General features: G+C 39.0%; 1 long non-coding RNA gene across 2 annotated transcripts; it reads right to left on the reverse strand.

Annotated features, from left to right (window-relative positions):
• Positions 1-15,493: 15,493 nt before the first annotated feature.
• Positions 15,494-112,542, reverse strand: LOC115946330 (uncharacterized). Of its 2 annotated transcripts, XR_004549623.1 has the most exons (9): positions 112,029-112,542; positions 111,849-111,930; positions 91,976-92,163; positions 69,965-70,067; positions 56,019-56,150; positions 55,054-55,167; positions 32,366-32,443; positions 19,914-20,122; positions 15,494-15,732 (listed from the first exon to the last, which is right to left on the reverse strand). It is a non-coding gene; the product is annotated as an uncharacterized lncRNA (long non-coding RNA). The 2 variants fall into 2 exon arrangements; XR_004549622.1 differs by lacking the exon at positions 56,019-56,150.
• Between the last annotated feature and the right edge of the window lie 31,637 nt (positions 112,543-144,179).

A 144,179-nucleotide genomic window follows, 5' to 3' on the forward strand; every position in this document is an offset into this window, starting at 1 on the left:
TCTAACTGCAGCTTTCAAGGTTTCAGGCTGCGTAATTCATTTGTGAATAAACTCTTCCCCTGAAAAGTTAAAATTAAACCAAGCAGCTTCCTGCTCACATCAAAGCCAATACAAATAGGCCTCCGCCGGGGAGTGAAGAAAGCAGCTCTGCAACTCAGATTTTGGTGGGAGAGGAGCCCAAAGTTGAAACAGAAATATTTAGAAGTGCCAAAAGGGAAAGTGACTCTTCCTTCAAAGAGCAGCTTTATATGAAGTCTGTAACACTTGCTGCAAAAGGGTTGAAACTTTGTATAAAGGCAATATTGTACATGGAAACCATGTTAAATAAGTACCAAGGGAAGAAGGAAGATGTTAAGACAGATTCATATGGGGAGACTGTGACCCATAACTGAAGTTTCAATGCTTTTCTTTATAATTTCTACTGTTTCCTTACAGTAGAAATTACAAAGTATTTTAAAACTTTTAAACTATTTTCTTAAATAGGATTTCCTACTATTTTAGGTGGTTCAGTTCAGGTCTTTTGCCAGGGAGCTCCACGTGCATCTCCCTGAATCTCAGATGAGCCTAGCAGCTGAAGCTCCAACCCAGACTCCCAATGTCTGGAAGTTGAAGAGACCTTACTTTGTATTTCTGATCCATCTGTAAATATAATGCTTCTACATCCCTGCTGTGATCACTGATGCCCCAGTCTGATCTTTCTCCAGCCTCTCTTCAGATCTGGTTTATTTCAACTTGACATGCTATGTTAATCCATCTGTGCCATCTTCAAAACATATACTGCCAATTTTGACAGTGTTGACACATCACCTTTCTCAGCAGCTCCCTCGTGTGTCTCCAAGTCCTCTCTACCAGCTCCCCCACACTTCAATCTTCAGTGGGCTTTTACACCTGCAAGTCAGTAACAGTGCTTCTAAAATCTCTTTTCCCCCGACTCTTTTTTTCCATGACTCCCTTTGCACATTAGGAACTTAAAAGCTTCAACAGCTGCTGAAGATTGAATTGCAGGAGATCCTTTTGGCTCTTGCTTGGCTTGCAGAATCTCACACACTTGAGAGTTCAGATATTGTTTGAAACAAACTCTCAGTTTGAAGACCAACTCAAGTGGAGACATTTTAAGCTAATATATACCCTTTCACTGATGGTGCTCTCTTGAGCAGGAGCTTGCATTTTGAAGAACTCAAGTGGGATTGATGAGCCTCAACTTCAGACTGTCTGCAGCATCAGATTTCTGTCTCCTAAAGAAGCCAACTTCTTCCACTACAGGTTCCTTTTGGCATCCTCCCAGCTCAACCAACCATTTTTCCATCCTGATCATGTTGCACATATGCAATCTCAGTTGCATTTTCGTCACTGCTTGAGTAACTCTCTGAATCCTCCCTTCCTCATGCTGCTAATTTTCCATTTTCTATATTCCCTCCTCCTCTAGGACAAGTAGACAAGTATCATCATATTGGCTTTCAACCTTATCTTGGCTTGCAGTACCTTTAGCCCACTTAACATTTGATTTAGCATCAAGCTGGACACATTTCAAAACATTAATTATTGGATTAATGGATTATTAATCCATTATTGCATATCCAGACCTTATTCTGCTCTTCAGGAACTCATTATTTAGTTAGATTATGTTAGATAACATGAACTTAAAAATAACTAACTAAAGGGCTTCAATACACGAACTGTGCTGTTCAGTCATGGCAGGAATGCAGGAAGAGACAGGTAGATTTTTCTAGTTTTTAACTTCTATTTTAAAAGAATCCATTAGATTTTGTATTTTACAGCATACTGCTATGGATTTTTTATTATATGGTTTTGACTCATTTCACCATGCTCAAGTCTTCATGCCACACTGCTCATGGCAGGACAACTGCCAGGAAAAAGATGAAATTCATAAAATAAGTAAGATGAAAAAGGCAAAATTTTGTTTTAATGCCTATGTGTTGATGAAACAATCACTCTTCAGGGTTTTGCTGTTGTTGTTTGGTTTGGTTTCATTCAGTTGTTTTGAGGTCTCATCTTTGGACTAGCGTCTTGAAACAGGGATGAGTCAGTCTATGGTTCTGAACTTGTTCTGGTACAGAAAAAAATCACTCTGTATTTCCAAGCTGAGTTTCAGATGTTTTAAGATGAAGCCTTTTATTCTTTTAATTCACACATTTGGAATTTTACTATTCCATATGAAAACAAACTTGAAGCAGCAGTAAAGACGTCTTTTATCTGTAGGTTGTCTCTTCATTTACTTCAATTTGTGTGATCACTATTACAGTAAATAGAGCTTCAGTTAATGAACAGGTACACTGGTGGTTTCGGTTTGTGATGGGGCTTTTTGGTTTTTGTTTTAAAAGCCTCCCCTCAGTACAAAATACAGTTGTCTGTTTTGGTTTAACAGTAGCTGATTAGAATAATCCTAATTCAATAATCTTCTGGAGGTCTCCTAATATAGCTATGGATGCAAGATTTCTCTCTATTGATTTAGCTGGGTATACAACAGCAACAGACAGAAGAATGCAAGAAAAGTTTTGGCTATGAAGACACCATCATTTAGCAATGCATCAGTAGAGTGAGTAAGAGACAAAACACCATATGGATGTAAATCAAAGACCACTGTAAATAAATGAGATTAATAGATTAATTTTTGATCAAAGATGCAAGGCATGGTGATTTGGTCCCCAATATACACGACCTCCAACTTTTGAGAGTTAGCTAGAACTGTTTATTTCATTTCAGAAGCTGTTTTCTACAGCAGTTTGGACCACATGATCTCCAGAGGTACCCTCTAACCCAGACTTTCCTGTGAATTAGCTACAGGGCTTACAACCTCACCCCCAGCAAACAGCTACAGTGCACAGGGGTGCAGAGGGAGAAGGGGCCAGATCAGGCTGGAGTGCTAGGATATACTCAGGACACAAATCAACAGGAAACTGCATTTCATTAAATGTTTATAGAATGGCCTGTCAAACATTGCTAACATGAGCAGAGCTCGTCTGGTTCTAAAGCATCAGTGAGACATTTCCTCGAAGCTGCCAAGCTACTTAAAGCCAAAATATAATCTATTACATTAGTGCTGTCATATCCATTAACTGTCAAATGTAGTTCCTGCTAAAAGTTCAGTGATGCCTGGCTATTTAGAGCACAGGGAAATGTCTCTTCAATTAGGCAAATAACTCAACAGCTGATATACTAGGCATGTAAAGCAATGGGAGATCAGTGCATTTAGTTAACAGAAACTTTATGTAGAGTGTGCACAGACACTTGCTGGATAGTATTAGTTGAAAGGCTTCTTAAGTGAAATTGAAGTCTAAATCATGGAGTGTCTCTAGGAAGAGGCCTATATATATTTCAGATGCAAGAGAGAGAGATTGCATCAGCAGATTTATAAATACCAGTTTGCTTTTAATTAAACTTTTTGCTTGGCTCTGGAGTCCACAGCATTTATTGCAGCTAGGGAATTGTGGCTTAATACAGCCCCTGGTTGAGATTAAGTACTCTATAGAGCCAGAAGAGTGTTTACAGGCCTTCATTACTGATTCATGGGTATTTTCTGCTTGTAGCTAAGAAGTAGAAAACTAAAGCTATATTTAGGAGTTTTGGGGTGTTTCCATATCATCTGGATGTTGATTTGCCACCAAAAGAAGAATGAACATTTTCAAAGTTTAGAGCTGATGAGTGGCCTCTCTTACTTATGGGCAGTGTGGTCTATATTTGAGTCTTTGGCTGTGAGGGAAACAAGAGGCTGTGTTCACCAAAACCTGCTAAATCTAAAGTGACAGCAAGTGTAAAAGGCTCAGTTTCCTTGGCTACTGTTTGAGAGTTAAACAGTATCTGACAGTTGTGACAAAATATCCCAGTTGTGCTAAATAAAAACTTTATACTTGTGCCAGTAAATTTACAGGAAGTCATAAAACCATCAGATTTTGTGCCCTTAAACTTGTAGTAACTCTTGGTACATAAGCATACAGTATTATCCCTGTCCTACAGATAAAGACATCATGCGCTGTTTTCTATGGCAGTGCAGTATTTTGACCTTTATTTAAATATGCACAACACAGCCCAGCAAGAAGAGCCAAACAGATTAAGCTATGACTTTATCTTTTCATTTTATGGTAAAATCTGAGTTATGTGTCCCACGGGAATAGTTATAATTGAGCACACAAATCAAGTGCATAGGCAAGAGGATCCTGGCAGGAAGAACAGAATCTGAGGAACATCCTCAGGACTCTTGCATAAGCCAAGTGAGTTATATTATACGAATTATATGAATTCATATTATATATGAAACCTAATGCAAAAATTACTTCCTAGCAAGTGACTTAATTACCCCTAGCAAGACTGCTCTCAGCTGGAAGTCTACCTCTGGCCAAAGTGGGGGACACACAAAAACACAGCACCTTGAGATTTACCTTAACCATGTTTATCTCCACAACATTCACTTTAAGCCATGTCACTTACTGCAAAGCAAGCATATCAAAGACAAAGAAGCCATCTAAATGAAAGCAAGTTTAGTACTGTGGCAGCTTCTTGCTGCAACTCTCTTGAGCCAGTGCTCCTTACTGTAAGAAAAACCTTTTACAACTTGAAAGTGGAAAAGTCCCTTCATAAAATTAGACTGTGTCCTCTCAGAGATCCATCCTTAGCTGAGACAGGAGTGCTCCATCTGCTATGGTTGTCCGCAGACACCTCTCACTCTTACTGCTCTTTGAGCTACCAAGGGCACTGTGGTACACCCAGCAGAAAATATTTCCACTTCTTTAATCATAACAGCTTGAGATAAAGGCTCTTTCTGATCATTTTGAATCTGCCATTGCTAGGTCTCTTACTGCATGAGGTTGCAGTTGCTCCCTGCTCACCTTTATCCACATCAATAATCAAAGACTAAGCTGAGGATAACCACGTAGTAAATACATAGGATCTTCTGATGAGTTAAAACAGCAAAACAACACCGGTAAAAAAGAAGGAGGTAGCATGTTCATATTGCACGAGGTCTTGCCATACGACATGTATAGCATATTCAAAACACACAAGAGCTGACCGATTTGGATATTAGACTTAAACACGTGCTATAATGTTAATGTTTCCAAAAGATACCAGTTTTGATGTCAAGATAAACAGCACATAATCAGAAATTACTGAGAAACTCAGTAATCAGCTGAAACCCAGAGAGAGATCTGGGGAGCACAGGGATCCCAGGGTTAGTGGGAAGGCACACATCCCCCCTTGTGGCAAAGTTACATCACCCACCCTTATTCAAGTGCCATTTTGGAGCAGACCACATATCTCAGGAGAAGATCCACAGCTTTGATCTCCTAGGGCAGAGCCCCAGGCTTTGAGTAACAGCACCCGGGGAAGGAATGGCAGCAGCAGAGATGTGTGACAAACATTCTGCAGCCTATTTCCAACAGTTATTTTCCTTGAAAGATGTTCTGTGTGGACAACTAAAGAGGTGCTGCTAACTTTATAAACACCTCTGGACTCAGGTAAACTGATCTGGCCACAGAAGACCCCAGCGAGGCAGTTTTCTGCTGACCGTCAGTTCTGATGTCTGTTTTACATCTTGTGAGAGTCCAGACTTCCAAAGAAAAGGTGCTTCAGACATTCACAAATGGTGCTTCAGAGCATCTACAGCCCAGCCTATTTTAACCTTCTTTACTTTGGAAAGGGCTTACAGTGTGAGCAGCATCAACAGCTGCAGAACTGGAGAGTGTGTGGCTCTGGAAGGTTTGAAGAGCAGGTAGGCTGATATTTGGACTGCTGGGTGCCTTTCAATGAAACAGACAGAAAACCCACCCAAAACCACATGCCATGGGAGCCTTGCTATAGCCTTGGGCTGTAATCAGAAGGGAGACAAATTTCTTCCCTCAGATAGAAAAATAATGATAATAAATCTGAGCAAAAGGGAGCATGCCAGAGCCTGTCTTATTAGTGAAAGGAATGGAGAGGATTATGGCACTCACCTAGGAGGGTAAAAGCTCCTCTTCCTGTCTTCAGTTTCAAGACCAGGGCCTCAACAGTAGGTGTTGGCACAGGAATCATTTGTTGGCTGTAATTACAGCTTTCCTCCCCCTTGCCAGCTGCTTTGCTTTGCATCTTGATGCAGAGCATTTAATGCAGGCCATGGTCTCGCAGGTGACTCTATGCAGATCTGCTTCTGTGCTTGTCATCCTGTTTGTGCTGCAAGGTCCCATGTTATTCATCTGTAGAGTAAGGGCAGTGCCTGTGTTTTTGTTGTGTGCTACAGGTTTGGAATAATTGATGAACATATGTAAATAATGCTATGGAGTACAATTATTTACAGCATTACTTTCCTCCTCACAATATCCTATCAATGGAATCAGGCTTAGCTTTTGCTCCACTTTTCTATGAAAGACCATCCCAAATTATTCCCCTTCAGCATCAAAAGCAAAGTTGCTCTGCAGGATATCGTAACCTAGGAAAGCACAGATCAGTACCACAGTAAGAGATGGCACAAGATAGAAAGCCCGTTCAGATGAATGTGGGATTCCTACCTGCCCTGATAAAATCTGTGTTTCTGGGGCTCTGTGTCTCAAATTCATTTAATTCACCAGTGGTATTTTGGGATTTCCTGCACGTGCTAAATCATAATAAAAGACATCCGCTGATGGCGAAACAGCTCAGCTCAGTGGATTACAGGCTTCTCCCCGGCCATTGGATAGGGCTGCCCGAGACAGCCAAAATCCACTTGAGATTGAAAAGGTGTGAGCAGTAAATAAAAGGAAATCCTGGATCACCGCATAGTGTTCAGCTCCCACACTTTGACCTCCTTTGATCCCTTCTCTATTTTGTTAGGATCATATTTCTTTACGTGCTGCCTGGCTTAAAAGTCATCATAAATCTGTGGTGTGCATTAAGAATAACAGAGAAGGCACCGTGTAATACAAGGGGCTATAACTCCATCCCAGGCACTTGGAGAGAGTCGTAAATCAGTGCAGTGAAGCTTTAGCCAGGAGAAGCAGGGGCCGAGGCTGGGAAAGAGGCAGCAGCCTGGCCTCTGCCTGAGCATGGTAGGCAGCAGACCCCAGCCTTGCTCAGGCTGAGGTGAACCCACTCGCCTTACTAGGGCCTGCTTCCTTACTGGGGCTGGGGTGGAAACAGCCTGTCCTTCCCATGCTGCCCTCTTCCCTGTTAGCAGAGAGCTGTGCTCAGCACCCTGCACCATCTGCCAGCAGGTATCGCCATAGGCTGCTCCTATGGCTCCTGGTGCTCTCCCTCCCTCAGCCATCAGGCTAGCTAAATGAAGGTAGAAATTGTAAGCATCTAATGAGTAATGTATCCTCTGTGCTCCTGATGATTAAAAGCTCGGTCTGCAATTAGCCCAAAGCACACAAGAGATGTTCCTAGGGTTCTCCAGGCTTGGACAGTGATAAGAATGATGGTTTTGGGCAAAAGTGCACATTGCTGCCTTTGGGGAAATTCCCTGTTGGATGTGATGCGCAGCTGCAGGTTTGTGTATTGGCAAGCTGGAACAAAGCCTGGGTACTGCCCCTGTCGTGTACTGAGGTGTTCGCCAAGTGTTCGCCTCCACTTGGTGTCATCTAAAAAACAAAGTCACCACGTGTTTCTGTAGAGTCAAACCTCTTCTTGTCTTCCAGCTGCAGACACTGAGTGTGGTTCAAGTAGGAGGCAGGAATACACCACCATCAGCTGAGATGGTTTCCTTTTGTAGTTCCCTAAGCTTTACATGAGCAATGACCACTTCCTATTGTGTGTTCACATCCTTAACCAAACTCATGTAGATGTAGCTCCTCTGTTAGAAATTCAGGAACAGCCTGAGCTATGGATACACTACTTCAATAATCCAACCTCTTTTTCTTGCCTCTAGTGTGAAAAATCTTCCAAGCATGGAAACTTTCTGAGGGAGATTTTCCTACTTCTCACTTTGCTCAAATTTCAATAAACTGTGGGAATGATAACTTCTCATTTTCTGTCAGCTAGTACAATATGATGAACGTCTGAAATGCAATGTGTTTATGGGGATTCTTTTTGCTACAGTTAAAACTTAAGCTTTGGATAAGCTGCTGAAGCGCAGAGGGGAATGAAATGGAAACTAATTTGTCCAATCAAACTTCTAAACTCCCTGTTTTGATAAGATGGTGAAAGAGAAGGTAAACCATGAAACCCTGGGCCATCAATAATTTTGTTTTATCCACAGTAAATAGCAAAAAAAGGGGTGAGGAGAAGAAAATATAAACCAGTTTTGGACATGTTGAAGCTTCAGAGGGAAAAAAGGGTTTATGTTGTAAGCACAGGTATGTATCACATGCCCCACCTTAGTGGAAGTCACTGGAACAAGCCAGCAAGCCAAGCCTACATAAAAACAGAACCTGTGTGATTTCCCACCTGATTTCCAAACAGTCCCTGCTGCAGCACCATTTGTGAAGCTTGCAGGGTAGCTTTTAACAGATGTAAGACAGACGGTACCAAATTTAGGTTAAATCCAGAGAGAAGAGCATGTGTGTGTCCATAGGGAAACAACCTGCTCAGGAAGGCCTGTAAAGATTGAGATTAGGTTGAAATCTCCCAGGCCTTCAAGTGCTGCAAACTGTGTTTTAGTCTTAACAGTTTCACAATGAGATGTTTTCATCACCACAAGTGAGACATTTGAGACCTGTCTTACTGTGTGAAGGAAGGATGAAGCTGCCATTTTTCATGACAGGTAAATACCAATTTACCTTATCAGGAAACACTTTATTTGCGGGTTAGATGTTGACATTAATAAACACATAGAAAGGTACTTTTATTTGTATAAGTTCTAAGGGCATCAAGGGTTTCTTGCACTCTTCCAAGTGTTAATTAAAACCGTACACTAATACGTAAACCACTGCACACTTTCAGCTGATTGAGAGACCTTTTTAACACACTAATGCCTTTGTCTGCATTGTAAAATCTCACTTGGGCTCCTTAAGGATGGAAGTATTATTGTTTACATTTGCATATGCAAGCTGGACAGGGAAAACTCAAGTAAGAGCCTCAGGGCCTGGCTGGAGTACAAACATATGCCACATCAGGGAACTTCGTTACAATTTGGTTGTCTCTTAACCTGGTTACTCATATGGTTTTGATTTGTGTTGGAGACTAGACATGAACTGCATTCTACAACCAGACAAAAGCCTTCATACCACCAAATGCTTAGCATGACTGGTAATCATTACTGTTAATTGTCAAATAATTAGAAGTGCCAAAGTGACTTAGGAACACAGACCTATTTGAAAATCAGTGTGTATTTAGGCCTTGGTTGGTTTTGTCTTTGTCTTGCTCTGTTAAGCAGTGATGGTGCTGATATTTTTTGTGAGATCTGGACATCTAAGTCACTGAACCCCAGATCCTTGCAGGCATCTTCACAGGCTCCCATCTCCCAGAGTTTTTGTAATGGAAGTTAGTACCTGGGTACCTTCACGGATGGTTTTGAGCAATACAGTAATACAAATGTCAATATAGCTATAAAATGTTTTGTAAATACTCCTCTTCAGGTTTGGTGTGCTGCTCTTAGGACTGGGCCAAGCTTTACATTTGCTCACCAATTCCACTTCTTGCATCTGCATTGCAGCAACAAAGACGTCTGCAGCTCAGCTGCTCACAGCTCTGCCGGTTCTGCAAAGCCCATGGCCCTGGAGGCTTTTTAGCAGAAGCCCAGATTTGCTTCCTTGATGTTACCTTGGTAAAACTCCTGCAATGCACAAGGAGAATAAACCAGGCAGACACAGCTATGTGCTTCAGTGTCACCACAGGCAAGTATATCTACAAGCCTGGAATAAAGGAGCTAGGCTGCATTACGGCCCAAACCTGAATACCACTTTGAGTTCAAGCACTATGGAAGACAGCTGAGGTTGTATTTAATCAGAGCTACAGGCTGTGCTTGAAGGCCCAAAGCATATCCTAGGTGGCTCAGGGGGAAATCCCTCTCTGCAGGAAGAGGCAAGGCCATCTGGATGTCAGTGCAGCTATACCAAAGGCCTGGCTGGTCTGGTGCCTCTAAAAGAGTGCATATGAGCAGATGTGCTTCTTAAGATGATCTTACACAAACAGCCTTTTCCAGTGTGAGCTACACACTACCCCCTCCAAGTTGCACCTGTGTAAATTCAATGGCATCAGCAGGATTTTCTGGGTGCAGCCAGACAGGTTGCTGCCCCTTTGAACCAACATCCTTGTCAAGTCTCTGAATCTCAAGGGCAAATTGTTTGGATTTTTTCCTAGTAAATTTTTGTAAGGGCCATTCTTTTCACTTCAAAAGCCCTCCAAACGTTACCAACAAGTGGGGCACAATTTGGTGCATCCTGTTACTGACTGGCCCCTGTAAATGGATTTCAGCTCTTGCACTTCCATCACATATATTAATTAGTGTAGCAATTCAGACCAATGCAGACAGCTACAGGGGAGCAGCCCAGCAGAGCCAACACCTCTCACACAGAGAGAGACTTGGAGATACAAATACTTCTTGGTGCCCATAACTCTTGTAGCACTTTGACCTCGCTCCATTTTGCCTGAAGTGATGCAGCATGCACAGGGAGCTGCTTCTTTCCACCTGCCTGCCTGGTGGAAAAGTCAATTCACTGCAAGAGGCAGCACCTTCCTGCTTGATGGTATTCCTGTTGTTTTGGGGTTTTTTTTCCCCTAGGCATCTGTAGTTTCACCATGGAGTCCTGGTCAAATTCCAGCTTGTGTGAGCACCCTGCTTTTACCAGTCCTTTTTGCAGTTTTAATCAAATCCTCTAGCCCACCTTCCCACCTCCTATTTGTTGTTGCATTTCATGACAGAAATTACTTTATTTCATCTGTAATCCTGATAACCATTATTCCCAGAATTGGTATACATTCATATTGTGTGAACTGCACAGTGTTAGTTACACAATCCCCTCCAAACCCAACTAGATTTTAGCTACACCATTGCCAGGTAACCGCTGTGCACAACCGCATTCGTGGTAATCACAATATGCTGAGACCTCCGATCCTCTGAATGGTGCACGTTGTTTCAGCACAGATGACTTTTACTCACATTTTGTTCTCAGTCAGTGTTTGTGTTCCAGTATGAGCACAACCCTGGGGCCTGGTCTGGTGTGTGGAACCTCTCCTAGCACAAGGGAAAGCAGGCATTTTTTGTTTCCAGAGGAGCACCAGCTCTCTCTGCAACCACAAGTGCCACCCGTGTTTAGCAGTACGCAGTGTGTCATGTTGAATCTGTACCAGCACAAACTGGCATGCCAGCTACGGTCTGAGTGCATTGTTGGATTCTCTCCCAGTACAAATCCCGCTTTGTAATTTGCGCTTTCAGTGGAGTGCCTGGGAATTACTTCTGTGTTCAAGGTCTTTGCGCTCTCAAGAGCAACCATGGAGGAACAGCCCCAGCAGCTGGCATTTCATGGTACCTATGCACAGTTGCAATGCTGGATGTTCACAAGTGGGGCTGGCAGCACAGCCTGTTGCTAGGATTGCCTATAAACATTTACCTTTGCATTAGTGTTTTGCCAAAGGCAAAATTTTCATGCTGGGCATCTGATTTTAGAGAATATGGAGGTTTACTCACATTAAAAATAAAATCAGCAAAATCTTAACAGCTTGAACAGGATCACAGAAGAAGAGGTACAATGCTTCATGCATCCACACAGCAGAGATGTCAAATTCCACAACAGAGGCTTTAATGACAGAGATCTGCTTGATGTCTTTATTGTACCTTGTCTCAAAACACCACATACTTTCTCCAAGGCACAGAAGGGAAACTAACAACTGTGATCCTGGCCTCATAGAAGACCCTGTGCTCACTAATTTTCACCTGGCCTGTTATAAACAAAATGTACAGGCTCCGTTCGATCAAGATGCATTAAGCTTCTGTTTGACATTTACTGCTGCTGTTACACTAATAAAGAAAGATAAAAAGATTAAGATGACACAGATTATAGAAGTGTATGTTATCAGGTTATATATACTCATGGTTATTCTTTTTCCTCACACCTAATGTGGCCAACACAGTGGTGAGTGACTTCAAGAAGTGATGTTGACTTGAGTTTTAAAAGCCAGTTTCTTTTTCATCATGATACCAGCAGCCCAAGCTACTACTTCTCTTTTGATACAAACATTTTCAGGATACAGTTCTGGAAAATATTTTGTTGTGCTTTAAAGTTTCTTTTGGAGTTCCCATTAACTATAATGACACCTACTGCTACAGGACAGACATGATTAACTGCAGGCTCGCACGCTGCTAAATATAGACACATGTTTTTGCATTTACTGTAGATCCTAGCGAAGAGAACACTATGGATTTTTTGGTCCTTTGTTTTAATGGGATTGCCAGAATGACTAGAATCTGAAAACTCACAGCTCGTTACCAATAACAAAATGCTGACCCAGGCAGAGCCAGAAGATTTTAGAATTACTTTGGAGACAAGATCTAACAGGCTGTTGTAGAATACGGAGAGAGTTTTCTCTCTTTAACCCCTTTCTCCCATACAGAACATTCGCTACATATTTACTGGATATACGACTAAGCTAGAAATTTCCAGACAATTTTGTACCCTGGAGAGGTGCAGGATGTTTTAAGCTACTCACAACACAATCACTCCTCACACTCATCTAAGATGCTTCCACTGCAGCTGTGAGTCTGCACTTTCAGCAGAAGAAAGAGTTCAGACTCTGCAATGCGTGTCCCGCAGCCCCTGAGCATGGCCAGTGTGGTAAGTATCCTTACAGCAGTTTTAAATTAAGAGATCCTCTTTAAACAGCAAGAAGAATAGAGAAGATTAAAACCAGCCACAGTATCGCCTATTCTCCTGTGTTTTTCAGACATGCAGCAATTTTCCCTCTCTTACCAATGGCCTTTGTCCCTCTCTATGAGCACGAGTCAAATAACATTCCTAACCTTTCATTAAAGGTATTAACAAAAGGCCCTGTTTCGAGGTGTTGAATGACCCCAAATATCATTTGAGTCCAGATACATGTGGTATTTTTGGACCAGAGAAGCAATAAAAACCCAGTTTTCCTGTCGAATGTAACATCTCTTTTTTTTTCATTTGCTCTCACAGTGGATGTCACAGCTTGCTGAGCTGCAGATAGGAGGGCAATGCTTTCTACATGAGCAAGGCTTTATTTTATGTAGCACATGTCTATAATGGACCTAATATTTTCTATCCATGGTTCTCCAGATGCAATTTGTACCTTAGATAGCAGAGAATTCTCTTCTGGGGGCATTTAAATGAAATGAGCCTGCTTATGGGATACTGAGGGACCAAAGCAATGTCTGGTTTTGGTTTTTTCAATCTGGCCCTTAATTTTCATTGTTACTTTCTATTTGTAACATAAAGCTGACCTGCTGAAGAATGTAGTGTGACTTAATCTGGTATTATTTGTAAAACACTGGAAGATTCCTGAGGGGGAGGTAAGGTTGAACCAAAACAGTGCATTGCTAGTAAAATTTGTTTAATTCAAATTTAGATGTCCAGGAAATATGAACATCTTGAATGCAAGTTCACAGTGGTTTTAGAATCATTTCCCATGATAACTTCATTCCACTCATATGAACCAGAAACAGAACAGATCAAGAGCAGACAAACTTTGAAATAAACAAAATGTCTTTAATTCAATTTTGCACAATAAAGACTTTAAAAAGATAATTATTTTGCTGGAAGTTATTAAAAATAATATGAGACACTAAATGTAGAACTAGTAGGGACAGGATAACAACAATTATACATAGACTTACTTTGCTGGCCTCAGCAGTGTATTTTAGCTCTTGTTTTTCTGTGACTTAAGACAGAGATGTTGTTATGCTGCTTATCAGGGAAGGCAGTAGGTTGTATAGTTATCTCCTGATTGGGGCAAAATCACTACCCTGAAACCACACAACCTACTACCTCATCCTGTTAGAGCATCAAGTGTGTCTTCTGAAGGGAAGTAACATTTCAGCATTTGCAAGTAATGCATTTTTTAGCCCACACATATTTTAGCCTTAAAAAGATTATAATTATGCCCTGTTGGAGCTTCCTCACAGTTCTACCTGGAAGTCAGTCAGAATTGGTAGGGTGACTCCAAAGACATAACAACCGCAGTGGCAAGCACTGTCCCTCCAAATTAGCATTGTGTAATAAAAAAGCAAGTTACATCAGCGTATAAAAGACTGATTAAAGGAAAACTCTTCACTTAGGGCTCAAGTATTTACCAGTTCCATGGCAGGATGCAAGCAACTGGAAGACATCATCACTGGTTTTTGTCCAACTCATCACTTCATATTTCCTCAAACATCCTATGCAAAGTGGATTTAAATAGCTGCTGAATGAAGAGTGGCATTTTCTGTTGAAAATGAACACATATGTCACAAAGTAAGGAAAACACATCAGCTATTTCTAAATGGCCACTCTCATGGCAGTCCACGAATACCGAGCATAGTGAGCCCATTGCAGGCTGGACTTAGCTCTGTGCCCTGTCACACCACACCTTCTCTGAGAAAATGACAAAAATGAAATTGGTTTTGGACCTGAATGGGAAGTACAGGAATTTAAACACTCTAAGGGAATTTGTGTACTTTCATAACCCTGCTATGAGAACCAAATGTAACATGTAGACAAAGCCAGAGAACGTAACAGTTGAAAAATATTTGCTTTGTCTTTTGAAGTTGTATCCAGCGATGATATCACAGCCACTTCAGGAAAGACAGTAGATTGTATAGTTATCTGACAGGCAGGGCATAACCCTAAAACTATACAACCTACTACCTCACCCCAAAGGACAGTCAGACTCTGATCAGATGAAACAAAAGCTGTACTCCCAGACAGCTGCATTGCTTGGTGACAACCTAGAAGACAAAAAACGCTGGAGACAAATATTAACAGTCTTGAGTCTGAAACAGTTTGCTATATACCAGTCAACATTTTGCTTAATGAGCTCTAGTTTCATGTTTGAAATGTTTAATAGATTTGCAACTTGTGAAGTCATGTCAGTGACAAGATACACCAGGCGAAAGAGGATACAGCATTCATTTTTAATAAATGTACGTTTGTACTTCCAGCTCTGACTTGACTGTATCTTATCAAACCAGTTTTGTCACTTCATGAAAGGCATCGCTATTAGTTAAGAGAGCAGATGCTGACTTAAAGGGATTGTTTAACATGCTTCTAGATATTTCTCTATTATCCTAACATGGAAGAGCTGTGCTTCTCTAACTGAATTTCCCAAGTTCTGCATGGTCAAACCCGTAAGACTGAACAAAGAATTTGTTAAGATGGTGTGGAAATGTTATGGCCTAATAAACAATATGCCACTCCTCAATGAACAGTAACTGAGCTCTGAATCAATGACCAACTAAATGTACCCTATGGTACTACAAAGACTTTGGTTCATATGACTAGTAAAATTGCTAGTATAGTATAATCTAACATCACACATATGCTAGAATTTGAGGGGGTTGTTATTCCCCATCAGCTGGTTTGATCATCCACAGCACTTCTCATTCGAGGCAGATCTAAAGAAGTGAAAATAACTGACATACCAGTCCACACTGTAATATAAATATTGCTTTAATAAATAAGTGAACTTTGAAAGCAAACACCCTAACTTAATCAGCTAACTTACTTTTTGTTAACAGCTAAAGAAATTGCTAAATGATACATACATAAGCCACAGATAAATTAAAGTGATGTTTCACTATAAAGCAGATCTCACCCCAAAGGTTGTAGGTCACATTTCAGGGTAACTGAAGTAATCTGCTACTGCTTTCAGCATAACTGATATGGGGACCTAAAAAGAGAGGAATAAGAGAAACCACATACGTATCAGTTTCATTTCACTGCATACTGAAACAGTTATAAGGTGAGTGAGAACATATGCAAAAACAGAGCAGAATCTCTATGCATTTTCTCTGGGAGAACCACGCACAGGACCAGTTTTCCCATTCAGTTGTTACTACCACAATTACACCATGGCTCATGGGGACCCCTGATTAGAAAGAGATAAGCAAGAGACAAAGTATAGTGAAGAAACAGAAAAGGTATTTTTTTAGATTTACTTAAATGCTAAGAGCATTGCAGAGACAGGGAGACAGAAGTATTGGCTACTTCACCTTCAATGAACAAACATACTTTAAAAAGGAGCAGATAAGGAAGGAGAAAGCAGGTGTCTGACCCAGTTAAATATCTGTGTTAATCTCAAAAGGCAATATTATACCATAAGCTTCAAAGATCACTTCAGTTGTGAACTAAGACCACATGTAGAAAGAGGTTACTGGTTGCTGTGAGCTGTACATGGTGCTTATTCATTGCACTAAACAAGAACAGTGCAACTCTGTCCATTCTGAGACTACTGTAATGGAGGAGATACCGTACAGCCCCGGATTTCACATCCTGTAACATCAATGCCTTTGTGGGCCAAAACCAATGTACATTAAAATATTCTTTGTGCACTACACAGAAGAACTAGCATGAGAGATTTCAACATCTCATTAGTGTAAATTGCTAAAAACTGGTAGTAGAAGCCACTTTGTAACCATTACCAAAGAAAGTAATTTGGAAAGCTCTGTAGCAGAAAGCATGATAATCTTCTCTGTGTACTTCAATGTTTTAAGTATCTAAATTTTCATAGTGCCAGGTTTTTTGCAAGGTCAATTATCTCTGAATAATCCTCTGAAAAACATCCTACCCTGTAACCCTGTTTTTTAGATAAAAACCCAACATCTTCTGCAAGGTCCTGCACCTCTGTTGGGGCAATCCCGAGCAGAACTACAGGCTGGGCAGGGGATGGACTGAGAGCAGCCCTGTGGAGAAGGACTTGGGAGTGTTGGCCGGTAAGAACATGAGTTGACTTCAGTGTGCACTTGCAGCCCAGAAAGCTAACTGTATACTGAGCTGCATCAAAAGGAGCGTGACCAGCAGGTCAAGGGAGGGGATCCTGCCCCTCTGCTCTGCTTCTGTGAGACTCCATCTGCAGTCCTGCATTCAGCTCTGGGGGCAACAACAGAAGAGGGATGTGGACCTGTTGGAGTGAGTCCAGAGGAAGCCACGAAGATGATCAGAGGACTGGAGCACCTCTGTTACAGAGACAGGCTGAGAGTTGGGCTTATTCAGCCTGAAGAAGAGAAGGTGCCAGGGACACTTTACAGCAGCTTCCAGTACCTAAAGGGGCCCTACAAGAAAACTGGAGAGGGACTTTTCACAAGGGCATGTGGTGACAGGACAAGGGGGAATGGATTTAAACTGGCAGAGGGGAGATTTAGATTAGACATTAGGAAGAAATTCTTCACTATGAGGGTGCTGAGGCACTGGCACAGGTTGCCCAGAGAAGCTGTGGCTGCCCAATCCCTTGCAGTGCTCAAGGCCAGGTTGGACAGGGCTTTGAGTAACCTGGTTTAGTGGAAGGTGTCCTTGCCTGTGGCAGGGGTTGGAACTGGATGAGCTTTAAGGTCCCTCCCAAACCAAACCATTTTGTGACTCTATGCTTCTTTATGCATTTGGTCAGAGATCTCAGTGTTTTTCCTAAGAGTCAAGAATTTGTACTGGAGCTTCAGCTAAAAGTCTATGCCGTCAGTGTGTCTTAGCAACGCAGGGTGGGTACCTGTGTATTGTACAGTCACCTCACAGAAAGTTCTTTCAGCATAAAATAAACCCTATGCTTATATAAATATATCAGTGTTACATAACATAATTGAAGGAAAGCTGTGTATTGTGTGATTTACTTCAAAGTGAGAGTTTTGTACAAGCATTTGCTTTATAGTGGAAGAATAAAAACAATGCAATATTTCAGTGTAGCAACTCTTTATGCTGAATGGTCCAGTGGAAACAGTCTCATGGACCTATCTGGCATTAAAAGGTTGCATTCACAGTAGTAAAAAGCCCAAACACCCCCACAGACCCAAACACCTCAAATAAGTGGAAATTTTGGATTACAAACCTACACTTACAGCTGACTCCAGTGACCCTAAGAGACAGAAGTGAAAATGCAGATCCGAACAATGGTGACGTTTTGGAAAGCCTAAATATGTTCTAGGGATTTACACTGCTTGGTTATCTTTAATATATCTTGACTTCACTTTCACTTTTAAGTACTCTGCTAGGTGGGATATTGGAAAGTGTTCACCATTGCTGAAAAACTTTTGAGCTCTTATTAACTATTTCAAAAGGATTCTCTGTTTTCTACAATGATAATGATGTTCAGGATCCTTTCTCCATGTGCAGTTCTGATGTAATGTTGCCTTAGTGTGCATTTTCCCACAGAAATAGGAGTCATTTGTCAATTCAGAAAGATATTGAGATAATTGTTTGTAAAGTACCATAACCTTTGTGTAATACTATTTAAGATCTGAATTATGGGCATTAGTAATACTCCTTAGCAGACAAAAATGGAAGAGAATATCCAACACCCAAAATTAATTAGTCTTCTGCTCTCACAAGCTGTTATAAACTTATTTTAATTTCCTAGATCACCAAACAAGGATGAACTTTAAATTACTTAATGGAAGAAAAATGCATGTTCATTTTCTTTGTATGAAGAAGACATGCATACAAAATAACTATCTGGCAAGACTTATGTTTCTAGTTTAATAACTGTTTAATATTAGGAAAAATATGACATTTCCATATTCCAACTTCCATTGCTCACCAAAAAATGTCTTGGAACTGATGTTAATAAATACCTCAGCAGTCACTTTTAGAAAGGCAGAGGGCCAAGTCTGCTATTTCTATGATGTAATAGGAAAGAGGACAGTTTTAAAGTAGGACTCATATAATTAAAAGCCTTACTAATTAAGCATTTTGCAATTTCAGAGCACCTTCCACCCAAAGCTTCAGGTTGGATGAAGCCTTGGGTGATATGGCTTAGTGTGAGGTGTCCCTGCCCATGGCAGGGGGGTTGGAACTAGATGATCTTAAGGTCCTTTCCAACCCTAACTATTCTATGATTCTATGATTCTATGACTGAAAACACAAAATCTCACTGGGGTCCCAGGAGGACAATAGGGTGTATGCCTTACTGGTGTATGCCCTAGGTAGTGGATGAGTACACCAGGGTAAAAAGATGGCTTGGCAGCTAGCAGCAAGTTAGGGATGTTCCCTAGCAAGACTGAGGGTCTGGGTACAGGTCAGACCAGAAGTTTCTAACACCTCTCCATAAAACAATTATCTTGTGGCTTCCAAAGTGATGTAAAGTAACCGTTCTGCTCTTAGAGACTATTCATTATTAAAAACGTCACAAACCTTTGCTGGCAAGAGTGACTTTGGGATACATGGCTGAGGATCTGCTATGGTGGACGTTGCAGCCATGGGAAGCTTTCTGACCGCAACAGGATCTGGATCAGGCAGGAAACTGAACTGCCACATCATTCTTTCAAGGCAGAGTTGTGACAGAGCAGTACCATGGCATGCAACTTTCCCAGAGACTTCAGAGAGGAATTATTTGGTGGAGGGAAGGATTCAGTTTCCTGGGATCCATGTATGACAAACTTCACACACAGTATTTAAAGTATATTTTTAACTAAGTATAACAAAAACAACACATGCTTTCACCCTTCAAGAAGTAGAAAGTATCCTACAAATACAGATTTTGTGACTCCTGTGAAGTACGACCTATATCGTGATCTTAAACATTACTTAAATACAGCTGCTTCTAAAATGGCAAGAGACAGCTCTTTCACCAGTTGTGAAACTTTACTGTAACTCAATAATACAGGGCACATTCTGGCAGAATCTTTAGGCAGGCACAATGGGAAATACTCACAGGACTGAGCCTCCACAGCCTCCTCCTACATTCGATGGAGATGCACAGGTTTTTCTAGAATTCAGTTCAGTTAGGGCCCTGTTCAGACAGCTTTCTATACATGTGTCTGTCCTTCTCAGTTGGCTGCAGAAGAACATTAGCCTGTGTACACTAACTTTTTAATATCTGTTAACTAGGCGTTACTATACCCATGCATAATCTTTCCATCTACTTACTTCCCAGTCGTGTTCTGTTCACCCCAATGTGCTTTCTGTCCAGGTCTAAGGTGACTGCGAGGTGTGACATGGATGGCTGCAAGAGCAGCAGCAGCAGCACAAGGGACCCCTGCAGGGCTGTGTTCCTGAGCTCTCCAGGGCAAAAATGGCGATTACCAGATCCTAATGCTCAGAAATCAGGTGAGGCCAGTGTCCAGGGGAGATGAAACCTGTGTGGAAATAGCAAATCCACTAATGGTGAGGTATGTCTTAGGAAACACAAATCATAGAATCACAGAATGGTTAGGGTTGAAAAGGCCCTTAAGATCATCTAGTTCTAACTCCCCTGCCATGGGGAGTACCCTTGCTATCTTGCCATACGTAAAAGCAAAAACGCAAGGGATGGAATATCTGGGAGATGGGTGTCTGCAGTAAGAGCAGATTAAGCTATGTCAAATTAGGGATTGTTTCTTGTTAAGGAAACAGCTAAGAAAATGTCAGTTTTATCTCCTTGTCAGAGATAGCAAGAATGAAAGAGGCATAGAACATCTTATAGTAAGCATTCCCTAAACATTCATAATTTATCTCCATGCTCTAACACAGATTGTATTCATGCAGATGACACAAAAATGAAATATTAATGATACCACATCCTCCCTTCACCCTCCCTCCCCCACAAATATTCACAAATTTTAGGATGTTGAATATTGGACCTTATTTTTGGAAGAGCTGAAGTCACATAACCCAGCTAATATCACCTGGATTGCTTAACATCTCTGAACACAAAATAGAACATTGAAGTCAAGCACCCTTATCTCTGATTTCATATGTGATGTCCATTCCTTAAAAAATGTGCATTTCCAACCTCCCCTTGAGCCCCATGAAAATAAAAACTGGGCACAATGGCAGATGTAGAGAACAGTCAGAATCACAGTCTGCTGGTCTCTCCAACTCAGCCATCCCACAAGCAATTATTTGAGTAATGTTTGTAAGCATTTTTGGATGGAAAAACCATTTACTACATAAAGAATCTTAAGTAAAACATGTGACTTTTAAGTCAAGCAGATTGTCATTTTTCATACATGCAATTCATACAGTATCACACCTAACCTACGTGATACCACTGTCAGGAAGTGTTATTTATTTCAGTTCCTTATGTACGCTAGGAAAATAACATTAAGCAGACTCACAAGATGATCATGAAAACAATATTCATCTGACATCCTCCTTACTATTCCCAGTCTCAAACCACAAATTCCCTTTTGGGAAAACTGAGTTTTCAATCTGAAATGGATCTAAATCCTTGGAAACTGTTTTTCTTTTTAAAAGACATGCAATAGACCAGTATGTGCAAGTCCTAACTTAATTAAGCACCAAGAGGGAATGCCTGTCAGGATACGTTCTAAGCCTCAACCAGAAACTGAAATCCGTTTTGCAGAAATGCAGCTGTGCCAATAATTCTAGTTGGTAAAAAAACATCTTCTGCCCTTTGCCCCATAAAGCTTTCATTTTAAATTTTAGACTTGAGTGAGATGAAGCAGCTGACAAGTAGGACTGAGGAAATTAGTAGTCTGGGAACCAGGATTAGACCAAAATTGTGAATAATCCAGCATTACAAGGATTTAGCCTAAAATTCTGCATTTACATCAGTGCACACTTACATTTGCCAGCACCAAAACCAGGATAAAGTTACTTGAGTGCTAATGAACAATAAGCTTTGTATTACAGCAGACAAGCAAAATCCATCCTTTACAAACTATTCCGTTTGTCATGATCACTTTATACCATAGCATTTGAAATCATGGATAGCATTATATGAAAAGCTGGCATGAAATCACCAATCTATGTGGTACGTTTGTTTTAAAATACTGTTAAAAGCTTAAAATTCATTTCCATTTCAGAACAATGTTCAGAGGTCTGGACTGCATTTTGGCTCAAGCCACTGGGCTTGGTTCAACCTGACAGTCAAGAAGCAGAAGCCTGGGAGTTCACATACATTAACACAGAGAAAGTATTTGTAGAGGCCTAGCAAACCAAAAATCTCAAGCAGGCTGTTTATTTCTGGTTACTTTTTCAGGCTATAGAGCTGATCAAAGAAGCCCTTTTGTAAGAGCAAGTATTTTCATTGACCCTGTTAGACATTTTATGTCCCTGGCTATGGCACACCAGGTGACAGTGAGGCTTCCTCCAGCCAAAGGACAGCCTGCAGTGCCTGCCTCTTGAAGGTGCAGTGGCTCTCTGATTTACATCCTGCCCTGTGTCCTCTTCCTCTGCTGTCCCTCTGGAGCCTGAGCTGGGCCCTTCCTCTTGCATGCCTCTAACTTCCAGGGACCTCCAGGAATTTGCTGCTAACAACACTGCTGATTACTGAGATCCCCTTTTCCTTTCAGTTACTGTTTCTCTTTGGTTACCAGCAGATGATCTCTGTGCACAGTAACAGCTTTGTTACTACCCTTTGATACTGTCTCAAGTTGTGTTATGATTAAAAAAATATACACATGTGCTTTTGCCACAATTGCTTTGCCTCTGCTCTGATCAGTTATTTTCCATTCAGGGTACTCCATGCTGCAGGTGGCAACAAAGACACCAAAAACAAGGCTTACACACACACTTGCTGCATGAGTTTATGAGACTACCAGCCTTATCAGCCATCCAATGCAGAGCCCAGTCTAAGTTCCAGATCAAGCTTAAACACAAGCCTTAAAAAAGCAAAGGGGGGGGGGGGGGGCACTGAAAATGGTAATTATCACTGCAAGGGCAGAATTTGACCCTAAGGGGTTTGAAGACTTTCATGAGTGCCTGGGGTACTGGGCCAGTGACACCAGTATGGAACTGGCGGAGGAAGTGCTCCTCATGAATTCCAGATGAGGAGCTCGAGTGGGCAGACACACATCACTACTTGTTTTGGTTCCCTTTAGACAGCCTGATGTTTTCTCAGGTGACCAGGGCTCTCCATAGAATTACAGTAGTGTAAGTCTTTTTACCTGAGACTAAAGCTTTCACTGGTTAAACATTCATTAACGGTCTTAAAGTAGGCTTCAGGTGGTAGAAAGTGAGCAGATCTTTGCCAGAGCTTAGATACTTTGTGTCCATTATTCATGATGCTGTTGCTACAGGCCCTAATTTTACATAAATGAAAGTCACAAGAGAACTGTTAGGATGAGCAGCTAGGAAAAGCACAGGAAAAGAGTGCCTCGTCAGTCGGTATTAAGTATTAAAGACACAGTTTAGTATTACATTTTCTGATTTTGAAAGCCTCTTGGGAGCAGAAATATATAACACATTTTCTCTGAAGAGTGACAAGCTGAAACCTAAAATCTTGAAAATGGTCTTTAAAATCAATTTTTTCATGTCCTCTGCACAATTCCATTCCAATTCCCCACATATGAAAAATACATAACCTCTTATCTCCAAATTCATATGCCTTATAGTTCCTTTTCCTTTTAGCTCCTTTTTAAAAACTACTAAAATCTTATCTTAGCTATCATATAAGCTATTGTTCCATGCCTGCTGTGGGATGCTGGAAGATTTCAGCTTTTACAAATTGTCTGGCAAGTAGCATATTATACCTTCTCTGATGATAGTAACATGCACACTAATAGTACCAACCCAGCCATACAGCAAGCAGATTTGGCGCAACTGAAATAGGTAATTCCCCTTACCTTATCAACATAAAAAATAGAGCCATATAAAAGTACTTACTTTTCTATCTCACAGCATTTATAGCAAACATATATACATAGCAAACACATATTTATAGCAAACACATATTTATAGCAAACATACTGGACAGTATTTCAACATTTTCCTGTAGGAGAAATGACTTTAAAATTAAGCTTCAGGCACAGAATCCATGATGTGTAAATTAATATACACTTCACAAGATATATCATAGTTGTGAAGTAGGTCATGCATTTAAGGCATTTCTAGACTGTTTCTGGACGTAAATATTCTGAAAACATTCTTGTGTGTATAGAATAATATTTTACTTTTTTTTTTAATCAGATTTCACTTTCTAAGGACAGTAAAGGAATGCCCATTTCTAAGAGTCCTCATAGGTTAATAAGTACTCCTTTGTAACCTTTTCTAACTTTATGTAGCATATACCTAAGGGAACTGCATGTTTGAAGCACACCACAAAAAAGTCGACACAGTAGGAAAAGCTGATGTGTGAAGATCACACCGCAGACACAGGGATTCTGACTAAATGATATAATGAAATTTCCAAATGTTTACTACCTTGTATTATTTAGGGGCTCTTGTAATTTCCTCAGGAGTGGTGTTGGGTATTTGTTCACCTGGCTATATGCAAGTTACTCCATGAGCAAAGTTAGCAGGGGAAAGTAAAAAGGGAAGAGAGTCTGTGTGTTTGTAATGTGAATTGAGTTTCCAGGCCAGAATGTCTGTCAAGAGAATCTAACAAACCCAAGGAAATTAAAATCAGCACTATTATCAATTTATCCACTAGGTGTCACAAAATAATCACACAACCAGATGAAAAGCAATTATACCTAAAATGTGTCAGTGTACTACATCAATGAAGTGCTGCTTTGAACCAAAATCTGTTATAAGAGCAGATGCAGGAAAATGTCATGAATCTCATGAATATACATACTGTCAGGAGTGTATGGGAACCTGAGCCATGATGCACAAAAGCTGTTGCTAACCATGGTGTATGTCATGTAACGGATTCACATACAAGCATATAAATGTTCCATTAAAAGAAATATCTTCCCAAATCCTAAAAGCAGTATTACCAATTCGCAGAATCACAAGTCTTATGCTTCTTGCTTTTTAATGCTCCAGCTACTGAACTAATGCATTACGTTAGATTCTCTACAAATACATGAAAATCCCTCACAACTACAGGGAAAATGCTGAAAAGAAAACAATTTCTGAAGGCTAAAATGTATGATGAAAAGAAGCAAGAAAAATATTATTAATATTATTATAAAATCACAGCAAATGCCAAACAGTGGCGTCTGCAATAGGATGCTGACAGACACTTCTTACTATCAAGCCTGCTGTTACAAAAGGACATATTATGAAGGTTAGGGTGGAAAACTACAGAATTATTCCATAGCCATTATTAACGAGAAATTAACCTCTACATTGGAGGTATTTTTGATCTTAAATATTCCTGGACCATTCTAAATTCATAATCACATGTACACCTTCACTCATCCAAAACACTGGCCGTAATAAAGGATCAAGACTGGGCTGCTGAAACAGGCACTTTGGTTTCCAGAATGGTTTTTTAGTAACAGTAACTTTTCCACAGGGTTGCATAAACATTCTACAAGGCTGGTTAGATAAGAGGAAGAAACAGATGCTGGACATATTTTATCCTACAAACATAACAGTAACAAGTCTGTATACACTCTGCTGACAAGTGCCATTTCGTAAAGCCAGCCTAAGCAATGCTAAAAACCCTTCCCCATTTTCAGAAATGCAGGTAAGGAACATATGCCTTAATACCGCACGGTATGTTTATACTGCATTTTCTATGTTTTATCACCATTGTAAAAGGCAAGAATTTTCAGGGTATAATTAAGCTCTTTTTTTACATTGTCCTTTTTTTTCTAAGATGTTTTTCTAAATGTCAGAGCTGGCCAACAGTTTCCAAAGCTTTGAAATAAATACTTTCTAACCTGGGGATCATAGGAAGGAGCTTTTGTTCCCTGCAGTTTTCCCTCCTTTTATGAACAACTCAGTTCAATACTTGTGATTATAGGAACACAAGTACAAAGCTGAGAAACAGTTTTTTTGCTTCCAATACTAGGGTAACTTTACCTGTATATAATAAAGGAGTCTGGTGGTTGTAAAATATACTTTCAGAAAGAGTGAAAACTATTCTCTGAAGTTCTCCCCACATCAAAACAATTATCTGACTTTACAGAACCCTCCCATGATCTCCATTTAAGCTGACAGAATTCAGAGCATCACGAAGCCAATGAGAATTTTGTTATCTGACTTCAGTGAAGCTGTGATTTCACTTCAGGCAGAACCATACAGAAGAAATACTGAGGTAACTGTTCGTTACATAAACTCCTGACTTGATGCCAGAAGGTGAATTGATCAGATGGACAGTATTATTGATTCCATTCTGATTTTTAACAGGTTGTTCCTTTTCACTACAATCTTTCAGTGGTCCAAATCTGCAATATTGTTCTTGTTTTAGCTCTTGTTATGAAAGCATTAAAGAACTACAGAATAATTCAGGCTGTAAGGGACCTCTGGAAGCATCTGGCCCAACCTCTTGCTCAAACCAGGTCTTATTACATCAGGTTGCTCAGGCACGTATCCAGCTGAATCTTGAACACCTCCAAGGATGGAGAATCCACTGTCTCTCTGTGCACCCGTCCCAGTGTTTGACCATTCTTTGGTAAAAATATTTGCCTTGTATCTGACTGGAATTTCTCATGTTCCAGCCTGTAGCTCTTGTCCTTCGTTCTACTGCTGTGTGCTTCTGAGAAGAGCTGGGCTCCATCTTCTCCTTAGCCTGCGATCAGATAGTTGCAGACAGCAATAAAGTCTCCCCTTTGCCTTTCTCTTTCCAGCCTGGACAGACCCAGCTCTCTCAGCTTCTTGTTTACCACATGCTCCAGCCCTGACTAGACTGATGACTGCCATGGGCTCATGCAAGTATGGTGGTATCTTTCTTGAACCAGGGTGCCCAAAACTGGACATAATACTCTAAAACCAGTCTCACAAGTGATACATTGAGGAGCGTCACGTCTCTAGAGCTGCTGGATGTAGTTTTGCTACCACAGTGGATGCAGTTGGCTCTTTGTCCAAAGGGCACAATCAACTTGTGCATCAGGACTCCTAGATCTTAGATCCTACAGAGCTGCTTCCCAGACAGTTGGTCCCCAGCGTGCTTCATTACAATCTCACTGATGGCAGTATACACATACATGCACTATTTCTTAAATCATCAATATTAAAACTTTCCTTTTTTGTTTTAATTTGTATTTGAAAGCTTATCTAACCTAGGCCTCATTCAGCCTTTAAGTTCTATGAGTAAAACAGCTTAAGAATGTGAATGTACAGCAAATGTGCTTCCCATTAACTCTTAATGCCATAAATCCAAAATCCTTGATACTGCTGTTATAGCAGAGCTTCCACTCATATCTTAAAGAAGCTTTAGGCATGATAGTAAGTCTCAAGAGCAGCACACAAGACACTTTTGCATAGGACAGGCTTTTAAATGTATGTGGTTAAGAGGTCCTGACCTTGTGCATCAATTTCACTTAAAATGGAGTAATTTTAAACTACATTAAGAACTATAATCATATTCTACTATCATTTACTTCTTCATATCCTCTGCCACTAGAAATAAGCTTGAAGAAAGACATCCAGCCCCAAGTGCACTATTCTGGGAAGGTTTTGATTTAGATGAGAATGTTAATGCTTGTAACTACATGACCTTATTTTTAAGTTTAATTCAATATGAATAACTGGTTCAACTTGGTTTCTGCTCATTAGTGAGCACTTGGAAGAAACTGGTTAATCATTGTTTGCCATCCGAGTTGGAGAACCAACACTGTACAGAACCTTTTCTGTAGCAAATGTAAAACCACAATTCACAAAGAGCACTAAAGGAAAATCCTGTTTTCAGCTATGGGTTTTTTTTCCAGTGCACATAAAATGGTAAATATTTTGTGGTTAACCCCCTCTCACAGTTTAACAACACTTTTCTCTGGACAGTGGCCTCTGTGGTACATACCACAACATTTAGCAGTCCCTATAAAGATACAGCAGTAGTGCTGTGGAGAAGCATTAGTGGTCTAGAGCCAACCTATCAAACCACAAGGTCACCTTTCAGAAGGAGGTCAGAAGGCTGCAGGCCACATGCAAGATGCCACCTGTGGACTTTGTTGTAATTTACTTCAACAAACACAAATGTAGAGAAATATTAGCAGCATTATTAGTTTCAGATCCCCTCTCCCCCCTCCTTCCCCTGCCCCCCTCTCCACTTCTTTCTTCATGTATGATCAGTAAACTGCTCCTATGCATTCCCATTGGACTTCCTGGCCAAAAATGAAGGCAGCCCCTTTTAGATATTTGCAGTTCTCTCAGGGAGGCTCTGAATTTCCTAAACCTCTCCAGGCTTTTTTATTAAAATCAACTCTTCAGTTCTTCTATACATACAGGCCAGGAGTTAAAATGCTGTATTGAGTCAAAGAAAAGCATTTGCCTCTTCAAAGAAAAAGAGAAAATGAAAGGATAAAACTGGTTGGGTATCCATCCTACTTTCTGCTTATCTTCCCCATCTGGCAACACTGACAAGAGCTGTGTCATAATTAGAAAGGGAAGGAAGTTTTCATTTTTAGATTACTTTTAGAATCCAGAATCAAAAACATGGGTTTTCTTCCAAATGAAGAAATATATATGTGAATGATGTAAAAACATTCCACTTAAAAATAGAAAGATTGCTGAGAAAAGGCCCTTTATAAATGGAGGTTTTATTAAAATACACACTGCTAACAAGTGGCAAAACTATCAGAAGAAATGCTGAGCATTAGAAAATCAATACTGCTAGGCTGCCTCTCCTACCAAAGATCTAGCACTGAGGACCATAATTCAGGTTATTAAAGTCTTTTTTCAAGATTGATTAAAGTTCATTTTAGTAACATCAGCAGGGACCCCTGGCTCCAATGATCTTAATATTGAGAATGCTAAAGTCTGAAGTTTTCCAGTAGAAAAAAAATGTGTTCATCTAGGCCTTCTTGCAAATGCAAAACTCACAGTTTTTGCACAGATACGTAATCATTAGAAAGGCCTGTCAGTGAATGGTATTTTTCCTCTAAAAAATCATAAAAAGAACACTAAGAAATGGTCCCTCTGACTTCTTTTTGCTCACTCCATAAACTTTAATCATCCTCCCTTTCTTTGTACATCTCCTGGGACATATAAAAACTGTGAAGATCTACTCTTGCAGATTTCAGAGCCCTGCCAGTGGTTTGTAATTTGAGATAACTGGTACCAACAGAGGTCTTAAAAGGAGATCATCCAGTAAGCCTTTGGAGACTTCAGGGTTCAGGACCCAGTATTTTCTAATGTGCACTATAGGTCTTCCTGAGAGTACTGCTGGGAGTCTCCCTCTATTACAGCTTGCAGCAAGAGAAAGAGAGATTTAATGAGAATACTTCACAGAAGAGCTGTATTGTCTTCCAAAAACTCAGCAAAAGAAGTCTTTGGAACAAAAAAGAGCATAAGGAGGGAGGGAAGAAGGTCCTTTGGGTGTGCAGAAATTTGAGAGAGCAGGATTCATTTCACAACTGTATCACAAATTTCCTTCATGATCTTGGCCAAATACTTGTGTTGGGTTTTCAGAAAAATAAAATCAGTTCTCCTGGCCTCTTTAGATGAAATAACCAGCCAGACTTCCAAAGGCAAACTGCAACCTTGTTGTTGGTCTCCCTGAAAATGTTACAAAATGAGCTGACCCATGCTGAATGCTTTTAAATATCTGTCCTCAACCTTTGAGGCTATACATCCTAAAGTATTCACAACTGTGCTTCACTTCCACAACTGTAAAGTATTATGTTCCTGACTCTATGAGCTGAGGAGAATGATTTGTAATGTCCATGAACCAGCCTTGGCAACGTTCAGCTCATGTAAGTATGTAGACTGATATAGGGTATCTGTTTCCTGGGCACCCGTCTCCTGCTTCCGATTTTGAGAAGAAAGGAAGTGAGATTCTACAAAGCCCAAACTCATGATCACGAGATGCCACAGATGCCAGAGTAGGTTGCTCTAAGCTCTGTGGGAAGCTTAGCTTTCAGGGCAGTCATGGGAATGAGTAGGGAACTTTTCACTCCTTTCTTTAACTGAGACAAAGCTCCCCTCTAATGTTTGTCTGTGTTGAATTCAACTATTTGCTATGCAGGTATACAGCATCTCATTATAAAGCAGACATATTTAGATGAAGAACTGACTTCCATTCCTAAACCTGGCAAAGTTTTAACAGCAACAGAATACTTAACCCAACAATTCGGATCCCAGTTCAGATCACCTTAATATATCTTCAGACTCCAAAAGGTGTCTTCAAATACTCTGCATCTACCATAAGGATCTCCAGCTTGATTAAAATTTAACTAAAACATTTGGATACATTAGGATTAATATACCTGTGCTCAAGACAAGACTCCTGCCACCCAGATCACCCTTGGAGCATTCCTTCAGAAGGAACACAGTGTTTCTTGAATTTATTTTTGCAGAACAATGTGGAAACACTTTAATTCACTGCTCATTAGGGCAAGACTGGCACAGGTAATGACCTGAAACAGCTGCAAAAATCCTCTCTTCCATCCCTCAGCTGGGTCCAGCAGAAGCTGCAAGTCAGAGGCCTTGCCAGCAGGAACTTCAATTGACTCCGTGTTCTGCAGCCATTTTTCTAAGAAATTATGATTTTTGGTGAAATTGATTTAAAAGATCCATCAGGAGGATGTATCTATAGTTTTCTGCAGACATGTAAGAGTAGATGGAAGGCAAATTATTAATGGTAGAGTATCATCACCTTTAAACTGGGCAGGAATCAGGCACAACACAAGGCCTGGAAAAATATTTTCACACAGCTATATAGGGCTGTATTCTTGTAAACACAACCCAAGAGAGAGATAAGGAGCCTGTGCACTGACATGAACATCTCTGGTGGAGGATCATGTATTTTTTATACACATTTTCCATAAAAATCAACAGCCTTTCTCTAGCATTCAACTCATTATCCACACTCCCCACATCACCACATCAACATTTTATTTGAAGTATCAGTGATAGCATCCCATCAAAATTTAATAGCCACTTTCTATAATTGAAGCGTATTAACTCTTGGTTTCACCTATGCTAAGGTTTAGCCTTCCCCTTCTTTTAAAATTCTAATGATATTAAAAATAAAATACCTTCCTAAAGTGTGACTCAGAAATGCATAACATTGCTTTCTTCAACTCATGGTAAAGGAAACAGAAGCAAAGGCAAAAGAATTCTGTGTTCCAGTTTATAGATTTATACTGAATCTTGTGTGTCAAATGAACAGGGCTTTTAAGGAAAATGTCAACAACTGTAACAGTTACATAAGATACAGTTAGAAAAATATTTTGCAAGGTAAAATGACAGTTTCTGTCACTAGAGAAAATGATTTATACTTGAGTTTTAGAATGCAAGCAGCCAACATGTGACCTGACATTTACTAAAGAAAATCAAAGAGATGTTCAGCAAGATTACAAAAGGAAAATCGTCCTACACCAGCAGTTCCGCTCTGTACTACAGAAAGATCTGCGTAGTCTTCCTGTCAACAATATGCAAAAAAATAGAGAGAGGTCACAATAACAACTCTCCCTTTTGGCATTTTGTGCCTTTGCTCGGTTTATAAAGGCCATCTGGTGCTATTTATGCCGGCCTTTTTGCACTGTCTCATGTTCTTCTTTATGGACCAGCTTGATCCACATTAACTGCATGCTTTAAGTTACTCTGCAAGAGAATTTGATGGTTAAAACAGTGTATAAAGAATGCATAGCTCTTGATGTACACATTCCAAACATGACGGAACATAGCAAAAAGGACACCAAATGCAGGGATGTCCAAATAGGAAGGATGGCAGGTCGGGTGAGCTGGCTTTCATTGCTGGCTCTATTATATGCTACCTATATGACTTGAAACGATTACACGAGCCCTTTGGGGCTCAGTTTTATCACTTGTTAAACAGAGATCATAATTCCCTATTTCACATTCATTAATGGGTTCAATTCAATGTTAGGCAGATGGTCAATACAGATTTTATGCATCACTGAAGTAACATTTAACCTCATAACTCAAGTGGCATATAGCTTGTGCCAGTCTCTTAGCAGTCACTGTATAAATATTATACATCCACATTACTGAAAATATTTTAGAGGCATAAGTTATTAGTAGTGCTGATTTTGCTTTCCTCAAGTTACATATCTACAGGATGACAAATGTAAAAGAACATATTCTTTAACTGCAGTGCAAAACGGGTCCTAGCACATCTTCTTGTAATGGTTATAAATGACAAAGAGAGAAAATGGTACAACTCCTGCCCTGAGTGTACCGTGATTTAAATGAATCCATGGAATGATCATTTTAAAGTCTCAAGAATGACCATTGACAGTATCTGGAGGGATTTCAGCTTGCTGTTGAGAGAAGGGTTGTTTTTATTGGCCTTTGCCAAAAAAACCCTTAATTCATGAATGTGACTGCCATTTACTTGTAGAAATACAACTCCAATTCAGCATAGTAATGAGTTTAAAGATGTATCTTAAAGATATTTATAAAGACATAAATACTTACTTTGCTTACTCTGGCAATCAAACAGAAGAAAAAAGCTCTTTTCAAAACATCTTTTTCAAGGTTCCTGAGGACTATTTTTAAACTTTATTGCCAGAAGTAATCTACCATGAAGACCTAAGCACCAGCAAGAAATGAATCTCCAGTGTGATTGCTATGCATACCTTGTCATTTCCTCTGCATAGATGACCACTCTTCACTTATTTCATCTTCCAGCTTGATTCCCCACTATGTCATTCTTTCTGTTTCAAAAAATAAAGGAGAAAAAATAATAAAATATATATGTTATCATTATGAGGCAGAAAAAGTGAGAAACAGACACACAGATATTAATATTAAATGCAGGCCTTCCAAATTCTTTTCTGCAGGTGAGGAATGCGCTTCAATAGAAGGCCAGTGTCCCACTTCAAGCTTACTTTGAAAGCCTTAATCGAGGGTAAATGGGGCATGAATGGCACTTTGTAGAGGGATGACTTTACCCTCAGGGAAGCACTATGACTTCAGATTTTGGAGACTACTCAATTTAGCTGCCACAGACCTTGAAAGCTTTGAGTTGAAAAGGTCTCCTCTACTTTCACAGCCAAGCAATTTTAAAGAAAAGTTACCAGATAAAAATATTTCAACCTTTACTCCTGCATATCAGCCTTGTTTTCAGTCCTTTAAAACTGCTATAAAAATTGGCAGCAGAAAGATTAGCTGTGCTCAGACTAATCAACAAAGCATGGATATCAATATATTAGGTATCAATCATTCATAAAATGTAGTATTCAGCCATTTAGTCTCAGTAACCAGTGATACTCACTTTTCCTGGTAATGTGTGTGTTAGTAATACCTGTGCATGCCCTTTGTGATCACAGTGAAATACAGCAACCACTAATTACATATAAAAGTATTTATAATCTGGTGAAATAACTTCTGTTTTCTTGTATTGTGATAGTCATAGAACTATGAGGAATGTGAAGCAACACCTGATAAATTGTTCTGGGTCATCTCACAGAAGTGATGCTATGACTGTTCTCTGCCTATTCAGCACACTGAATACTAAATCTATTCACGTCTTAATGCTTCTAGTTTTCTACAGCTAATTCTGACGATGGTTTTTGAAGAAAGGCTACTTTTCTCCATAATGACCTCAAAACTTGCATGTATTCAACACCCCATCAAATATCTGTGGAATATTGCTTTCCTCCAAAAAAAGACACCTCCCTTTTGGCATTTCCCCATTCATACCAATGCCTATTCACTTCTTATTCCTATCCTCTCTTTCTATGACGCTGTGAAGATATCAATTATGTTAATGTTATGGCTTTTATAAGCCCCAGCTGTCTTTTTTAAGTTATGTCCCAGACTGATTTTCTATTTTTTCCCCACCTATTTCAGTCTTGCTCTGTCACTCCACAGCATACCTTTATGCTTTTCCCACATTTTTCTTTTGGTAAGATTTTCCCTCTCTTTTGTTGCTGCTTCCATAATTCACCCAAGTACTAGAATAGACTGGCTTATTTTTCTCAAAGCCACCATCTCACTACTGCTTTATTTTGCCTTAGTGATCAGAGACCAGTTCCTCTTCTGCTCCTTTGGTGACAAAATACTTTGCTCACAACTCAGCTTACTCTGAATGTGCTGGTACATCTGTGTACCATTCTGAACAGCTGAAATAATTTATTTTAAAGTGTCACTCAGTTTATTAATAAAGAAGAAAAATGCATGTGTATATTTTTCCTTAAAATAGAATATAGGTATTGTACACAAAAATAATGTTCAGCTTCGTTCAGACATGTGGCCAATGGGAACCCACAGGCAGAAAAAAGTGCAGAAACTGTTCAAACATGACTAACTTAAAGCTGTATAAAGAATATATGTTGATAGAGTGCTACACTGAGACTTTATAGACATGGTTTTCAGACTATTCCATTACTACAGTAGACTACAACCCTGCAGGTGTTTAGATGTGAAAAACTTCACTCAGTCATGTCAGTGTTTTTATGACTGGATCTTAAATTCCTCCTCCAGAGAGTTAAGAAAGCTCTCACTTTTAGATTTAGCACAGAAGAGCAGCAGTTGCCCAGATATACTTCTGCTGAAACATGAGAATGTACAAGAAGCACCATACTAAACTTGTTCCCGTTTTCTGAAATGCACTATGCCCATGCTTCAAGGACTTGAATACAGAATTCAAATTGAAGATATTATGTATAATTCTGAAATGGGGTACTACTGTACATCAGATATATGGTTTCCCAAGCAACAAATATGACCTTCCTTAGCAGGAACTGTATTTTAACATTGTAAGTAAAAGCAAAAAGAGAAGGCAAGCAGCAGGAGTGCGTTAACTACAGTATTTGAGACAGTAAAGTGTTACAGCCTGAGAGTCAGTGAACTAATGATAACGCATATTTAGAACAGAGACTAAAATTGTCCTTTGTGCTCAGTATCTACACATTGAGAGTTAAGCAAGTGTACACCTAGTTTTAGCCAAAGTCACAGAGACAGGCATTCCTCACTAATCCAACGCACCAAAATAAAGGGTGCTACAGATAACCTCAAGGATTAATAAGCAAATCAATTTACCTCTTTTAGCTTAGCCTGAGTATATATTTTTGAAGGCCAATAGGATAAGCCACCCTTTTACAATGGCAGGTTTCAATACAACAGAATTGCTGTTTTAACTCATGATTACCTAAAAGTGGTTCTTACACACAATGACAGTAGTGCAATGCAAAACACCAAACTTACAACAGACACATAATGTTCACTAAAATGGAAAAGCCACAGTTCACTGTATAGCAATGCAAGATGTTTACTTAATGGCAAGAAAGGAGAAATTATCCTTCTAATTGATTAAAACTCCTAAAACAACATGACTGACTGGAACCCTACTGCTGGGGTGTTTTTGACCACTTCAACAATAGCATGCAAGTATTTTCTTGAGGACTTGCCACCAAGAGGAGTAGGTTTCAATCTACATTACCTCTTAACTGACTTCCAGAAAGTGGAAGTCCATTGTGCCACTTCTACAAGAATTATTTCCTCCATGCAGCAAAATGTTAGTAAGCTGTAATTTACAGTTAGCCTTAACTAGACTACTGTGCAAATTTTCACTGCCTTTACAGGTTCTCCATCCCTATTCCTCTTCCCTGTACTGGCCAGACTGCTGACCAATCTTTCTTGAGGACTTTTAACGTTTTTCCTCTCCAATATCCAAAGATCCCTGTGTATGACACCTGAGTCATGGACTGAAAATACTTGCTTTTCTATTGGAAAACCCAAGAACTGAACCTAGCAGCAAATTCCTATGAAAAATTAAAAGCACTTGCTGGGTGGTTCTCTTTAGTGAAATGTTTCCTTTCAGAAATACAGTCACAATAGTAACAGCTTATAGCAACTAAGTTTCAACAATGTATTACATGAAACTTTCAAGGAATCACTTTCTTCTTGTCTTCCCACAGAAAAAGTCTTGCTCCAACTAACTACTACTAATAATGCTAAAAAAGCCTACTGAACTTACCCAACTAATAGCACTCCTGACAGGCTCATTTCTGTTTTACATGGACTAAAGCGTTTGTTCAGAGAGACAGAGTGTTAAAAGGCAACCTAACCCCAACTGGAAGTACAGGCCTATGCTGCCCATTACAGAAATATAACCTCTAAAATCAGGACCAGACTAGTTTCATTCCTTTAAAATGGTTAATACTTGCTTTCTTGAAACAGGAATTGTATTTAACAAAAACTGATTTGAGCTCTAAATGGTCACTGAACAATCTAGTACCTTCAGTGTTAGCTTGCTGCATCTGATACTTTTATTTTTTAACTTCAAGGAACTTAATTAAACTTTAAAGAAAAGAAGTATCTCCTAAATAGACCTTGGAAAATTGTAATTCATTTCTGCTTCACCTGTTCAGATAATCTTGGTGAAAGTAGAACATATGAAAAGCATAGAATAGTACTTGTGGTCAAATGCAGTTACAGGATTGCCGTTTCAGAGGTGAACTGTACTGCAATGGATAAGGTTGAAGTATGATCTCTATGAGGTTGCACCACTAATCCTATTTTAGGAAAGTGTTTGCTATGAATCTTTTTTTTTGGAGTAATTCCATAACTTCCACAAGACATCCTAGGTGTGGTAACTACAACTATCTCATGTACCTGTAAGCTCTACAGCTTGACTGTGCAACTTTATTAAAACACTTATGCACAATGTAAATTTATGTGACACAATGCTACCTCAACCAACAACAAAGTCCTTAAAACACCTGCAAAGACTAAAAGAATGGGGTTTATGCTGAAATAATATGGAAACAATCAAGTCAAATCAAAACCATTATGTAAAGAAGCATTAAGACTAAGTTAGTTATTGATTGTATTTGAACAATCTTGCATTTACTGTCACTGAAGATGAATGTTCACACAATTAGATCATTAGCAAATGGCTGGAATATATGTACTTAACTCCAGACATGTCTGGTGTTTGACAAGATGTACTGTCCAGGCCAGCATGCTAAAATATGTTTCTGTGAACCCAATCATACAAATTGCAGGTTTTAGTGTAAGAATGTTCTGACCTATGGCAACTATAGTCTAGGGTGATTTTCCACGTGCAGCGTGACTAACCTGAATATCCACAGCACTTTTGCCTGTTTATTCCTTGTGCATATCACCACTTGTATTTCTTCCATAACACTAGCAGTCTACTAATCACTGCTGGAAACGTAAGCCAGACAAACCCTTAGTCTGCTCCAGAGTGTCAATTCTTAAGTTCTTCAGATTTTTAACTGAGGAAACTTGTTTCTCAAGCTTTTGTTTAATACACATGGATACTGAAATTGCCCTACACTTCTCAGGCTGTAATCCACAATCAAATGCTGCCACACAGTATGAACAAGGAGAACAACACTGCAGATGAGAGTTGTTGAAGCGGAAGTACAGCTAATTCAGTTTCTCCAGCATCTCTCTGATTCAGTGCAGTACATTCCATATTTAGCAACTAACAGTGGCTACTATTAGCCATTAATATCTAGTGTTAGGATTCATCCCTTACTGAAAATTTCCACAGAAAAAGCCTTGGAAACAAAAATTAAACACAGATATTGTTAACTGTGCATTGTGAAGACAATTATGAAAACTGTGAATGCAACAGCAGATGTGCCTGCTTACAGAAATTTCTCTCCACTTCATGATGTAACAGGAGCCACACAGTTACCAGAAGGGTATCCCCTGGACCCACCTGTGTGCAGCTAAGAACATGTTGCCAGCTTCTGATTGAGAGCACCACAGATCTGCATCATCTTCGGACCTGCTTGGGGGAACAGTATACTTTGCTTGAGAGCTATGTGAAGCAAACTTACTGCTCTCATGCAACATATGGCAAGGGCCTACAAGAAGTACTGACACATGTGATTTTCAATGCATTGGTCTGGAAAACAAAGCTAGGTAGCCAGAAAGTACATGACTCAGTGAGTATGCTAAGGTTTTGCTCCTGTGCTGAATCAGCAGTTGTATCCGATACTGCTTTTGATAGTTTCTTTTTTGTATTTAACAAAAAAAGATACGTAACTTTTCAGGTAAACCCATATTGTGGAATGTGCTGAACAAATATTTCATACAAGGGGAAAAGTTTATCTTAGAGTCATGTTGCTCTCAAATGTTTTATTAGAACACAGAGTCAAAACAGGTAAAAGCCCTGAGAAGTGCTGTATCTTTCAAATATTTCAACTCTAAATATTAAACTCTGTACATGAACAGGAAGATTAGGGCTTGGGAGGAAGGTGAAGAGCAGAGTTACATGTTTTCCACACGTACGTCAATGCAATTCTCTGCAACAATAACTGAAGAAGGAGCAGGCACTAAAGAAATCCACTTGAAGACACTACTAATGAGGTTACTTGTGTATCACAAAGTCTGGATTAGCTAACAAATCTTTCAAACTATCTAGCTTGAAAAACAGCGTTTGGCAAAGTCCACTGACATCTGCCACAACTTTATTTAGCCTTCGACATTCCCTGGACGTACTGAATACGAGTTGTTCTTGCAGTACCACACTAGAGCAACTGCAGACAGAAGGGAATGCAGACAAACATGCAAAGTGTTTAAAATAGGAAACACAGGCTCTGTGCTGGGGGCTAGTATAACAGGTGTATATATATTGGAAGCTTATATTAATGAGGCTTCTGTTACACATGCACAAGGCTGCTGGCAGCCTTTTCAGAAGTAGATGGGTATTTTGGTTAAAGTCAGACAGAGTAACCTCATAGTAACCCCTAGTCTGGCTCACAGCCACTAGGGAGGACTCTGAAGGACTGTCCCTTAGTGCTGCATTGATTGGATTTCTTCCCATAATACATCCAGTGTTTTTGCTCGGTAAACCTTACTAACAACTGAATCAAGAATAAAGACTGAGAGGGAAATAAAAGCTGATCTCCATGTGAAAATAGGCCATAAAATTAACAAGGTTCTCAGCATCAAGTAATTCTACCTGCTCTGTTGTTGCCAGAAAATCAGAGCCTGTAAAATACATAAGCAAGGAAGGAAAAAAAAAGCCAAACAAAAATATACAGAATTTATAAATCATCAGAGTTGAATATTTAAACACAAAACACTTAAGAAATCTAAAACTTGGTTCCCTACTAACAAATAAATATTTCCTTGTCCATATATTGTATATATCCATATTTTTGATAATTCTTATTTGGATACTATTTATGTTGTCAAATGCACATTTTTCACAGTCTTTTATTGCACTGTGTAAATGTTAATATACAAGTTTCTTACTTCCTGTCTTGAAGCATTGACAGTGCATAGAAAGCACTTTTACAGAAACAAGCCAAAAAGTCAAACACTTTTAAATAAAATGTGGATGATGAACTGGGACATACACACTGGGTCTATCATTCCAGAATACACTCTAATCTCAATGCTGGATACTAAAAGTGCACCACTGTCAGTTGGACTGTGTGGCTGATTTCAGCAAAGGCAGACTGAGCCTGTCCAGTAAGAGACATTTTGAATGTACAATACTTTAATGATAATTGTAAGCAAACTTTCATGGAAAAATGTCACATGAAAGAGAACTTGCAAATGCAAAGGTTCAGCACAAAAGTCTCTCAGACTTGCTGAATTCCTTAATGGCTTTACAGTCTTTTGTGGCATGGTAGTCTGCCTCCTCCAAAGACAGCTGATACTGTCTATGCAAAATGTTGGGCTGGTGGAAAACCAGGAACCTGCAAAGCTTGGTGGTGGATTAGCAATATATTTGGTAATCCAAGCTTGGTGGTGGATTGTCAATATATTTTGCTAGTATGATCTTTAGTTTCTAAAAAAGAAACCAAACCCCAAATAATTGTAATTGGACAGACAACTGTAACACCAAACTTTCCAAATAAACAGCCCATTAAGAAAGAAACACCACTTTCTATCAATAATAAAACATCTAAACTTTGCATAACAATTATAACACTCACTTACTTGGTAACTCATGTAAGAAAAACTACGATCTTTCTAACATAAACATAACCTACTACCAATTATTAAAGTAGAAAGAATGAATAGGATTGCCACAACTTTAACTATCCACACTGCATGATAAATGATGAAGTAAGTAAACTAAGTATTTTGCAATATCTAGAGTAAAATGCGAACATAAGACACAGGATTGCTTAATAAGGCGTATGAGAATACACAAATACTTCATTTATATCTTCTTTAATAACAGAAGGGCTCTCAGAATGGCCTGTTACCCAAAACCAAACAATATATAGATAGGAAGACTGGTATAGTATGAAATGTAATTTTTAAAGGTTTACAGCTGTATCTGGATACTAGACTATATATACTATATACCAGACTATACTTAAGTGTATCTACACAAACTACATGTTATCATAACTGGGACCTGATAGAGTAGGCGCAGGAAAAGCTTCTTGCTACATGAAAACAGGTATCTAACATCAAAGGGAAACAATGGCAATGACTTTTAAATACTGGCATTTGCTTGAGGTCCTCTCCCTGAGATCTTTGAACTGAACAGCTTTGGTAAAGTAATGTTAAGAAGCAATGATCAGACAAAAAATACCGACGTAAACCACCATCAAGACAAGAAGCCCAACACAGCTGATGCTGAATGCTAGCAAGCTCTTTTGCTTCTGGAAACATGGACACTGCAATTCTTACAATTTTGTTTAAAAACCTGATGTGATCATTTCTGACCCTTCCACATTAGCTATGGGAAAGGAATGAAAGCTGCCCATTCACCTGGCACTAGGTTACATTCCTAGCCATTGCTGATCTGTAAAGTCCTTTTCAGAGTCCAAACACTGTGTAACTAATTGCTTGCAACCTGCTTGTAAAGACCTACAATCTACATTTAGAGGAGTAAGGTCTTACTTAAAAATAGTAATAATATAAAAATAAAATCAATTAAAAAAATGCCTAAGCATCTTCATAAAAGAAAAGTACATTTTTCATGAAGATTCTCCATGAGCTTAAAACAATTGTTTAGTAAAGATACAACATATTTTTGCACAAATGGCAATTCAAAAACAACTTAAGTTTTTGAGTGTTCTGCTCTTCCTATATCCAAAATCTCCTTTTCAGAAAAGGCTCAGAAAAGAATCAGATGCTTGATGTACTCCACCATGACAGTCTGTCCTCTACCATTCAACAAGCAATGCATGAAACTGTAACATAAATTCCAAAACATACACTAACAACATACCCTACTAAGAGGCCTAAGTCTTTCATTTTTACCCTGCGTGGTTAAGTATGATGAACTACAAATGCATATACATTTATTTGACATAGAAATGTGCAATAAGTTACAGAAGCACGAGTACCAACGTCACTAAAACCAAGCTGCTTCTGCAAGCCTCTGAGAAAGGCAGTTTTTTACACAGAGACTGGAAAATTTTCATTCTCTCCACTGCCCTAGGATTTAGGGAAATATTAGGCCTTTCCCTGGCTTTGAGCAGAACAACAGTCAACAGCTCTTAGAACTAGTGGAAAGCTGCAGACTTCAGCTAAGAAACCCCACAAAAGTGTTATTAATTCTGTTGTTCACATGTGTGCTCTGCTGGTGGAGTACCTCATTTCTGCTGTTTTAGAACTGGAGTATTCTGGCCAGTGTTGTCCTCCAAAGTTCATTATATGCTGCCATGTGCCATGAGGATAACAGAAAGGAAAGTGCAAGACCCACTTTCCTTTCAGTTTCTTTGTCAATTCTGAATGTTATACTAATGATACGGAGGCAGGTCACAGAAAGTACATGCAGATAATTCACTCCCAAGCACTTTAACAACCACACAGCAAAGTCTTCCTTTCTTCTTGGAGCGTCTGTCTACAAGCTACACTCTTGTGGCTCACACACAGTAATCTGATGTACAAGAGTTCAACTAAAAATAGATGGCAATAAAGTTCTGCCAAAAGAGGTGTCTGCTCCAGATCGCACCACCAGCAAATGGTGCTTCCACAAACTATGTGTGGAACCCCATATGGCTGCTTTCCAGATGTCAGCAATGCAGATGCATCTCAAGGAAGCAGCAGAACATGCTTGCTGCCTGTTAAAATGAAGCAGGTAATGGAAAAGGACCTAGCAGAGTAGACAAACACAAAATATAAGCCCTTGTTATTGCTACTTTACAAGAGATCCTTTGAAATATTGCCTAATATATATGGCTTATCAAAGCAGTAAACATTTTAAAGAAGTCTTGGTGTGAATGTTTATATTCTGCTTGCTGAGGCAACTTTCCCTAGTAAGGATGGATTTAGATGTAAAAATTGCAAAGTACACTACTACAGTTATGAATGCATAAGGCTAGGAAGTACTGTCATCAGCTGCCCGGCAGTTCCAAGGTGCTTATTTTGAATTCATGGAAAAACACTTATTAATCCCCCAAGGAACCTAGATCTCAGACGCTGAGTAAAAAATGCTCTTATGTAAGAGGAAAGCAAACCTTATTAACTCCTAGTTATACCTTCAGAGAACTGACTGGAAATCCAGATGCCTTATCTATGTAACCTATGATCTGAGCCCAGATAATTTGCCCCTTTTTTTCCAATTTCACCTCAGCTATACTTGTTTTGCACTGAGTTATTTTTTTGTTACATAAACGGAATAAAAACTACATTTGTGGAGGCTACTGTTCAACTGAAACTAAAAATCTCCTTCAGAATTTCCCCCTTCATTTATTGTTGGGGCAACAAGAATGTTTGAAATTAATGAGTAATTCCCATGAGATTATTTTGGGCATGTTTGGTCCAATGTGATGTTCCTACCAGTCTGATGGCTGAAAACATCTGTGTTTCTTGCTGATCCTTTAAAAAAAAGCCTTTCATCAACACAATGGTTGAAAGTGACTCTGAAAATACGACTGACCCAAGAAAAACCTCACCTATGAGAAAATCCACATGGAATTGTAAATATAGGTAACATACAGGTATGCTGTCACTGGAGTTATTTGTTAGAATATGGCGCTAATACTTTTATATTTAAATCGTGTTAAAAATTCTCCCAGTTAATACACCATTAACATTACTGAGTCATGTAATTCATATTTTTATCACTAACAACAGTGATAGGTGTATCTGCAGCATACTGGAGGAACGTCCAAGTAATTTACAAGGGCTAACGATAAGGAAGCATTAATCCTCATTTTGCAGGTGAAGAACAAATGTACAAGACACTTCTGTTGTATCCAACAGACCCCAAGAACAAGCAGATTCTGTATTTCTAGACAGACTTGAGTCAGGCAAGGCAATTTCTCTGTCCTTCCCAGCTAAGTCCATGATAGCAGTATCAGAACCACACCTGGCAATAGGTCCTGTTTGGAGGATTTACTCTGTCATGTAATTTCAGACTTCTCTTGCAGCTTTAAGATTTTACTGTATGTGTATGGGTGAGAAAGGAAGAACGACTCCACAGGAGTTTTAGATGCTTTACCTTTACTGCCATACACACCGTTTTCTGAGGTGTTTGGCACTAAGGGTGCAATGTATTAAAATGATTGACTGATTGCATTTTAAAAATAGAAGTACTGTTCTGATACTGGGATTAACTATTATCATTAAGATATGGCAGAATTTTAAACAGCTCCGAAGCTGCACCCTACTGTGAATGTAAAGCGCCCTTCCCTATTACCCCTTCGCCTATGTTATACACACAAACCAGAGCTTTTCATAAAGGAACCAAGTAAATGCCATTAAATTAATTCCTCACACAGTGAGTACTGTATCTATAGGACCACAATAACAACTCCATAGTGTCCTTTTGACTCCCATTGTGCATTTTTAGCTTGATTTCATGAAATTCATAGCCTCCCCTCCCTTTTTTCCTGAACATTATGTGTTGCTCTATGAGAGAAGCTTAAGCTTAGGTATTTTGAAGATTCTTATTTTTAAATAACCTACATATTCTAGATTAAATGGTGGTTAGCGAAGGAGCTACAAATAATATTAAGAATAAAAGGCTCTGCTGGTTTAAGGTGAGATAGAATTAATTTTCTTCATAGTAGTTTGTATGGGGCCGTGCTTTGGATTTGTGCTGGAAAGTGTTGACAACATAGGGATGTTTCAGTTACTGCTGAGCAGTGCTTGCACAGAGTCAAGGCCTTTCCTCACCCCACCCCACCAGTGAATGGGCTGGGGGTGCACAAGAAGCTGGAAGGGGACACAGCTGGGACAGCTGGACCCCAACTGACCCAAGGGATATCCCACACCATATCACATCATGCTCAGTATACAAACCTGGGGGAAGAAGAAAGAGGAGGAACACTCAGAATGATGGCGTTTGCCTTCCTAAATTACCATTACACATGATGAAACCCCACTGTCCTGGAGATGGCTGAACACCTGCCTGTGATGGGAAGTGGCAAATGAATTCCTTGTCTTGATTTGCTTGTGGCATGCAGCTTTTGCTTTACCTGTTAAACTGCCTTTATCTCAACCCAGGAGCTTTCTCACTTTTAGGTTCTCTCCCCCATCCCACGGGGGAAGTGTGAGTGAGCGGCTGTGTGGTGCTTATTTGCCAGCTGGGGTTAAATGATGACAATGGTGTAATTTGGTGGCCCAATACAGTGTAAACAGGTTCTGATTCAGAGCTGGGTGAGCGACTGCAGCTACAGTGAGACCCTGCCAGCAGCACGTTCGTGCCAATAGAAAAGAACAGTTGATGGCATCTACCCAAGGTCAGCTCCTCAAATTCGGGAGCTGGTTTTCTTCCAGACACTGTAAAGTTGCTTGTTTAAACGCAGCCAGTCGGCAACAATTAAGCGTCTAAATAAAACATGCAGATTTTGTACTCCTTTTGAAATCTCCTCCATGCCACGCTGTTTATTTTCTATTTCTCACAGTCTTCATTATCCAAAAATCAGGCTACAAAATGGCGGTCAGAGTGAGGCAGACATTTTGTAACTGTCTCATTAAAAGCCTAACAGAACAATGAAAACGCGCCGAATGAAAAGAAGCAATCCGAGGAGCCAAAAGGAGCATGTAGCACTATGACGACCGAGCTTCTAAGCAAAGCCTTTATCTTATTTTGTAGCAAAGTTAAAACAAAGCTGTACTAAGAAGCAACCTGACAGTATTTTACTCCTGTGCAGGCAAAATACAGTGTAGAGCAGCCCTTTTCAAACACTTTCACTTTGGAGAGCACAGCTCGTCACCTATCTGAGCACAGATTCTGCTGTGACCCTGTCTACTGTGTGCCATATGGACTCAAAGACCACCCATTGACAGTGACTCAGTCACTATAATCTTAACCACATTCTTCCCTTGAAAGTCCAGACACTAATGTTTTCTATTAGAGCTCCCGCAACTTTACAGTCTTCAGCACAGCTTTTAAAGCACTTGCAACAACAAGCAGCAAATGAACATTTAAAGAATGGAGCCTACCTCGATCTCTACAGATTCAAATTCAAAATTCATTCAAATTTAACTATCTAATGTGTAATAAGCTAGGGACAGCAAATGCAGAACAAAGTAATACTATAGCTGATGAAAGCAAAAAGCCCCAACAATAAGCCTGTTTCCCTTTTTTAGTGTGTGCCCACCTGACTGCTCGTAGAAGTATTAGCAATTGATGTATCCTAAGAAGCAAATGTGCAAATCTTCAGGAAAAACTGCAAAGCACATGCTATTCATTAAAGATTTAAGTACCTGCCAAATTTCAGGTTTAGAGATTCAGACATTTCTGCACTTTCCCTGAATGTAAAAAAACTAAACAAAACCCACACAAACCAACCTACACCAATTTTTAATACAGAAAACCTATGTTTTTGTCACCCTCCTATAAATAAAAAATGGCCGAGGGGTTTTTTGCTTACATTTTTAATGATACAAAACGAGCAAAGCAGATGGGCTAATGTTAAATTTGAAAAGGTGAATATAGGTTTTAAAGAAACACACTTGAATTATATAATGAAAAAAATTATTAATTTTAATGAAGTTTTCTATTTGAGTGCATTCTAGTATAGAACTTCAGCCAACAAAACAGGTAAGGACTAATTACATAGGCATACAGCTACATTGACATTAGAAGAAATTGGGCTAAAGCAATACATCCCTGTTCCTTCTTTTCTTACAAAGACTTGCACACAGTGTGATGCTACTACTTGATATTTAATGAACCAGGTCACGAAACAGGCAACTGAATGGAAGAAATGGCTGGCCCTCAAAAGCCAAAGTTAGGTATCCCTTCCCAGAGTACAAGGGTACAGGTGGGAGAGTGAACCAGCTTCAGGGAAAGACAGCCGGGAGAAGTTTCTTTGGAAACTTTATCCGTTGGTGGGAAAAGGGAGAAAGCCGGTGTGCCTTACTGTGCTGAAAGAAAACCACTCTGAGCTCCCCAGACAGAGGAGCAGGGTAGAATGTTCTCAGGAAAGGGAAGAATTTAGCCTATAGTTTACATATGACTGTGACACATTTGCTGGTAAGACTGTATCTCTTTGTGCTTTTATACATGTGAGAAATTTCCAAGCTACACACTGACCATTCCCTTACAAGCAAGTAAGAGATACAGCAAGTGAAAGGCGATTTGTTTGAGCCACTTAGACCTGTAGTATACATATAAAAAGACAGGAGGAGAATTATTAGAACAGCCTGTAACCTTGGCAGAGCCAGAGCTGCCTGGGACAGGCACATGTGCGATGCTGTTAACATATGGTGGAGGTCCTGCTCCAGACTGCACTACAGCAAGCCCTGAGAGAGATAGGTCTGAAGAGTCCAGCTGCTAAACGACCCCCTCCACCGCTTGCGTGAAGGCTGTCTCTTACAACACAATATAGCCCTCTGTGTTCCACAGGAGATGTTATTTCTCCGAGACATGTTTTGCAGCGTCCCGTGTCTTTGTGGCGGGGCTAGCAATCTGCCGCACTGCTGTGACAACAGGTGGGACTGCTCTTTCAGAACTTGAACAGACCTGTCAAAACCCGGATGCCTGCCAAGCTTACCACTACACAGATGCTGTATTCAAAGGTTATGACCCATCTCTAAACCCACTGGGTTAAAAGCAATGTTGATTACAGTTGTCCTCTGCTTTCATTACAAAACCCCCAAATTGTGGAAAGAATTCTGAGTTTTGTTACAAATTTGGAAACAGGCCAAAGTTCATGAAGAAGTTCCCTAAGGGTCGTGATCCTTCAGACTAAAGCTAACTTGAATCTGAGCTGGGAGAAAAAATGCTCTGAGCTAAAACTGTAAGTGTGGGAAACTTGTGGTTTGTCAAGATTTCCTTGCAAAGCCAGGTGAAGTTCCGTGGTTTCTGTGATATTTCACAAAGAGTGCCTGAGTGGCTTTGAACTTGAAACTCAAAGCAGAATCCAGCAGCTGCAAACTTAAACATGGCAAGACAAAGATTAAAATGTTTGCATGAGCTCCTGTGAAGAATACACTGCGTTTCACCTGCCGACATTTGAAGAATCAGAGGCCTACACATCCTACTTTTTCAATTTAAACAAAAACATTACAGAGGTATGGCAGAGACATGGTTATATTACCTAAGTGAGGCACCTGTGGGTGGACTGCAGAGTTCTTGTTAAGACTGCTGCTCACTGCCGTTCTTGCAGCTAATCACATTGACTTCTAGAAGTTTTGCAGTGCCATTCTCACTGGCTCCATCACAGCTACTTTTCTAGAGCCACCAAGGCTACCGTGGCTTACTTTCAACAGTCAGGAAGGAATGAAAGAGAAGTTGGTTCTAGCCCTTAAATTTGAAGAACTGGAATTAAAAAGACAAAACTGGTGACAAAAAGACAAAACCCACAATGTGGTTTTAGGGTTTGAAGCAGTATTTCCCTTCAAATAATACTTTCCAGTCATCTCTACACTGCAAGCTTCCAAAGCTGATGAAACAAATGGCTTGGACTCACTTCCATGAGCAGTATCATATTAGTTCACGACAGTGTGAATCTCTGTGCTGTTTGGCGCCTGTTATCAAGCTGATGCAGAATACTTCAAGCATCCCCAGTCTTCTGGTCACAAACAGCTTGTAAGAGAGGGAAACCAATGTGGAATAATACCATCTGCATAGGTATGAGTGGCCTACAGCCATATAACTTAGCAGCTTTGGTTTGCTGTATGTTAAAATTGGAATACTTGTATTCTGTAGGAAGTCTACAGTATTTCATGTTTTGAAGGGGCTTTCTTTAATAGCACTGAAAACAGAAGAGTCTACATGCAGTGCATAAAACTGTAAGGTAAAAAGTGACAATTAATTTAGGAATGCAGGAAGCAAGGACAGTAAGCAGCGAAAGAAGAAAGGCAAAATAGGAAAGCAAAAGCAAGATGATTACAGACAGATGAGAATAAAAGTTAAAAAACAACCAGCAAAATTGTGAGAAGCGTTTAGAAATCATACTGAAAATCAAGTAATGGGAATAAAAAACACTAAGCATGTTAATTATTATGGCACATTTTTTGACACTTTTTTTGATCCTAGAATAATATCCCCTGCCCCACCTTAATCTCTAACACAGCCAACCTGTAAAAGAAATAACCATTTCCATTAAATGGTTAATCATGTCACTTCAGGGTCACTGCAACATTTTCTCTAGTTGCAGTTTCTGCCTATCGGAGTGAAGTTTGGGAAAAGAAGAGCAGAAAAATACCTTGTGGAGAATCACGAGTATTACACCTGGGTTTTTATTATATAGCTCTGTGTCTATTTTTTGCAAATCTATTTCCTAATGGAGGAACTTTATATAAACAAGAGAGAGTCAAACTGATACAACTGTGAGCATATAAGCACTGTGATTTTTGATTGTGAACCTGGATAAAGCTAAAGATGTAAAAACTATCTGGAATAGTATGAACTAGAGAAATAACAAGCCCCAGAGTGCTTTTTTGTTAGTTTAAAAAAGTACTGGATTTACCATTATGACCTAATATGCCTCTTTATATACATTCCTCTTCATCATTTATGTACGACCAGTTGCAGTGACAACTAAAAGAATTGTTTTAATAAACTAATGTTGCCCTATATTTTCAATACTACAGGTTCCTGAGACAAAGAAACCCACCCCACAACCCCAAAGCTAAAAAATAAATACAACATAAAAAGAAACTGAGGAAAAAAAAAATGAACCCTGCACACCAAATGAGTTTTGCGTGGAAGAGGTATTTCTCATCCACAACTCCAAGCACTGCTGCTTATTAGGAGCTTTATTACTGATACTCCTACATCCGTAACTTCCTTTTGTGTCCCTATAGCAAGCCGATCAAAACCCATGTCTCTTAATTAGACTCTAATAAAATAACCATAACACAATGCAGAATGCAAGTATTGCAAAAGTACAGTCATTAATGCTGAGAGCCCTGTACCTACTGAGACCAAGGCATCAGTCAAAATCTGATGGGAGATGGTGATGAAAGGCTCGTCATGTGCTAAGGAAGAGCAGGTCCTCATCTGCGCAGTCTTCAAACAAGACTACGTGGATGGCCGGAAGGAGAGATGCCTTTGCAGGATCAGGTCCTTGTGGTCTAAGTAGCAATCCTGAAATCTACTTCTAATTACAGAGACATGGAAGTGTATTGGTCAGTATAAATAACCATAGCCTGGTGGGAAATTCTGGGAAGGAAAAGGTGAATATCTTAGGTCACTGGAGTGAAATGCTAACTCCCTGAATTCTCTCCCCTGAATGTTGGCATTCTTAAGGTAGAGATTTCTGCATGCTTTGTGCTAGCCTGGAACAACTTCTACCTATTCCACAAAGTTATCCAGATCGCTAACAGTTAACGGTAAAATGTACAAAAGAGAACAATCAAACACTGTCAAGGGAGATGAAATTAAATATCCCAACAGACATTCCTGTTCATACGACATTCTGCCCAACAGGCTTCCTCAGATACTACAGTGATAACAATACAATTAGCTTCATTATTAATGCTAATTCAATGTGAAGAGAATGGAATAGTTCAAATTAGCAATTTCTTTTAGAAATTCTGGGCTGGCAACAGTAACATCTGTTTCTTTGTCAAGTGACGACAGCTTAAACTTCAGGTTTGCCTCCCCTGCAACACCAGGCATCATGGTACTAACCCAGAGCTAAGTAATGATTCTCCTGACAATTTTAATGAGTTTTCAGCTACCTAAGCAGGCTTCAAACTAATGAGCACAGGTAGCATCATCATCAGCGTAGCCACTGAAGCATGGTGTTCACAAGTGACTGGTTTATCTGCCTTAGAGGCTGACCTCTTGTACTACCACATCCAGACAGTGCCTGGGGTGCAGACCAGCCAGCCAGAAGCTGGTTTCGGTATATTCTGCTAAGATGCAGTTCTAGCATGGGCTTCAACCTAGTTCTTACTTGTGTGACAGTGACTACACTGAAAATCAGCCCTTGGACTACCAGGACGATTTGATTAGCAGCACAGCATGACTGGATTAGCAGCTGATGCACTGTGTTAACTCAAGTTTGAAGTCTCTCGCCACTTCTCTATTGCATTACCAATTTAAACATCAGTAGCACTTGCTCTTCAAAACAGGCTCCCGAAGGACTAGCTGACTCAAGTGAAAAGCAGCAACCACTCCACAAAACTAGAGGTTTTTGTGGGTGAATGAAGTTAAGGTCCCAGTAACACTTGAGTTGGATCTGTAGCTCACACTTCAGTGAAGACAGATGCTTATTTTACACATGCACACTCAAGAGTAAGACTTTTATGTTCTTTTTTTACTTCCCATAAAGTATTTATTTTCTGAAATACTTTCAGAACTGCTTAATTAGCACCATGTTTCTGTTTTTGTAAGGGAGGCTGCTTTTTAAAGCTGTTTTGAAACATAAATTCTGCACAAACCATTCCATGTAAGTTTTTTACATCTAAAAGCTTCCCTCTGCCACATTATGTTTTTCTGAGTAGGAATCACAGATTACCTAGCTTAGAATCATGGTTTACAGGAGTCTTATGTTTGAAGTTCCCATCTTTTATTCCTGCACAACTGTGAAAGAGTTAATCTCACATCTTATGGGAGTTTGCCCTTAATAAGAAAGCATTAAAGCAAGCCAACAATAATAAGCTAAATGAAGGCCATTCTTCAGCCTTTTGTCAATATTTTCATAGCAACAAATAGATCAAACACAAGATACTTTTTGAGGCTTTTATTTTTTCCCTCTTTGTAAATCATAAATGCTTTGGTATATTTAATTTCAAAATGAGTTCCCTGTGGATTAAGCTAACACAACAGATTAAAAAAAACCTTCCAAACCCTGCTGTATCTTCAATGGAAAAGTACACAAAATGTTCTTTTGCTATTTCCCCTGCTCATTTTCTAACTGTTCCTCTTTCCCCTACACCTGAACACCAAACTGTGTTAATCAGAAAAGTTTCAGTCCTATTCTTAGACTTCAAAACACTGTAGCACATATTTTTTGAAATAAATAAAGGATTTTAGCTATATCCAGAGGAAGATATTCAAGTGTCTAAATGTTTGCAACAGCATACAGATATAGCTGGCATATTCATATAGGAGGAGATAGAAAACTGTCCTCTGCAATATGAACTCAGCCCTTGTAAATCAGGGGGAATACCTCCGTTTTGTGACAGTCTGTGTCAGCATTACTTGGTGTCTGTGGCAGAAGGCTTTGAAATGTGTTTGAAGACCCAAAGAACTGCTGTTCCTGAATCTGTAACAGTTTTAAATCTTCTTAAACAAGGTCAGAATACACTTCTGCCCAGTGAGAGGTATTTGTGAGACCTCACTAACTTTTCCATGCAAGGGCACTGGCCAGACTCTGAAAATATTCCACTGCAGTACTTGCTTGTCAGCAGGGATTGAATGTGTGGACTTGAATGTCCTTTCTCTTGTCCTTCTGTCCTTACTGGCTACATATGGCCAAGGGCTCCTCAGTGAAATATAGAGTACAGCTGTTAACAACTGCTTTAACATATGGACACATTCCGTTAATGTATTAGGCTGGGCTTAGTTCCCCACCCCCATTAAATCTGTTTCATGCTAAGTCCTTTTCCTGGAAAAAGCTTTTGTAGAAACTGAAAATTCTGGTCTGTAGACAGGCAAGAAGGCAGCAGTGGTGATAATGAGACAACCTATGAATGGCATTACACGAATGCCTCAATGCTGGGGGCAGGTCCAGGCTGGACCACCTCCTCCTTCATGCAGCTGAATCAGAGAACGAAGTCTCAAAACTAGAAGCAAAAGAGACAGAACAAGCCTTATGTTTGATAAACCACCAACTCTTCCAGCTGTTCCCATGCAGCTGTGATTTCTACCAGCACCAAAAGAGCCCATCACAAGAATGCCATGAAAACAGTCTGGGATCACCTCTTTCTTAGGTGTTTGGTGCCCTGCCTGGCACGTGTCCAAAGTGAAAGAGTCCCCTCTAAAAATGTTGCAAGAGTGGTAAAAGTAGTGGCAAATTACTTACAAATGGCATCCTAAGTTTTAACAAATTTCTCTGGAGACAGAGGCAGGCATACAGCACGAACACAAAACAACGAATGCTAATTCACAGAGAAACAAAAGTCCCAGTTGCAGCTCCGAAAGACTATGAATTTCAGCCTTAGCATGGACGCAGTATGGTTACTTATCATGTATCTGAAACAACTGTAGTGGGGTTTTTTCTGTGTTTATTTTGGAGTTGGCTATTTTTAAGGTCACAGTCCCTGCTAAGGGAGGAAACTGCATCTCTAGGGTATTGGGAATTAGATAAAGAAAAAGGCACAGAGAAAGTAACTGCCTTACAGAGGGAACTCAAATGTTTTGTTTCCTTCCTTGTTCAGTCTGTAGTCAAAAAAGAACTTTACAGTAAACATTAACTCATTAAAAAAAAACAAAACAAACCAATAAAAAACCAACAAACCCAAACCAATGTAATTCTGAATTTCACAGCAATTAGTTTTTAACTTTTTCCCTCCTGGAATCCCTGTGATATAAAGGGACATCCTGTTGATTGGCTTTTACAGCTTCAGAGGCTTACCACTCTTCTCTCTGGTGACATATAAGGGCATCTATGTCAAGCCAAGTGTTTTATGCAGCCAGTATTCTGACTTGGAGAAATGAATGTGGAGGTGTGGGTAAGGCTGAGAGCCTTGGAAAAGCCAACTGAGACAGAAATCAGGTATTGCAGAGGATACGTATTTCACTGAGACCACAGACTTCTGTGCTAGGATTCAGAGGAAACCAGGACTGAAGCAATGGTGTGGGAAAGGAGAGGAGCAAGCAACCAGAGAGGCTGGGAAGACAACCAAGGCAATTCCACCATAGGAAAAGGACACAATCTACTGCTATCCACTTGCAGTCTGCTCTGGCCCTGCTTGAGGAGGTCATGCAAGATGTTACCACAGCAAAACTACACTGCATATCTGACAAAAGGAATTCACTCCAGAGACTTAGGTGTTAACTAATGTAAAGAAAGATCAAAGCCAGCAGCGATATGAAAAGAGACTTCCTTCATAACTTAATTGCTCATTTGCAAAATACCGATGTTATTTATTTAAGCAACTATGACCTTTTTTATGCACTGTAATGTAAATGCTCATGTGTGGGTGTCAGAAGAACATCATGATAATAAATTACTAATACCTTTGATCAGGAGTTGCCCAATTTATTTTGCTGGGATAGCATCCCTATAGAAATAGAATGGTATTGTACCTTGCTGAGTCAGGGGTTACAGCTGTTTCTAATTCTGTTCCAGGCTCTGTATTTGCATAAGAGAAATCCATTTGGATGCATTTTTCGGATGTTTTTTTCTCATGTGCATACCATGAGAAATACATGAAGATTTTGGGAATTCTCCCTTTTAGCTAGCCTCTGCTCTTCTTGCCACACCACAGATTATGGCAGATGTCAGGAATATTCCTTCAACTGTCGTGCCATGAAGCATTATTTTGAGGTGCCCAAGAACAGATAAAGCATGTACAGACAGGGAATGGCAAGTGCACTCCGGTCCAGAGGACATGTAATGTCAGCTAGAATTGGTTAGGGAAAGTGTGACTGGGACAACATCAGGAAGTCCAGAAAGTGAAGGAAGACATTCCTATGCCTTAAGAGTGGTACAACACTAGACATTATCTGTTCCTTACTTACAAAGACGTCAGCAGTAAGATATAATGGTAAAGGGAAAATTTCTAGTCTCTGCTCATTACTTGGTCCCAACTAGAATAAAGAACGCCAAGAAAGTGCAGCAGTTATTGAAACAGCAGACTACAAGAAACTGAGGGAAAAAAGAGGGAGTAGATACAAGAGTTCTAAGAATGAGAAAATAAGGAAGAACTTTTCCAAATTACTCTTAGGCTGTTATTGTGTTTCAAAAAGAATGCTCTCTGTCTCACACGCAGGCATTATAGTAAGAAACTATCTTTTGTTTCAGTGAGGATTCTCAAACTTGGGATATTAATAAAAATGGGACAGGAGCCAACGACAATATAAAATAATCCTCTCTTCAGAAATTGTCTTGTAGATGTATATGCAATTTATCTTTAAGAGATACCTATGTGTTTATATACAGCCTGACCTGAGTAGGGTACAAACCCGTACAATACTTTCCAGTGACACAAAAGGGCTACACAGCTTTTTCTTTTGTTCACTTAAACAGATATTCTGTCATATACGCAAATGTAGGTGTAAAAATACAGAACAGAACTGAGTGCTACTGGTGCAAAGTGAAACTGTATGACCTTTCAATCCCATTTAACACATTAGCAGGCTTTTCATAAAATTAAACAATATTGTAGCTATATTAGCACAACCAAACAGTCATTGCACAGTATAAAAGCACTGTGCATGCTAGAATGAAAGTATCAGTAAATTCAAGAACTAATAGTATTAAAGCCATATGGTCACCACATTAAACCCCAAGGTTTTAAGAGTTCAGGAAGGAGATTTAAAAGCCTAAATTAGACAGTAGACAGTAAAGCAAAATTGGACAGTGAATACACAAGAATTGTGTGTGTGTTTTGGGACTTGTTTTACTTAAATTCCACTGTAATCAATATATATTTTGAAAGGGAATGAGAAACTCCTCAAGCAGATGATGTTATTCAATGGAGTTCAAAGATGAGAATATTCCTTCTGACATGCTGAGGGAATGTAGAACTACCAAGAAAGATGTTTTAGCTGAAACATGTGAATAATTAACCTTAAAAAAAAAGGGGAAGCTGCACAGATAGAAGAGCACTGTGTTACAGTTCAACAAAACCAGGATGCAGTGCTGAGAGACTGCAAAGTTTTGCAGAAGCTTAAGCTTGCACACCTTGCAGGAAGGTACTGCTTTGATTTGTTAACCTTCTGACAGAATAAACACTTTGCAAAATGCATTTTTAGGATAAAAGACATAATTTAACTACAAAGGAGCAGAACAAAATACATTCAAGTGAAATAATTTCTCAACTTCTTAATGCACATTAGGTGACTTACCAAATACTTCTTTCCTGAGTCACACACTACTTCTAAGTCTCCTTTGCTTGCTTTGACATCTTATCTGGAACAGACAACAGTAAGCAGACTCCAGTTTGCATGTTGAGAATGAATCTGAAATAAAAGAATTTTGTTCAGAATTACTTTTATTCTCCATACCTCAAGGAACACAAACACTATCAAACTTTAGTACTGACAGATCTGAGAATTCCACTGAGCTGTCAAAGACAACAACATCCCAACTCATAAGCAGCCAGTACCAAAAGTTTCTATACGAGATGAATCTAAGCGAAGGCAATTTTAAAATAAGGTCTCATCCACAAAAGCTTCTTACCCATAATAGTTATTGTTCAGCTGATGTTCAAGAATAAGTCTGAAGCTCACTTTTTTTTTTGTTAGGTCTGTTTCCAGTGGTAGTGCTGTTCAAAATATGAACATTGCTTAAAAAAATGGTGAATTTTCTATTTCTGAGTCTTAGATTTTCACTCCTCCATTTCAAAAACTCTCACTTATGAAGAAGGACACATTTGTATTTAACAGCATGGCTCATGCGCTTTCATACTGACTGGAATACTTTGATAAGAACAAAAAGCTCTAGCTTCTTGCAGCTGAATCTGGAGTATGCAATGCAGCAACACAAAGTATTGATCTAATTAAGCTCCATGGCCTTGATTTTATAATCAATAATCCCATCCCTATTTTATTAAAATCAATAAAGAGGCCATATGAGTTAATAATGGAATCACTGTTGCTACATAGCAACTTCAGACTGTATAGAAAGAATACAGTATTCTGATGATTTCTGCAACATTTATCTTACACCTTCTGGTTTTCATCATCAACTGTTTTCTCAGTTACCATAAGATCCAGGAAAAGCATATGAAGCACAGAAATCCTGTTGCATCAAATGCGAGGAACTAACTGGTGGACAAAAATCTTCTACCTTTTACTCTATGTTTTGTTACCTAGGAATGATCCCTCAAGACTTTTCAAAGGTTGTACCAGAGCTCTTCAGTGCAGTAAACATTACATCACTGAGCTGCAAATTCCAATCATGGAGATAATAATGTCTGCTGGTTTTAATTAGTGCAAGCATCCTGGTAAGCAAAAGCAAAAATATACCATTTTCCTGTGTTAGAAAGTTGTTGAGAACTAGTTTTAGGAAACTATGACCACACTGGTTAAGTAGCACATGCTGCAATCATGGCCTTTTCTGTCATTCTTAGGTCTGTAAACTTGCTAGGAAAAAAAAACCCTTCACAAACCTTGCTTTAAGGAAGACCCGGTGCCAAAATCTACACTGTAAATATCTAACCATCTTCTATACAGATTAAATTATATTCAGGACACAATGCCTTCCTTTTTCAGCAGCTGAACTCTCACTTTATACCTTTTCTGAACATTATACAGAAATACATTTCCTCATTCTTTCTGCATGAGAGCTGTGCAATGATCTGCTGCTGACACAAGCAGCAGCATATCCAACAGTGAAAAAGACTGTAAATGTCATTGGCAAAATATCTTTTAATTAAGAATGAAAGCACACCCATGATTGAACCTGATTTGTGTTTTACTGCTTTGAAAACTTCACAACTTACTAATTCCAAGTAGTGATGTGCTACCATTTTGGTAAGGAACAACCAGCTTTTTAATGTATCACCAGCCAGCAGCAGTTGCTGTGTTGTTATTTACATATTACATATACATTAAAAAGAAGTCGGGGGGGGGGGGGGGGGGGAAAGGGGACGGACTTGGTAGTAGTGAGATGGGTTTCGGTGTCTTCTCCTAAGAAGAAACAGACTCAAGTTGGGCCAGAGGAGGTTTGGATTGGGTATTAGGAAATATTTCTTCATCAAAAGGGTAAACAGGCTCCCCAGGGATGTAGTTGAGTCCCCATCCTTCCAGGTGTTTAAAGGATGTGTAGATGTGGCACTCAGGGACCTGGTTTAGTGGGGGGACTTGGCAGTGCTGGGTTAACAGTTGGACTTCATGACCTTAAAGGTCTTTTCCAACCTAAATGATTCTACAATTCTATAAATGGCAGTATAGTGACAAAATAAAACTTCTCTCATACTTCTGCATTTCTAAAGATACAGAGTAGCATTTATGAACTATTCTTAACAGTAGCTGCTGTAATTATTCACCAGAACACCAGGGAAAAAAAGAACTGGTACAGCTTGAAATGTATTAAAACCATCCGCAACTGGTTGTGTCCTTCAAGGCAAAGGGAATAACCAGGAAGCAGAGTTCTAAGGTATAATTCTATATACAGTTTTCATTAAACACCTGCTGCCCCAGCTACTGAATAGGCACATTAGTTATTCCTCAAAGCATTGTGCTGAAAATGTACATATGAATTAAAGAATCATATAAAATTGTGTGTGTGCCTAACTATGCTTGCCCCCATGCAGAGAGAGATTAGTATATTCCTTGCCTGGACTCTGACAGTTGCCTATGAACAGTTATGGTTTGGCTGCAAAGAGCAAACCTCTCTGCAGGGTACTTTACTGTCATTTTATTTTAAAGGGAGGAGTAGTATTTAGTCTTGCTAATGATATTTTCCAGAAACTGCTTCAGATACACACTTTCCCACCCTGAAATTATTTTTATGATCATCAGTACAAATCTGGCTCCCAAGAGTAGACTGTTTTCTTAAACATACAATGGCAAATTGAACTGATCAAAAGCTAATCTATTTTATTTCCTTTGTGGATTTTTTCCTACAGTAGATATATATGTATTTATGTAAGTATATATTCCAAACATTACTCTATTTTTTACAAACAAAAACTATTTTAAAAAGACAATGCCAAATCAAATAAATAGCAACTTCTTAAATTATAAATAATTAAAAAGAAAAACTATACTCAGCCTCCACCGTTATCACTTATCACTTCAAACTGCTCTGCTTCTATAATGAAATTAAAGTTTTATGCCATCAGTACTGAGAATCCAATATATGCCTGATCATTTGCACATAAAATGCCTTGCCTTTGCTCCACTCTCAAAGCCAGCTACGTTCTGATTATCTCCTCCACATGCCATATGTGTCCCACAACACATGAAGTACCACAGCTTCATGCATCCCTGAGAAAAAGTGATGCTACCTGTATTTTGCATGCTTACACACGGTAAATCCTAATTTCACAGATTAAACAGGTTTTCCCTAATTGTAACCACAATCTACACATTGCAATGCCACTAGGGATTTCTTTCTGCTTTACTATATTTCTATCCATTATAACTAATATACATTTAACTATGCACATACAGATCCATAAAATAATATGTTCTATGTTTTTATCCTCTGAAATAAAAATTAAGGATTTGTCTTTGGTGATATTTGCCTTTGTTCTTTTGTCTGTGCATTACCAGCAAAAGAGTAACAATGCTCAATGGATTTCAATCAAGAATTAACAAGAGGAATGAAAACTATTTTATGTAGCTCCATTTCTTCATCTAACAACTAAATCAGAAATGCCTTCTCCATACTCGTGCAGATAGGCACTGTTTTCATACAGTTATAAATAATCACTGAGATTATCATCACAGTAAGAAGTTAGCAGGGAACAAACACATAAAAAGTCTTTCTGGTTTTGTTTATTTATACACTGTATTTCACAGCACTTTATCCTATCATAAGTCAACCAATTAGATACTGCTGAAAGCAACCTTGTCCAACAACCACAGGAAAAGAAGAGAAGCCTTGGAATTATTTTCTCAAAGAAACTAAAAGCAAACTTAAACAGGGCAAAATATTCAAACAATATTATATTAGAAATTATATACCAGATTTTACCAGCTGGGGGAAAAACGACAAGCTAAGCAGAACCCTGTAGCTTTCCCATTTTGCTCATTCTTCACTAGTGCTTGTTCCTACAAAAGACTTCAGCTGAATTCCAGTTTAATCTCTCCCTAGACTATCACGGAGACATTCTATTTAAATATGTTCTCATTTTCTTCATGTCATGTTATGTGTTTCTTCCCTGGAAGTGCAGTGTGTTGTCCTGAGAGGGTAATACAGGTAACATTTAATATATAACTGTAAAATAATAGTAGCATTTATCAACTCTCAAGTCCACTGGCAGAATTAATTATCGCAGAATATACCCACATAACTGAGGCCACGAGCTCTGGGAATGCAAAACGCTGCACACAAATGTTTAGCTCCAGCAGCAGGGAAGGAGGAAGGTCAAGAGAAGCCAATGTGCACAAAGACTGGTGACTAAACCAAGCCTCTGTCCTCATTCAGACACTTGCCCTTAGAACATTCTCTCACTCTTCCAGAAGTACAGTGCTAGTACAAGCATAAGCAAGAAAAACAAATTATCCATGAAACATACTTGAGTTTTCCATTCAATGGCATCTACTTCTTCAGTTGCAGTTTTGCATTGAGCATTCATTAATTCAATGGCAAAACAGTGGATGAGCCATGAGGCCTAGGAAGTAATCTTGAATTTGAATATCTAGTCATTGATGAAAGTGTCCTCAGAGTAGACACTACACAGTAACAGCCTGGTACCTAGCTCCAAGGATGTAGATGAAATATGTAAACTAAATGATGTGCCAACTATGCACCACTAATGCAGGCATAATCTTAAAAATATACATTCTGTCTAAAGTCCAGGAGACTCACAAAAGATCATTATTTCTGCTTTTTGCTAGCTAGTGGTATACACCCCTTTCACCTGAAATACTGATGCACTTTCAAGAATTCTACATTAAATTAGATGGCACCTTTACCACATGCACTCTAACAAGTATTATTTCATCAGGTGTCACTGGAGTACTACAATGCAAACAGAATTTGTATTCTCATCTCTACTTCTAAACTGTCCTCCTGCCCTGAAAAAGTGGAACACATGTGACAAATTCAATGTACTTTGTACTTTTCATGAATAACACAATTTAGGAATGGCTTGAGAAATTTAGGCATGTGACTAAAATGATTGCATGGGAGTGGGTCTCCACATCTCAGAGAAGCCTATGCTGACCAGTTACCAAAAAACCACCAAAGCCTAATTAAGATTAAAACAAACATCCTTGCAATGAGTGTATCTACTGCTCAAATCCACTTTCCACTTGCATCAACAAGAAGAGCTACCTGTGTTAGCCTACATACTGGTTTGTATTTAAGAACCTAGACAAGCACATCCTCTTTTCCTCTGTTTCTCTGAAAAGCTGCAGATTATCAACACTGCTGAAAAAGCTGGGTGGTGTGAAATCTGCAGCTCATGAGCTGCGTTGAGTGGCCCAAGGAGGACACAGAAATGAACTCTACGGCAGCATGTTCATACACACTGTACAGAAATCCAGACTTTCTAAGACCTGAGCAGATCCAAATATCCACTCTTCTTTTGGAATTTGTTCAGCAGCCACAAACCTATAAGTCTGAAAACCACTCCTTTACATACAAGCTAACCCACTGGCTTGTGCCAGGTTGTTCAGGTTTGTTCATACTCCCAGGTTAAACAGCTTACTTGAGCCCCGACACCCAAGAAAACAACTGAAGAAAGCTTTCCTATAGTGGGAAGCATATTTTCTTTTAGTATTTATACATTACTCCAGAACAGTGCGATGTGTATGAACATCTGAAATCAGTACGACTATGTGCATTTTATGCATTTTGGGTTTTACATTTTGATTATCAATGCACAAGGAGGTTTAAGTAGTGAAGGTTCTAAGTTTAAATTCATTGGCTTGGAAGTTTATTTATCTAAGTGAGAAAAAACATCACACATAAATAACTGAAAAATATTTTCAGAATTGAAATGAAGTAACTGACATTAAGTAGGGAAGGGAAATTTGTATTTTGTTTTAACATGCAATTTTAATGTAACACCTCCTTAGGATGGCATTTGAGAGTTCACATAAATATTTTAACACTCTAAATTGCATCTTTACTGAACTGTACATAACCACATTTATTATTATAATTTTCACCGAAACAGAAACCTAGTAAACATACATTTAATTTCAGTACCTGAAAGCAGTAACAGAGCTGTACCTTTGCCTGCACTCAACGTCCATCTTCACTGTGCCCAGGACTATTTTCAACTGCAAATGACTCCTTAAGCTATAAATGCACAGTAAGATACATAACTGACTGCGTGATTGAAATGGCTTCCGGAAGGAGGATGCAAAATCTGAACTGTCACCTCCAACTCTATTTCTCGGTGACACGGAGGCAGAGATCCACAAATAGCTGCGAAGTTATATTAAGAGGTTGTGTGATGTCCTGCCAGGGTCTTTGCTAGGCTTCTATAGCGCAGAGGTCATATATTATTTATTTATAGAGAAGGAGGATACTGCACAAACTCTACGAGGTTTTAGGAAGCTTGTACTTCTAACCTAAATGATTCTGTGAAATAATGCAGTGTACATCAGATTTTGAGAAATGGCATTAAAATGTGCTATAATTGAAAGGTGTCCTCTTTATCAGATGATTTTGATTCAAGAAGAAAATCAAGATGCGTGCTTAAAACTTTTTCAGTTGGGATAGAGCTCACCTTTTTATGGTTTAATAGAAATTTACTGGAGAGTTCTGTTAGACTGAGCAGTGCAAAGATAAGGATTTCTCTTATTATGAAGAGCATTTAGCACAGATGTATCTTTTTTCTCTATACATAAAGCAGCTTCCTTTTCTGCGTTTGCTTAGCACATGGTATGAGACGTAAGTATAACAACTATGAGTCCGTCCTCCTCAGCCATAACATACATCACTTTATCAATAAAGTGTTGGTTAAGATTTGATTCCCACCCCAGTTCTGCCATCCAGTATCTGCAGTCACTTGGTCAAATCACTTCTGCCTCATTTCTGCTCTCCTGAGACCAGGTAGTAGAGCTATTACATTTGAAAGACAGCTGTTCTGTGTCTTAATTACATCCACAAAACAAAATAAAATTACTGCAAATTGTTCTTCAAGGACTTGAAATGCATGCCATGTCTGTCAATAGTATCAGCAAATCAATCAGTATTTTGAGTACATACAGGTTACTCGCTGAAAAACAAAACACCTTTTTTCCCTTTTCAGTTGAAGAAGGGACTAAAGTAGCCTTCAGTCCCATTGTGAACCCTGCCTTCCCTCCCACTCTTCACTTATTAACAGGCATAAAACATACTGTGCTTCTCTAGACATTGTTTTTATTTTAACATTACTGATTTTCAAACTTGACAGAGCCTTTAATAAGACATAATAGGGAAGCTGAACATCAGTCCCAAGAGTCAGAAAAATACTCCATTCTAACCTGTCTGAAATGCAGCAAGCAGCTTCAAGGAAGAAAATGAACAGACACAACTACTTCTGTGTTAAGATACTTCTATTGTATCTGTATGAACCTTGAGCATACACAAGACATATCTGCCTTCTGGAAGAGCTATAAAGTTACTGATTTTAGAAGTCTGAATTTGATTTTTTCTTGTGCAGATTGCATTTACTTGGATTATAAACAGCATTCTGACAATTCAATTTAGAAATAAACTGATTTCCTACCTTATCTGAAAAAAATCCCTCTCAGTGATCTTCCTAATACAAGGAAGCTGGTACACGGCAGGCCCACACCAATCCCCTGATGGTGGGATTTATGGTATCCTTTTATGTTACCTTGATGGGCAGTATGATTTTCTGAATTTATCAATCCTCAAAGTTTCCTTCTGATTTCTGCTTGACATGAACACATTTTGGAAAAAAATAATTCCATTTTTTTTACCTCTTCTGGCATTTCAAGCTACTTTTGACATCTCTTTTGATGGGTTCCATCTTTCACTGACAGAAATGTACTCTCCATGGCATCTTTGTACCTACACCTTTTCTCCTGTTGTCTTCACTCCTGGCTTTTTATTCCTTTTGTTTTCCTTCCCCTTTACCGTTCTGCCGCTCAAAAAAACCTACCAAAACCCAGAAACTTGTTTTGTTTAAAAGCATGGGCATCCAGGTTTATTGCCTGCACTGAAACTGGTTTTCAAAACAGCTTCTCTATTTCCCAGTGCTTAAAAGCCCACCACTGATGTCAGATTTTCAAGTGAGCTCAGCAGCATTTAGTTCCTGCTTCAATTCTTATGAGCTTCAATTCTTATTCTATTCGGAATAGCTCAGGGCCAGTAAAGCTGAGCATTTTTGAAGTCTAGCCTTCTGTTCTACTGTCTAAAGAGGACTTCACAATTTTTGACATTCTGGACCTAATCTTTCAGTGTCCCGGTATGCCATATGAAATGTAAAAAGGTATTTTGTCTTCTCCCAACCCTTCTCTTTGTATAAAAGGAATTTAGGATATACATGATCAAATATTACACTACACACAGCTTGTCTTTAATTTTAACTTGGAACTCTACTATATGACTCATTTCAGGATACTGCTGTTATGTAATGTAATGTCATACATTCTATTTCCTATAATATTTTGTCCATAAGAAGGTTTGACATTTAAGACAGCTCAGTTTCAGGACTAAAACGTGCAAAGAGTGCTTGTATTAAGAAACCTTCTCCAAATGAAATGTAGTGAGGAAAAACTCCCACAGGCAGCAAGACTTCATGGTGATTTAGTTAAAACCAGTCTCTCAATATCATGATTTTGTATGTTTGTTCAGCTGGTCGTTTGGTTTTGCAGAAGTAATCTTAGCAGTCTGCAAAATGTGGTGTGTAAACAGTAATTTTAATACTTTGCTCTTTCCATTGCTTTCCATTTGAAGGTTTTAATGTGTTTTACAAACACAGCGAAGAGCTTTTCTTTTTATTTAACAGAAGATACCACAAAGGGGTGACCCCAGACGTATCTGAGGACAAAGAGCAGCTCAGGTAGTTGCAACTAGCTTATTTCCAGCTCTGCACTATGCCCATTCTTAAGGATAGATAAATCTGCTCACTTTTTTAATCCTATAACCTGAGGTTTTGGTGACAGCCAGAGGCTACATGGGACTTACAAGTGTTCTATTGTTATGCTCAAAAAAGTTTAAGAAGAGCCTAATCTTAAGCACACCTTGTGACTTCTGACAATGTCCTGTCATTAATCACAGGTGTGTCTGTAAAACACTGGTTCAACCATGAAAGAAAAGGTACCCTCAAACTCTTGGAAGGTGGAAAGTTTGACAATTTTACTCTTAGAGTCTTTCTGATCTCCTTTTTCTATTTAAGTATTATTTAAGCACTTATTAGCCCATTCTAAGGAGATCTTATGTCAAAATTTGCAAAAATCTAATGATTTCTGTTCGTCCTGTCCTTTTTCAGTGGCAGGGTTCCTCGTGTACTTCTAGTCCTCTCTTCCCCCTTCTCTCTACCATTCATCTCTCTTGTCAGTGTAAAGCCGAAAATCACTGAACACACTAATGAGCTCCCAATTAGGATCAGTGCTCTACACAAAATGATATCTAACACATACGTAAGGACAGTAAAGTCAAAACCACATGGTGTTCATCCAGCAAATATTTAAAAAATAAAAAAAAGAAAAATAAAAATTGTGTTCCAGCAGCATTCAAGTACCCCAGAATAAACTTAGTCTGAAACATGGCAGTGGAGTTAAACATATGCTTAAATGTTACCTTTAATTGGAACCTATTGTTTTTCTGCTGTTACCAGAAATGCCCATGCTTATAATTGACATTATTTCTCTTGAAGTACAGACCTGTTAGGTTAGCAGTTATTTCATTTACGAGGCTATCCTGTCCTGGACTACTTATCTGTGTTCTATCTACCACACTAATCTAACTTGTAAAAATGAACCACATTTCAAAAATAATCCTTTACCAGCTTTGCTGTCAGATTCCATAAAGCATCCTTCCATCTCGAACTAGCAGGAGGTAGTTTCAAAACAGACAAAAAGGAAGTGACTCTTCGTAATATGCATGTCAAACCCTGGGACTCCTTGCTAAAGAGTAATGTGGATGCCTGGAGTTTGCTGGGCTCAGAGGGAGATCATGCAAGTTTACAGGATAGGAACCCACTGTGGTTACTAAATAGGAAGAGACAATGTCTGGCTGAATACATCTCTGGGATAGCTGAACACCAAGAGATTACTTGGCTGAAATATGATATACAATTTCCTTGTTCTTACACACTTCCTTAGGCATCCAGTTTTGGCCAGTGCTGAGGACAGGTGACAGTCTGAGTGGCTGGAAAATCCACCCTCTGCTAGACGAGTCCTGGGTCTAAGCTCATGTGCTCATCCTTGAGCTCAGATGTTCCAGCTCTTCCTAAAGGGAACTCCTACTCCTTGCACATTGATGTTTGAATGAATGATGAAGAATAGTTAAACAAAATGTTAAATATTACAAACTGAGGCTTAAGCAAAGGCTGTTTCAGCCTGCTGGCTCAAATTGAGCAAAAATGTTTCAGCATTTTTGAATTTTGCTGTTTGATGGAAAAAAACAATCTTTTTTTTTCAGTTCCACCCAAAACTGAATAGCTCCAGATACAGTTTTAGAATGATAGAGGTTTCATGAGTTTTTAACGCAGTTCACTTTTATAGTCAAAATTAAATTTCAAACAAAAAGTTAATGACATTCAACAAAACCAAAACTGCTTTATTGATTACCTCAAGTTTTACCCACCAGTTACCAATTTTAATGACGTCAAATTCAACCTGACCGGCTGTACAGATATCCTCTGGTGTTCTTAGCTACAACATGGAGCAAAAATGATTGAATCTGTGAGAAACACCCTTTTGCCTTTACCTGATTCCTATCTATTCCTATTGGAATCAGATGTAAGAAGAAATTCTAGCAGAAGTTTTTCTCATCTCACTGCCAACTGATTCAGTGGACTAAGCTAAATCACAGACTTCTGTGCACCGAACTGAACAGATCTTTCTAATCACTCTTTACAGGATATGAGAATAGAATTAGAGAAAGGGGTGACTAAAGTAACACAGAAACTTCACAGATAGGTATGTGCCATTTAATGCTTTGTGAGAAGCCAAGTATTTATTTTCATCTTTTAGGTGGAAATTTTAAGATGCTGAATCTTGAAATCGATTATAATTGTGCCAACTGAAATTTCATCCAAATACACTTTGCAATCAATTCCACTACTTACAATCCATAAGAAATGCTTTGGCTGCAGTGTAGCACAAAGGATGTAGTTACTTGGAAACATGCTTTCAGTTTTGGGAATGAAAGGCAAATTTTAATATTTTAAGAAAACTACTGCATTGTTTAGATTGAAGGTGTGAATTTTGCCTCCTTGTCTTTATTCTAAGCAATGCAGCAGTTTCCTTAAAATGCTGAAAATTGCCTTGCATTACCAAACTTGAAACCACATTCATGCGATTTTAGCTAGGTGCGATTACCATCAAGGTGTGTGGTCTCCACACACTTTTGGAGGCTCAGGTCACCCTAAATGTAGTTTCTTTGGGTTTTTTTTTTTGAAGTGTAGTGAGAGAAAAATCAAGTCCATTGGAGGTCTGGGATCTAACCCATCTTTATATCATTTTGAATACTAATTTTCCTGTGGCATAAATCAATCCTCCCACTATTCACAAGAGGCTACTGGGATCTGTCCAGTGAACCCCCTCCTTTTCCCCTAGCATAATTCTTCATGATGATCTCATTCTCCACTCATATATCTTCACATTCCATCTGTAGACTGATAACTCATAAATCTGCCCCTTCTTTCATGGTTTGTCCCAGTTAATCTCATCCTGTCTCATGTCTCTTCTTGGGTGTTTTGTTGTCAGTTATGAGTCATTATAACTCAGGCCTAATTCACTACTGAAATACTCTTCCCTCCCCCCACACTACTGTTCAGTACATGCAACTTAGACCCAATCAATGCCATGCCTCCAGAAAAAAAAAGGGGGGAGGGGAATCAATTCACGTTTTATCAAGGAAACTTTTAGACCACAAGTTCAGGAGCTTCCAACATGAAGGCTGTCAATTAAATAATCATCATGTCTTAATGTCTTATTTTCTTCCTCCTCAGTGTCTCACTATATTTACATTTTACAGCTAACATTCAACTAACCACTGCTACCTAGTTTGCATTTTGCAGTAGAAGCTGCTCATGCCTGGGCTGTGTAATGGTTGCAAAGCCGTCATTTTGAAACAAAGGCATCCAAACATCACTGTTAGTTTAACAGCACCCAGACATCACTGTCAACACTCAACCCCGAATCAATGTCCAAAAAAGTAACTGATACTCCTGCACTTTCTGAAACCATTGCCTTGGTCATAAAATGCAGCAAACAGAAATGAACTGGTTAACACAATTAACTGGAATAATCCTCTATCACATTCTCTATTAGTATTTTGGTTCTAATTTTTCTTATACTCAGTGCAGAGTGGTTTAGAATGAGAAGGACTAGGGGTTTGAGAGTTTCTCAAAGTCTTCCCATTAGATAAAGTTCCTCTTAAAATATCATCATAATCTAGAAAGACTGGTAATATACTGGTTTGAAGTTTTTCAGTTCCCCAAATTGCACAGAATTTGTCAAACAGAAGTACTCTTTCTCCGTCTTTGAAAATCAAAGTGGATTAAAATCTGCATCTCTCAAATACAGCACCTCTTGTAAGTAGCTTTGTGGTATTATAACTGTAATTTATTTATAAAATAGTGTATTAGGTTTAGTGTTAGAAACATGAAAGGTTTGCAGTGAGTATTAAATGCAATTTTTTCTGCAAAGAGGAAATGAAATCTTCCTTTCTAAAGTAGCTTGTTATTCATAGTTCTTCAACTCACATATAGTTTGAAATTTCTAAGGGAAAATCTGACTTTGAGATTTTTCTAATTTTGAGAGAATCAGAAGTATTGGAGGATCACAACCTGAAATTCATAGTTAAGCCTATTTCCCTATAACTATGAGTTTTTAGAACATTAAGTAAGGTCAGTGATTCATATCAAAAATACTTCATTTGACCACCAGCATGGAGTACAGAATTAGTGCTTAATTTTAGGTTATAGAATGTGCTCAGGCACTATTCTTCCTATCTACTGTCAATAAAATTTGTGCAAGGCTCATTTCTCCCATCTTAGAGTTAATTCTTCTGAAGGAACTGCATAACTGAGTAGTTAGACACTTTTAACCTCGAGTTATTTTCAAAAAGGCTTAAAAGTTAAAATGTATTAGGTACAATTAATCTTTTTCAGGAAAATAGCATCACTCTTCAAAGTTGAAGAGAAACCTTTTCTAAATCTGCATTGGGAGATTCTGATAGCAGTTTCCTGTTTTTACAGAGAAAACTCCAAAGAGAGACTGAAGATGTTTTGAAGACAAATGATCTGACTCAAGGTTCAAAAAAACCTAAGTGTTTTCACCACTGACTTTACATTTTGAGATGCTGCTGCTAATAACTACATGCATTAGAGGACCAATGTTATGAAAAAAACAGATATTAAAGACAAAGTACTGAAAAGTACTAATAATGCTACACCATCATTCACTGGTCCCAGGTGTTACATCTGTATTATGTGTAGTAAAATGTGGTACTGTGGGATTTAATATCGATTTTGCACATGAGTTATCTAAGGTTCATTCAGATGAAGCAAACTGCATGAAGTCAAAGCAGTAGTTTGGTAGCAAATCCCAAAAGTCAAAACCAAAAAAAGAAAACCCAAAACATCAATACTGTCTATGAACACACTGCCAAAACCACACATAATAAAATACGAACTTGAATAAATATCTGGAAGCTGATACCGTGTGTAGTTCAGGAATTAAAATAATATTCAGAGTGATTTTGCTGTTTACTCATACTAGCTTTTCAGTCACATATGGTATAACGTTTAACAAGAGTGATTTTTCACATATTAGTGACATAACTGTTAAATATATACCCTGAGGAGGTACCTCTGCTTCTGTGCTTTTGTTCAGATACCTAGTTATGAACAATAGTTTGCAATGTTAATTATAACAATTTAATCATTATAATGACATTAACATAAGAGTGTAATGACTATACAAGTCATTACAACATATAAAATGTTTTCTCTGAATGCACTTTGTATTGATGCATTCTGCAAACAAAACTCTACACCTGTTAGTAATCCCATTTGCTTCACTGAATTAATCAGCTATAAAGGGTCTTACTTGTGTACAGTCAATATCTCTACACTATTATCAAAATACAAAAATGCATTAAATTATAAGTTTGCGCATCTATAGCATGTCTGTCATTACCTGATTACAAGGAGCTTTGAAAAGTAATCACACAACTGTTCTCCTTTCTTCAGAGACACGTAACAGACTAAACAGACCTGTATTAGTTTTCTCTGTATGTAGTCAGAAAACAAAAATCTATTTTCCTATAATTTAGAAATTTACAACATTTCTCTAGATTGCCCTTGCTATCAAAATAGGAAGTTCAATTTCTGCACTGGGAAGAACTGCAAATGCCCTACTTCCTTTAATCTGTATACAGGACATACACACTATTTAAATCTCACTAAAATATGAGGCCTGGCAAAGGTATACAGGATTCTCTGTTGTGTCTTGAAACCAAAATTAATTATACCCTCACTGTAGGCCTAACCCAGGGCTTACACAGTTCCCCAGATCGAATTCCTGAGGCCACTGGGAATTTTATAGTGCCTTAGCCAGTAGAGGAGGGCCATTCGCTTTGCTCTGTATCAAGAAGAATCCACTGTCTCCACTGTTCCTCAGATGGCTGTCAATAGTCTGGGCAGTAACAGATAGTAAAGTCTGACTTAGCTAACATATGTGATAGAAGATCCAGAAGCATCAATTGTGTTAAATTCTGAGGTGTATCTCTGACAATGCTATGTTTTTAACCCTAGGTTCATCTTTAATTTGCATGGTGGCATTCTGACAAAACAGCTTTAACCCTTCTTGTGACTTTTTCATTTGTGTAATTTTCCCACCTCTTTGTGTCAGTTAACAAGAACATCTTCCTTCAAGTGCATTAACTGCAGAGCACCCCACACTGAGCACCAATTACCGGTGTATATAACAAAAGCACAAATACCTGAACACCTTGCAGATTACTCTCAAATGTCTTCTCTTTGTATTCTGAGTTCCTTTTGGAGTTTCATGCTTCATCTCTTTAGAGGCAGCCTGAGACAGATACACTGTAACAGCAGAAGAAAAGGATATCTGAGTATGAATTTAGCTAGAAAATGCTGAACGAACATACCAAAAGCCAAAACATCATAAAATAAACATTTAAGTACTGCTACCCCCTACAGTCTGTTATATTGATAAATGTGACATATCATGCAGACCAGATAAACAAAAAACAGTAAACAAACCATGTCATTTCACACAAAAGGATGGAAAACATTTACACTGTGGTGCAAACTCCTGTAAGCAGTGGTTTTGAACTTTCTGAACTGAGCCACACTCTAGACTATTGGCAGTGCTCAAAGCTTTGCTGCATTTAGTGGCTTCTTTGCCAACCTCTTCCTTCTCACCTTCTTCAGCTGAACCAGAAAGCTATTATTAGCTTGAGTACAATATCTCCATTACAATACAGACACCTCACTGGCTTGGGACTACTCACCCAGAGTATACTTTTTATAGCAAAACTACGCTCAAAACTTAATGAAAACTTTCCCTCTGTTGGTTGCTCAGGAATTGGGAGAATGAGAAACAAACCATTTGTTACAAACTCAGGCCAGATTATCTGCCACATATACTGACATAGCTTGCATTGATTGAGTAGAGTGATGCTGGGCCAGTTCACACAAGCAGAGAAATTTGGTCACTGTATGCAAAAATTTCCCTAAAATATGTCTAAGTTCATCAGACTAAACATCAGAGAACCCGTTTCTCTCCAGGCCAGTAAGAAAATGTCTGTTCTATTTCTGTGAGAGAGTCAGTTCACTCTCATTAAGATAACTCAACACACACACACAAATATTGCAACTTCCCATGGATCCGGATGAGAATGAAAATGTTACAGAATGTCTAAAGTACAACTCAGTTCAGTATTTCTCTTCATTCTGCTCATCTTTCAAAAACCCAAACCAAAAGCTGCCTTCCCCTCTAGCATCCTTAGACCTCAGGCCACTGTGAGCTTTTCTTTGGCTGAAGCAAAAGAAACTTTTGAGCACCAAAAAACTCATTCTCCTCCTCACTGCTTCTTCCAAATCCTGCTAGCCTATGGTACAGAGTACACAGTGGACATATCTGGTGGAGGACTGAAACTCTTTGTCACTGGAGATCATCTGGCTAGCCCAGTTGGCACACATGTATCATAACTGCTTCTAATCTGGTTGTGTCAATTTACCTAATCAGTAGTTACTGCTGACGTACTGTCTCAATTTAAGGTTCACATTTGTCTTTAAAAGTAACAATCGGTATGATCTGAGTTTTAACACACTTTCACATCTACTGCAGGCGATTATATCATTAAAAAGGATACATATTCTGAATTGCAATTAGTAGTGTGCACAATACTTAGTTTCTTCTACCTTCAAAAACATCAGGATGAATTTCAGAGGTCATCAACAACAGCAGCCCTACCAACTAGACACTGCCACAGGCCCATAATAGGCACAAGTTCAAGCCTCAACTACCCTCTGCTTCTTCAGGTCTCTACTTCTCCTTATTGTTAGATACTGATTACAGCACATGGTAGACTAATGTGTTACTTGGTCAAAGGTGACACAGCAGCATATCAAATCCAGCTCCAGTAGCAGAAGACTGACATGCCAGTAGCAGAAGACTGACATGCCAGTTCCCAGTTTCAAATGCTTCTGTTTGCTAAGTTTTGCCTTCCTGGTAACACCAGAATCTACACATTCATTTCAGATGAGTTCTGACATGCATCTACTGTGCATGCAAAGTACGTTCCATAAAGGTATTCTTTCATTAAATACTGCTGACCTTGGATCTCTCATGAATATTGATGCAAGCCTGAAATTTTCAAAACTTGGGGCAATGTGATTTTAGAAGATGTAGTCTTCCCTGACAGCAATTTCTGAAGATGTTAGGTCCCTTTGGAGATGGCTGAAACTAACCACCCAAAATCACTCATTATTTTCCAATCTTGAGGCAAGATATACCATGAAAAATGATAAAGTAGCAAGTATTTGGAAGATATCAGATGATTTCTGCATCAGTAACATCCCATAGAGTTCAAAACTATGTCCTTTCCTGGTAGCCAAATTCTACCATTAGCAGCAACAATACAATTTTACTAAAGTTAACTGTAAGTCTAGAGTGGAAAAAGACAAAGAAAACTCTGTGCACTGGGTAACTGCAGGGAGTCTAAAGCTGAGGATCTAATAATTAGTCTTATCTCTTGATAAAGTGCAACAGAATAAGCTGAGAAGTGCATGAATGCCTGACAAGACCCTATGGCTCCGCCTAGCTAGAGAAGCCTCATTGTTCTGGGGGATTTTAAGGAGAGAACATGTGGGGAGAACATGAGAAATTTCTTTTTCCTGCCACACTGTTGATGCGGGTATCTGGAGGATACATTTCCCTACAGACTCTTCCCTTCATACAAGCCACAACAGTGCTGAAGGTTCACTGTTGGGTTCCCCTTTACATGGCTGCTCATGCACAGCAAGCAGTAGGCGCACAAAGAACAGTCTCTGGGGCAGTCAAACTCCTGCTGTTTTGTGGTGGGAAAGCCCAAGAGAAAACTCACTGCAAAGGGAAAGATGTCTTCCTTGAAGTTCTTACATTTTTGCCTTGCACAAGACTTACTCAGAGTGCTTTAGCTCACTAATGCAAATATTTAGATTTTGAGATTTATCAGTGATTATTACATGTTCAAACTAGAGCTGACACTTTACTTTCCAAACTGAAGTTTGGAAACACCCAGGAAAAAAAAAAAGTGGTGTCTCCTTCCCTGTGCTCTAATACAAACTCACACAAAATACCAGCAGGTAGGAATGCAGTCACACACTTTAGGTTCATCTGGTTTCTCAGGGTGACATGTGAGTGCCTTTACAGGACTCTTCAAAAACTGGGGTGGTTTCTCTCTGAAATGTGCAAATTATATGGCACCAGATTGCTAGGAATCATGTATCTCTATGTGTAAAATATGAGTTTCTTTATCCTTCTATTTTAAAATGCAGTGGCAACCAGAACAGACACAAGATTGCTTCTTCTTAGTGTTCACAGTTGCTCCTCTTTTCCATCAATATTTTGCTGAATAAGTAGGGCAAATGCTTTAACAGTGAGTCTTGACTGTATCGTCTTGTACAGTCACCAGGTCAGTTTTCTACAGACAGCGAATTCTTGTTTGATGGGCCATCCCTTTGACTGTTCGGAGGAATTACAGGTGTTTCAGCAATCCAATCCTTATTACAGCTATTTGCAACGGCCAACCACTTTACATTCTCTGAAGAAAATGATCAAAGAATTAGTTACACTAAAACCAAAAGGGAATATATGCCACTGACTCACAGCTTTTTCTACTCTGCGAGAAACTGCATCATGGGTCTTTAGCAAATTCCCATTGAAAGCAAGTAGAATTTTGTCACTGGCTTCAAGTAGAGCTGGAGCAGCTTTCAAGTTATTTTGAAGTGCAGCAAATAGTATATTTTTTCCTTGGGCTGCATAAAATACTGGGTTTGGGATATAAATATCCAAGTTTGACTGTGAAAAAGGACCCAAAGCTTCTGTTTTTAATGCCCGAGCCAGTTCAGTGCCCACAGCCCTCCAGTCAGCTGCACTATTTTAATAGAACAGCAGTGGAAGAGAAACTGGAAAAACTGCTGTAACTGACATATAAACAAATGACCTAATCTACAACATGGATCTGCAGCAAGCCTGATTCCACTGCCAATGAAGTCCAAAACAAGTTTCATCTTCAAAGAAAACAGCAGCAGATCTTTACTCAGTATAATAAAGCTTAAGCAGTTTGCAATTCTGTATAGCTAAAACATATTGACCATGGTCAAGTGAATGGTTATGCCATGTGATTTTTTCTCTCTTCCCAAGTTTCCTAAAGCTCTCACAGGGTCCAGAGCCTTCTTTTTGTGCTTTCTGAGAGAGACAAAAATGAAACAAGGACAGAGGGGAAGTAAATGGGAGGACTGGATTACTCTGCATCTTCCTTTCTCAAGCAGATGACAAATACCGTTATTCTTACTTAGAATCATGATTAACTTATTACCTGGGAAGCTGTTGAGGCTTTCATGTCTAACTTGATTTATCCTGACATCAACTCACAAAGCAAAATCAGACATCTATTTAGATAGCTTGAAAAAAAGTATGACTGAAAGCTGAAGCACACAGACAAAAGCAAATACCTTTATTTGTTTCATGATTTGTACAAAACCTTTGCAGCCTCTAGTCCACACTTATATGCACTCTGAAAATCCAACACAGATATTTATACTAGGCTGGGTAATGAAATCCACAAGGAATACTATTTAAATAGAAATTCTGACCCATGAAGCGACCATCACACACCATAGATCTGTTCTTTGCCAAAACGAACTGGTCCAAGTCTGCCATCATGTATCCCATCTGCCTTTCCAGTGATCCTGTACCAGCAACCTCACGCAGATAGATCACCTGAGGAGCTTGTTCCAGGAAGGGCCTCTAAAACTGCATGCAGAGAGGGCAGATGGGATTTGCAGCAACCCACAGCTTGATCATCCTGAGAAAACACCACTCCTTATCCAGCCTCTTGCCTGTAATATCACACATACAAAGAACCAACTATCACCATTTGTTTCCAGTGCATAACACAGAATAACAGTCCTGTCTTACCTCACAGGGTAGAGCAATGGTTGAAATGAGTAAGGCTTTAAAGGCTACGAAAAACTCAAATGCTACATGAATAAAACCCAAGAGTCATATGCACGGTCTTACTAATGTTGAATGCAATTATGATGATTTGAAAAAGCCAAACTTAGTATTTAGAATCTGACTGAAGGGGTTTAGGACCTGACTGGAGAGTCTATGTTAGAAGATGTACCTTTCAATAACCCAACTGAGTTCAATGAGACTGCCTATATGAAATCCTTATTGCTGTTTCTATTTCCACAGTTGAACTGCACTACCTAAAATACTGATGAGATGGTCACAAATAAAACATACTAGAAAAATTATTCAGAAATAAATTTAGCCCCAAAAATGCCTATGCTGCCCTGACATGTTCCATCAAGAAATAGTTCACAAGATTCTGCCTTGAAGGTTACACTTATTACTCACATGTACAGAAAACAGGACTTAGGAGGAATGTTCAACATTTTAAACACAGGGGACTGAGACATGGGAGAATAATAATGGCTACCTGCTCCTGAGAAACAGTGCAAAAGACTATCCAAATTAAACAAATTTGTGAACTATTATGCATAGGATTTTTTTTTCAGTTAAATATTTCTTTCCTAATTCTTTTAGGACTCGAGTATCATTAGTCTAATTAAAGACTATGTGCTTTATTTCCTCCTTCCTCCTCAGAACAAGGCCATACCAATAACTGTGTGTTGATCTTGCAAATCAGTTTCTCAGAACTGGTTTTCTCAGCAGCTGTATGCTGGCTTCATCACCGGCACTGAAATCAGCTGCTCTGGTACTTGCCACTAAAATGCAGAATGTCAATCACTTACACTACTCATGAGAATTAGCACAACACAAGTCTAATTAGAAACTAAACAGTGTCTTATCTGCAATGATTTGGAGATGGAGTAAGTTGATGCATGTTTTAGGAACCTTTCTTGCTGCACAGTAGTTCATGATAACACCCACCTCACAGCTCATTAGTGAATCAAAATATTATACTGTATAAATACTACTTTGCTGTTTTACATTTTACAGAAGCCCCAGGTCTCAGAAGCCTCCATTACAGAATATATGTGATTTAGTTATATTGGAACATTGTAGGAAATGGAAAGCAGCCCCAACTGTCCAAAAACAGCAAAATGGAAGCCAATATACTGTATACTTTGGTCTTCTCTCTATAGAAATAGTCCCAACCAGCCTCAAGACATTTCAAACTGAAATACGTATTGGCAGAACAAAAAGAAACTATATACTGTATGACATTGTACATGAATTCTCAGTACTTCTGCTGCTGGATTTATTCCTTTCTCTTGCGCTTTTCCACAGAAAACAGTGTAACCCACTATAAATCTAGATGGCACTACTGCAAGTTTCAACCAGAAATCCAAACACAAGGAGGGGGAAACCTGGCAAAGAACTGAAATCAAAGATGTAAATGTTTAACAGCAAAGAAGGACATGAAAGGATATGCAGCTGTTTTGCTGCACGGTTTCTCAAAATGGGAACTGGAGTGCACAAACGTAGACCATGTTCTCACTTATAGTTGAGATAAACATTTACAAGCTATTCATTTTAAACAGGAAGACGTAACATTAGGACACGACCTTTAATTTCACTGAGTCTGTGAAGGCAAACCACCACAGCTCTACTGCAATGCAGTTAAAACATCCAGGAAGAGATGCATACTATTCCACTACTTTGTTATTACAGGTGTACTTGATTTTAGATTCAACGAGGAAGGTGCAATTTTATGGCTGTGTGGAAAAATCTTTAAAATGCTTGCGGGTGGATGTCTAATGATGCCAGACTGGTGTTGCAAAACATAATATGAAGAGAAAGCATTGAAGAAACTGTCTACATGCCAATGAAGGAGCATTTAGGTAAATAATACTAAACCGTACATGCACAGATCTGATGTCATTAGACTATTATTACAGATGTGTACCCTGCTTTTGTTCTTTTAAAAGGGTGCTATTCTGATGTGTTATCATTAGCTTTCTAGCCGAAAGCCAATAGAACTTGAAAGACACCAACAAAAGATGGGGGAATATTAATTTACAGAAAAGACCTGCAAATTTTGAAAAGCTACAATCTACTTGTAGTGTCAAAGATGAAACACTTTTTATGTTTGTGTAACATTCACCATGTTTCCCATGCAGAAATATGTGCAGATGATTTTTTACTGTGGGAAACTATTAAATATATAAGACATCACATTGTATTAATGGGCAAGTACATATTTAATAGCATTTTCTTATAAAAATGAAAGAAGGTTGAAGGCTGAAAGGTGACAAGTTTGGACTTTTGCATCCCAACATGAGACACCTTATAGGTGGATTCCCTGCATAGAGCTGAATGCCTTGAAACATTCGTAAGGGGTATTAGCAATGTCTCCAGTTTAATTCTCCAACACTGACATTTCCAGAATTACTCGCAATTTCTAAACCTTAGCTCTTTAAAAAAAAACTATATTTAAAAAAAGGTTTTGTAATATCCATACATATCATGACAGAATGTAATTCTGTAGGGAAAAATATTGTACACGTATACTGAAAGCAAAATTCTTCCCCATTGTATAACTGGCTTCTCATAACTAAAGGCCTTGAAGAGACCCTCTGCTTCAGCTTACTATTACTTCTCATCAGGAGAAGACTGAGGATCCCTTCAAGAGGTTTATTTTAGGCTTAAGAAAACAGTTCCAACACAGGCTGTAATAGAGTACCAAAGCTTTGGAACATGCAATTCTGAAAGCTTGAGATTCTTTTTTTAAAGAGGCACTAAACACAACCATGACTTAGAAATCCAAACTAACTGTACCAAACTATAAAAAGTCATTTGCATAACTTAATAGCCTACTAACCTGGCAAAATACTAATGCTGTGGGTTTCGTTTGGGTTTTGTTTTTTGTTTGTTTTTTAATTCTAAATACTATTTATTGAAAGGCAGGTGTAATATTTCCTATGAGAGAAATTCCCAGTGCTTTGCAAGTTTCTCTGACTTTCAGATAGGTCACTCATATAAACATGACTTATTTTTTTTCAGGCAGCAAAGAACATTTAGGAATGGTATTTTATTGGCTTCCACCTGAAATGTCTGCGTTAACATTATGAAGAGACCTTTCACAAGCTAGCAGTGTATTGGTGAATGGAAGGTACAGGGAGAGAAACCTAGACAGGCCGTGAAGCAAGGCTGCAGCACAGAGGAGAACCAAGCCATTGCTGCCCCAGCCCAAGCCCTCTGCTTTAAGCACAAAGGCCATCTCCCTGGTTGGAGAAGCACATGGGAGGTGTAACAGAGAAGTCTTCTACCCCACTTTTAGAAGAACAGCTGTTTGGAATCTGATGAAGAGAAAACCATATTCAGCTCTTACCAGGTTTGGCTGCTAATCTCAAACTTGAGAAGCTCGTTGAGAATCAGGAATATGTTTTAGAGGACCTGGATGGCACCTCACTGAAAGCTGGGGTAACCTCAAGTAAAATTCAGGTTTACACAAATCCAAGCAGGCACAGTAATTACCTGAAAGCTTCTAGAATTTTTCAGTTGGCTTCCAACTGAGAACATACAATAACTGAAATTATCTAGCTTGCCATATCCTACCTATAAACATTTGAAGACAGTATGTTCCTTTGACCCAGGTCTGTTAAAGGACAAAAATGAAGACAAGAATGCAAATGTAAAGGAACACTCAAGTGCTAGAAATCTGTTTGTAAGCATTATGACAGCAAATATATCAGTATTAATGATTAAAAATTCAGGAAAAAGTAAGGTGAAATAGAGAAAAAAAACCAAACCCAAAACTCTGGGAAATGTGAAAGTCACCAAGTTTACCTTACTCTAACGAAACAATGGTCCTGGCTGCTATTTCCAGGCTCTGCAATGGCACTGACATGTCTGATTTTGCTGTAAAGTTCTGATTTTCTTCTTGTTTCCTGAAATTTACTATCCTTGGTTAAAAGTGTTTGATTTTTTTTCCTGAAGAGATTCACCTTCTATCTATATGCAGATAAAAACTATCTACCTTGAGATGGATTAGTCTTATGAACAGGGCCCAGAAACCTTCTGGTTTGTGCAGAAAACCCTTTGGTCCATTTGCAGTTTAACAAAATCCTAGGATCTTGTTGCAAGGCGAATAAAGCTAGATGTTTTCCTTTTAGTTCTAAGACTGCTTTCAGGTTATAAACCCTCCACATGGCTGGAAAAAACCTTGAACAAAAAACACCCTCAAAACATGCTCAAACCATGACAATTGTGAGCTGTTTTTTCTGAAAAGTAATTGCCATAGATCCAAGCCAGTGTGGCAAAAGCAGCACAGGGCAAGACTGAGTAACGAGAATTTCAGTTCAGCCTCAAAACACATTAATAAAGACAGCATCTTAAAATATATGTACATACATACATAACACATCTATGTATGGTTTAGATAGCCCTGTATTTCTGGTAATAACTGTGGTTATTGCACAGAGAACAGTAATTTGTCCAAACCCAACCATAAATAATTAAGGCCAGGATTTTGAAATCGGATCTGTGTGGGTGGATTTTTGCACCCCCGCGGATTCAATGGCAGGATCAAAGCCTAGGAAAGCCAGAAATACACTCAGAATCTGCATATTGCTCAAGTATACCACCTGGCATTTCCAGTGCGGGGAAGGGTCTGTTTTCACCACTACCCTCCCACTCGAATGCCTGACAAACAAACACTTTCAAGCAGCAAACAATCATATTCTTGTCCCACCAACCCCACAGTAGCTAATTCCTACTGTGCCCATTTCTTGGACTCATGAGTTAGAGCTAAGGAAACAACAGAGCAAGCATTGTGAGCTTCCCCCTCCTTGCTATTCTAATTAAAATAAGTTTAGCTCAAGCTCCTCTTCCCAAGCTACATATAAAGCACTGGTTTTCTTTTTCTTTGGACTTTTTAAGAAGTAGTGTTTCTTTTTATTTCAGCTGTTCTGAAAGTCATCAGAGAAAAACTACACCTGTTACTAGTGATGATAGTATGGAGCAAGAGCAGAACTGCTGGCTCCTGCTGAGGAAGTTGTTGACAGCTATCATGCAAGAAGTCACTTGATGCTGACAACCGGGCAATAACTGCCCACAGGCTGAACTTCTACTTTTGGACAAAATTATTGAGGATGGCTGTCAGGTTCAAGCATATGAACAGAGCAGCTCTATTTCACAGAATCATTAAGGTTGGAAGGGACCTTTGGAGATCATCTAGTCCAAATCCCAAGGCATGGTCACGTAGAGCAGGTTACACAGGCACATAACCAGCCAGGTTTGGAATGGCTCCAGAGAGTCCAGTGCTCTGTCATCCTCAATGTAAAGAAATTCTTTCTCATGCTGAGGTGAAACTTCCAGTGTTTTAGTTTATGGCCATTGCTCCTCATCCTGTTGCTGGGCACCACTGAATTCTGGGACCAGCCTTTGAGATATTTATATGCACTAATGAGATCCCCTCTCAGTCTTCTCTTTTCTAGACTAAACAGGTCCAGCTCATTCTAAGAGAGATGCTCTAGACCCCTACATGGAGAGATCACAGCACTCCATTATTACTCTGGTACCCTCCTGAGCACTTGTGATGGTCATGCATTAAGTGATTGCAGCACATCTATGACCTTTGGACACTGGTCACCAGGAGACACTGCAGCCACTGTCCTGTCTTCTACAAATCTTAAGAATTGCTTGACCTGCTTTTCCTCTTCTAGAAATCTGGAAAAAACCCCTCTGCTATTCTCTTTGATAAGTCTTGATCACATGTTGGTTTTCCTCCCACACAGTATGTCAGGAAGGCAGTGAGGGAGGTAAAAGTCCAGTTGGTATTTATGTGGATGACACTTGGTCCATTTCAACTCAAACATGTCTGTCAAATACCACAACAGTAACTGGAAGAGAAGGAACTGTGAAAGAAGGCTATACAGCTGAAACTCAGTGTCATTATAAATGAGGTGAGCTGATTGCAGAAACTTAAAAGGTCATTGTGATGATGACTGCAGATGTTCCTAAAGTTTTTTTGAGCATGTATGCTGCCAAAGTGTCAAGCACATGCGTACATACCATAGTGATTCTTTAATTTTTTGTGAATTTGTGTTTCTCTCAATACAAAAGAATTTTTTAAAGTAACATTTGGGAATCTTGACTTAAATCATCACCAGACTACAGCTCCCATTCATGTGGGATAAAAGGTAAAATACTATACACAACACTATGAACAGAATCAGCCTAGATGATGTCCCCCGGCTGCCTTAATTTGTGGGAGAAATTCAAAGCTGATCAACAATTCAGATGATTTCCATGGAAACATGATTTCAACTCATGAATCAAAATCGCATGAGGGCCAAAAATGCCAAACACAGATTATAAAAATATTTTTCTACATTGGGATTCTCAAAATAAAAGGCAAATATTTAAGCAGAATAGAAAAAAAAAATCACAACAGACTCGTTTTTCATTATCCACACTTTGTTTTGTATAATACATATCTACCTTGTATCTACAAACTTTCATTCTTTGAGTGTTTCATTAAACGCCTCAAATATCAGCACATTTTCATGGGTTTAGTAACTTCAATAACTTCACAGCAAAAAGTACCTATATGTGGAGAAGACTGTGTTAAGTTTAGTTTAGCACCTCACCACAAGCCATCTCGAGTTCTGGACTTAAACTTTTCTTAAATTTTGTATACGGGAACAGCTAAATATGTTTTTACTGCACTTCCCTGTGGAAACATTATCAATAGCATGCTCTGCTTCAGAATTATCACTTAAGTACTCAGAAAAAAATATACGATGATTCCTCTGGAACACATTTGGAATGTATGATTTCTTTAAACAAAATGGACTCACTTTTGTTCTAGCAGTGACTGAGGCTCTTGATATAAATACTTGCAGTAATATTTAATTATAATACTGGCAGTAACAAATCTATGCAAGAATCAGATTATTTAGTAACTTTTGTGCTTCATTGAAGGAGGTTTTACAGTCCTCTTTATAATTTCTCATAATCTATAGAATAAAACCAAATCTGTGACTATCCAGTTCAGCTCCAAGGATACGGAACAGCATGTGGTACTCTGCATTATACCAAGACTGCTTAATTTGTTAATGTCTTACTGTCTAGGAAGAACTTTTCAGGTAACATAGCTTGGTGAAATTTTAAAACCATTATAAAGATTGTATACTGCTAAGGACACTACATAGCTCAGGTGTAAAATACATGAAAATAGGGGAAAAGTTCAGCAACTTTGTTTTTCAGCTCTTAAAATAATGAATAAATTCCCTTCCAAACTGGATATTAGGGAAAAAGGTACTAATGTGATAGCTTTAGCTGAAATTCCTCGAGTCCTTCCATTTCATTCAATGAAAATTTTACCTGGCACATAGCTGATGCTTTGTTGATTTCTTTGTTTTATTTTGTTGTTTTGTTTTTTTCTTGCAAATATCTTTATTATTTGGTTAGATCTTTAAGATAATTGAATGTTTCCATTAACTTTTCAATTTTATGCCCAATTTTCTTTTTGAATAAACCACACGTACTGCAGATATATATAATGAAACCTAACAGCATACTTCAGAACTGTGTATTTGTTCTGCTATGGTTTATTTATTCTTTCTACATATTCCTGAGCTTAAGAAATCTTCAAAAGCACTACCCAAATAAAAAGCAAATTACATGTTATTTTTAACTTAAAGAATCAGTGTTTCCTAAAGATAGCTTCTAACTAAAGTCAGGGGTTTGGGTTTTTCACACCACCTTCACTGATGCAATTATACTTAATCACTTTAACAGTCAAGACTTTTAGCAGTTAGATGAAGTATACTGTATTAGCTTAATAGCCATATCTTTTTTAGACTTCTTAAAACCTGTTTTACTTTTCTATTGGAGCAGTGAGCTAGGGAACTTTAAACTTCCAGCAATTCTTTCGTAGACTGAAGTGGTTTAACTGTGTCTGCTCATTTAAGAAGAAAACTGTAATTCTCAAGGGTCAGGAATGAGAACAAACAAACACTATGTTACCTTCCTACACTAGCCAGAAACATGTATTCTCAGAAGCCATTAGTTGATGTACCAAAAACATATAGGCATAAAAGAAAATAATTCAGAAATTTTGAGACTCAAATCTCCTCAAGGTTTCATGAAAAAGAAAGCCTATGCATTTAGATCTAAACTAGATGAATCCATCACTTGACTCAATATCCCAAAGAAAATGTGGCACATAGTGTATTAATAAAAACCAAACAAATATACAGCTAATAAGTCTGAAAATTCAAACAGTAAGTTCCTCATTATAAAAGCCACAAGTGACTTTCTAAGCAGAACTACCCAAACCACTATGTTGTGTCCCTTGGGACAATCAGTTTTCCTCTCATCTTCTTTACTGCTTTTGTGCTGATGTATAAAAGTTTAGCTGTTCGAGACCCAGATACTTTCAGGCAGCTTTGAGCAGTCACCAATATAGCGATGAGACGATCATACGTGATGAAAGGACAAGGTTAACTCACAATTCCTGAGTTAGTGTTAGTGTTTCAGGTACCACATGATGAATAACAACACAAGAGGCCTCTATTCTTCTGAAAAATAATTGGCTTTTCTTTGGAGAACCGTGTACAGAAACACAAAAAATGGGGGTAACATTCAGATCATGCTCAGATGAAGTTCCTAATGCCTCTTTTCAAACAGTATCTTCCTACTTCTCTCTCTGAACCACAGATGGGTAGCCACAACTTTCCCTTTGACAGCTATTGTGCTTTTCATGCAAACGATTGGTAACTAAGGAGAGGTTACTAATGCAAAGACACCTAAAGGCTAGCCTTCACCGCCAACCCACTTGGACCAGGTTTATTTCATGTTCCTTCATAGTTGAGCTCCAGCACACCTTCTTGTTTCCTGTTCTGCTGAAAGAGAACTTGCTTTCACCTTGCCAAATCCCTGTCACACTTCCTGCTGGTTTCCTTCTGCCTCCTCTATCCCTGGTTGAGGATGGGAGAGCCTATGAGGCATCAACCAGACAACACATGGCAGGACTGCACAGTCCTGCTGCTCACCACTGAATTATACACTTGTGACTCTGTTCTACCAGCCTTAACATTACTTTGCTTTCATGTATTGCTCTCTGTCTTCATTTCACCTCTGCTCTTCCATGGCTGCCTCCCACAGTCTGGTTACACTTGCCTTGCCTGCCCTTTGCTTCCCAGCAGTGCCTTGCTGGCTGCCTCCCCATTCCCACTGCCATTTAACTGGCTGCTGATCCACAAGTGTAGCACAAACGCAGTTGTAGCAATCAGTAGCTGAAAACATATGTGGCAGCCATTGTCTGCAGTGGACACATGCTACAAGATGCTGAATTTGCTTAAGTCTTACTGGGAATTTCCTCCCATACCTTGGAAATTTCTCCACAACTCTAAGCACAGCTGCTTTTTCACAAAAGAAGCTACATGCAGCACCAAGAAGTCAATAATGAGGATTTCCACACCCTTTCCAGCATGTGTTCAGAGGAGCATACCAGCACACTACCACAGCATAATCCTTCATAAACCTGTCTCTGCTCTGTTTCCTGGATTCATTTTAAGCATAGCCAGTGTATTGTAACAGTGGCCAACATTTTGCTCCTTTCTGTGGACAGTTCAGCTGCTCTTGCTCCTTGATTCATTCCTTTAGGGTTAGATGTCTTTTTCTCAGCAATTCCTCCTATAAACTGGAATCACATGTCCCATAAATCATCCTGTCTCTAATTAGATCTTTTATGTCTCTAATGTACATATGCATGCCAGAATTCTCAGCAACACGATACAAGCATCTATCCCCTTCTCTGCTTCTTGCTTTCTGGGCTTAGAAAAAAAAGTATCCCTCTCCTACCTCATGTATATTTTCCTCAAATATTTTCCTCAGCTGTGCCAGAGTTTGCATATTCATTCCTAGCAATTTTATTTCACTCTTTAATTTTGTCCTGTGAAAATGTAAAAAAGCTGTACCTTCATGTTTTTTATTTATATTCATTTATATTTTTATTTCTTGGGTTCATATGCAAACACAATTCTGTCATATATTCAGTGAAATCTTATTGGCTGAAAGTTTTGCATTCCTAGTAGTCTGGTTACTTGCAGGGGATTAATTCGCTTCTTTCTAGGTGGTGTTAATCAGATCTCTCTGTGGCTCTCCCTCAACCTGCCCGATGTTAACCATGCTTCCATGCACAGTATCCTAGCTAAATAACATGAAGGCCTGTTATTTTTGCAGCTAATTTTAATATGGGTATTCAGAAAGCTTTACTACATATAATATGTGGGTATTTCAGTCAGGTACAATGAGAATAAAATATCCAGTGTTTCAAACTGGCAAACTATGCTCCTCTTTCCAAGTTCCAGCTGGGCTGCCACAGCCAGTCTGACAGGAGGTTGTTCTGACAAGCTTGACAGACACCTCCAAATCTTCTAAAGTATTCTTCCTCACCTCGCTCCTGCCTAAGTATTACATTTCTCTCTGTAGGTTTCTAATGGCTGTGTTTAAGAAAAATACAACATTCTCTAATGGAGAGTTTTCTAAGAAGTGACAGTGTCAGTCAGTCCCAACTGCAGCTAGACATTTTTGCTTAAAGATTTGGGGAAGCATTGCTTGAACCTAACAAATCATCTAGTGGATTTTTCTCTTCTACAGAACAGCTCCTCGACTCTGCGGGAAACACAACCTGTCTCCCATTAATGCATGCCTCTAAGAGCTTCTCAGGTCCATAAGCTGAAGGAAAGGTATGTTCTAGTCAAGTACATAAGCTCTGAAAAATAGTCAGAGGCTATGCTCTGGGAAAATGCTAAAACCAGCTCCCCTTCAGGCTCTCCTGCTGGACTGAGTTGCTCTGCAGGTGCAGAGCACCTCACTGCCTTGGACTGAGAAGAACTGTGGAGTCACCCTCAAGGGTGCACCTGCATGAGGCACAGCATCAAAGTGCCCTCCGACCATGGACTCCCAATTCGTAGGTAGAGGTCGCCATCAACATCCACATGACAGCCCGTGTTTCAAAGTAGGTCACACTTCAAAACTTACACAGAGGCACTTGTGCAATAAAACAGACAGAGCATCCTCAGGCCAAGTACATGAGCCAAACAATGCTACACTTCAAAGAAGTAAAAAAACATTTAATGTACTTTAGGAGATGAAGTGAAAATACTGCAAGGATGTGAGAATTGAAATAGTTTTATGAAATATTGTCATGCCCCACCACCAAACACTTCATACCCAACTGGTCTTCCCTCAAGGAGAGCAAAGGTGCTGGAATTCAGTCTTTCGGTGCCCCTCATGGAAGCTTAAGTGACAGCAAATTTTAAGGGCCAAGACCTGGGATTGCTGCAGGCCTTTCTTTTCGCAAATGCGATTTTAAGGCTCAATGTAATTGTTCCTAAAAATGAGGTATCAAAAGGTTCTAGTCTTGCACTATAATGAATTGCAGGCTCAATTGTTTGAAGTAGTAAAATTGCATTGATGAGACCAGATCAAAGATGAACAAAAAATCAGGTATTTCCTCTAGAAAAAAATTTAGGAGCATCATGTTTTTTCAAGCAGACCTTACTGTGGTTTAAAGGCAGAGTGAGCTTGTATTCAGATTTAATTTATTAGCAAAATAACAACAAAAAATACGTAGATACATGAAAACTCCAAAATCAGAAAATGCTCAAAGAAAAACAGACATAGCAGTTCCTACACACACATTTGCGTGTGACCAATCTTGCTTTGTTTTAAAAATTAGCTGCCTCACAGACAACAGAATGGCATTAGTAACAGCTACAACTCTCTACCATCCCCAGGCAGCAAACTGGAGGCACCATCATTTTTAATTCCCTGCCAACATATACACTTGTCATGACTGTTGGGATGCCAACCATTTCATGACAGAATCCAAACAGCAAGAATTTTTAATCCAGGGAATACTCAGAGCAACTTCTGTCAGTCCCAGTGCTTCATTCCAGAGTCTGAGAATTGCACAGTTGTTAAAATTAAATCTAATATACACTTAAGAATATTTAGTCTTTCATGCTTCTTTTTTTAAATACAAATATTTTTTTTATTGTGGTCAGTTTACTATATTTAAATTTTGTGGACACACGATTTTATTTTCTGATAATACTCAAGAGAACAGAGCAGAGAGGCCAGATAATTGCTTGAACCCAGGTTTTATAAAACCAGTTTTATAGATGCACCTTCTGATTATGTCAACCATCTTGGTAGCCCTAGACTCACTGGTGATTTGTGGAGCCCTTCCACAGAGAGCTGAGTGGTCAAATGGCATTGATTAATTTCATGTCTAGCTGTTAAAACATATCTAAAAATGGGAAAATGGCACACTGCACTTTTTTTATACTATTATCCTGTAATCAGTGTTTGTAGTCAGAGCAGCAGTGCTGCATGAACCTATGAATTTAGAGCAGTCTGTGTGCCTGTGACCAGCAATTCCACATTTACATTAGAAATAACATGTCCTTAAATTTACTTTTCAATGACAGTGTGCACTTGGGAGTTTTCATATAGCAGCAGCAGTTCTCTCCCATGGGGAAAAAAAAAATGGAGAGAAAAAAAAGAGAAAGAATTTATTTAAACCCTCTGCCCCCAATAAAATATAAGAATTATATCTTGAGCATCACATGCTTAGATTTAATCAAAGAATATCAGATATACCTGTGAACAGGCTTTAGTATCTCTAACATGCCACCTTTTTCTATTCTGCTACCCATCTCAAGAATTGCTATAGTCCCATCAAGTACACATCAGGCTGGAACTGCCTAAAGTCTCAAAAACATGAGACGAGAAATAACAGCCTCAAAACTCTTAGGGTTTTAGGCACCATCTAAACCTGGTTTCTTAAAATCACATGCTCAAAATGTCCTTCCTCTCAGGCCACCGGAAGAAAGGACCTTCATTCAAGGTCCAATGAAAAGTTAAAATTAAAGACTGGTCTAAGGAGTGCTAACGGACCAGACTGTCTGAAGCAAGTGTTAGTGCTAGGCACTGACTGGTAAATGAGAGCAAACATCTCTGTGATTGTCTGTCTGTATGCTACAGCCACACTCCAACTAGACTAGGTGCTCTGAGTGCTTAGGGACTGTGCAAGAGCACTATTTTAGACCTCTAGGAAGCAGTGAAAATCAAAGGTGAGTTTTAAATGAACTTTAATAATTACTGTTCTGCAACAGTAACACCAATGTTGGGATCTGGTTTCATAGCTGATATTGTTCACATGAAAGAAATCTTGCAATATCACCCAGCCGTATCACTGAGCATGCATATAAACTACTGGGGCATGGGTGGAAAAATATAGGGAGCAGTAAGAATAATTTGCTGAGAGGCTGAACTGTTAGTTGTGTAGTATATTCAAGGGGATGTACCTGAGGTCCGTTTAGCACTAGCACAATACTATGTCTCAAGTACACCAAGGCAGAGAAGTTGTCACTTTGAGATACAACATAGCACACCCCACATTGTATCAAATACCAAACAGAGGTATTCCTCATCATAAAGCTAAGTTCGGAGCGACTGTATTTAAAATTGTGCCTACTTCTTAGGGAAAAAGTTAGCAGGTGACTTTAAGATCAATTTCTTGATTTGCTGAGTTGTGTTTCATTTACTAAAAAATGCATGCTTCTTAAATCTATTTCCCTGCAAGTATCAAAACCACACAGAAGCCCAAAGCCTGAGTAACATAATGTCTGATACAATAAGAAGACAGAACTGTATTAATAGGTTCATCTATTGCTGATAAATCTAACATTTCAAATGAAAATACTGGCACCTTTTTCACATGCCCTTCCTACCCTGATTTTGAACACTCTCTGTAAAGAAACAAATACACAAATACGTGAAAAGAAAAACAATGAGGTTAACAAATTATGACCCTTTCTAAAAAGAGACAACTGGCTTCCAGTTTTTAATCAGCTTTTTTAGCAAAGACAATTAAAAAAAATAGCAGTAAGAGGCAATCTGCCACTCTGCTATTTCAAGACCTGCTCCAACAGGAATACGCTGAAATACTAATGTGTCTAATTTAGAAATAATATATGTGTCCATGGTGAAAGAGCTTTAGGTCCCAAAACAGAAGAATAATTCTATGTTTCTGAGTTATACAGCTCTGCTTCTACTAGTTGGAACCATCGTTAAGGATGCTTTGCCATCCATTGCATACACATGTACAAAACATCATTAAGCAACCAAGTGACTTGATCTCCATTGTGGCATCTGTCAAGAATAGCCACATGTTGCTAGTGCTCTTCTGCACTGTAGTGATTAGGCTGCTGATGTAAATAAAAATACAAAGCTTCAACACCAAGAACCCTCAAAATTCAGCACTGAAAACGTATGTGGAGTATACGATGACTGTTTCCTGCAATGTCCACATTTTCAGTAAAACTTCACTGATAAGGTTTAATTTTTCTGCTTTCATGTATTTAACGGTTTCTAATAACTAGGCCATTCTTCTGACAGTGAAAAAAAAAACTTCTTTTTATTAGAGTAATTCTTGATGCAAGACTATGTTCTAAAAAACGCTTCTATGAATACATAAGTGAGAACCAACAGAATGAGAGAACAGTAAGAAGAGTACTGAATATTAGTGCAAGACATAAAGGTTAGTTTTTCCAAAATGAACTACATTATTGCCAGGAAAATTGTGGAACAGTATAGCAACAAAAAAAGGCTAGTCCTTATTGTATTCACTGAAGATGTTTTTACTAAAAAAGTATTTTAATTAATTATTTGTGACAATATCATTGGGCATTACCTGATTTTACTGTTACTTAGGTTTCTTCCTCAAAAAATTAACTTCAAGCTGCACAGACCTTCACACATTAGAGTTCATGGAATAGAACACTTGTTTAAAAATTCATAAGGATCAAGTTTTAGAAGATTTTTATTTAGTCTAAGCAATTTACTCTGTGGCCTAGCCCTAAAGAGGTAGACTTATTACTAAACTGAGGTATACGAGACAGGCTGAGAAAGCTGGGGCTGTTCAGCCTGCAGAAGAGGAGCTGTGTGAAGACCTACCTCACAGCAGCCTTCCAGTACCTAAAGGGGGCCTACAAGGACGCTGGAGAAGGACTCTTCATCAGGGACTGCAGTGATAGTACAAGGGGAAATGAGTTTATATTCAAACGGGAAAAGTTCAGGTTACTTACAAGGAAGAAGTTCTTTAGTATGAGGGTGGTGACGCACTGGAACAGGTTGCCCAAGAAAGTTGTGAATGCTCCAACCCTAGAAGTGTTCAAGGTCAGGCTGGACAGAGCCTTGGGCAATATGGTCTAGGCTGAGGTGTCCCAGCCCACATCAGGGCCCTTCCAACCCGAACCATTCTATGATGCTATGAGAGGTAGCAATAACAACTATTTTCTTAATAAGAACAACAATCTTTTAACCAGACTGATTTTCTCTGCATCTCCTTTTTTATTTTTTTTTTCTGGTGAGATATTTTAATTTTAAATTTAGTGTAAAATACAGATACACCCAAATCCCGGCTTTATAACACCACTGGCATATAATTAAAGACATAAACCAAGACAAAAATCAGAAAGCTGGTAATATTTTATCAGTGCAAGTCATTACTCTATATAATTATTTTAAGACCTTGAAATGCACAAATTTCCAGAAGATACACACAGCCCCAAACAAATGTCCCTAGTTGTTACAGAGATAAATGGGCTTCATAGCCAACAAACACGCTGTTTTGGACCAAGCTGTGAGAGGAATGAGATCACAGACTCAAAAGGGCCCTTAGAGAAATTGTGTTGCTCTTACACACCAGTGACCCTCCACGACTGCTATTTCAGCAGATCACAACTCTCAGAATTGACACAAAAGAGGCACAACCCTTTAAGTTAAAAGGTCCATCACACATAGTACTTTGTCCTCCAACACAATAAATCCCACTTTATCCATTTATACACTTGTCTGCATGAACAACCATATGTGTCCACATATATGCTTCCAGTGCAAATCAGAGTAATAACATCTATTCCAGGACTCCTGTTTAGCTTTAACATGATCTTGATTTAACCCATAGTTGGACCATGCAGGCTATAGATGCAATGGATACATCAGCAAAAGTGTAATTTACTCTAGCCATTTTTAGAAATAAGACACTGGTATAATGGTTGTATAAGTGCTTGCACATTTTCATTAATCTCTGTGGCAGTTGGGGTGTGTACAGAATGCAGTACCAGTGTATAACTATCATTTTTATCTACAGCATTTGTGATGATAACAAAAAGAAGTATGCATGCATGTTTTTCTGTTACTGCAGATACAGACAACAGGAGGATAGGGGATAACCAGATTTAAAAAAAAAGACAAAAAAATCTGCATGCTATTGATTCTCCCACACTTATTACCGACTGCTATGTCTTCCACCACAAATATTCTCTTTGATGTTAACAAGAAAGATGAGCTGTAAAGGCTGCAAGAATGCTTATGCCCATTACTGTCTTAATTATAAACTTGTCTGACTATAAACAAATGAAAAATAGATTGTTTGTATGCCCTGGACAAATTCCTAAGGCTATAAAGTGAGCACTCCATTATTTAAGAAGCATTTTATATTGCCATGAATGTAAATGCCTGTAATACTAAGAACTGTACCAAATACACATTTAGACAACAAGGTCTTTGGCATGAATATTAGCTCTTTATAAAACCTGAAACAAACAGGAGAAAAATATTTCATGTATATGAGAAAGTACCAATATCCCTCAGAAAATGCTGTTTATATGCAATGCTATGACTATAGACACAGAGAAGGTACCCTGATGATACCATAGCCATCTGTACTAAACTGATACAGCAATCAGAAAAAAAAATGGAAAAAAATAATTCACTAAATGGAAGATAATGCATACCACCACTGAATACAAAACAAAACAACTAAGAACAAGGCAATGACATTAACTATGCATAGCGCAAATATTTCAGCTATTTCTCAGGAGCTAAGACAAAAGTAATTGCACCAGTCAGCAACACATACTTTTAACTTATTTTTCATAATAAACATTTCTGTACTTTGACATATATTATCAAAATAATAAAGAAAACATAACATATGCTTTCATTTTTGAACTCTGAAAAATTACTTTGTGTGTATATATATATTTATTGTTGTTTCTGTTCTCATTATTTGAAAAAATATTGCAGAGATTTTTTTATATGGTATTGCTTCTATAGACATTACAACATAGAGGTCAATGCACAAATCTTTTTATACCTTTAAGATTCGTGTCAGTCTCTACTTTACAACTAAGCTGTTTGTTCCTGTTTTTAACCTTACCTCAAGTTTCAGAAAAATCTTCCAGGAGTCCTGCAGACAGCATGATAGAAAACCTATTTGTCTCCTTTCATTCTGCGTTTTGAATGACAGTTCAGATGAGGAAGAGCTTTTTCAGTGTTAAACTGTAATTCTTCTCATGTAACTTTCACACTCCTTACAGGGAGACTACATCCAGGCTGAGAGATACACTGAAAAAAACAATTAAAAAAAAGAAAAAAAAATCTTTCATCATGCAGAAAAATGCAAATATGTATCAACTGAAGCAGCAAATATCTGCGAGGGCTTTCTTTTTTCTGCTTTTGTAACTCTTGGGCAGGATCATCAATACTAGCTGTAAAAGGAAGGATGCCTGAACAACTGCATTTAGATCTCAAACATACAAAGAAGTATGTCCTGAAGTGCAACTCTAAAAAAAAAAAAAATAATAAAAAAAAAAGTTTTACAGAAACATCCATTTCTAAAAATCAGGTCCTGTGTCTAAGTGTAGAGATTTTAGTGCTCACATTTTCACTGCACAAGGGCAGCAATTCTCAAACAATTCCCAATACAACGATTTTACTCTGTGTCTTTTTTATCAACACACCGCTAGATACTTCTCTATCTTAATCCACTAGATTCATGATTGCACTGCACAGACCACTCCTTGTCAGGACACTGCACTGTACCACGAGGAAAAAGCAACAGATCGAGCAGTGTGCACACATATTGCCAACTGCTTTCTATACAGTGAGACAAACTGTAAAAGAAAAGAAGTTATCTGCATTGTAAAGCAGGAGAGCAGCATTGTTTTGAACTGTACGCTGCATGCATTTCAGCAACATGAAAAGGACAGACACCTGCTTTTTGACTTACAAGTCACGTAGTCTGTAAAATAACAGAGTAAACCTGATCTGATGAATTGTCCAGTATAGGAGCAACATTAATGGTTTCTCAAACATCTGGCAGATTATTTATTAGAAAGGCTTTCTAGTAGAAAATGTCATAGACAGTGGCAGCACCTCACTTTGCAACCACACAGCCTGTAAATTCGCACTGGAGATTTCCTAACGATATGCTGCAGCGTTCAGGAAGCCAGAGGTGGAATCAACATCACAGACTTACATCCAAGGTAAAACTAATTAATGGCTGAAGAATTAGCATGGTTTTAACTATAGAAAGTCTCCCCCAAAAACTCATCACCTCTCAATAATAAAAATCTGCTCTGCAAGAGAAGGGCAAAGTCTGGTGTGCTGCGAGAGCCTCATCCCTATCTGCAGGGTGTATGTGGAAACTAGGCATCTCAAATGATTCAAATCTTGCAGAGACAGGAATTCCTGTTGCCCTGCTCACACTGATGCTTCTGGCAGCTCAAAGACCCCTGAGCACTATTTGAGTATCTTAACAATTTAATCTTCAGTGATTATTATAGTGCAAGGTTTACCTTTAAAAATGCTTGTTCCAGACAGGCTAAATATGTGAATAAAACCCCACATATATTTAATAGAATTGAGTGTAATCTTATATGTAATAAGATAAAATATATTACATTATATTTAGCTGCACCTATGAAGAATATACAAACACAGCATTTCCTATAGCAACATATATGCTACTGTACTCAGCAAGCATATCTAATTTCAATCCATACGTCTATATGCATGTCTTGAAGCATTAATATATACTTTAATTACTGTGCCGAGCAGATGAGCACATAATAGCAGCTATCATTTTAGAACTTTACAGATATGGTTCACTATTTGCAAAAACCCTTGTTACACAAACATTTCCTTTACAAAAGCAACAAACTCTTGATCTTACCAATGTTGTTTGATTTTAAAATCAAATCGCAAATTTCATTATATTCAGCATTGTTCTTAAAGCCTTGGCTCCTGCAGTTATGCAATTACATGACACTTAAAATTTTTTAAGACTAAGTATATCTCTAATCTTCGTGCTCCATGCTTAAAATGTGTATCTTGGCAGCTGAAAAGAACGCTCAGGAAAGTAAAAGAAATTTTGTGTTGTTTTAACATCTCACAACATTTAAACTATGTCATGATTTTTGAATCCAAGCTAATATTTTTCTAAATTAATACCTGAAATTAGTAATGCCACACTATTAACCCAGAAATCTGCTGTGAAGGCCAAGGCTAGGCCAGCCAACAGCATTAGCTCCTGGCACTGCTTCTAGCTGATTGTCAGCAAAAATATCCATATACCTTAGATGAGCTTGGAGGGAGCAGTATGTCTCACAACCAGCCACCAAGCTGGTCTTGGCTGCAACCATCCAGTGGACCTGCTTGTGACACCCCCAAAAACATCCAGATAAGCCTCCTGTGTCACACATCAGGTTGCTCAGCATTATTGCAATGTAGATAGGTTAAGAAGAACCCCTAAGATGGTCAGGGGGGCTGGAGCATTAGCCCCTGAAGAAGAGAATGAGGGAACTGAGCTTTCTCAGCCTGGAGAAGACTTTGATGAGGCTTGGAGGCTTTCATGACCCAACTGGATGAAACCCTGAGCAACCTGGTCTGACCTCACAGCTGATCCTGCTTTCAGCAGGAGCTTGGACTAGACACCTCCTGGGGTTTCTTCCAACCTGAAGATTCTATGATCATTCTGTGCTGTTGATCACTGCTGCTTAACTGGCTTGTTTTCTGGAGTTAACTCTCTTCTAACAAGGTTTTATTTGCTCTGTTCATTCCTAAGAGCCCTTACTCTGACACTCTTCATGCCCTTCATGAAAAAAGGGTGCCTTTTTTTCCTCTAAGAGACAACAGTTTCAGGCACTTGAATCCCAATTTTAGCAAATACTCTGAAATCCATGAGTTGATTCTGGATTGTAATTGTTACTATCTAATGAGCAAATCCCCTATATTATTAACATTCAAAACAGAGAAGGAACAAAAGTCCTCATCATGAACAAAATCCAACTTAGTTCAGGATATTTTCCCCTGATCTTTTAAAAAATACAGCCCCATAATTGACCTTGATATTTCCTTTCTCATGGGGGTCAAATCAGGTGCTAAAACTGCTGGTATAAATGTATTTACACTTTTTTTTTCTCCCTAGTATGTCCTACATTTTCAGCTCCCAAAGCATATTTCTGAGATCAAGAACAGCCCTGTGCAGGCAGGCAGCTTCCACACAAAAGACAAAATCAAAACACATGCACAGCAAGACCCCTGAAACATATCTTCACACATGTACCTGTTTTTAAGACTACTAGAACCCAGTGTAACAACCAAAATACAGTAATACATGAAGGAATTGGGAAGCAACAACGTTGAGCAACCTAGAACTTCAACCATCTGACACTGAAAATGCTCATTTGGCTCCTACATGAGGTCCTAGGCACATTTTGGTACACAGATTTTATTATGCAAGTCTAAAAATAGTGCAGAGTCAACTCATTCAAAAAAAAACCCAACTTACTAGGAGTAATAAGGAATACACAAGTTTCAAGAGGCCACCCCAAATCACTTCTAAAACACATTTAGCACAAGCCTGCTATACTTTTACTAGAAGACCACCTTCCTAAAGCAACTGATTTTCATCAGTTCCTGGAGTGCTTTCACTTAGTTTCTTTTTCTTGCCCAGCTGTGCCCTAACTTCATTTTGTTAACATATATAATTTTCCCTAAGCAAAGGACTGAGTGGACAAATCGAGTTCCTATGTCTGGCACCAAGATATTACTGAGCTACATAAGCTGTTAAGGGGTTCTAAAGTATGGCAAACAAGTCCCCCAAGGCTCACTTAGAAAAAAACATAAAAACACAGGTCTAAGCTTGCCAGAGTGTCTGCCTCTTACAGGCACAGAAACCTGCCTGAGAAGAAAAAAAAGCAATCATTATTATGCATGAGGTACAGACCATCTGCAGTGGGCTCCAAGAGCCAACTTAAAGAAGGGGGGTGGGAGGAGTGTTCCCAGCTGCATTCACAGACAGTGAAGAGCCTGAGATTCAGAAGCTGTGAGTGAGAAAGAGATGGTAGATTAGGATGAAGGAAGTACAAGATTTGTCATTGTAAAGAATGGAAAAAAATGTTGTAACATACATACTGTGTTTGGGGTATAAAGAGAAGAGCAACAAGAACATAACAAATTTGGTGAAGACAGATCAGACCATCAAAAAAGGTTTCTAGAAGAGCTCTCTCCCTGTTACTGTGGTAGTAAGAGCATAAAGAAGGTAAAAAGGGATGATAATATTATTACCCTCTTTGCAATACCGACCACTGAACTCCTTGTGACATGGAAAGCTAAGAACAGCAATGGCTGTAAAGTGGCAGCCACAAAGAATTTGGGGAGGCTTTCTTTTTTACTCTTTCTTTTAAAGAATTAAACACATCTTTCCATATTAGTCTTAAAAATTCTCTTAATTCTCATGACACCTCTTTTCACTACTGTCACTACACATATCCATATTATGTATTTACCATACAGCTCAGTAATGTTTCATTTCTGAAAAGGAAAAAAACCCTATTTTTTTTATTTTAACCACTGAAACTTGAGTTACATTTAACTTACCCACCAAAAAAAACCCAAAACCGTAAGAACATTTTCTAACTTCTAGCAGCTTGCTGTGCACTTAGATGTTTGCAGTTCAGTAAACAGGAGATAGTTACATTAGCTATAAATGAACTGTGACTAGGTAAATATGAGTAAACCTTTCAAAGTGACTGTTGCTGATTCTGCCAGGAACCAAACGTATTTACATCTCTATTCAAGCCAAAATCATCACAAGTACTTGTCCTATTATGTAAAAATTGCTGGCTTTTTAAACACTACAAATTAAACCCCCAGTTTCACTGATATGCCTGGCTAAAACGCTGCTCACCTCTTCGGGGCCAGGATTTCACCTGGAATTTGAGTCTATATATGGGCTGACCCTGTAAATACTTACCATGATGGAAGGGGCACTGATACTTGAGCTCTGGTGAATCTTACTGTCACACGCAGAAGTCCCTTTTCCCAGCGGTCTGCTCCACCTAGCTGCTGGAGATCACAGCTCCCCATGCTGAATCAGCAAACACAGACCTGAGGCACCCTCCAGCAGCTGAACAAAAAGTGATACATTTTGAAGGGTTTGAGCTGAACCTGTGGGTTTTGCAACAAAGCAGCTAAGGTGTGAGCACATGCTCCCTTCTGCAAATTCCGCTGAGGAAGCACTAATCCCCAGCAAAAGGGCGGAGCAGGGAGTCTGGGGCAGTAGCAACTTAAACCACTTCAAGGAGGTTTGCCAGAGCTTGTCTGTCAGCACTGGAGCTTTACTCCTGCAAAGAGTCCTGTCGACTTCAAAGGGACCACGTGCACCAGTGCAATTAGTGACATCCACACTTGCAGAGAAGGCTGAATCCTAATTAAAATACGTATTTTTTTTAGTGTGCATTGCTTTCGCTTTGCTAAAGTATTACGAACACTGGGAGAAGCAGTGCAAGATTACTGTGCTTAAATTTGCTTATTTATTTAAAACAAGGTCCATTTCACATACATGTGCCAATATGCATGGGAAATTTACTGACTGTTCCCCTGCAAATGTATGCTAATCTGTTAATTTATGCTAGCATATACACGAGCCCTTGCTATAAAAATGCCTTTTTATCCACGTATCTAGGAATATGCTTATGCCTAAGCAGGGAATTTTAAATTGTTTCCCAGACCGTTCCTGTATCCAACTGCAACCTGTTTATTTTGACCTCAGTTCTTAGAAACTGTTGATGCCACGGTAGAAATATGCTGTGTGTTCCAACAGGCAACAAACAGTCCTAATGACAGAATACTCCATCTGTGCTGCCAGAGCATACAGTCTCAGTCTATAGCTTGTATATGCTCTAGCTGAGCATGAATCCTTGAAACGTGGAGAGAGCAGGAATGGAACTTGCATTGCAGCTCACATTGCAAGGTATGTTCTGACAGGACAAAACTACCCAAAACAGGCCTTTGTAGAGAGTCCAAAGGCAGCCAGTTTACATTAGTATGCTACAACTGCACCAGAAGCACTTGTCTTCCACCATCCCTGCTCTGCTTTTATTAACTACAGGCTTTTAGGTTTTTAAAAATGTTTCAAAACTACAAAATTAAAGAAAGTGGGCTTAAAAACTACTGCGATCTAAAGGTAAGAGTTAAAGCATACAGAACACATGGCACTATTTACAGTGAGCTAACACACTGGATTCGAGGGAATTTTCCATCAACCTCATATTCTGGAAAAGGTATACTACAGAAAAATGCATGTGGGGATCCTTTAATTTTGCTTGCATCTTCTCTTCTTATGATGCAGCTGTGGAGCAACACCCACTGGTATTGGTAGCATGAAACAGCGATCCTCTCCTTTTACCAAGGTCTGGTACCAATTACCGTGGACTTAGAGGCACTATATAAAAGACAGTGCTGATTTGTTTCTAAATTTGTATCTTGATTAAACTGTCAGACTACAGCACAAAAGCAGAGCTTACCTGACTTTAAAATGCTACTACAATAAATTATCCAAGAAGAGCAGTACAATTTGTAAATGCTTATAAATGGATTAATGCTACACTTCATGTTTAGATTTTAAATTTTGGCCATGCCAAATCAAATGGAATAGAAGCAGCATTTTATATTCAAACTGTAAGATCAGTATGCTCGAAATAAAAACTGTATGTGAGGAGAGACTGTGAAGCAGGATTTTAAGAAATCTGCAAGTTGGCCAAAGAGTAACAACTGCATTATTATTTGCAAAATCTTTTTTGACTGCATCTTGGTACACAAAAAAGCAACTATGAAATATGAAGCTCCAAAATTCGTATTCTCAGGAACACAGACGTAAACCTCCATGGGTCAGAATAGAGTTTTTCAGAATTTACCCCTGTAAATAGAGCAGAATTTGGTCTTGCTCTGTTAAAGTAATTTCCCTCAGAACAGCTTCAATGATACAGAACATACTTTAACTACCTAGAATTTCAACTTCTAGGATTAGTGCTGTAAACACACATAGTGATTGTGGTCTCATGAAAGAAATAGTCAACGTAAACATGGTGAAGCAAAAGCAAGATCAGCCATGCAGAATTTCCAAAAAGTAGTTTAAGAATTAAATTACTGTTACTAAAGTTACTGCTATTGAAGTGCAGTTATTAAAACTTTAACAGCATACTGAACCATTCTGTACAACGAAAATATTATATTAAAACAGAAGATTCATTTTCACTCACAATTACAAGCCATTGCTTTTCCTAAAGTGTCTGCTATTCCTTTTTTCTTTTTTTGCCAATGTTGTTGTATGTCCTAACACAATTTTTCTACTTTTACACGGTATTCATGTCAGAAAATAGCTATTCTAAATTAATTAATTAGCAAGCGCCCTTCCAGAAAGGGACTATATGATGAAAGTGTTACATAGTGAAGTTCAGGCATATTTTTATGCCCTCAAAAGATGGTAATTGATCCTCCCCTCTCCCCAGTTTCAAATGTGGAACTTGGCTGCTATGAGTTCTTTCCCACACAAATCAAGGCTTGGCTCTTTTGAATTGAAACAATATGGGATGATTATTGTGGGAAATTTTTTACTGTTGCTGTAATTTAAAACTTTCTGTACCCAATTTTGCATTTTCTATAAATCAAAACCCCATTTCACTTACGGCTACAATTAAACAGAGGAAATCAAAGACTAACTTCTAAGCAAGTCTTGCTATTAATCATGGGATGAACTAGTAGTACAACTACTTTTACTGCAGTTTCTTTCTGCCTGAGAACTGTATTTTAATCTAAAGCCTGAGCTCTTTAAAGAGACTGTGTCACAGATGAGACAAATTAAATAAAGGTATACTAAATGGTATAGCATTGCATGCTATTTAAGATGGGGGGGGGGAAAAAAAGCCAACCAAAGCATACAGACTCCTGTAGCAACTCCAAAAGAGTCACTAGCTACGACACAATCCATCACAGTTATTTATAGCAACCTCTCTCACCTTTTGACACAACAGAAGCCTGCTAAAAAGTACAGCGACGGCAATGTTTGCACCATGGCAATACTATTACAGAGACAACTATTCAGGGTTTGATGCTGCACTTACAGAAGCTATCATGCTTTTTCTCTCACCAGAAGCAGCTATGAAGTCACATTCCCTGCTTTACATGTATGAAGAGAAAGGTGTCTTTTTCTCCTTTTTAAAGGATAATTTACAGAGGCAATTGATTTCAACATCAGAATTTAAATGTAAAATATGGCATGCAAACACAAACTTAAAATTCTCATGAAAAATGGATCCGTGTGGAATATGTCAACTTAGGGCTTCAGCTTTTCCAAGCTAGAAGTCAAAATGAAGCATTTTTATTTCCTAAAAAGAAAAAATGCATCTTGATTGCTAGACAAAATAAAATATGAACTCTTATATCACCAGAAAGACATGTTTCACCCAGCTGTCTTTATTTTTTTCCCTCTGTCTCTCAAAAAAAGAGAAGTCTTATGTCATTACTGGTTTTCAGTGCCCCAGATATTTTTAGAGCAAAGTCTAATGCCTCACGGTATTACTCTTAGCAAAACTCCTACAGAGGTTCAAGTCACCACATTATTTGCAGCAGCGCATCCACAGTAAGAATATGCAATAGTAGCAATTTATTCATAATACATATGTTTAACATAAAAATTGGCTTCCAGTTAAAGGCAGTCAGTAATGTGTACTTTCCATGCTAAAGAGGAAACTTACTGAATGCAAAGTAAAATTAAAATGCATCGTGTAAAAATCCCCCACCCCTTTTTTTTTTAATAAGACACAAAGGAAATAGCTGTGAAGAGTTTTGGGAGTTACTGGAAGGGCTTCTTAAAAAAACAAACCAGAAGTCTTCCCAACACTGACTTACTATTCAAATACTATGCTTCAATAAAATGTCAATAGAAAAGTTTTCACCTCTGAGAAGGATTAGATTTTTAGATGCAAATTACTGAGATTATAGGTTGAAACAGTGTTTTGCTATTGATTTTCTTCCTAATGAAATTTCTAATGTACTTGCAGATCTCATTCTCTCCAACAATGAACTTCCAGAGCAATCAACACCTCTGTTTCTCCAAAAGTACATTCAAAACACATCAGTTCATCTGAGTCATAATATGATACCAGGTCTTTGTTTCAGTTTGCTGAAACTTGCTGATCATTTTGAGCAGACTGCTTACTGAGCAGAAGGGGAGCATCTCATTTTATCTTCCTCTCTCAGCTGAGCATCAGCCAAAGACAGGTACCAGTTACAAGCCCTGCCCAAATTCACCATCAAAGCTAGAACATTTGTCCCTTTTTCTTTTCAGGTTTATCAGACAAACATCTCCCATTTGACTCCAACTGACACTCTAAACTGAAGAGGGAAACTATCTACCCTGGCTATCTCATACTCCTCCGTGTTCAGGACACCTACACACATCTTGGACTGGAACTCTTCTCACGCTGCAGGTAATGAGAATATAAGAAGACTGGTTATCAGAAGCACTCATGAGCCAGTTGGAGACACCTAAATGCAAGCACTAGAACATACTTGGGGCCTGGCAGTACTCACCTTAAGATTTTCAGCGCCACTAATAATGAGGCTATAAAGCTCTCAAATTAGGCAGAGCATTACTAGGAAACATTTCAGAAAACTCTCACTTTAGGTCTTCTGTATTTCCACATTTGGGTCAAAGCACTGATTTTACACAGCCTTTACCTGCTGCAGATGGGAGGAGAAGAGGGAGGATATGGAAGCAACACTCTGGGACTACCAGTGGATGCAAAAGTCCTATGCATAAGCATCTGCAGAATGTGATTGTCACAGGCACATTTACTAAAAACCGCGGGGGGGGGGGGGGGGGGGGGGGGGGGGGGGGGGGGGGGGGGGGGGGGGGAGGGGAGATGTTGAAAACAACACGAAAAAAAAAACCAACAAAAAACCAAACCCACAGTTTTTACAGTATTCATTAAAACACAGTTGGCCTTCTCAGCAACTCAAGCAGCACAGCTATAGCTGGCTTGAAGCTGTCCACATGGTGGAACCAGTGTGGCTCTTTGAGCTCAGTAAAACCCTTGTCTGCTTCCCAGCTCTGTGCATCACGTGTGTGTCTGGGGCACTCTCCAGTGTAGCCGTGCCCTTGATGCAAGTGAAAATTATAGACAGGGTGACTGAGAAAGCCTGCTCACTTGAGCTGACTGTGATTTGCTACACAATGCAAGTGCTGCATGAACCAGGCACACTTGCCTGTCTTCTAGAAACTAAACTCTTAGTACAGAGGACAGGCTGCTGTAAAAAGAAATCAGTCCTAAACTCAATTTCATTCGGGCCAGCAACAGTATAGAAAGAATACAATTGTCAGAGAGAGGAAAAAACCCAACAAAACAAACAAACAAAAAAACAACAGCAAACAGAAGATTCAAAATATGTCAATGTCTTTATTTTCAGAAGTTCCCTCCCAGTTTTCTATTCTGCAGGGAGCACATAAAACGTTAAGATTTCTAAGTTTTAGTTGTTTAGTATCCTGTAAAGGTCTGGGGGGTTTGGTTTGAGTTTGGGGTTGTTTTTGTTGGGTTTTTTTTTCCAGTCAATGATCAAATTAACTTTCCCATACAATCTTAAGATGCTGTCAAGAAACTGGATTTTAATTTTTGGACAGCAGAATCCCAAACTGGAAGACCAGGCAATTTCATAGCATATTCCTACTGGGGCAAAAAACAGACCGACACATTTACAAGAGGGTGGTGATGAAAGATACCTAATGGCAAGTAAGCAGGGAGCACAACCCCTTCCATTTTGGTAGCAAATGCTACTGAATTTGGGAAGGCAGGAGAATCAGCTCCTCTCAAGGTAAGAGTGAAAGTCTCCATCCAAAGGAAGTGAAGGACTAGAACAGCAGGTACATCACAGATCTAGACTATGAGATGCTGTCTTGTGCAAAGCCGTATTTAACCCCTCAAATTCTGCAGGCACTGCATTTCAAAACAGTCTGTGAACTCTCCCTTCTCAGCTCAGTGTTCTCCACATGTGCGATGTGCATGGTTTATTCAAACATCAACAGTTTCTTACTGAAGAAATCTCACAGGCAACATCAGAGTTATTGCCAGCTTACACAGGGAGGTGCTGATGCAAACTCAAAAGGGAGGAAACTTGAAGAGGCTCTTACTGTTACACCCAAGGCTCAGTGTAAAAGAACCTCCCAACTTCTTACTTATTTTCCCAGACATGGGCACCAGTACTGCCACATATGAATACTTCATCAAGGCCCAATTTCTGGACAATAGCATGTCTAAGCTGCATATTTTATAAATTAAAGGATATTATATTAAAAGATAAAAGAGTGACTAACTAAACTCTTGAGACTTCAGATGTCACAATAAAACCTATTCTTTGTACCCACTATTTCCCCCAGTGGTCTCTACAGCAGTAGCTGTACATAAAGGACAGTACACAATGGACAGAAAAAAGCTGTGTGCTATCTGAAGTGGTCTGAATGGTTCTTAAACTCTATGTAGGCCTTGAACTAGTCCTCTGCAGAGGTGAAATTCAGTTTGTAAAGAATGGTTTACTTTCTTTAACTGCTATTAGAAGTAATACCCACTGGACAGCAAAGTGAAACGCAGGCACTGATTGCCCAGATAAAAATTTTCATTATAAGCATTTTTCGAATATGCTCATACGGAGCTGTAACAAAGTCTGTATGAGTACAGTGAGCTGGCAAAGTAATTTTTCAGCTTGATCCCTTGATGTTAATAGAGCTGTGAGACTTTTTAATTTGTTCTTCCACTATTTGCTACTTTAAAACCAAGATACACTGTTAAGGCATAGGCCTGTTTTTTCACAGGCTGATCTGTGGAAGCTTATTAGCTCTTCCTGCTGAAACTTGAATTAATCTTAATTTTAGGTTAGAATGTATCTCAGGAGGAACACACGGATGACACGAAAAGTTACAAAATGCAGGGATTTCATACTGGCTCACTCACACTTCCCTCTTTCTGTGTCAAGTTCAATCCACCACCAAGCGGGTGTTTACCCTTTCATGTATTCAGGGGGGCAGGCATGGAAAGTTAAAAGGTTTGAAGCAATTATTTTAATAATAATGGAATTTTAGTGTTTTAGCATCCAACCCAGAACCTTATATGGGTGCAAATCGGCTACATCCAACTGACAGTGTAAATAAATCTATTTTGGGAAGAGAATTATGCTCATAAAGTTCTTCGAACTTGCTAAAACTGATTGCAAGATGTGGACTACAGTGTCACAGACTGACAAAATATTCACCAGCAAATACATGTATGCATATACAGTACCTTCCATAAGCATGAAAGTATCATCATTAAGTTACAATTACTTTGCTGTCACTCCTGACTTCCAGACTGGCCTGCTCTGTACAACAGGTACAATTACTCTTCAGTTTGCTTTTCTCTCCCAGATCAGCCCTCCACTTCTACAAACTCTAGACCACCCTGTTGCCAGCTGGCTGCATCTGCAGCCAAGTGCTATTCCTTAGCTGCTTGCCTTAAATAACGCTCTGAGTTCTGACTCCTGAAAGCATTTTAGGGCAAAAAAAAACCCCAAGCATCTGATGGATACCACTTTCACCATGTTAAACAGCACCCCGTGAGAACATTTTGTGTTACAGAGGAGTAAGTAATTTCCACTCTAAATAAAATACTAAATAGTACCTTAAATGTGTAAATGTGAACATTACATGTTCAACTTCATTTTTGTCAACTAGGAGTGCATCCATAGAAAAATACACTCTGATCACATGTGAAATATATATATAGTAGAGTGTGTTATACTTTAAATGAAATAATGTTATACAGAGATTCAGAAGGCACAAAGGAGACAGTAGAAATAATTGTTTTAGTATCATTTAAAATGTAAATGTCATGTAATATGTAATTTAAATGTAAATCTGCACCTTAAACCTTCAATCCATCAATGTAAATCTCCATTTAAGAAACAAAATTTCCATGTGATCACGTTAATTCCTCCTTCTATATTAATTATAGAATGGGAAATGTATAACCTTCAATTAAAAACTGGTAACTATCTTCATAACAGACTGAGTTGAAAAACTATTTTTTAAAAGCAGTTACTAATAGATTTAAAAATGTAAATGGTTATTCATATAATAACTAAGCAACCAAAAAATCCCTGTATTTCACACTGAATTAAAAACAAAACCAAACTCCACAATGAGCTCCTGCAGCAAAATTTATATGTGCATGCCCTTTGGGCCTGTAAGTTTCCATTCATTTGGGGATAATATGATCAATTCCTTCCCATGGCACCCTGTAATTCATATATGCATACTGAAGTAGGAATCATACTAATGCTGTATTCCTTAAAACAAGAAAGCAAGAATCTGACTCTCCTTGGATTAAATCAGACAAAGTAAGAAGGTGAAAAAGCTAACTGCATAAGTACATAAGGTCATGCAGAATGCAGCGTTCTTTAAATGCACTTTAAGAGTCATTCGAGTTCAGACTTCCTGTATCAGGTTTTTATACTAGTGTTACTTTAGTTGAGAGTATAATACAAAACTCTAATACCTGTGGAAGACTTTCCTCTAACTCAGGGTCTGGATATACTGTTTTCTTTCCTATAGGCAAATAACACAATGCATCTCATCTGCCAAAGGTAACAAAAATATTGTAAATATTCTCTTTTCTTAAAAGAAAGGGGAAAAAAAATCTGCAACCAGAGAGAAGAACAAATATCAAAACAGAAAAAAGAAAAACAAATATTTGTCAAAGAGCAGAATCTTTTGAAAATAATACTTGCTGTATACACAAAAGTAGAAGTAAATATACCAGAGCTCTTTGTGTATGGGCAGCAAAACAAATACAGTGATCAAAATCTCTCGGATGCAATTAAATAGCTTTCCTACGCTTCTGCACACTGATTTCCAATAAACAGCAAGACTAATTGTGAAAAATTGCAAATGCATTTAAAAGTCATGTCAAAGTTTTGTGTTCACCAACATACAGTATTTCCTGAGCTGAAACAACTGCCCATCTAAACCACTACAAATATTTGAAACTTCTTTATGGTTAATACATCTTGCAGATTAAAATACAAACTGATTCCTCTACAGCTTTATCTTCTAGCAGAGCAAAGTCTTTTCTATCACCTATTCTATTGTGACTCTGCAAGACCAGTTGCTATGAACAATGTACAAGAAAGAATAATGTAACTTGTGTTGAAAAAAAGAAAATAAATAAATCAGTGTTAAGTATGACTATCTCCTTTACAGGAACCCTAAACTGACGTCTCTCTGATGAATTAACTTCAGGGTGAAGTATCTTGGCCTACCATGGTTGTAAAACACAGAAATGCTATCATGTATTTCTCCAAGCTACTCAGTGCCACCATCTGCCCCCACCACTTTAAAAGAAACAGACTTGATGCTGCTGCTTGTTTTCTAGCTCCTGAGAGCAACTGTTTCCAGTTCACTTTCCTATTTTTTAATTTACCTAAAAAAAAAAATAAAGACATCTAGACCAGTTTCAAAAAATGCTATTTTTTTCTAATATGACACTTTAAAAATATTTGTGTCTGTAGTTATAAAACCACGTGAACTCTTTTGTTATTAAAATTGAAGTTGCCTTCTCCTACTAGAAATGTCTGCTTACACTGACAAAAGAATTTCAGGAGCTGAATGAATGCCACAGGAAACATATCTATATGCAGGTATTCGAATACATGTGCAACATACTAAGTATACCTCAGATTTAAATTGTTGCAAAATATCAGTAAGCAATTCAAACACAATCAATCAAAGCTACAGAAAATGATTAGTTAATTAATATTTAATAAAGGTATATTGGCTATTATAATAACACATTCAGATTTCTTTAGCTCCTCTTCTTTCCCTTTCCCATAGTCTTCAATCAGTATCCAAAGCAATTTACTTTTCTATTTGTGTTTTAACAAGTTTGAAAAGAGCAGATCACTTCAAAACTTCAGAGAGAGTTAAATGTTTTCCTTGGCAGATAATAGGATAAGACGATTGAGGTTAATTTAAACTTATGTGTGTAAAACTAAGTAAGTGGTACATTGCCATCTTAAATTTATAGACTTCTTCCAAAAAGACTGCCCTAATTTAAATAAAGAATGTATAAGGTAATGTGTCAGCTACATACCAAATATGGAAGACACATTCACTCTTTTTTTATTCCTAAAACTCTGATTTGGAGCCTCAGTGAGATGAAGCTCTTTAGAACCCTCCCCCATACACCTTTAAAAAAAAATTAAAAAGAAAAGCCAACAGAACATGATCAATGCTTAGACATGTATTTTTGAGTATTATGCCTGCACAATTTCTGTGAGTTTTATGAAGTTTTAATGGCAGGCCCTGAAAACCACTATAGCAGTCAGATCATTATTGCAAACTATTATGTATATAAGCTTAATCCAAATCCCATTTGAAGTCAATGGAAAAATCCCCGTCGCCTTCAGAGGCCTTTGGATCAGATCCTTTGTTTCCAGAGGTATGGCATAAGAAATTTCAAATGCATGCAAGAGAGAAGAGTGTATAACTACTAAATAAGTGGTAACACTAATCTTCTGTGAAAAAAAGACTTTTTTACAAAGGGCAACTCAAAATTATGAGACCTCACATTTGACAGTATATCTTTTTAAAAGAGGCTACAAAGGGCCTGATCCCAGGTATTTTATTCCTGCATACCTACCTATAAATCAAGGTATCTTAAACAGAATTATGTGCTATTTTGGAGATCATAAGTAAAATTTTAATGAAATCCTACAATTATTGGGCTCACTAGCAGATTTAAAACATTGTACATAAGGGCTGGAATACCTGTGGACAGATTTCTACATCATTCCTAGGAAAATCACAGATCAGTTTGTTCTCTAGCAAGGAGTTACAGGCCAGATTTATTAGCAATTCCACAAATGTGCAGACACACTACGTTAGTGACTCTGCGAGTAGGGGAAGATTGCTCCAAAGTCCATCAAACTCAACAGAATTCATCCTATTGTGGATCAGGCATGGAGTCAAATGAGTAAACAAATATGGTTTTACACAGTACCATTTACAGCAGTATTAACTCAGGACTTGCAGAAGTGTATGTGCACTGAAAACATCTAGCCCGCCATTTTATATCTACTGGGATCACTCTACTTATGAACGTCTATTGTGCTGGCCACAGGGATTTCAACTTCCTGTCTTCTGGCTGCAATCAGAAGTCTAACTAGCTGCATACACACTGAATAAATTAATACCAACCTTTGCAAAAATCAAATGCATTGTAAAAACACGCATCCTATATGAACACATATGTAGCTATGAAGAAACATGTTCTATAGTATGTCTTATCTGAGAAACAAAGACACGCAGTCATATTTCTAAATTAGTTTTTTTTTCTTCTCAGACGTATTCAGCCATAAATCAAAATCAAAACTACATGGCAGTGTTGCTTTGTTATTTATATATGTGTATTAGACCTCCACAACAACTGCCACTGCAGGGGGAGAGGGTGGGAGGGCTGATTACCTGCACCAGTTTCAAGATGAGTGCAACTGACCCAGTTTGCAGGAAAACTGCCTAATTCAAGCCTATTTTCATTTGCTTGAGGGAAGGTGTCACAATCACAGGCCTGCCCATGCCCTGAGCACCCATGTGCATAGAAGACTTTGAATGCTGCCGTACAAGGTGCAAGGCCCTGCCGAGTTTTGTACTGCCATGTGGCACATGGGCGAAGGCCGATTACAGTGAAACCATTCTGCCTGCAAGGGAGCTGCTGAAACACTGAATTACATCACCCCCCCCACAAGTAAAAAAAAATCCCCAAAGTAAACTGGATGAAACAAGGCATTCCTTCCACTCCTTTTCTTTCTCCTTACCTGTTACAAAATGTTTATGACTACTTAGCACATAACAGAAGGCAGTGCTGTACCAATACAGACATACAAAATATAATCCAGCCTCATCACAGTCTTAAGTTACCTTCTATATTCAATGAAGATGAGAACTCCAGACTGCACCCACATCTGAAAGTGGTAACTCCTGCTCCATCTCCTTTCCCTTTCTGCTATCTCCTCTTTTAAGCCTCTCCTTTACCCACAATAAAATCTCCCTTAACCTGATTCAAAGCTGGCGCATCATCCAAGCAAAATTCCAATTAATTTCAAAAAGTTTAACCTGAATAAGGAGGCCACACATCCCATTTATTATCTCTGAAAGTAACCATCACATTGTAACCCACCTATTTGTGTAAAACGCTGCTCTCTGCCTTGCACGTAACACTGCTCTCTGTTGAGCACTGTGTATTACTCACAGGCCTAGAACACATGCACCTTTCCCTTGTGCTCCCCTCTTTCTCTGCATTAGTATCTTTTGGTAAAAGCCATATTTTTAGTCAAGATAGGTGGGAGGTTAAGAATCTACTGTTCATTTCTCTGCAATATCTTAAATATCCTTTTGGAGGACAAAAATCCATTTGGAAGATGCAGGTAAGGGAGAAAGACTATGCTTTTAATTTTTCATTCCATGCACCAAACATTTTGTATGAGAATCTTGGCAGTCCCACACCAAATGCTTTCAAAATGTAAATGCTCAAGCTCACGTGCATAATTCCTGAAGGCATTCATCTGAGGAGCTGAATGTTTCTATCAGCAGTTATATTTCAAGTTACAGACTAAAACTAATTCTAAATTTAAAACCTGGAGTTCACCAATCTAATGAACAGATTTTAATCCTTCCTCAATTAACACACACGTGATCTTTATGCACTGTGTTCATTTTCAGCATGCTTACAGAAATCCTCACTGTGAAATAAACCAGTAACAAAGTAATTCTGCTTCTTTTACTTTCACAGCGATCATTTCCAGCAAGCCACCACAAGATAATGAACTAATACACCCGAAGCAATTTTATATTCCTTTAAGTGCTAGTCCTCAGCAACAAAACAACCCCAACAAGCATTGCAACTTAAGAAAAAAAAAATATTCTCTTTATCTAAACAGCATCATTAGGGGAGCAATATCACTGAGTACTCCGAAATCTCTGTGATTGTATACCAATAAAAAATATACTCTGAAATCTCAGTTTATGATTTTATACCAATAACTACAAGTTAGAATCCTCAACTAATAGTTTATTTGCCTTGCACTGTGCAGCTACTAAGGCCTCCAAAAATCACTTTGAAGAAACTAATTTCAGTTATTCACCAAGCCATACGTTCCTGAAGTCCCGTCTTAATCTATAGAGTTCACTAGAGCATTCTCTGCTTACTTTGAGCTTGATCAGCCAATAAAGGCTGCTTTACTACTTAAAGTTATGAGTTGTTTTTCAGTTTATGTTGCCATAAAACAGTTCAAATGCATTGCCAATATGGAGATGGTTTTGATACAATGCTGTCAATGGCCTGAGTTTAAAAACTATTTTTGTACCAGCCACTAGGTATTTCCTAATTATTTTTGAGGGTTTCTTTTTTTCATGGAGAAAAAAAAAACCCAAAAAAAATAAAATCAAAAAAACCCACCACAAACAACCAAACTTATTTGGATTTGTTTTGATATTTAATTTCATTCCTGGATATAAATAAAATTAAAGGAAAAAGAATGAAATGTTTTACAAAAGCATTCCCTTTTTTTCAGTGTAGAGGAAAGCATTTTGTTTTACAAATACATATGAAAAGCCTAGCTTCCTCATAAACTGTCTTCAAAACTTATTTATTTCCAGATACTTGAATTTACACATGCACTTGTCTATATAAAGAGTACAAAGTAAGTATTATAATAGGTCTGGCAATTTCATAGTAGTAATAAATCTTAAGTGTACAACTAACTGCCAAATTGTGCCTAACTCAGTACATCTACATCCACATGTTACTCTGATCTATAAATGGTATTATTCTAATATTTAAGTATTATACTTAAAATAAATTCCTTCCTTAACACCCGAAGAGCAAGAGAAAGAGTGTGGGAGTGCGTGTGAGCATGTGCCCGTGCGCACACGTAAAAGATAAAGAAAATGCACTTTTGGCACTTATAGACCTTTAAAGGCCATGAAAAATAGTATTCTAAAAATACATGACAAAAAATGTTAATTATAAAGTAATCCTGAGCAATTACAGGTATTAAAATTCCCCTGTATGAATCCTGAAAATATTTATGCCCGCATTCACATTGCTAAAACAATCAGGAAACTGTAATGCGATACAATTACCAAAGATCATCACATAGTTATCTTAAAAAATATTAGTTGAGCAATGAGAACATGTACCCTTGTGTATACACACACACAAATGGCATAAATCCCTATGTACTTGCTAGCAGCTGCATTAGAGCTGCTCTGCACATGGGTGTTTCAAACATAGTGAAATATTAAATAAATATAACAACTTGCACCACCCAACTTTCTTTTCCTGAGCTTCCTTCTATTTAAAATAAAATATAGGGGGAAAAAAAAGGGGGGAGGAGGGGAAGGAAGGGGGGGAAATGCCACTGAAGAAAGAAGCTATATTGTAATCAATGAAGGCAAGACTGGCACAAGTCCTAGAACATTTGCATTCAGAAATAAAAGCTGTGATCGACCTTTGTCTGCTAAGAAAATGAAGCTTGCTGCTTTTAAACAGACTAGCGAAGGGAGGGGCAGACTTGATAGAGAGGGAGAAGAGAACCTAAAAAACAGCAACAATAGCAAATATTAGTATATCACATCCCTAATAGCCAGCAAGCGATCAACCTGAATGAGCCTAAACCTTGCCGGGCTGGTAACCTACTACTGGTTAATCAGAAATTAATAGGCAGTCACGAGTCAATCTGCCGATACCCACGTAGTTTCTGAAACTTAATTTCCTTACTTGATAATTACTGGCAGCTCATGCCATCGTAGCGGTACACAACCACGAAATGCTGGTGGGTGCCCGTCAAGGGGGGAGCGGGGAAGCGGTGGGAAAGCAGCTTACCCTGTGCAGGGTGGGGAGCCAGCCCCGGGGAGCCGCCGATGTGCTGGTGGTGCTGGTGTTCACCTTGCAGCTCTGCAGCCTCCTAGAAAAGCAGGCAGAAGGCACTGAGCGAGCTCTGTGGCATTTCTCGCCCTTGCAAGTGCACGCAGGCCTAGGAGAGGAGGGGAAGGCGGTCCTTACCTAGCAACCGGCGGCCGCTCCTCCGCCCGCTCCGGCCGCAACTGCCCCCGGCTGCCAGCGCCCGGCGGCAACAATGGGCGGCTGCGAGGGAAGGGAAGGGAAAGGAAAGGAAGGGAAAGGAAGGGAAGGGGCGAGGGGAGGGAGGGAAGGAGGGAGGGAAGGCGAAGAGAGAGAGAGAGAGACGGAGGAAGAGAGGAGGGGAGGGGAAAAAAAGAAGCGTGTTAAGCTTGTCTGGTAGTTAACAAGTCTTGAATGAAGAATGTTAGCAAACAGACAAACAGCATGTCTGATGCATGCTAATAGTCCTGGCTTCACCACTGACACTATGAATAATTCAGTAGAAAGGAGGGAAAAGAAGAAGAGAGGAGGAAAAAAAATAAAGAAAGAAGGCACCCTCCACCCTTCCTTCACGCTGTCGAACGCCTGCAGAGAAGACGAGAATAAAAAGTATGCCGCAACTTTCTCCTTTCCACCCATCGCTAAGCAAATATTCAGCAAAAAGGCCAGTCAGGCACCACCACTTTCGCCAGTGCAGGCTCTCGGAGACTTTCAATTCCTATTTTCGTTGGCTATTAATTTCCACACCCCCCCTTCCCCCCCCCCCCCCCCCCCCCCCCCGACTCCCCCTTTACCGCCTATTTTACTTCTTTTGTCTAGGAGCTGGCACCTGTCCCAGAGACGGCATTTTACTGCACATCCCCTTTTCCCTCCTCAGCAGAGAAAGAGGGGGGAGAGGTTTGCAAGGACGAAACAGCTTGTGCACCCCCTATCCCCTCCCCAATCCCCTGCCTGCCCCCCCCATATTTCCATTTCAGGCATGGTCAGATTACAAGGGGTTTGGAGGGATATCATCCACACTATTTCACATGGCGCAGATACCTAAAGCCATTAGAAATATATTTGTATTAAAGAGAAAGAGAAAGCCAGCCAGAGTGAGAGGCTTGCTCTGTAAGCAGCACTGTGCACTGATACTCGGGGGAAGAAAATCACAAATAAAAGCCTTCATTCTCGCAGCATACAAACTAGCAAAGCCCGATTCATCCCTTGGTCAAAGAAATCAATTCCTTTAACGGAGGGAAGAGAGAGAGAGGGGAAAGAGAAAAAAGGATCAGCGGAGGGGAAAATACTTGGCGCTTTAACCTCAGCATTGCGATATACAGTACAGCCGAGCACAGCACAGGAGAGACGGAAAACGAGCTCCCTTCTAAAACGGTGGAAGAGGAGGGTTAAATAAAGAAGAGGGGAGGAAAAAAAAAAGCAGCAGCTCCTATTCGCAGTGTTTTCAAAAGTTGTGCTCTGGCAAAGGCCGTCTGAAGGGGAGGCCCTTGCAGCAGGAATGCGAGCAGCAGCAGCAACCTTCCCTTTTTTTTTCCCTTTCCAGAGCCCAGCCTCCCCCTTGTGAGCGACTGGAGCAAGCTGGCTAAGGAAGAGGAGGAGGAGGACGTGAGCTAGCGAAACGCAGAGGGCTAGAGCTGATGATGAAAGAGAGGCACGGCCCTGCGTGAGCAGGCTCGTTTCCATCATACGCAGCAGGCACAGAAGGAGGCAAGCACAGCGCAGGGAACCGAGCGCCCATGCAGGGGCAGCACCACCACCACCATCACCACCCCCCCCTCCCGTTCCTCCCTCCCTCCCCCGGAGCTTAGGATGGAGACCCAGGGAGGAAAAGAGCAACTGGGAGGAAAGGCGCTGCGCTGGAATGTCAATGCACCCACGCTATGGCAGTACGGTTGACAGCGCAGTGCGGCTAATGAAGCTTTTAATTGGGGCGGTGGGGGGGGGGGGGGGGGGGGGGGGGGAAGTCCAACGGAAATATCTCCCGGGATTAAAACAGAGAAGAGCTCCTCTTTATATTTGCACGCATCTAGACCCCTCTCTGTAGTGAAGCAGTCCACAAGGACCACGGAACTGCAGTGCACACACACACACACAAAACCCCAAACCAACCACGCAACCCCAAACCCACAGAGCAGCAAATGGATCTTTGAAAAAGTAAATACTGCATGTGACAAAAAACCGCGGTGATTTTGTTTTCTCATGCCCTTACTTCTAAACCAGCTGCACAGCCAAGCTCAGGCTGCTTGGCCCTTATAACTATCTTGGCACCGAGTCAAAAGCTGATAAGCATTTGGGCGAGACAGCTCAACTGCTGTGCTGGAAGAAAAACAGCTGCCATGATTGCTGTTTGATTGAGAGCGCTTACACACACTCATAAAAAACATATCGGGCTGCAAAGACGGGCCACAAATGCCTGAGGATTCAGCTTCAGAGGATCAACACACATTTCCTTTTTTTTTAGAAAAAAAAGAAAAAGTTTTTATATAGTTTCTCCTCCATTCCCCCTCCCCTCTTTTAAAGAAAACGTACTGTGTGGACTTGCTTTTCTTCTTCCCATCCCCCTCCATAACCTCAAGCAAACTCAAGGAATTGTGCCAAAAGTCCCGTTGCTAGTTACCAAGTGCATTTTTTCAAACGTCCCTTTGATACTTCTTTCCCTCATGCTTGCCATGGAATATGCAAGTAAGATAATCTTTCCATTACTTACAAGAAGTAATTAGAAAAGAAAAAGAACTTCTAGCTCGACGTTCCTTTCTCTTTTTCTCTCTTCAGGGGCAAAAGGAGGGAAACGAGGGGGAGAAGGATGTTTTTTCTCTTTGCCGAGTCCAACATTTGGCTTTTTCCATTTGTGGCAGATCACTGTAACGCTATTGTAAAACAACTTCCTGCCCCTTTTGGCTCACGTTCCAGAAGCTGCTAGGCTAAGTTCATAGCACAAACTTTTTTCCCCCTTGCCGAAGAAGAGAGACAAAAAAAAAAAGTCCCTGCAAATTATTTCCCCCTCCCTTCTCCGGCTAATGGACTCACAAGGTGAATTTATTGCAGCTCTTTAAGAATGTTACACAAGAGACGTCGGTATCCCAGCTGGATAATTCATAAGCTGAAAAGGTGGGGTCATTATAAATATATGTCTGTCTGTGTCTGTGTGCGTGTGCATTTTAATTTTGTAATTTTGAACTGTAAGTCATAATACCATCAGGTGGATAATGAGCTAAGCCGCTTCATCTGTCGTACTAATTTGTATATCTATCATAGCACAGATCATTGGCTTAGTATATGCAGACTCCTACTTTCCAATTGCTTTTGTATTCTAAGGTGACCTGCATCTCTCTCGCCTTCCTCCCTTCCTCTACATGCTTGCTCTAATGAAAATACCCACTGAAAGGCTCTAAACCCTCCCTGCTAGAAAGGGAAGATGTTGCAGTCTCACTGCTAGAAGCCAAAGAGGAAAAAAATAAGGCCTCCACAACTTGCTCTCTCACGATCTCTCTCTCCCTCTCCCTCTCTCTCCCTCTGTTTCTCTCATAGCAACAGCATTTCTTGGTACGCCTGCTTTGGCATACATCAGCATTTCTACCCGTCCAAGTGTCCTTTTGCGTCACATCTCGCCATTTCATTCAACCAATGAAATCTCCTTCTTGCAATAAAAATATATATACTTTTTCTGTTATTGGTATATTCAAAATTTTTTTTTAATGTGCTTTCCTAACAAAAACGTTGTCAAGCATTTGATTTGCCCAACATGGGGAGGGAAGGGAAGGAGAAGGGGGGGGGGGGGGGGAAGGAGACTGTACAGAATCCAACCTTGAAGAGTCTTCTTTGTGGAAAATATGTTACCATAAGAAAAAAAAAGATTATGCAGATACTTAAGGAAAGTGATAGTTGTCTCTCTCATTTAATATTTATTTTGCTTATGCTATCACTGCTTTCCTGATGTATTTTTAAAGCAGCTAGGCAGTTTCAACTAATTGGAAAAGTCAACACTGTGTTTCTAAGACTTTGTAAAATACTCCTCAGGACAAAAAAAAAAAGGAAAGAAAGGATACTAATTGATATCTTATTCCTCTAAATATTGATCATGGGGTGATAGGAAAAAAATGCAATGGAAAAAGAAAACTGGTATATGTGAGTTTCTATCCCTTGCATCTCTCAGATCCCATCCAAAGAGGTTGCTCTCCAACCTTCAGTTTAAAAATACACTATCCTGCAAAATGGAGCAGAGGTCTTCAGAGTCATAGATTTCTTTCTAAGATGCATTTCCTTCTCTCACAAACTCACACAATTTTTTGAAGGCAGTATTTAAACAATCTGCTGTGGTTAAGACAGTGACCAAGACTTCATACTATTTACATTATAGCTTGTAATACAGCCATTCCAGGAGTTGTATGTACTCTGCCTAACTGGTAAGTCTGGCAAAAGCAAGCACTACCAAGAACAGCATATACTGTACTGGATAGAACATAATTTCTACCAAGTATAGGAAAACCCATGTTTTCAGGCCTGACTTTAATCACATTTGCTCTATTAAAATGCACAATATTAGCCAAGTCTAGAAAGTACAGGGCGGCACATGTGGGTTTCTCAGAACTGGCTGGCTGTGCCACATCTTAAACAACTGCTGTAGTGGCATATTTAAGGAACCTCTGTTACACATTTTTACCCAGCCTCAAATCTCAAGAAAATGTTCAACCACTGGCATTCTGAGGAGAATAAACATTTCTTTTGTAAGCCAAATATATGTTTTATGGTTTACCCCTACCAACTTTTTTTCTTTTTTTTAATGGTGTGAAACCACAAAATGTTTTTAATATTTATTTTTAGGGAGTTATAGTAAAAGCACATTAGAGATTACCAGGACATAGCTGACAAGATATTTAAACTGTAACTTTCCCACAAATTTTTATTTCAGTAAAATGACACCCAGTAATTCTGACCTCTTCTAATAGCTCTGGTATCTCTTGCATACAGACTGTTGGATGCAGAGGATGTGTGTGCATAAATTGTGGGTGGTTAAAAAGTAAAAGCAATTTTGCAGTTTCTGGATAACATACTTTACAGCAGACAGCCATAATGTCCAGCTAAAACTCTCACCATTTTTGTTTAAAAATAATGGCATGACATTCCCGATAGTATTTATTTTAACAGAACATGCACAGATGAGAATGTTTACCCTACACTTGAAAAAAAATATATATATACAGTAATGCATTCAACAACTTTAATGCCGATATAATATAAAAGACAGACCTGTTTTTTTTAGGAAAGGATCAGATTCAAGTATATGAATAGCTCAGTTGATAGTGTTTTACTTGCATTTAATCCGTTTTCTGAATGACTTTCCCTCCTTTTTTTCAGCCACTGTTTTTAGCTCCTTATTTATTTTTGTACTTTCTATATAAAAATACAGACCTTGTTCTTTACTCTCCATACTTATCCTTTCCTTTTTCACATTTTATGTAGATGTGGAAGCAGCTGATTCTCACCTCTGCTTTTGCCTGTTTCATAAGTGGGCTGATTCTGATGCATTTGGAGGGTTAAAAGTGCATTGCCTTTACAGAATAATGGCTTAGATTCATGCGATGGAAATTATCCTTCTTCGGAGAGATATATAAATGCATTATATCTGTCATCATACTCGTAAAATAAGATTTAAAGTCATCTAACTTTAGGTTACCACAGTACTAAAAAACAAGGATTCAGGAAAGAGGAATACAATTACATGAAGCCCAACTTGTAAGTTTCATGTAATATAAATGGAATTCCAAAAGGGGAAGTGGAGGAATTATTTTAGGATTCATCATGCCTGAATAAGTCAAATCATGTAAATAGTAGTAAGCCAATATTTTCACACCACAGTTTATACTATTACATAATTTTACAACCTCTCTCTTTCCCCTTATCGCAAGTTCTGTCTATTGGAAACTCATTATAGATACTCCTACTATACACTAATTTATTTGCTTGTATTTTAACTCAAAGTGGTATCTCTTGTTCTTTCATCTCAGTTTTGTGTGATACTGACATCAATACTGAGGTCAGCTCTAAACAGATCGTGATTTTTTTTTCTGTCTAAATAATACAGCTAGTTTTCAATAAGAGATGGTTTCTAATTTAACAACAGCTAGAAATGTTTAATAAAAAATGATTTGGTACATGATTTAAAAAATTTAAAAATAATCCAATCATTTATATATTTTTGGGGGGTTTAAGCTATCCAGAAAAGAGTAAAATCCCATTTTGGATTTTTTTTTAAATCATATAATTAAAATAATACCAGTATATGCTATAAGAAAGATCACCAAGAATAGTTTTACTTAACATAGAGAGCTTTTCTTCTTAAAGCCACTCTCCAGGGATTAAAATTAGTAATAATTAAATATATATTTATATATATAAAACCAAAGCAGTCTCGTCCATTGTTCCCTAAAGGGACCAAAGGTGATCTGTGGGATTATAGCTGGTGTATATTTCATAGGAAGGATGGTAACTGCACTTTGCACAGCTTACTTGGAAAAGTTCTATTCTGTTGAATAACATTAATTCTGATGGATCAGTGGCATATTAAATTGGGGGGGGAAACATTTAAATACCAAAAAAGACAATTTTGAAGTGATCTGAACTGTAAAGGCAAACTGAGCAAGGATATATTTCCACATTCTTCCTCTCAAAACATAATGAAGCATTTTTCAAAAACAATTCCTTCAGTACACTGTACTTTAACAGTAATGCTTTACAGCAAACTTGGCATTGAACTGGCATCCACAAATGAAACTTGCAGTAGCATAAGCACTTTGTTTTACAATTTTATTTGTTTTTTAAGAAAGGAGGATTAAACAGTGCGCTGCATTAGCAGTTTTTTTTAGGGTGGCACTGATACTGTTTTGTTTATCTTGAAACTATTTTTCTTCCCTTTTTTCACTGTACAGAGCTGTACACTTCAAACTGATGGTATTAATACTTTGCTTATGTACCATGCTTACTGATTCAAATTTGCATCAGTACCAGCAGCAACTCAAAGCCCAAGACAGGATTTTATTTACTGGTTTTACTTATTTATCACAAATACGCTGCAAAGTTCCTGGAGAGTAACTGAACTGCAAATACGTATTTGTGAAGGAGGTGTAAGCTGGAAACTGAGCAACACTCACGTCTGGTTTTACGGCCAGATAAAAATCAAGCTTTCCTCGGCTGTTAAAACACCACCGTTTCATTTTAGTGAAAACGTAACTAAACTTTACCATGCAGCCAGTTTCCCCTGGCACTGTTAAGTCATGCTCTGACAGACTGTAATTTATTCCTCACGCTGAGAACAGACAATGCAGCTCCACACTCTGGAGCACTGTCTCTTATTCTTCCCTGCTAGCCCACGACAAGCCTCTTCCCCCTTCACCGCCCGGACCGGCCAGGCCCTGCCCGCCACAGGTGCCGCCGCCCCGGCCTCGGCCTCGCCCCGGCCCCGCTCCTACCAGCTGCAGGTGAGCGGCTGCCCCGGCAGCCTCAGTCCTCCCTCCTGGAGCCAGTTCTTGGCTGCGGCAGCCACCAGCTCGCCGAGCAGTCAGGAAAAGTGGCAGCAACAGTTTCATAACGACCAGAGGAGAGGAGAAGCTGCTGCCTTCCCCCTCAGCAGCACGTCCACCTCTGCCTAGGGGCGGGGGAGACGCTGGGTACTTCACGGGCAAAGCTCACTAAAGCTAAAACATCAAAGACATTTTTACCATCCCGTATTTCTGTACCTTCAGCAGCGACTGGCATTTCTAGTTCTCCTGCTGTCAATACTCTCTTCTGGCAGTACTTTTCTCCGGGTATCACCAGAGCACTGAGTTAAAACAAGCCACTGGATTTTAAAACACAGCCCTCCCCTTATTTCAGTGTGCACGTCTACTTAAAATTGGATGCCTCACAGAAATAGCTACTGGAGGGGGGGAAAGAAGGCGAGATGATTATAGAAGAGGAAGAAGTAAAAAAAAAAATAAATAAAAAAAATCTAAAAAGCTAAATACTACACTGGGGGAAAAAAGTGCATTTTTAGAGAATGATACGCTGCAAAAATCAAGCAAATGTACACGATGAAACCTGTAAGGAAAACTTAAAATTTCTTAGGTCTAAAAGGGGATTAAAATACCTTTATATTGTGAATTACTTAAAGGCTTTTAAACTAGTCAAGAGTTGCTCAGTGGCCAAGTTCTCTGGTATTAAAAGCATCTATTTTTTTAACTACAGCAGAGCACTGCGATCCTGAACAAAGTTAATTGCAAGGGGGGGGGGGGGGGATACAACAGAAATTCCTTCGTGGTTTTTTTTTGGTAATGAAATGTTAGTAAAGGCAAAAAAAAATTTGGATAAATTCAAAGAAAATAAAAAGGGATCTCCATCCCAGTAACTGTCGCAGCATAGTTGCAATTACACACTGAGACACTTAACCCAAAATGGTTATAGATACAGAACTCGCAGACACACGATCTGTTTATGAGCTGAATATTAGTATCACATCTATTTTATGTTGCCAACTTCCATTTTACAGTTCAAGGTAGTATTTATTTTTAGCCCATTAAAGCTAAAACACATAGCATATACGGTACATCTTAGATTCGTCAATCTAGCTTGGCTATCTAAAATATCACTGGAATCTCACCCGTCACAGAGTATATTGGCAAATTTAAATCTCTCTTCCTGAAAAAAAAAACCAAAAAACCAACCAAACAACCTAACATGAACAATATTGACACAGTATTTTTATTATCCTAAGGTATAATGTCAAGAGAATAATGAACCTACTGAAAGTATACATTTGTTTATCTGGACAGATAATACAGGCTTCTACAGTCTTTGTATCAGTTGCAGTTGTGAAAAAAGAACACCATTTTCAGTTTAGTATTTCATAGAATCTGTGTTCCATGAACTGTCTTTCTGGGAATCATTTGAGTTTTTTCTTTCTGTCTGTCATACTTACTAAAGTTGTCAGACTTGCATTATTAAATTTCTTACATTTTGAAGGGATGCCTAAATTTACATATTCAGCTTTAACAGTATTCTGCTACTTTTCAGTTTTAGTAAACAAAATGTCACACACACATGTGATTCCGTATTTCCTTTGTCCAAAAAGTTATATTCCTACAGAGAGATACATTTAAGCATTCCATGATCTATACACACACATTTCACATTTGACAGAAATGACAGAATACGCAGAAAGGATGCTAGCAAATTTGAAGGGACAACTGCCCCATTTCTGAATACAGGCTGCAAACCAGGCACAGCATTAGGTAGCGTGCATCAGAAAAAGTTTAAACTCACTCCACTACCAGCAGCTGCAGTGGTAGGGAGACAGCTCTGGGATCCCAAAGTAGATGCAGCAGCACCAGCAAGGCCGAAACTCAGAGCATCGTGCTCTGAAAAGAATAATTTCTGAAAGGAGATACTTTTGAGTCTTTTTACCTTGACATTCCATGGAACGTAAAATGTTATTTTAAAGAGAGAGTCATTTCTGTGTTGCCAGCAAATCAGAAGTTTACTGCAAAAAAAAATAAGTCTTGCTTTTATAATTTCCCGTTCAGCTTTTCAAAAGATGAATCGGCATCTATGCAGATAAAATGTATGCTGTAATTTAATAAAGGTTATTTTAATGACATTTATTACAACCTGACAAAACCAATACAAACACTGTTATAAAGAAAACATTCAAAGGAGCTTTTACTATGCTGTCTACACTTAATAAAGTACAATATGAATGGTAACACTGGCATCACAAAAAAAAGGGGGGGGGGGGAGAGTAATGAAAAACTGCCTGAAGATTTATTCAGTGAACTATGGTTTTCAGTTGTTTAAAAACACTTCCTTTTCAGAATACTAAAAATTCTCAGGGGATATCAGTGACTAAGCCATGGAAATTTCAAGTTTCAAATTTAACCATTTTTTCCTAGGGCATAAATGTGTTTTTCTGGAGATGTTAGATGGACGATCAAAACTCTGGAATGTTAAAAGGTTAATGCTTAAATTTGTATTTCCAGAAAATGTTATCAACAGAAATGTAATGCAGTGAACTTTCATTGGTTCACCAAAAATTTCAAGAGAACTGCGCAGTGTTTTTTTCTAGTGCAAACAAGTAACTTAATCAGAAAATTGTGCAGGGGAAAAAAGACAGAGATTTTTTTTGCCTCGTGGCAACAGGACAGTGAGACTTGGGCTGAAATAGAGAACTCTCCCTGACTCAATTAGAAATGCATCTGCTTTCTAAAAACTTTTGAAGCCAAATACCAAAATCAGAGTTGTCATCCAAGGCCTGTATTACTTCCTCCATTTATTTGTAATAAAATTAAAACAATTCTCCCTTCCCCCAACAACCATTTTAACAAAATCACATACTTCGTCTCTTCTGCATGTATGTGTGCCATGTGCAATATGCTAGACCTATACACAAGATAGATATGTATGTATTGATGGCCTCATGTTAGAACAGTCCACTAAGTATGAATACAATTAGAATAAGACTGTAAATTAATATTAATTTTAGATAATACTGCTCAATAGAAATCACAATAATGCAGCTTAAAGATTACTAACAAAGGGTTACATTTGAATCCTAACGGGAAGATCACTGAAGACATGGTTCAGGACTGATTTTTTTTTCCCTAGCTATGCAAAAAAACATGTCTTTTAAAAATATTAATATATCTAAAATATAGCGTAAACTAAATGAAAGAAGTTGATCACAACAGCACTACATCAGCAGTAATTTATCCCTTCAACAGCATCATAACAACTCATCTGCAACATTCGGAGAACACCCACAACTAACTGCTCTGTGACTACCTGAGTAAGAGTTCGTTCCTGTACTAGTCCTGAAACAATTATGGAGACTCACCTGAAGATCAGGGATTTCCTCTAACGAAGCACTTCACAAAGAGACCAAAATGTTGTTCCAGCATTCAGCTGGCAGTGCTGTAAGTTTTCAGCACAGAGAGGAAAGAATTGTGGGGACTTGCAAAACACAATTTTGCTTTAATACTGTACTTATACACATGCTCATATATCAAATGGATATCCCATGCATACAGGGAAAGATTTTTATAGGAATATCAGGTTTACTGTATTACTATTCAGCTTTTACTGGCCAGCTAATAGCCAAAACCTTAATCAGTCTAAGAAATTTATAGGAGATCTATTGGAAAAGGCCATCTTGTGCTGGAACTGCTATGTTATTCTGGCTTTCGTCTTTGCCTTTCCCTCACAGAGAACGCCATTTTGAGGCTGTCATGCATTTTTCTTTCCAGAGCGGATAATGCCAGTGGAAAGTGTAAGAGGATGGGATCCTCTTACCACAGAAAAATACAGCAATGCAGTTGCATAGAGAAGTAACATTTTTATTTTTACAGGTGCAGCTGAAGTCTGTCGTGGATTTTCTGCTCTTCCTAATCTAAAACCCACACATCCAAGTGTAAGATGTGCAGCTATCTGTACCCACGTAGCATTTTGAAACCTTCATATATTTCTTTTTAATCAAGGATTCAAAGGAAAGATGCAGAATAAGAGATTCCACCAGAACACAAATCAGACAAATAAGCATTTACTGCAAATGAATTTTCCTGAGTTACAGTGAGCCCAAATATATATCTGGCAGACCAGGGTTCAGAAAAACATTTATCTTCAAAAAGTGACAGACTCAACTTTTTCATAGTACAATTGAAGCCTGACCAAATCCATGGTCTAGAGGACCTTCTTTCATTTTATTTCCTTTTTCTCTCCTCACATGAACTGATACATTGCAAATCATTGTCCAAAGGAGGAAGGAAATCAACGAAGTAATAGAAATAGCTTAATATTAAAAGTGGAATAGACAAGTGTACAACAGGTGCCTAACTGAGGAAGCTTTTACATATGAATGGTTCTTACTTAATTTTCACTGCAGGGGTCACATTTGGAAACAATTTTCATAAGCATATTCAGAAAAATAATTTTAAAGTTTGTATTTCTATTTTTAGTAACATCTTTGTCTAGGAAATGAGAAAAGTCTTCTCCACCATTAAGCTTTACAAGGTACACTAGCTGGAGAAACCACTGTCAGAAACAGTAATGCTGAGGAATCAAGTTCTATTCACTGCCTTTTCTATTAACCAGACTTTGCCAGGGATAAAGCTCTTTTTTTAAACAGTTAGGAAAATAACCCGAGCTCCTGAGAGGTTTTGGTCAAGAACATTCAAAGCAAAAAAAATTCCAAAAGGCTCCACTCAGTAAGAAGCTTTTGAAAAAAGCATGTTTACTATGACATCTTAGATTATCATATTGCATGTCGAAATAGTTATACACAGTGAGAAAAACCAGTATTCCATTCAAACAGGCACTTTATACAGTTATTGTAAGGTTGCAGTATCTGAGGAAAAATAAGTATTTTTAAATTTGATCTTTCTTTTTTTTACTCTTAAGCAGCTACCTACATTTTAAAATTCTACAGCTCATTACCTCCAAACAAAGCACAACTGTATCAATGCTTTAAGGGGAAAAAACCCCAAAACAACCCAAATAAATGCAACTGACATTGCCTTGACACTCTCTTTAGTGTTTAAATCCTGGACATAACAGAAAAGCAATACTAGTACTGAAAAACACATGGTGAAAGTGGATAGTTAGGAAACATACTAACTATAGCTAGGTAACACAAGTGAGGAATATATGCATGCTAACCCGATAATAGCATTTTTCTTGGATAACAGCTATGGTAGTTCTATCTCCTTTCCCCTCTACTTTCCATTACAGGCTAGTGGTCTTTGAGAATTTCAAGTAAGAATAAAGGACACAGAATGTTTAGTTTCAGTACTGCTGTAGTCAGAGTCACTTGCTGCTCATGTAATAACTCTGCAGTTCACATTTGGCTCCTCTTTGAATGCAGCTTTTCATTAAAAGGGCAAGATGATTCAGGTGCTTGGCCACTTCTTTTGTTTAAAGAGCTTATTTTGCTGTATTACAGAATGCAATTTTAAATCTAAGAGTAGATTATGAGAAGGGTTTGTTTGAATAATACAACTTCAAGAAAACCAAAAGGAAAGACAAAACATTCTACTTGAAATGTCTTGAATGCAGGGAAAACAAATTAAAATGGGTGAAGAGAAAGAATCGAGATAAAATTTTGGTGTCTTGCATGAAAAAGTTACAGTATTCTATATTGTGCAAATCCGTATTGCGGCACATAATCTGAAGGAAGAAAAAGAAGACTTGGAAGTCTGCAACAGTTTGAAAAAGTTGCATGCTCTCATCTCTAGAGAGGAGAGTCTGGTACGGAAGGCAAATCTGTGTAGCAAATGCAGCAGCACCATCCCAGGCTCTCTGCCCAGCCCTGCCCTGTGCCTGGGAAAAGCCTCGGGAAATGGATGCTGTGGGCAAGGCAGAGGCGTTGTAGACCATTAATTTCTCCCAGCCCTTGGGCAGGATTGAGCCACTTCCAGCATGGTTAAGCCTCCTGCTCCACAAGGGTGGACTGAACACGAGAGGTGCCCACAACTGTACATAAGACAGATCAAGAAGTATCTATAGGATGGCTTACTGCTTACTACTAGCAAAGTCTAATAGGAGTGAAGAGAAACACAACTGCTAATAGCATTTGCAGGATTGTACCCTAAACCATCAGAAACATCGGGTGAACCCACCCTGTACTCCATTATGCCAATATGGTAGTTTTCCAGGGATTTACAGCAATATAAAACACGGGTGAGAGAAGGAAAAAAAGAATAAAAAAATAAAGCTAGTCCAGAAATACCCAAGTCTGAGCAATAAACTTTGGTCATGCACATTTTTACCTTGACTTTATTCATGTCAACAGCCACAGAAGCCTTGAAACTTACTGTTGTAGTATTACTTAATTTTTTGTGATGGTAACATTACAAGCTCCCCCCAGCACACACTCATTCCTTGTGCTCAGTTCTAACCCTGCTGTGTGATACACAACTTGGCCGTCATTGGCAATTATGAGCTTTTTTTTCTTTCCTAGAAGGAAGAAATATGAAAAAAGCAGTTTTAACTGACTATATGTGTTTACAGTTTAATTATTTTATGATCTATCATTGTATTTCACAGATTTTACTGTTGAGCAAAGAATGGCATATAGATAAAAAATAATAAACATCTTTCAGTGAAAGGTGATGGTTTTCTATATACAACCCTTCCAGATAATTTATCTTTGCTTCCATGTTTATATATGTTTCCTGGCCACGACAGCTAAAAATGAGCTGCATCACATTCTGCCACCAGTTGCTTCTGAAGGAAGAAAAAAGTAAAATCAGCATTTTTTTTGAATAAAATTAGTGATAAATATGACAAAGTCCTAGCTCGCTTTGGCTTAGTACCCCACGCTTACAATGGTCGACTTCAGAGAGCTCTGCATTATGTGTGTGTGTATTTAATTGGTGCAATACGAAGAAAATGTTACGAAAAAGGTGATGAATACAATCTGGGACACAGCATCATGTTTCTTTTACGGATGAGAAATAACACTGATTTTGAGAGGCCCAAGTTTAGCGCTGCGACTGCCATGCAGTTTCTCTCTTAAGAGGAACAAAGACTCTAATTTTCACTAGTCTATGCTGCTTCATTTGGAAGAGTCCAATGGGGAGAAAAAAAGAAGTTTAAAGGCTGAAAACAGCGAAACTGCATTGGCACACAGGGAAGACCCAAGCAATATATTTAGCTCAACAAGGGATTAAGTGCCGTGGCCATTGATAATTAAAGAGCTAATATGTGCTCTTTGAAATAGTTTGACTTTTTCCTCCCATGGTGGCTGCTGCACACTTGGAGGTTCGGGTGAGGCAAACCTGATACTCTGCCATTCTCTGCCAGCACGTGCCTAAATTAGTTCTCCATTTTGTGGTGGCCCTCTGAGAGCAATTCCCATTGAGAAGGGAACAAAGGCCGCGACCCCCGGGTCAGAGTGTAATGTAGGAAGCATGACCTCCCCTTTGTTCAGAACAGCACTGTTTACTCTGCCTAAGTAAAGATCACCAATACATTAACTAAAGAGGATTAAAAAGGTCATATCCCTAGGGATGGAGCTCAGGCAAGTGGCAACTCTCTTCAGTCACTAAATCATTTGACTTCCCCCTTAACCCCCCCTTCAAAATAGAGACACCTTAAGCTGTCAAGGCTCAATGGGACAATTATTTCCAGAGCAAAAGTCTGTACAAACTTCATGTGGCCTTCCTTCCAAAACCAGGTTAATTTCTGCACAGCTAGCCAGCTGGTTTAAGTTATTTTTAAAGTTACCGAAGTATTTTAAGTGAAAATTACCATCGCCTCAATGCAATTATTTTTCTCTTTTATATTTCCTTTCAGAAAGTTCTGAGTTGATTTATTAAATTATTTGAGTCTTAAAATAGTTGCTTGAAAGTGTAATCTTTTGTAGCTATTATCAATGAGAATCTTAAAACATCCTGTAGTATGTGGATAGGCAAAAAAGTTGCCTGTAGCTGTTGACAATTGCTAACTCCAGGGTGGTTCACTTGAAAAGAAGAAACCAAGGAAAATAAAGTGAAAATATGCTGCTTATGAGAATTCACATATGTTGATAGCTAGGCTTCATCAGGCTAAAGAAGCACTTCTTTTGGCTGTTAAGCTTTCTGTTATCAACTTTTTTATAGTATCTTAGAACATCATTATTAATTCGAAATATATTAACAGAAGCATCTCTTGAAACAGCAAAATGAACGCTGCGTGGGTAACATATGGGAGGCAACATGGCCAATTAGATAGCATGCTGCATTGTTTCTTTTCCATTTTCCCCTATAATCCACTGGCCTGCTGGATGATCCCAACCTTTGCTTTGTGCTTTTTTCCCTCATCTGTGGCGGTATCACTCACTGGGATTGCAGATGTTACCATCAGTTACTCCGCCAGAATGGGAGAAAAAGAGCATGTGGAAGGGAGTGGTCTAGAATCAGATATTTCCTCTCTCTACCCTCAGGCAGAAGCACTTCTGATGAAGCTGAACATTGCTAGAGGTTCCAGAAGAAAATAATAGGAATAATGCCAGGCAGGGGGTCCAAGCTGATCAAAGTCTTTGGCACTGGGAGCTCAGCACCACAGACAAACCCCACAGGGGCTAAATGCAGCTGAAATCAGTACTGGATCACCCATTATGCCAGCAACTTCAAAAGGAGGACAAGGAGTGCCAGACTCCAAAAACTAAGGTCCTCCAAAAACTAAGAGCAGCACAGTACTGCTGCTTGGATTGTATGGGGGAAGGGGCAAGAGCATGTCCTTCAGTTCTCAGATACTCTGTGCAAAATAGCTGGTTTTGAACCCACAATAATACATGCAGCTTTCTAGTCTCTCATAACATGAATTAATGCATGAAGCGTGGCAAGCTGGGGTCTTATTATACCCAGCCTGCATTCACACTGGTATGCTCTGCCCTTTCCCATCTCTTCTGTTTAGCCCTGCATCCTCAAGCACAAGGCAGGATGAGGAAGGAAGATTCTTTGCACTCCTCACCAAGACATTCAAACAATCACTTTCCCTGTTTGCAGGCTTCTTTATAGCAGGAACCTGTGCATTTAAAATGTTTTTAAATGGATATGAACAGATAAAGGAAATCAAGAAACTAATAAAAGTAACATAAAGTTTGCCTCTGTTTGTGAAAACAATAACTTCGTTCTTCACCCACTACTGCTGTTCCTTGCTCCTATAGTTTCAGATCTTTTCTCACCCCAGCAGGAAGAGAGGAAAACTTACTGTCATCAGGAAAACCAAAAGGAGAAAGCCTTCTTAGCATACACATCCCACTGGGAAGCATAGGGTTTAGCCCAGATGGCTCAAAACAGATTCCAACATGGCCAAGCGTAAAGAAGAAACTTCCAAACCATGTGTTTGCACCATGATGGGCAGTATTCCCATTGCAGGTAGGTGAAAGACTGGCACTCAGTATAACTCCCTTCTATGATTTCTGACCTGTCCACTTCTGTGCCTGGAACAACCAAATAATACTGTTTCCAGTGATTGCTGTTGCCTGAAATCTAATATAAAAGTCTTGAGCTTTTTATTATATACCAGGAGTTGCAAAAATAACCGTAGAGTCAGAAAGCCTTGACAGACAACAAGGTTAGAAAAGCTTGTGGCCAGAGCAAAACAAGTACATAGTGAAAAAGAAAGATATATAGCAGGTATTTAATGTAAACTACCTGGAAACGCAGTACCGTATTGCCACATTGTATGTTTACCAGATCTTCCCATTGACTTCAATGGGAACACTTGGCTTTTATGCATGAAAGACTATGCACACATAGCATATCCACCAAAAAAAAACCCAAAACAACCCAAAATAAAACAAAGGGTAACAAAATCTCCAGCCACAGAAGCAGGTGGACAAGGGTAATGTGAGCAGTGAGCAAAGCTCTGTGATAGGTTGAGGCAGAGAGGTATGTTTTTCAAGAAACAAAAGCACTGAACTGAAACAACTAGAACAAAGAATTTACTTAGAAAGTAATACTTAAAAATGGAGATTAGGAGCATAAGGACTGAACCAAAGACATAAGGACAATTTACTGACATACATTAGAAGCAGGAAGACTGCACAACAGTTGTCTGGCAAGTCTGAAATAGTACTGGGAAACAAAGAGAGTGAATAAAGAGGAGGCAAAACACTGTAGAAAAGATAACAGCTCATTATGACTTTGAGATATTTAGTCATGCAAAAAAGTAAACTCACCCTTTCTCACCCTGTATGGCCATATTAGCATTTCTTGTTAACTGGGTTCTTGATCTGGGGTATTTAAAAAACCAAAAGGGCAAAACCAAAGCTGTACACCCACTACTCCTTCCAGTTCAAACTCAACATTATACATCCTAGTCTTTCATTTTCCAGTTCTCTTTAACCTTCATACCAGCCAAGAGCACCCTTCCTCCAAGATGGTAAAACCCACACTCTAACATGTTACAGAATAAGATGTCCCTTTCTTGAGCAGAAAACCAGAAAAAAACATGACTTTGTAACACAAAACTGTTACATAGTCAATTTTTTGAGCAGATGGAGCAATACTGAACCTACCTCGAACTCCTGGGTACAGCTTTTTTTCTCCTGATGCCCAGAAATACAGGCTGACCCAAAGGTATTTTTCAGTTTAGAAAGAAGTTATTTACGTCAATATAGGTGGAAAAACCTATGATGTTCAAGTGATCAAATTCTCTTCTCTGTTCCCTTCAGACAACAAAGCCAATTAATCAATTCTTTTGCAAGTAAAGGGTGAAGGAGCAGCAGATACCAGAACAGAAAGCGCTGAAATAACTGGGTAAATTAAAAGGCAAGCCATCCTGAGGACTAGATACATACATTGGAGTTTGAAGCAGCTCAAGGTTGGAGGCAGGATTTCCAACACTCTCCTATCAGGAATTAAAGGGTAGCATTCCTTAAAAAATAGCCGCAAATGATGATCCAAATTACATGCCAACAAATTCTAGCATTTAGTAAACTGTCTGTAAGACACTTTAAAAAGATTATAACTTTAATGCCTAAGCAAAGATTACATAATGAGAGAAAACCAACACTGCTAACATAATGAAAAATTTGTCCTTCCTAGGAGTGCTTCCACACAAGAAATTGTTATGTATTTGGCCTTTCAAAAGGGCTTTGATAATGTGACTCACAAAGACCGTAAAGAAAACAAAGTAATCATGACTGAAAGTTGGAGTCGTGATTAAAAATGAACTAAGAAGCCAAAAGTAAAATGTAGGAATAAAAAGACATTTTAAGAAGAAGAAAGGTTAATAGTTGTTGCATGAAGGGGCCACGCTTGTATCAGCTTTTAACTTTAGTTAGCAGTCTGGAAAGATCAGCTGAAAAACAGAATGGCAAAACTGACGACTGGCAGGAGTGTTTTTGGGTTACTGAAGGGTTTAGTAAAGTTGAGTGGATGTGAAACACAGAAAACATGTTTTTCATAATTGCTAAGGAATTATATTGCAACATTCTCGACAAAGAGAAAAGAACCAGGTGCCATCCTACCAGGTCAACAAAAGCTTTATGTACATGCAGCAGTGTCAAATAAGCCAAGTTTTACAATGCACACAAAAAAAGCATGGAATACTATACTGAAAATATTACCCTTCTAATAGATGCCTGCCAGAGAAATAACTTCATGGAGAATGCCATCTACAGTTCTTTTTACCTTACCCTCATTAAAGCTACAGAAGTAATAGAAGTGCAATGGCAGATGACTAGAATAATTTGACTTACAAAAGACTGCCATATATGAAAACATAAAGCGATTATGTTACTGGGCACATGAGCAACAGGGTAAACAACAGAAATGCACTTTGAAAGTCAGGAATTGTAGCCTGACTTTCTCGCCTACTTCCAGTCTCCCAGAATGGGAGATTATTCAGTTAAATTAAATAAGCAGTAAATTCAAACTATGGAAATAAATTATTTCACAAGTGCAGCCTGAGAATGTGAAAATCAGCACCACAATCAGTTGTTAAGGCACATCAGTGGGATTCTGAAAGAATACGGTTCTATTCATGGCCTAGGAAAATATACTGTTAAATGGGATTGTTTGCTGGAAAGACCATAAAGACCTTTGCGCAAAGCCACGATAAAGCCATGGGCCAAGGGATCTAGCTGGCCCACTTTCTGACAAGGAGAGGGTATTCCAAAAGGATCAAATGTTGGTTGTCTTCACTCTCCATTCTCTTACCAATCACCCCATTGTAGGAACTGTCAGGGTAGACTTAGCATTAATTAGAGTGTGGATCTGATCCAATGTAGTAATTTCTACTTTTGTTTCCTATGGCCAAAAGCAATGGCAAAAAAGGAATAGACAAGTTCACTGTTAAAGAGAGATTATTCATCCTCTGAGCTAGCTACTGTGTGCCTGGTAACAATGCCATCAATGCTTCGCTCAAACTTCACAAAAATACTTCAACACACGTAGGTTTACTTTGCCACCTGCTCCTCCCCTCACTGCAAATAATCAGCAAGAACCTAAATTATAAGACATTGCTTTACTATACGTGTTTCCTTGTTTGTTTTATTATCTTTTTCCCCATCCACACATCATTATTTGCAAAAAACATTTAATAATTACAAGACATTCCAACATGTGTGTCAGATGCTGGGATACTGCCACTCATATGGTGGTTTGCTACACTCAGCCTTCAGTCTTGTGGCTAACAATTCACCCAAGCTGTAAAAAAGCCTCACCACAACCCACACACTGCTGCTCTTCAAAGGGAAATGAGGATATGTAATTAAGAGATGATGAGCTCAAATTCAAGACAAGAGATGTGGGAGCAGATTCTGCAACCACACCTGTGAGTGGTTTTACTATTGAAGAAGTTTCTTCAGCTCCATCTTCATAACATCATTAAGAGTCACACATTTTCAAAATACATTTCCTGCATAACATTTGAAGCAGCAGAGGCAAAAAAATGAGTGATAAAACCATGCCACTGCAGAAAAATTTTTACACAGAATACAAATCATAAATAAGAATTATTAACAAATAGCCCTTGTAACAAGCATGGAGTATGTCTTTGACAGTGTTTCAGTTTATTATTTTTCTAAAGTCCCATTGCACAGGAATTGATACCTGAAAATAATCTCAAAGTCTCATTCCAAACTTTTGTGATCCTGTAATTGCCATCATAATATAAAGAACTATAGACAAATTTATCTGTATGTATATGTGCCAGCTCAGGGGCTAATGGTGCAGCATACTGCTGCATGGAAATAAAAATCAAAATGGGTACAGATATGTTCTAGAGTCTACCAGATTGGTCCCTTGTTGGATACCCAGAATAAAAAACACATCAAGCCACCTTCCTTATTACTCTATAAAAGTTCAGACTAGTTTTTGTTGGTTTTTGTCATGACTAGTGAAAGAGTTGAGAGATCCAGGTCAAAACAAGATGCAAACAGAGCTACCAAACTCAGGTGAGGACAACTGACATTCCTTCAGAAATATGCATTAAGAAATAAAAGATTGTGTGCTTTCTTGATTTCTGATTTAATAAAATGTGTAAATAAATTCTGTTTTACCTGGAAGAAGCCTCACTTCGTCATGACGGAGGACTGTATCTCCACGAGATAGTGCCCGTTTTCAGGGCCAGATACTCTGAGCAGCAGCCACACCCTCCTCTTCCTCATTTTTTTCCACTGACCATGGAATAACTTTCTAAGCCAGGCCCTCAAAAGAAAAAACAAAACACAAATCCAACACATTTTTAATGGACACCAGATACCGCATTGACAATTTAATTAGGCAGATTAGAAACTAATCAATATATCTGTGCACATATATTTGCATTTTCTGTTTCATTTCAAACAAATTTGGTAGGCCTGATTTGGCTCTCTGTTCCAGTCACAGGAAACAGAATTCGTGTTCTATGCTGACAGCAAAATCAAGCCCTCTATCTCTTTTCAGAATTTAATATAACATGTTTTTTATTGGTAACAGAAATATTCACAAATCAGAGGCTTTTCAGAGTATCTCCAGGCAAGCCTATGTATTTTGTAATAGCAACAAATAAGCTTAGAAAGACCTTCCAGAGGTTGACTCTTCAGTGTGTTCTTTGAAACTATGTTAAAAGGATTTGAAACTCAGCTAAATCTGCTAACTCTGACTTTACTGAAAAAATAACAAAAAATATTTCAAAATAGTATTTGAGTAAAACTTTCCCATGCTATGCATCACTTATAACCTCACACAGATTATCATATTATTTGGATCACAGTATCTTTAGCATAGTTAACAATAATACTGCATAGCGAGTATCACCCAACATGTCCTTACTGTTATTATATCTCATGCAATTTATTTTATCAGTAATTCAGCAGTGCACAGAACTACTTGGAAATTGATTGTTGCTATAAACAGTTTTGCATATTGTATTATCTGCTGGCTTTAATCCATTAGTTAATTGACACTGTAATTGCACTACATTTCATATTCTATTTAACCAGAGAATATTTAATATGAATACAAAGTGATAAAAGCAAGTTTTTCCAGAATCTCAAAAAACACCCACTTATTTTCAAATAAGCAGCTCCAGCATTCAACAACAAAGAAAAAATACAGTATCTAGGGTTCAGCAGCTTAAGCTCCATTTTTTTTACAAACAACTGCACAATTATTGTTCAGCTATCAGTAGGGCTGTAAAATTAGTATTAAAATAAGCTGCTTGTTTATGTAAATTTAAAACTAAATATGTAACCTGAATCCACAGCTTCATGCTATCATGTCTGCTGAAAGAGCAAACTGGTATTAAAATAAGAATGTTAATGTTGCATTGAAATATGTATTAGGGGATAGCACATCTTATAGGTAACATATTAAATAACACAAGTCCAAAATTTGTAATCCCAGCACCTACGACATATTTATTAGTGTACAATTCCATACACATAGAAGAACACTTTTATAAACAAATGATACACTTTTCTATGACTAAAGATTGTTCAGTTTCATATAGTCCTAACAGGCTTCCAATATACCATATTGAAATCTCAAGGCCTGCATAATGCTGCATTTTGCACAACAGTAAAAACCAATTAAATTGTAGAATAATATTAGTACTACAGTACTTGTAGACATGTTTATTCATGCAGAAATCTTTTTTCTCTAAACTGCAGAATAATAGGTGATATGTGTACCTCTCATCATACTGGAGTGCTCCCAAACACAGCAGCACTGACTTTTAAATCCAAATCTCCAGAGTAGGGAATAATGTTAGCACATTAGTATTTTACTGGTCTATAAAGATTCATCCTGCAAAACCCTCCCATCCACCTATTCCAGATTAAAAAAGCACACTTACTCAGGACTGCATTCGTATTTACGAAGGTGCTCTGCAAGAAAAGGAGCAAACAGAAATCCAAGGGTTAACAGGAGAAAAACAAACAAAACAAAACAACACAACAAACCACACCACCAATATCCCCAGCCATATTAAGACCTTGCAAGAAAAGGAAAATGTTCATCCCATAACAGCCTAACAAAAAGCAAACAGAGAATTTAATGTCTCTGTATTGCCTGGATACCAGTTTGGGATTTAGGCAGCTTTGTATTACAAGGGCTATTCCCTTGAAAATCTAGCCCACAGTTCCTGCACTGTTTTCTACCAATACCAAATCCAAACTGTGACTAAACACCTCATTATGCTTCTCTGGCACTGTCTGAAGCAACCATATTGTATATTTCTATGTGGCACCTGAAAGCAGAGAGAAAAAAGCAGCTATTTTTTTGTACCAAACGGTAATGAAATGACAAACGGCAAGTTCTGAGCAAAACCTTGCATGATCCCTGTATGTTCCCCCTCCCACCCTTTTCTTTCTGTGGTAAGCAACAGGTGACAAAATACAGCCCTCAATCTTCAACTTTAACAATGAGAAAATACAATTAATCTGCAAGACACAGATAATATACCAGAGGAGGGGAGTGAGTGTGTGTGTGTGTATGCTTAATCAAAATCGAATGAAGAGGTCTAACCGGGCCTCTACAATTGGCTTCAGAAAGTAAATGCCTTTCTTACCATAAATTTGTAAATGTTTCACTAAAAGAAGATATAGCCCTCCCAGTTACAAATAATAACCAGTGGCTTTAGGTAACAATGTAGTATTGACAGATCTTAAAACAGAAAGCCCAAACTGCATTTTCAAAGAAACTGCCTGTCTCAGATACTCCACTACAATCTCTTTTTCCAATAACTTGCTAATTGATCTTAAATATGTAGGTGAATTATGAGGCAATAACCTCCAATTTTCTTAGCTCTTATTCGAGACAGACATTATATTCTGATTTATGAATATCTGATATATTTAATTTGTTGTTCGTGGCACTTCAACAGTTAATCTAATTTCTGAGGAGTAAAAATCCTACATGAAATATACCTTCTATTTCCTCCTTTAAGCGTCACCACTTCAAAAGCATTTTTCCTATCTATTATTATTTAGAAACAGTCTTCCTTTGTGCATTGGACACACTACTGTGGTTCAGGAGACCGTGTGTCAGCGATACAATTCCTTTGCCAGTCCCCATACTACTTATTAAATAATTTTATTCCAATACGTACATACACGTCTCATCAAGTATAACGAAACTGCTGCTTTCAGCTACATCTCACGCACTTCCACTGCAAGCTTTAGAAAATAAAAATCAAAAGGCTACAAAAAATACCACCTTCTATCACTGTCTATTTCTTGAGTGTTACACTGCTCGCACTGCATTTGTAAAGCAGTAACGCACTGTGCTGTAGCAGTACACCTGTGTCTCTTCTAGCAAACCATTACAATAGGCTAAACCCCTTTGATTCTGTTAATACCCATTTCTCAATTCGCAAATAAAAGGAACCTGTCCTTAAAAGATACTGCTTCCTGAAATATTTAAATGCTAAAAATTATATTAGTTTTCTATTTAGAAGGTTTGACAATTTCCTCCTTCCTCCCTTTACAAACATACAGCTTTGCAGCACCAGTGAAGAGTACCCCGTTCAGCAGATGGTTAAAATTCTGCATCATTTTTAATAGCCTTAAGAGAAAGCACTGCCTTTTTTTCGGGGGAGGGCGGGTGTGGAGGAGAGGAAAAAAAGCTGAGAACAGCAATTTGCAGCCCTTTTTTTTCCTTGACAGCAGCTAGCCACGCCTCAGTCTGGCCCTTCCTCCAACCTCTGCTAACCTAAAAACCAGCGCCAACCTGGCAGCACGCCATATATTCAAAAGTAAACATTATTTTCCTGCCATTTTTCGGTGGTGTTTATCATATCTTCTTTATATATTCCCCCCCCCCCCATTCCCCCCTCACCGTAGCTGAAATCCCTGCCTTTGCCCCGGTTTGTTTCGCTTTTCAACTCCATCAAGACATCAAAGTCACACTCTTACCTAACACGGCAAACTTGCAAAAACGCGTTACAGGGATTTTACCTTCACCCAGTGAAGCAGCGGACTATTTTGGAGCGAGAAAACCCAAAGTCAGGCGTATCTTTAGCTACTGCTGTCCCACAGCACTGGAGGGTACGCTCTTCTCCATCACTACAGGCACCAGCTCCTCCTGACACTACGCACACGCTTCTCTCAGCGCCTGTCGCTCCCGTCACAGACCTGCCTTCGGCTTCCACAGCTTTCCCAATTTCTTGTTTTAATTGCTACGGGAACGTTTAAGAAGATAAATTGGATCGACAAGCAGCCGTGAGGAGGCACGCACAGCACTGCACCTGACTCTTTGTTATCCCTCACCATCCATTCCCTGTCCCTTCCGCTCCTCGCTTCCTCCTCCCACCTTGGTCTGCTCCTCATTTATAAAGGCTCTAAATATATATATATATATAAAACCAAGCAAACCCAGGCTAATTAAACTAGTTGCCCGTTACTGGTTGTTACCTAGCCGTACACTGCATTGCATGGACAGCTGACATACCGGCAGAAAAAGATGAAAAGAGGGGGTTATAAAGAAAAACAGGGGAATGCTGCCGCTTGAATCATCCGAGCCATCTCCTCCGGCTAAGAGCCGGTACGAAGGAGGAGAGGAGAAGCGAGGGGAGCCGCTCCTCTCCGCTCCATCCCGCCACGGGCCGGGGAGCGGAGACTAAACATCGGCCATGTTGTGTCCACGCCGCCTCCTCCTGCCCAGTCTTATCGGGTGAAGACGGACCTGGCTGCTTGCCAAGCCGCCGGTCGCCAGGCCGGTGTCAGGCGAGGGCAAAGTTTATAGCTCGGCGGTGCCGTTTGTGCCCCGTGAGGTGGTGGTGCCCTGTTATTTCTTATTTATTTCCCTCGTTAGGAGGTGCTCCCCCATCTCGGCCTGTCAGCGACCGGGTCCGACGGCTGAGGAGCGCCCGCGCGGCAGCAGGTAGCACCGGCTTCGCCCCTTCACCGAGCCGCCTCCTCTCCTTTCTCCTCCTCCCTCCCCCCCCCCTCAGCTTCTCTCTGGGCACCATGAAGTACGAATAACGCGGCGAGCTTTAGCCAAAAGCGGCATGTGCGCGGAGCGGGGCGAACAAAAGCCTTTATTTATGTCTTTGAGGCCGCGCACGGCCGAGGAGGAGCCTTTGTGCGCGCAGGCTTCACGCACAGCAGAAGGGAGGCGCCGCGCTGCGGTCCGCGGCTTGGCCGCGGCCCGTCTGTGAACGCCGCGGGACGGCCGCGGGGCTCATGAATAATTGCGAACCGCTCGCCATCTCCATATTGAAATCGCGAAGCGGCGGATGATTAATTAAGGGGGGGTTAGGGGGAGAGAGAGAGAGGAAAAACAACCCCACAAGGCGCAGGAGGCAAGGCCCGCCCGCGTTAACTCCTTCCCGCCCGGGCGGCACGGTGAGGGGCGCGCAGGCCACCCTCCACACCCCCACCCCCCCCCCCCCCCTCGGCCGCAGCCGCGGCCTGGGAACTCACGGGGAATATTAATTCCGCTATTTTTGTGTGGTTGGGCGACCACGTGAGGCTCTGAATAGCCTTGAACTAATGAGGAGAATTCGCCGCAGATCCACTTGTCATGAGGCTTTTCATCGGGGGGAAAAGGGGGAGAAATACACTTAAAAATGGTTTATGAATTTTAGCACGGTTGTAAATGGGCGTATTTTCCTTCAGTGAGGTTAAAGGAATATTTACAAAGTTACTTATACAAAGAAACGCTGCAATTAAAATTCAGTATAATATGTAATTTAAACTCATCCGAGTGCTCCAAACTAAGGAAATACTTCATGGCGAAACGCTGTGATTAGCTTGCATGCAGGATCCCAGATCCTCAGACATAAATGAGGATGAGTAATAAGGATGCTGTATACAGTAATCAAAATATTTAATGATAATTTATCAGCAAGCTTAAACTTCAGATTATTCTGTTTCCCCAAGCACTTGGTTTTCAGATCTAAGTGTAACAGATGCCAGATTTTTATTAACTTTTTATTATTTCTTATTATTTTTATTCCTCAGAGGGGTGGGCTGTATTTCTGACCTTCCTGCTGCCACCCCTGCTCCTGCCCTTGCCTCTTATTCCCTGCCCCATGCTTGCCATTTTAACCATTTGAATTTTGCAATCTCTCCATTCCCTGATGTCCAGTTATTCCAGAAGCTCACCTGTAACTGTTCAGTGATTTATCCCCATTTAACCTTTCATTTCCCTGGTTAATGTTTAGTCCTGCACATCAGACAAACATGTAATTTGGCCGGAGGGCGTGCAAAATAGATGGACTGTGCACCAAACTGAAGCCATCTTCTTTTGTTAAGCCAAGGACGTATTTATATGACTTACTAAGATCCTTTGCAGAGTATAAATCGTGGCTATTACTTGTCAGGTGGCTCCAATTATTCCATTGGAATAATCTCCCCAGGGAAGTGGTGCATTCCCCAACATTGTACACTTCTAAGCTTCGGCTGGACAGGGTGGTGGGACATCTAGTCTAGGTCATGCTTTGCCTAGATGGGTTGGACCAGATGATCCTTGAGGTCCCTTCCAACCTGATAGTGTACGATTCTATTATTCAAACAACCTGAGTTTATCCAGGCATGATTGGATGGAATGAAGTATCGGATGGAGCTACTTACACTTCATCTCCTTCTTATGGACAGTTTGCAACTCAGTACCAAGTTTGTCCTGAGAAGCTGTAATCCCATTGGTATTATTCAGCATATAAATTAACGTTCTGAGCAAAGATGAAAGGGAGAGACTACAGAGTGAAACAAATGCACCTATAGGGCCCCAGTTTAGGACCCTAATCCACAGATGCTTGGTATTAGAAAGAAATTTCCCCCTTCCACATATTCATAAATGCATGCCTAGCAAAGACCCTCTAATGCTTCTAACGCATTTGGTGACTGCTCCAACAACAGGAGAGAGGTGAGACACCAGGGGTCTGATCAAGGATGGCAAACTTTTGTGTTTTCTTCCTGCTACCAACATTCTATGGAAGTTTTTACTGGGTGTAATCTGTTTATCCTTGCAATACCTGAAGCCACACTGAGCAGCTTACCAAAATCTGTAACTATCACCACCAAGAACATTTTCTTCCCCTTTACAGATCAGAATGAAGTATATTCTGCTGTGCAATATAAAGAGCAACTTGCTATAGCCAAATGTTTTGCATTTGAGTTGGCATCCAAAAGTAAACAATCAAACAGAATGCATGCTGAGCAAATCCTAGCCTTTAGATTTAAACTTAGGAAGGCAGGGCCAAACTATTGAGATAGGTATTTGGTTTTAGAGGCTACAGAATTCTTTGGAAGACACGATCTTTTAGCTATAAAAATGTTAATAAATACTTGGTCTGAAATGAATAAAAAGCTTGCAGTTCTTTCTTAGGAAGTTTGGTAAATGTAGACACAAGAGTAAATACCAAATATTTTGTTACAGCAAGTGAAAGGCTGTATATACCAAAATGTTCTCTGCTGTCAGTGTCCATGTATATTTACTAGTTTTCTCCTGTTTAAAGCAGCATGATACTCTTGCAGCTAATATTAACTAAATAGTTAAAGATGCATGGATAAGACATCAGTAAGACTTTACTTTCTCATTTCTAAAGTAATTTTCAGAACACGTAAAAATACATTTTTAAAAGAATTAAAGGTATACTGAGGGTGTTAAACTGGAAAAGTCAGTAACAATTTTAGTACATTTTTTCTCATTTTGTGCCTACATGTTCAATTACAGACTTCTGAGTATTATGAACCTTATAGAGGAACCGGCTAGTGATTCCAAACTGAACATGCTGGCTTAAAATGATCTCTCTATGCTTTGCAGTTGAAAGCAGTATAGGGAAGCTGTACAGTTGTCTCTTATTAAACTCTAATGGAAAAAATACTCCCTTAAAAAATCTTCACTGCATTATTAAATGTTCCAAAAATATGATAGGTGGGGCTAGCTAGCACAACTGCCAACTGTTATGATTGCCACATACCTCCTGTTATAAGACTGCATTTTCAGTTGCTTAAAGACTTTGCTAAACTTAAACTGTTTGGCTGAATATTTCCCTCACCAGGTGTGTGCCTCAGGGATAACTTATTTGAAAATCTGCAGCCAAACAGCTTAGACCTTTCCAAGAACAAGCCTACCCAAGCATCGATAGTTGGGTCCATGCTGGCAACTTACAGAAACCTTTTCTTTGAGAAGCTACTGCATTCTTGTGTTTGGAGCGGAGATTAGGATGGGAGATAACCTGTTATGGAAGTAAACTTTGCTGCCTCACTCCAGCCAGGCTTTAAGCATTTGAAAGCTTTGTGTATATTTACTAGGGCCTTGCTGAAGTTCAATAGGAAAAATTCCCAAAGATCCCACCACTTTCACTAACCGTGCTGTTTCCTCAGAGCTGTCCAGGTTGATGAGGTGGTACATAAGCCTACCACGTGTTCGACACTGGAACTGTGTCATTCAACCCTGTAATGGCTGAACTAGGCTCAATCAGAAGAACCGATCCAGGTGCCACAAAACAAGCATTTTTGGCTTTTCTTACTTCTGCTTGCATCCAGACAGGCTAGGGGAAGCTGTTTGATTTCAGTATGGAAGAACTAATGATATCAGACCAGAACAGAATAAAAAGAAGGGTGAAGGAGGCAGGTTGGGTGCAGAAGGTGGGAGCAGCCTCTTGGTCTGAGCAGGGAAGCTAAAACTATTTTCCAAAAGAAATTGGACTTCTTGGCTGGGGAAAGAAATGGGAGCAGGCAGAATAAAAGGAAGTGCTTAGAAGCCAGGACGCTGTCAAGAGAAAAGAGGGAATCACCAACAACTCTGTGTTGTTTCTCTATAAATGTGCTTTAAATAGAGAATTATCTGCTTATTGCCATCAGTTGGCCTAAGTAGCTGGGCACTGTGGGGCAGCTCAGAATATTCCAGTCCTTCTAATGACTCATTTGGATGTTACTAGACTGCTACAAGATACTATCTCCTTAGATAGAATTTGCTTTTAACCCCCCCCCCATCCTGCAAAAAATGACATACACAAGCATGTGCATTCACACACACATAGATATGCATACGTGTTTTAAAACAAGGGTTAATCTTGTTCACACAGCATTAAGGAGCACAGAATCAAGCAAAAAAAAAATGGAATAAAATCTACTGTGCAGCAGCATTTCTACTATACAGCCCTTGCATGATACAGTTCTCTCACACAAGCTTAGATTCTGTGTTTTGTGCTGGGTCACAGCTTCAGTAAGTGAATGGAACAAAACAATGCCAATATTACCAGCTACTCAATTTTGTATTCTCCCCGATGAACAAGGTACAGCCCCATGTTTACTTACTGGATGCTTCTCAAACTACCCACCGGCACCTGAATTACAAGGTTTTCCTGTGGCACTTCTTACCATTGTGGTCCTTGAATGCTTCTCAGAGATCCACTAACTGATCTTCATGGAAATTCTGTGAACTAAGGAGACATACTACCCACATCTCAGAGGAAGAATCTGGCACAAGTAGCTCCTCTATTCTGGAAGCCCAAACTGAGAAATGAAGAACTTGGCTTTTCAAGTTATTTGGCTTTTATAAAGTACCACATACATACATTGGCACTGCGTGTTGAAAGCACCTTTCCCCTAGATTTCACTGGCAGTGGCAAATGCTTGCCATAGTTCACAACCAAATAAGAATACAAGGAACCAAAATTAACAGACTTATAATTTGAGCGCATTAAAAAACAAAAGTAGAATACCTGATCTAATGTGTTTCTGCCAGATCCACACACCTCCTTCTTTACAAGGCAAAGTTTTAAAGCAAGTACTACCATGCATTAAGGGGTTATGTAACATTTCCCATTATCCCAGTTCAATAAAACTTGTTTTCTCAGCATTACAGTGTTGGAACACAATATAAAATAAGTTTTAAAAACTATTTTCTATCCTTTAATATCTTCTTTTTAAGCAAATATTAAGATTTGGAGGAGGTGTGACTCATAAGTTGCTGAGTTGGCAATACGACTAATGCCTTAGGGGGAGGTGTAATGGGTTGCTGAGCCTTTCCTTTTTTGTGTTCGAGTGAAGTGAATTACAGTACGCAGGGGTTATGATTCACGGTTGCTGTAACTGATGACTGCTCAGTGGTCCACATGGACTGACTCAGGTGTTCTGAACCAAGGGCAAACACTCACAGCACCAAGAGCCCACAAATAATATTTGCCAGACCAAAAAAGACATCAACTTCCCTCCTCATTTTGCACAAAAAGAAGACTGGAAGAATAGAGAATGGACGTTTATTTTCCATTAATAGAGGTGGGAAGATGCATGGTCAGGGCAGCCAGGGAAGGCCATAGTGCTCTTACTGTAAAGTCTGTCGATATCAGAGTTTGTGGTTATTTTTGATTACTATTATTCCAGCAAGACTTTGTTCAATTTGTTCTTCATCTTCTCAGTTTTCATCCTTGTTTCTTGAATATTTTAAGTGTTTTGAAGAGTGCCTAGAGCTGAAAATCGTTACTCAAAGAAACCTGTATGAACATGAATGCCAATGTTAACTTTTACAGGCATCTTTGAGACACTCTGCTTGCAGTATTGCTTTAACCTAGCTATGGAAGCAAAACTCAAAATGATACAAATCCAAACATCATGGAAAACATGAGTTGTGAAGTTAAATGTGAGAGCATTTGAGAAGAAAAATGTGTTTTTAATGTGAGTGATTTTGTAAGAACTCATTGCAAAGAGATCTAACCATCTTGATAGCAACAGGAAACCTTGAGCACTAAAAGACAGGCTGGGTCTTTGGAAGAATAAGCTTCTACATCATAATAATAAACATCCATAGCATAATGATGCAGAGAGCAAAGATCTTTGAACTGAAGTGTGGTCATATGACAGTTTCCAATAGAAGACATGGTATGCTTTAGGGAAGCAGCAGTTGTCTTAAGGATATGCTAGATAAAAATTACTCTCCAAGCATAATGACAATAGGTGAAATGTTGGTAACATGGTTTCCAGTAGAAGGACCAGCATCTTCTGAATGGAATAGTGATGACCATTTGGGCTGAAATGTTCTTAGTATGGTGCTATAATGTGAAAACAACCTTGCTCAGGGCAAGCTTGATGAAGGCTGAAGAAATTACTCCTAGAAACAGTTCAAATAGTACAAACAGAATATTTAAAGAACTCAAGCATAATTTTGAAGGCACTCTTCTGATCTATGATCTGGATAAATGAAAATTCATGTTCTTCCCTACAAGTTATTTTTCTCCTTCTTGCTGTATCCTAGGACTTCTCTACAACTTCTCAAAAAATCCACTCACATTCTGGAATCCTAGATGATCTACATGGCAGAAATGTCCCAAACTAACTGGAATTGTTGGCTAGTCTGTGAACATTTTCAGTGAAAAAATCCTCAAACCACCTGCATGTGAGAGCAGCTCTTCCATTTTCTTATGGAATAT

The sequence above is a fragment of the Melopsittacus undulatus genome, chromosome 5 (assembly GCF_012275295.1).
Source record: "Melopsittacus undulatus isolate bMelUnd1 chromosome 5, bMelUnd1.mat.Z, whole genome shotgun sequence".
Classification (NCBI taxonomy): domain Eukaryota; kingdom Metazoa; phylum Chordata; class Aves; order Psittaciformes; family Psittaculidae; genus Melopsittacus; species Melopsittacus undulatus.